The sequence below is a fragment of the Pinus tabuliformis genome, chromosome 6, assembly GCF_031772625.1.
Source record: "Pinus tabuliformis cultivar Carrire ecotype Pingquan chromosome 6, CPIR1, whole genome shotgun sequence".
Classification (NCBI taxonomy): Eukaryota; Viridiplantae; Streptophyta; class Pinopsida; order Pinales; family Pinaceae; genus Pinus; species Pinus tabuliformis.
This window is the reverse complement of record NC_142292.1, coordinates 426642895-426787073: the sequence shown is the minus strand read 5'-3', so window position 1 is coordinate 426787073 and position 144179 is coordinate 426642895. Positions and strand designations below refer to the sequence as shown.

The following is a 144179-nucleotide window of genomic DNA, read 5'->3' as shown; positions in this document are numbered from 1 at the left end:
AGTATCTTGGGCAGAGCTTCTCTCCCCAGCTGGGAGGAGATGTGCGCAGGTCTTCGACAGGAAGAGATCAGGGGGTTGACCAAGGCAGGGAGTAGTAGAGGAGCTCGAGTCAAGATGGAGGAGGAGGAAGATGCAATTCTCGCATCATCGAGACAACATGGGCAACAGGAAAGGAAGAAAAAGGATATATCCAATGTCAGATGCTTCAAGTGTGGGGAACTAGGACATTTCGCCACTCAATGCCCCCAGAAGAAGAGCAAGGAAGAGGCTTTTGACTCGAATGCTGCTCAAGCGAAAGCCGACAAGGAGGATAATGGCGAGGATTGTGCCATGAGTGCTCATGCACCTATCGGGAAGAGGTGGAGCGACTTTGAGCTGTAGTCGGGAGTACTACACTAGTGTAGGATCCTTGAGGTGCCCAAACTCTTGGATCACATACGGCTGCGGGAGCCCTTTACAGTAGCAGAATGACGAGAGTCATTTGGTGCGAGGGATGATGGAGAAAGAGTGACAGAGCTAGAGTACCAGAGTCTAAAGTAGCGCAGTGGAGATTGCAGTAGTGCGGGAGGCACAAGCAGATTGCAGCAGCGCAGTAGCAGCAACAGGTCAGCACAGATTAGCAGCAAAGGTAGCTTCAACGTCACGATGTATCCAGACCGACTAGCATGTCAGCTTTTGGGTGGATTTTCAGCTGCTTACTTCTCAACAACTGAGTTGCAGTGGCAGTGCTATGGGCAACATGATGCAGCATTTTGAGAGGGAGTTGTAGTACAGATGCAGCAGTGGCAATATCATGGGCAGCAATACAGGATGCAGTAGTGTAGTGGATGAAGGGCAGCAGGCCAAGCATCAACAGCGTAGAGGACTAATGTCGTGGATCAGTGTGATGCTTCTAGTTGGAAGTATTGCTAGAGCACATTCCTTGCTAAGAGGGAGTGTTGATTTTGGGTATCATTAAATGTTCTCTAACTCTGAAATTTTGTGGATGGGCTAGAATACATAAGATCTCCAAGACCCAGAAATCGTTTGGAGAAATTCCACCCGGATTCTAAGTTAGTAAAATCCTTAATATTTTTAATGGGATTCCCAAGTCTAATTTAGGAAAATAAAAATATTAATGGGTATTAATAAAAATATGGGTGAGAATCTTCTAAGAGGCAAGGATCAAGAATGTTTTAATCATAGCCATTGATTAGGGACTTAATCTCGGTCGTTGATTCATCAACAATTAAAGTATAAGAGGAGGCTTGAGGGTTAGTTGGAGATACACCGAATGATAAATAAGTTTGATTTTTCTAGGGCATGGTTTGCTGAGAAAATCGAAACTGGTGATCTGAGTTGCAACAAGGGGAAGGGATAGTTGGGGTTGGAGGATCTTCTCTAGGACCCTGAATACACAGCAGAGAGAGGCAGAGATAAGCCAGAGGAGGCAGCACAGACCAGGGAGGTTGACGTTGGGCCAGGAGGGCCCACGCATTGCTTGACGCAGTGCCAACACAAGGGAGAGTTGTCCTCCTACAGAAGTTGGAATTCAGTCGGGGAGTAGCAGGATCAACCGAGAAGGTTGACGTCAGAGCTCCAGGAGGCAGAGGAGGAAGTGCAAAGATAACACAGAGTCTCAGAGTGCTCCACGCAGGCCCACACAACTAATGCAAAGGGGCAGTGCAGTTGTACCAGGGATAATCAGTCCAGTTGTCAAATCGGAGGGATTTTGCCGGGTGAAGTGAGGTAATCTCACTTAGGTTTCTACCAGTATATTTTATCTCTGTAACTGGATAGTCGAGAGGGCATCCAGAGTTGTATTCAAAACTACTGCTTAATAATAGAAAACCCTTAGAGCTGCTGCAGCGGTTTTCCCACATTAGGTTTTTTCCGGGGTCGTTTTTCCAAAAATAACGGTATCCCTTGTGTGTTTGTCTCATATTTCGTTCAGTTTATGATCTGTATGTCAGTGTAGTCTGCAGTAGTGTTTTTCGTCACTATTTATAAATTAAATAACTTGTTGAATGTAATAACAAGTAGGAGATGATAAACTAGTGATTGTAGTAGGATTTATGATGTGTAGATTCAGAAATTTTCACATGGTATCAGAGCGTTGCAGATCATAGGACATTGAAGACATCAGCCAGGAGATCTAGTGAATTTGCTGTAGAAAAGCAGTTGTCCCGAGTGACAGTGTTGTTCCAAAGGCAGAGGAACAACTGAAGGAGTAACGAAGAGCCAGAGAAGTGATGCAGAGGCTCACGCAGTGCCTGCATCAGTATTTCGAGCCTATAGAGGGTGACACCGTACCTGAAAGGAGCTCACGTAGTGACTACGTCAGCTCTTTGGGCTAGCGTAAAGTCGGAGAGGCTCAAATCAGTCAGTTGTCGGGGCTGGAGGAGTAGTGCAGATTCGATTGAAGAGCTGAAGCCTGGTAGAACACTGTTGCTGTTGGTGCAGAACAATACCTGTGGAGACAAAGCCAAGGTAGAGGGGTCACTACCTTGACAGATTTCTAGCTAAAGAAATCTAGATCCGGGTTGCTGAACAACAACAATGGAGGATTGGAGAGGAGTGATTCGACATTTGGCGGGAGGATTTTCGTGAATAAAATAAGGACTCAGAGGGAGTCTAGAGGAGCTTGTTCCTTAGAGGATTTCAAGCATCGAAGAAATCTAGATCTGAGTCTTGCTGGATTAGCAAGAGGGGGAGAAAAGAACTAGTCCTACATTTGGTTGAGCAAAGATGGCAGTTAATGGACTGAGGGATCATGACAGATTGGATGGAGCATCCAATTTTGTCATCTAGAAGGCCAGGATCCTAGTAGTCCTAAACAAGAATCGCATCAAGGACTATGCCTTGAAGGTAGTTGTTGTTTCAGTCGATGTTGATCCATTGAAGAAGTACGAGGAGGCCCAGGCATGGGCTAAATGCATGATTCTAGACGGGGTCAAAGATCATGTGGTCCCACAATTGCTCAGAAGGAAACAACAAGGGAGATGTGGGAGACACTAACCACCTTGTACTAGGGGAATTTTGTTCAACGAAAGATGCTATGGGAGAATAAGATGAGACAGTACCATATGCAGAAGGGAGAAGCGATCGATCCCTTCCTCCTCAGGTTGCAAGGGATTCGAGACCAGCTGACTTTTGTGGGGTTTACGCCAGATCTTGAGTTCATGGTCAGGACTGCCCTGAATGCAGTCACCGAACACTGGGAGACATTTGTCTAGAGTATCTTCGGCAGAGCTTCTCTCCCCAACTGGGAGGAGATGTGGGTAGCTCTTCGACAAGAAGAGATCAAGAGGCTGACTTGTTGATTTGTGGTAGCATCAGATGTGCTCTAGCCATGAAATTTGGTGGAGAGGTTGGGGCACATGAGATCTCCAATACTTAGAAAGGGTTTGGGAAAATTCTAAACAGTTCAGGAGATATTAAAATAATTAATATTTTTAATGGAGTTTCTAAGTCTAAACTTAGGGAAATTAAAATATTAATGTGGATTAACATAAAACTGTGTTAGAATGGTCCAAAAGACATGGATCAAGCCGAATCTAATCTTAGCTGTTGATTAGGGACTTAATCTCGGCCGTTGATATGTCAACGAAAAAATTATAAGAGGGGGCTTGAGGGTCACTTGGAGAACACACCAGATGATCAGTCATTCTATTCTCTAGAGCGGAGTTTGCTAAGAGAGATAGAATCGGTGATCGAAGTTGCAGCTAAGGGGCAGTGAGTACAGAGAGACAGAGAGGCAAAGATAGTGCTGGGAGATCAGCGCAGGAGCTAGAGAGAGTGATGCAGTAGTAGCTAGGGCTCACGCAGGGCCACTCAAAGGCAGCCAGGAGTTGCGTAGTGCTTCAGAGAGGCCAACGTAGCTGACGTAGAGGGCTAGAATGCTGATGCAGGCCCATTCAGGGTGACGGAGGGGTATCGTGGACAGAGAGAGGTTGACGCAGTCCAGAAAGGCAGATGTTGGGGTTTCTGCGGCAGATTGGAGTTGAGGAGCTGCCGGAGGCTTTATTCGGAGTTTCAGCCGGGACATTTGCGTTAGACTAAGAGGTACTACTGCCAAGGAAATTCTCTGTTGGGTAAGCCGAATTTGGCACCCAGATTGCACTCAGAAATTGCTTAATAAGAAAACCCTTAGATAGCTGCACCGGTTTTCCCGCATTGGGTTTTTCTGGGGACATTGGTCCGAAAATAAAAGTGTCATTTTGTGTGGTTGTTTCTGTTTCCTTCAGTTGATGATTTGTAATATCTTGAGCATGCACTAGTGTTTATTTTCAGTATTAACATTGTAAATAACTTGTTAAGTAACGAAACAAGTAGGTAGGAATAAATCAGTAAAGTGCATGGAGGGTTTCTAACTTTTAGACTTAGAAACTTCAACATGGTATTAAAGCATAGTTGCATTTCACAGGAAAACTCAGGACATCAACGAAGCGAAGCAATAACAGCAGAAAACAACTGTCACGAGTGACAGAAGCTGTTTCTAGCAGAGCAACAACAAGGGAAGGGTGACGCAGTGCTTGCATCATCAAGGCCAAAAGTTGTTTCTCGCAGAGTAGCAACAAAGGAAGGGTGACACAGTGCCTGCGTCATCAGGGGTGAGCCAGGAAGAGGCAGCGCAGAGGCTAAGGGAGGCATAGGGAGACTCACGCAGAGCCACGCAAAAGCTAGGAGGGCTCATGCAGTTGGCTGAGGAGGCCGGGTTGTTGGTGCCGGGATTGCGTAGAGCCTAGGAGCTCTCACCTTCAGGTTGCTGGGGTTTAGTAGGCTGTGGGAAAGTCACAAAGTGGCGCTGGTGAGGTACTGTAGTCAGAACAGTACCAAACGAGGCAAAGGCAAGAGGAGGGAGTTGCTACCAAGGGTTTCTAGCTGAGAAATTCAGATCAATGGTGCGGTTGCACAGACGATCAGAGTAGGGGGCATCTCGACATCAGCAGAAGGATTTCTAGGAGGGAAATCGGGACTCAGAGGGAGTCCATAAGATAAATTCCAGATGAGAAGTAGAGAGACTCAGTAGGAGTCGAATCGAGAACTTTCAGATGGAAAGTATAGAGACTCAACCGGAGTCGAACTGAAAACTTCCAGACAGGAAGTAGACTCAGCAAGAGATGAACAGAGAACTTCCAGATGGGAAGTAGACTCAGCAGGAGTCGAACAGAGAACTTCCAGACGGGAAGAAGACTCAACAGGAGTTGAGAACTTCCAGGCGAGAAGTAGACTCAGCAGGAGTCGAACAGAGAACTTCCAGGCGGGAAGTAGAGAGACTCGGAGGAGTCGACAAGAAGAGCAGAGAGATGGCCATGAATGCGTTGAGAGATCAGGACAGGTTGGATGAGCATCCAACTTTGTCATCTGGAAGGCTAGGATCCTGTCTGTTCTATGTGCCATGAGTGCTCACATGCCACTTGAGTGCAAGTGGGGAGACATCAAGCTATACTCAGACAGACTACAGGCGATGAGGGGCAGGATCCTCGAGGTACCCAGCCTCTTGGATTAGACCATGCTATGGAGCCCCGAAGAGGAGTAGCAGGACTGCCGGATGTGGGTAGGGATGGATGCGGATGAAGCGACTGAGAGAGCTATAGTGCAAAATTCCCAGGACAACGCGAGGCTAGCAAGTTGCAACAGTGCGAGAGGCACAAGAGTGTTGCACCAATATAGGATGGCACAGAGAGGTGTGCAACGGTGCGAGATGCAGGGAGTTGTTGCAGCAACGCAAAGGTCAAAGAGGGAGCACTTGTCAGCGACAAAGGGAGCTTCAGGATCAGGAGGGTCTCTAGCCAACAGAGAGGTCAGAGTTGGGAGATCAGTTACTTATTTCTCAAGTAACTGAGTTGCAGGGCAGTTGTGGGTAGCACGATGCAGCATGATTAGAGAGAGTTGCAGTGCAGATGTAGTGTTGGGAGAAAGAACCAGCAGCAACACAGATGCAGAGGGAGTTGTCGTACAGATGCAGCAGTGGCAATGGCAGAACCATGGGTAGCAATACAAGATACAACAAGTGTAGAGGATGGTGGGCAGCAGGCCTAGCATCAACACAGGGACCAATGCCGAATGATCAGAGTAATACTCGGTGAGAAGTATTGCTAGAGCATAGTCCTCGCTAAGAGGGAGTGTTGATTTGTGGTAGCATTGGATGTGCTATAGCCATGAAATTTGGTGGAGAGGTTGGGGCACATGAGATCACCAATACCCAGAAAGGGTTTGGGCAAATTCTAAACAGTTCAAGAGATATTAAAATAATTAATATTTTTAATCGAGTCCCTAAGTCTAAACCTAGGGAAATTAAAATATTAATGTGGATTAACATAAAACTGTGTTAGAATGGTCCAAAAGACATGGATCAAGCTGGATCTAATCTTAGTCGTTGATTAGGGACTTAATCTCGGCCGTTGATATGTCAACGACAAAAGTATAAGAGGGGGCTTGAGGGTCACTTGGAGAACACACCAGATGATCAGTCATTCTATTCTCTAGAGCGGGGTTTGCTAAGAGAGATGGAATCAGTGATAGAAGTTGCAGCTGAGGGGCAGTGAGTACAGAGAGACAGAGAGGCAGAAATAGTGTCGGAAGATCAGCGTAGGAGCCAGAGAGAGTGATGCAGTAGCAGCTAGGGCTCACGCAGGACCACACAGAGGCAGCTAGGAGTTGCGCAGTGCTTCAGAGAGGCCAACGTAGTTGACGCAGAGGGCCAAAAGGCTGACGCAGGCCCATTCTGGGTGACGCAGGGTCAGCACTGGGCAGCGAGAGGCTGACGCAGTCCAGAAAGGCAGATGTTGGGGTTTCTGGGGCAGATTGGAGCCGAGGAGCTGTCGGAGGGTTTATTCGGGGTTTCAGCTGAGACATTTATCTCGGACTGAGAGGTACTACTGCCAAGGAAATTCTCTGTTGCGTAAGCGGAATTTGGCACCCAGATTGTACTAAAAAATTGCTTAATAAGAAAACCCTCAAATAGCTGCACCGGTTTTCCCGCATTGGGTTTTTCCGGGGACATTGGTCCAAAAATATCGGTGTCATTTTGTGTGTTTGTTTTTGTTTCCTTCAGTTGATGATCTGTAATATGTTGAGCATGCACTAGTGTTTATTTTCAGTATTTACATTGTAAATTAACTTGTTAAGTAACGAAACAAGTAGGTAGGAATAAATCAGTAAAGTGCATGGACGGTTTCTAACTGGTAGACTTAGAAACTTCAACATGGTATTAGAGCGTAGTTGCATATCATAGGAGAACTCAAGACATCAGCCGAGCGGAGCATTAGCAACAGAAAACAACTGTCCCGAGTGACAAAAGTTGTTTCTAGCAGAGCAGCAACAAGGGAAGGGTGATGCAGTGCTTGTGTCATCAAGGGTGAGCCAGGAAGAGGTAGCTCAGAGGCTAAGGGAGGCATAGGTAGACTCACGCAGAGCCACGCAGAAGCTAGGAGGGCTGACGTAGTTGGCTGAGGAGGCCGGGTTGCTGGTGCTGGGATTGCGTAGAGCCTAGGAGCTCTCACCTTTAGGTTGCTGGGGTTTAGTAGGTTGTGGGAAAGTTGCAGAGTGGAGTTGGTGTGGTACTATAGTCAGAATAATATCTAAAAGGGCAAATCCAAGAGGAGGGAGTTGCTATCGAGGGTTTCTAGCCGAGAAATTTGGATCAGTGGTGCGGTTGCACAAACGATCAGAGTAGGGGGCATCTCGAAATCGGCAGAAGGATTTCCATGAGGGAAATTGGGACTCAGAGGGAGTCCATAAGAGAACTTCCAGGTGAGAAGTAGAGAGACTCAACAGGAGTTGAATCGAGAACTTCCAGACGTGAAGTAGAGAGACTCAACCGAAGTCGAACAAAGAACTTCCAGACGGGAAGTAGACTCAGCGGGAGTCGAACAAAGAACTTCTAGACGGGAAGTAGACTCAGCAGGAGTCGAGAACTTCCAAGCGGGAAGTAGACTCAGCAAGAGTCAAACAGAGAACTTCTAGGCGGGAAGTAGAGAGACTCGGAGGAGTCGACAAGAAGAGAAGAGTGATGGCCATGAATGGGCTGAGAGATCAGGAAAGGTTAGATGAGGCATCCAACTTTGTCATCTGGAAGGCTAGGATCGTGTCTGTTCTGTGTGCCATGAGTGCTCACATACCACTGGAGCGGAAGTGGGGAGACATCGAGCTGTAGTCTGACAGATTACAGGCGATGAGGGACAAGATGCTCGAGGTACCCAGCCTCTTGGATTAGACCATGCTACGAGAGCCTCGAAGAGGGGTAGCTGGATTGGCGGATGTGGGTAGAGACGGATGTGGATGAAGTGACAGAGGGAGCTATAGTGCAAAATTCGCAGGACAGTGCGAGGTTAGCAGGCCACAACTGTGCGAGAGGCACGGGAGTGTTGCTCTAGTACAGGATGGCACAGAGAGGTGTGCAACGGTGCGAGATGCAGGGAGTTGTTGCAACAGCGCAAAGGTCAAAGAGGGAGCACTTGTTAGCGGAAGAGAGAGCTTCAGCATCATGAGGGTCTCTAGTCCATTAGAGAGGTCAAAGTTGGGAGTTCAGTTACTTCTCAATAAATGAGTTGCAGGGCAGTAGTGGACAGCACGATGCAGCATGATGAGAGAGAGTTGCAGTGCAGATGTAGTGTTGGGAGAAAGGACCAGCAACAACACGGATGTAGAGGGAACTATCATACAGATGCAGCAGTGGCAGTGGCATAACCATAGGAAGCAGTATAGGATACAACAAGTGTAGAGGATAGTGGGCAGCAGGCCTAACATCAGCACAGGGACCGATGCCGGATGATCAGAGTAATACTCAGTGAGGAGTATTGTTAGAGCATAGTCCTCGCTAAGAGGGAGTGTTGATTTGTGGTAGCATCAGATGTGCTCTAACCATGAAATTTGGTGGAGAGGTTGGGCACATGAGAACTCTAATACCCAGAAAGGGTTTGGGCAGATTCTAAACAGTTTAGGAGATATTAAAATAATTAATATTTTTAATGGAGTCCCTAAGTCTAAACTTAGGGAAATTAAAATATTAATGTGGATTAACATATTACTGTGTTAGAATGGTCCAAAAGACATGGATCAATCCCGATCTAATCTTAACCATTGATTAGGGACTTAATCTCAGCTGTTGATATGTCAACAAGAAAAGTATAAGAGGGGGCTTGAGGGCCACTTAGAGAACACACCAAATGATCAGTCATTCTATTCTCTAGAGCGGGGTTTGCTAAGAGAGATAAAATCAGTGCTTGGAGTTGGAGTTGAGGGATAGTGAGTACAGAGAGACAGAGAGGTAGAGATAGTGCTGGGAGATCAGTGCAGGAGCCAGAGAGAGTGATGCAGTAGCAGCCAAGGCTCATGCAGGGCCACGCAGAGGCAGCGAGGAGCTCCGTAGTGCTTCAGAGAGGCCAACGTAGCTGACGCAGAGGGCCAGAAGGTTGACGCAGGCCCATTCAGGGTGATGCATGGCTAGCGCTGGGCAGAGAGAGGCTGATGTAGTCTAGAAAGGCAGATGCTGGGTTTTTTGGGGCAATTGGAGCTGAGGAGCTGTCGGAGGGTTTATCTAGGGTTTCAGTTGGGACATTTGTCTGAGACAGGGAGGTACTATTGCCAAGGAAATTCTCTATTCGGAAAGCCGGATTTGGCACCTAGATTGTACTCAGGAATTACTTAATAAGAAAACCCTCAGATCGTTGCATCGGTTTTCCTGCATTGGGCTTTTCCGGGGACATTGGTCCAAAAATAACGGTGCCATTTTGTGTGGTTGTTTTTGTTTCCTTCATTTGATGATCTGTAATATGTTGAGCATGCACTAGTGTTTATTTTCAGTATTTACATTGTAAATAACTTGTTAAGTAACTAAACAAGTAGGTAGGAATAAATCGGTAAAGTGCATGGAGGGTGTCTAAGTGGTAGACTTAGAAACTTCAACATGGTATTAAAGCATAGTTGCAGATCACAGGAGAACTTAGGACATCAGCCGAGCGGAGCAATAGCAGCAGAAAACAGCTGTCTCAAGTGACAAAAGTTGTTTCTAGCAAACCAGCAGCAAGGGAAGGGTGACACAGTGCCTGTGTCATCAAGGGTGAGCCAGGAAGAGGCACCGCAAAGGCTAAGGGAGGCATAAATAGACTCATGCAGAGCCACGCAGAAGCTAGGAGGGCTGACGTTGTTGGCTGAGGAGGCCGGGTTGCTGGTGTCGGGATTGCACAGAGCCTTGGAGTTCTCACCTTCAGGTTGTTGGGGTTTAGTAGGTTGTGGGAAAGTTGCAAAGTGGAGCTGGTGAGGTACTGTAGTTAGAACAATACCTAATAGGGCAAAGCCAAGAGGAGGGAGTTTCTTCCGAGGGTTTCTAGCCGAGAAATTTGGATCATTGGTGCGGTTGCACAGACGATCAAAGTAGGGGGCATCTCTACAGTGGCAGAAGGATTTCTAGGAGGGAAATCAGGACTCAGAGGGAGTCCATAAGAGAACTTCTAGATGAGAAGTAGCGAGACTTAGCAGGAGTTGAACCGAGAACTTCCAGATGGGAAGTAGAGACACTCAACCGAAGTCGAACAGAGAACTTCCAGACGGGAAGTAGACTCAACAGGAGTTGAATAGAGAACTTCCAGACGGGAAGTAGACTCAGCAGGAGTTGAACTGAGAACTTCCAGACAGGAAGTAGACTTAGCAGGAGTCGAGAACTTCCAGGCGGGAAGTATACTCAGCAAGAGTTGAACAGAGAACTTCCAGGCGGGAAGTAGAGAGACTCGGATGAGTCGACAAGAAGAGCAGAGAGATGGCCATGAATGGGCTGAGAGATCAGGACAGGTTGGATGAGGCATCCAACTTTGTCATCTGGAAGGTCAGGATCCTGTCTGTTCTATGTGCCATGAGTGCTCACATGCCACTTGAGCGGAAGTGGGGAGACATCGAGCTGTAGTCAAACAGACTATAGGCGATGAGGTATAGGATCCTCAAGGTACCCGGCCTCTTGGATTAGACCATGCTACGGGAGCCTCGAGGAGTAGCAGGATTGGCGGATGTGGATGAAGCAACAGAGGGAGCTACAGTGCAGAATTCCTAGGACAGCGCGAGGCTAGTAGGCTGCAACTGTGCGAGAGGCACGGGAGTGTTGCACCAGGACAGAATGGCACAGAGAGGTGTGTAATGGTGCGAGATGCAGGGAGTTGTTGTAGCGGCACAAAGGTCAAAGAGGGGGCACTTGTCAGCGGTAGAGGGAGCTTCAGCATCAGGAGGGTCTCTAGCCCAACAAAGAGGTCAAAGTTGGGAGATCAATTACTTATTTCTCAGTAACTAAGTTGCAGGGCAACAGTGGGCAGCACGATGCAGCATGATGAGAGAGAGTTGCAGTGCAGATGCATTGTTGGGAGAAAGGACCAACAACAACATGGTTGTAGAGGGAGTTGTTGTACAGATGCAGCAGTGGCAGTGGCATAACCATGGGCAGCAGTATAGGATACAAGTGTAGAGGATGGTGGGCAACAGGCCTAGCATCAGCACAGAGATGGATGTCGGATGATCAGAGTAATACTCAGTGAGGAGTATTGCTAGAGCATAGTCCTTGCTAAGAGGGAGTGTTGATTTGTGGTAGCATCGGTTGTTCTCTAGCCATGAAATTTGGTGGAGAGGTTGGGGCACATGAGATCTCCAATACCCAGAAAGGGTTTGGGCAGATTCTAAATAGTTAAGGAGATATTAAAATAATAAATATTTTTAGTGGAGTCCCTAAGTTTAAGTCTAAACTTAGGGAAATTAAAATATTAATGTGGATTAACATAAAACAGTGTTAGAATGGTCCAAAAGACATGGATCAAGCCAAATCTAATCTTAGCCGTTGATTAGGGACTTAATCTCGGCCGTTGATATGTCAACGAGAAAAGTATAAGAGGGGGCTTGAGGGTCACTTGGAGAACACACCAGATGATCAGTCATTCTATTCTTTAGAGCGGGGTTTGCTAAGAGAGATAGAATCAGTGATCGGAGTTGCAGCTGAGGGGCAGTGAGTACAGAGAGACAGAGAGGCAGAGATAGTGCTGGGAGATCAGCGCAGGAGCCAGAGAGAGTGATGCAATAGCAGCCAGGGCTCATGCAGGGCCACGCAGAGGCAGCCAGGAGCTGCGCAGTGCTTCAGAGAGGCCAACGTAGCTGACGCATAGGGCCAAAAGGCTGATGCAGGCCCATTCAGGGTGACGGAGGGCCAGCACTGGGTAGAGAGAGGCTGACGCAGTCTAGAAAGGCAGATGCTGGAGTTCCTGGGACACATTGGAGTTGAGGAGCTGCTGCAGGGTTTATCCGGGGTTTCAGCCGGGACATTTGTCTCAGACTGAGAGGTACTATTGCCAAGGAAATTATCTATTGGGTAAGCCGGATTTGGCACCCAGATTGTACTCAGAAATTGCTTAATAAGAAAACCTTCGGATAGCTGCACCAATTTTCCTGCATTGGTTTTTTCCAGGGACATTGGTCCAAAAATAACGGTGTCATTTTGTGTGCTTGTTTCTGTTTCCTTCAGTTGATGATCTGTAATATGTTGAGCATGCACTAGTGTTTATTTTCAGTATTTACATTGTAAATAACTTCTTGTTAAGTAACGGAACAAGTAGGTAGGAATAAATCAGTAAAGTGCATTTAAGGTTTCTAACTGGTAGACTTAGAAACTTCAACATGGTATTAGAGCGTAGCTGCAGATCATAGGATAACTCATGACATCAACCGAGCAAAGCAATAGCAGCAGAAAACAGTTGTCCCTAGTGATAAAAGTTGTTTCTAGCAGAGTAGCAACCAGGGAAGGGTGACGTAGTGCCTGTGTCATCACGGGTGAGCCAGGAAGAGGCAGCACAGACGCTAAGGGGGGCATAGGTAGGAGGGCTGATGCAGTTGGCTGAGGAGGCCGGGTTGCTGGTGCCGGGATTGCATAGAGCCTAGGAGCTCTCACCTTCAGGTTGTTGGGTTTAGTAAGTTGTGGGAAAGTTGTAGAGTGGAGTTGGTGAGGTACTGTAGTCAGAACAATACCTAACAGGGCAAAGCCAAGAGGAGGGAGTTGCTACCGAGGGTTTCTAGCTGAGAAATTCAGATCAGTGGTGCGGTTGCACAGACGATCAGAGTAGGGGGCATCTTGACATCAACAAAAGGATTTCCATGAGGGAAATTGGGACTCAGAGGGAGTCCATAAGAGAACTTCCAGATGAGAAGTAGAGAGACTCATCAGGAGTTGAACCGAGAAGTTCCAAACGGGAAGTAGAGAGACTCAACCGAAGTCGAATAGAGAACTTCCAGACGGGAAGTAGACTCAGCAGGAGTTGAACAGAGAATTTCCAGATGGGGAGTAGACTCAGCAGGAGTCGAGAACTTCCAGACGGGAAGTAGACTCCGCAAGAGTCGAGAACTTCTAGGCGGGAAGTAGACTCAGCAAGAGTCAAATGGAGAACTTCCAGGCAGTAAGTAGAGAGACTCGGAGGAGTCTACAAGAAGAGTAGAGAGATGGCCATGAATGGGCGGGAGATCAAGACAGGTTGGATGAGGCATCCAACTTTGTCATCTGTGTAATATCCCGTTTCAAAGATATTCTCCAAAACCCTAGTAAACTCCAACCAAGTACGTACAAATGATATAATAACCGAGAAACTCAAAATGATAAACTAATAGTGGTGCAATACATAATAATATAAACATGCAATATAAGCAGATACTCAAGAAATGCATAGAGAAATGCTAAGCCATTTTATTATATTGAGCAATAAAATGAGTACAGGAGGTGATCAGAAAGATGGCACCTCGACTTGCACAAGGCAAGTGAAGAAATACACTAAGAATAGCAAGGAATGGCCTCTCTCAGAACTGCGTGGAAGCTGCTGGAGAACTGTCGTGCCGCTGCTGCTAGAAATAAAATGAGGATTTGGGGCTGTTCCCCTGCTCGGAAAATGCTGAAACTCTAGAATCGAACTCTACTCAAGAAACTCAGAAAAAACCAGAAAGCTTTCCTGGAATAGTCGACCCCCGAAAATCACCCCCTTGGGGTTCTGTGCAGTCCTTCAATGCTCTGCCCTGCCACTGAATGAAACCCTTTAGAAATCTGCCTGAAACCTCTGCCAAAGCTCTCCAATATGCAAGGGCTGATCCCCGGCTCAATCCCCCAACACAAATCCTACTGCAAACCCTCAATCCAGAACTCCTGCCAGAAAGAACTGCGTCATCCCTCTCAGTGCTGCGCAGTCCTCCAAGGTGCTCAATCCTCTTGCCAAAATGCTGATGAAACTACTGCTGAAATGCTAATGGAAATACCTTGCCCGTGCAGGCACTCGAAGTCCCCCGGGGCTAAGGTTGAGATCTCCGAACGGAGACACTTAATGCAGTAAACAGTGCTACAGACTAGCTAAACAGTCAGCGTGCTCTAAGTCGAAGCGACTATCTCAAATGCTCATAACTGAATGACCAAAAATGAGGAAGCTCCTCTCTCCTTTATAGCCTTTGCCTCTCTCAATCCCAAGGCCCACCTTCTCCAGCGTAATTCCTCTCCTGCCACGTGTTTCTTCCCTTCTGCGCAGTCCCTCCAAGTGTCTGCGTGGGCTCCATCTTTGCATCCCCCCTTTGGCCCCCTTGGCTCCCCATTAGGTCACAACGTTGTGCTACTAGGAAGTGACTTTTATTCTAAAAGTGAGTCATGTCCCCTTTCCCTCACCTTTTTATTTATAAATAACTATAGAAGGTAAAAATAAGCAAAATCGAATATTCTAATTAGCCATGGATAATTAGGAATATTACAGTCTTCCTCGACAAAATGTTGCTTGTCCTCAAGCAACTGAAGTGATGGATGCTGCAAGATCTTCTCACTCTCCCAAGTGGCATCCTCATCCGGCAAATTCTTCCACCTCACCAAGAATTCCTGGACCATCCTGCTCTGCAGCTGCCTCTCCCTGGTATCAATAATAGCCTCTGGCTGCAACACCAAATGCCCCTCATCATCCATGGGTGGTAGCTCATCTGTCACTGTCACCTACTGCCCCAGTGCTTTCTTCAGGCATGATACATGAAAAACATTATGAATCTTGTTGCCTTGGGGCAACTCCAACTCATATGCAACCAGTCCAATCCTGCGTATCACCCTGTATGGCCCATAAAAGCCGGCCTTGAGCTTCTCAGCCCCCTTCTGCTTCAGTAACGAGTCACGACTGTCGGTATGGCTGTAAGTGTAGGTAGACCATGTCCCCTACCTCAAATTGTCTCTCCACCCACCCGACCCTTGTCAGCATACAGCGTCTGCTGGTTCTACGTTGTAGCCATGTTATCCTTGAGAGATTGGAGGATATCCTGACTCTCTTGGATCCAAAACTTGGCTCTCGGAGCCTTGCTATCACCAAACATCATGTCAACAAAAGATAAAGTATGATACCCATACAAAGCATAGAATGGTGACATACCAATGGACATGTGATGTGTAGAGTTGTAGCAGTACTCCCCTAGATGCAGCCACTTTAGCCATGCCCTCTGCTGCCCACTGACATAGTTATGCAAGTAGCCCTCCAGCCACTTGTTAACTATCTCTATCTATCCGTCTGTCTGTGGGTGATAACTGGTACTCGGTGTCAACTCTGTCCCCACTAGCCGAAAAAGCTCCTGCCAAAACCCGCCCATGAAACGACTGTCCCTGTCACTGACGATGGTCTTAGGAAGACCATGTAGCCTGAAGACCTCTCTGAAGAACATCTCGGCCACCTATGCCGTTGTGTAGTGTGCGGATATGGCAAAGAAATGTGTGTACTTCTTCAGTCGGTCAACGACGACAAAGATACAATCCTTGCCCTGTACCATGGGCAACCTTGTGATGAAGTCCATCGAAATACTCTCCCATTTCCCCTCCGGAATGGGAAGAGGCTGCAACAAACCCGCGGGATGGCTCATCTCCCCCTTGTTCCTCTGACAAATGTTGCATGTTGGAGTACGTCCTCCTTGAGGCCCTTCCATGAGAACCTCTCTCTGATGGCCCGGTAGGTTTTGGTAAACCCCTGATGGTTGGCCAATGGTGAATCATGTGATGCTTGGAGTATCTTCTTCTTGATTTGAGATCCCTCAGTCAAGAAGATCCGATCCCTGTAGTAGATGATCTCATCAACCAACTTGTACTTGTCATCTGCCACCTGCCCATCCATAACCTCACATGCAAACCTTTCCTTGGAGTACTCTACTAAGAGTCGAGCCCTCCAGTTTGTGTCCAAGCTCATAAGAGACAACATGGCTGGTCTATGTGAAAGAGCATCTGCTACCACGTTGTTCTTACCCTTGACATACTCAATGTCAAAGTCATATGCTTGGATCTTGCTGATCCACTTCTGCTGCCTCTCCTGTAGCTGCTTCTGTTCCAAAAAGAATCTAAGGCTGTTGTGATCAGTCCTCACCCTGAACCTGTTACCCACTAAATACTGCCGGAATTTGGCCAATGCATGCATGATGGCCAACATCTCCTTATCGTATATAGAATACAACCTCTCGTGCAGAAGGAGCTTTTAGCTCTCATAGGCTATAGGGTGACCTCCCTGCATCAATACTGCGCCAATCCCCTCTCCCGACGCGTCACACTCCAAAACAAATGGCTACGTGAAATCTGGCAATGCAAGCACTGGGCAGCTGCTCATAACCTCCTTGAGCCTGTCAAAGGCTCGCTGCGCTGTATTCGACCAATTGAAAGCCCCCTTCCTCGTCAAATCTGTCAAGGGTGCAACAAGTTGTGAGAAACTCTTAACGAACTTCCGGTAGTAAGTACAAATGCCAATGAATCCCCGAAGTTCTGTCACGTTTCTTGGCTCCGACCACTCTCTAATGGCCCTGATCTTCTCCTCGTGGACTCTCACTCTGTCCACCCCTATGATGTGCCCCAAATACAACATCTCTGTCAACCCAAACTCACACTTGGAGAGTTTGGCATAGAACTGCTGCTCCTGCAAGATACGCAACACTGTCTCAATGTGCTGGAGATGCTCCTCCCAAGTCCTGCTGTAAATGAGAATGTCATCAAAGAATACCAACACAAACTTCCTCAAGTGACTGCGAAAGATGTGATTCATGCCAGACTGAAATGTTGCGGGGGCATTGGTTAGCCCAAAGGGCATCACCAAGAACTCAAAGTGCCCATAGTGACACCTGAAGGCGGTCTTGGGAATGTCCTGCTCCCTCACGCGAATCTGATGGTACCCAGATCTCAAATCAATCTTTGAGAAGAACCGTGCTCCTCTCAACTCATCCATCAACTCGTCGATCCTGGGTATGGGGTATCTGTTTTTCAGTGTCTTCTTGTTCAAGGCCCTGTAGTCGATGCACATTCTCAATGTGCCGTCCTTCTTCTTCACCAACACCACGAAAGAAGCGAAATGACTCGTGCTCGGCTGAATGTGCCCAAGAGCCAACAACTCCTGAATGGCCCACTCAATCTCATCCTGATAGGCCTTTGGATGCCTATAGGGGGTGGTGATCACTGCCTATATACCCTGCTCAAGCTCAATGGTGTGCTCAAACCCCCGGTCCAGTGGCTGTCCTGGCAGAATCTCCCCAAACACTATGGCATACCGGTCAAGGATGGACTGTATCTCTGGATGTACTGTCTGCCCTGTAGTCCCTGCCTCTGATGCACGCAACTCCACTGCCCACTCTACGTCCCCCTTCCGGAAGACTGCCTCCATCCAATGAGCCGAAACAGTCTGAGGCGGATATGTGTGCTGCCCCCGTATCTTCTCATGCCTCCCTGTCTTCTCATCATCCCACTCCATCTCTAGGGTCTTCCAATCTGTCGTGACCTTCCCTAGAGTGATAAGCCACTAGACACCTAGTATTATGTTGGTGTCCGGAATATCAACCACGAAAAAGTGGTCAGTCAATGTGTAGGTGCCCATCGTCACTGATAGCTCTGGAACATAACGAACACACATCATGGTCTGATCTCCTTGGACCAAGACTAAAAACCCATCGAAGCTCTTTGTCTGTATACCTCTCCGCTCAATCATTTGTGCATTGATGAAGTTGTGGGTTGCCCCACTATCAACCAAAACTGATACTCGCTAGCCACATACTGTCCCCCGTACGCGTAGCATTAGATACTTGGGAACTCCTTGCAATGCTGCAAGGGCCCCTCCGGTAGGTGCAAAAGATGCACCACCTACTGCTGGCGGTGGAGGTGGAAAAGGTCCCTGCACTGCATGACTATCTCCTGCCTCCACATCTTCCTCATCATCCTCTTCCCCACTGCTCTCGGAGAAGACCTCAATAAAATGTGCTTTGCCAGCAGCACATCTATGTCCTGGTGCCCACGACTCCTGACAGGTGAAGCACATCCGCTTCTTCTTCAGCTCCCTATTGGCATCATCGTCAATCTGTGCTCGTCCTGGATTCCCCTTTGGAGGTGGAATCCTCACATCCTTCCCCTTAGACGGAAAAGTCTGTCTCTGGGGCTAAGGTGTCCGGGTCCTGGGTAAGACATCCTGTAAGTCCCGGGTCCTGCTAATAGCGTCCTGGAGTGTGGCTGGTCTAGTGGAACAGACTAAACCCTGTAGTGGCTCTACTAACCCTTCAACATACATATAGATCCTTCGTGCCGTGGATAGATCTGGTACCATCACTGAGACCCTCAAGAAATCTGCAATGTAGGTCTCTAGGCTCCCTGTCTATCTGAGCCTCGTCAGCTCAACAAAATGTTGCTCTGGATCCCTCCAGTCAAATCGCTCCATCAATCTCCTGGTGAACTCGGCATATGTCGTCACTGTGGAGTGTCCGAGTGTAACCATCCCATGAAACCACCAATCCTGAGCCTCACCATCCAAATGCAATGTTGCCACCTTGATGGCCTCTGTCTTCGACATCTGGTTAAGCTGGAAATAAATGTCCATCTTCTCCACCCAAGACTTTGCCGAACTGTTTGATGAACCATCAAACGTAGGCAAGTGGAATCTACTCGCTGCACGGTGGGTGTCACCATCATGGTAATGCCGGTACCCTCTGTGATGGTCGCGGGGTCTACTATCCCGCTAGAGCTGAAAAAAGTCTCTGAATGAGAGGGCTTCCCTGAACTCCTGCCCATAGGCCTGGTACTCTGCAAAATAATCGCCCATATGCCCGGGCTCTACCTCCTGTTGGGCTACGGCCCCTGTGTCTGCTCCTAAGAAAGTGGGCATGGTAGAGCGCGTAGGGGCATGTGAGGCCACTTGTTGCGCAGTATCACGCTGCTCTGGCAAATGGTGGGATGCGCCCGATCCCTCACCAACTTGAAAAACCTGTGGGCTCTCACGCTGTCTAGCCTCTACTGCCGTGAATCTCTGCCCCATCACCTCAATCTGCCTCGACAGATCCTGTACTGATTTGAGGAGCATATCCGCAAATCTCTTCCCGTCATCATCTGCCATCGAATTCTCCTGTTCTGCGTCCACCCTAGGCTCCTTCTGTTCTGCGTCCACCACAGGCTCCTTCTGTTCTGCGTCCACCACAGGCTCCTCATGTTCTGCATCCACCACCGGAACACAGTCTTCCTCTTCGTAGGTGTTCTCCAATCTACACCCAGTGTCTCTGTATCACCTACCTCTATAACAGATGTAGGGTTTTTCCCTTGGTGTCATAGATTGCTAGCTCCACAGGCTGAGCCAGATCTATGCTCTGATAGCACTGTAATATCCCGTTTCAGAGATATTCTCCAAAACCCCAGTAAACTCCAACCAAGTACGTACAAATGATATAATACCCGGGAAACTCAAAATGATAAAATAATAGTGGTGCAATACATAATAATATAAACGTGCAATATAAACAGATACTCAGGAAATGCAGAGAGAAATGCTAAGCCATTTTATTATATTGAGCAATAGAATGAGTATAGGAGGTGATCAGAAAGATGGCATCTCGACTTGCACAAGGCAAGTGAAGAAATACACTCAGAATAGAAAGGAATGGCCTCTCTCAGAACTGCGTGGAAGCTGCTAGAGAACTGCTATGCTGTTGCTGCTGCTAGAAATCAAATGAGGATTTGGGGCTGTTCCCCTGCTCGGAAAATGCTGAAACTCTGGAATCGGACTCTACTCAAGAAACCTAGAAAAACCCAGAAAGCTTTCCTGGAATAGTCGACCCCCGAAAATCACCCCCTTGGGGTTCTGCGCAGTCCCTCAATGCTCTGCGCTGCCACTGAATGAAACCCTCCAAAAATCTTCCTGAAACCTCTGCCAAAACTCTCCAATATGCAAGGGCTGATCCCCTACTCAATCTCCCAGCACAAATCCTACTGCAAACCCTCAATCCAGAACTCCTGCCAGAAAGAACTGCGTCATCCCTCTCAGTGCTGCGCAGTCCTCCAAGGTGCTCAATCCTCCTGCCAAAATGCTGATGAAACTACTGCTGAAATGCTAATGGAAATACCTTGCCCGAGCAGGCACTCGAAGTCCCCCGGGGCTAAGGGTGAGATCTCCGAACGGAGACACTCAATGCACTAAACAGTGCTGCAGACTAGCTAAACAACCAGTGTGCTTTAAGTCGAAGCGACTATTTCAAATGCTCTTAACTGAATGACCAAAAATGAGGAAGCTCCTCTCTCCTTTATAGCCTTTGCCTCTCTCAATCCCAAGGCCCACCTTCTCCAGCGTAATTCCTCTCTTGCCACGTGTTTCTTCCCTTCTGCGCAGTCCCTCCAAGTCTCTGCGTGGGCTTCATCTCTGCGTCCCCCCTTTGGCCCCCTTGGCTCCCCATTAAGTCACAACGTTGTGCTACTAGGAAGTGACTTTTATTCTAAGAGTCATGTCCCCTTTCCCTCACCTTTTTATTCATACATAACTATAGAAGGTAAAAGTAAACAAAATCGAATATTCTAATTAGCCATGGCTAATTAGGAATATTACAATCTGGAAGGCCAGGATCCTGTCTGTTCTATGTGCCATGAGTGCTCACATGCCACTGGAGCGGAAGTGGGGAGACATCGAGCTGTAGTCAGACAAGCTACAGGCAATGAGGGACAGGATCCTCAAGGTACCCAGCCTCTTGGATTAGACCATGCAACAGGAGCCTCGAAGAGGAGTAGCAGGACTGGCGAATGTGGGTAGAGACGAACGCGGATGAAGCGGCAGAGGGAGCTACAGTGTAGAATTTCCAGGTCAGCGCGAGGCTAGCAGGCTGCAACTGTGCGAGAGGCACGAGAGTGTTGCACAAGTATAGGATGGCACAGAGAGGTGTGCAACAGTGCGAGATGCAAGGAGTTGTTGCAGCAGCGCAATGGTCAAAGAGAGAGCACTTGTCAGTGGCAGAGGGAGCTTCAACATCAGGAGGGTCTCTAGCCCAGCAGAGAGGTCAAAGTTGGGAGATCAGTCACTTACTTCTCAGTAACTGAGTTGCAGGGCAGCAGTTGGCAACACGATGCAACATGATGATAGAGAGTTGCAGTGTAGATGTAGTGTTGGGAGAAAGAACCAACAGCAACACGAATGTAGAGGGAGTTGTCGTACAAATGCAGCAATGGCAGTGGCATAACCATGGGCAACAGGCTTAGCATCAGCACAGGGACTGATGCCGGATGATCAGAGTAATACTCAGTGAGGAGTATTGCTAGAGCACAATCCTCGCTAAGAGGGAGTGTTGATTAGTGTAGCATCGGATGTGCTCTAGCCATAAAATTTGGTGGAGAGGTTGGGGCACATGAGATCTCCAATACCCAGAAAGGGTTTGGGCAGATTCTAAATAGTTCAAGAGATATTAAAATAATTAATATTTTTAATGGAGTCCCTAAGTTTAAACTTAGGGAAATTAAAATATTAATGTGGATTAACATAAAACTGTGTTAGAATGGTCCAAAAGACATGGATCAATTCGGATCTAATCTTAGCTGTTGATTAGGGACTTAATCTTGGTCGTTGATATGTCAACGAGAAAAGTATAAGAGGGGGCTTGAGGGTCACTTGGAGAACACACCAGATGATTAGTCATTCTATTCTCTAGAGCAGGGTTTGCTAAGAGAGATAGTATCAGTGATCGGATTTGGAGCTGAGGGGCAGTTAGTACAGAAAGATAGAGAGGCAGAGATAGTATCGGGAGATCAGCACAGGAGCCAGAGAGTGACACATTAGCAGCCATGGCTCACGTAGGGCCATGTAGAGGCAGCCAGGAGCTGTGCAGTGCTTCAGAGAGGCCAACGTAGTTGATGCAGAGGGCTAGAAGGCTGACGCAGGCCCATTCAGGGTGACGCAAGGCCAGCGCTGGGCAGAGAGAGGCTGACGCAGTCCAGAAAGGCAGATGCTGGGGTTTCTGGGGCAGAGTGGAGCTGAGGAGCTGCCAGAGGGTTTATCCGAGGTTTCAGCCGGGACATTTGTCTCAGACTGAGAGGTACTACTGCCAAGGAAATTCTCTATTGCGTAAGTCGAATTTGGCACCCATATTGTACTTAGAAATTGCTTAATAAGAAAACCCATAGATAGCTGCATTGGTTTTCCCGCATTGGGTTTTTCCAGGGACATTGGTCCAAAAATAACGGTGTCATTTTGTGTGCTTGTTTTTGTTTCCTTCAGTTGATGATCTATAATATGTTGAGCATGCACTAGTGTTTATTTTCAGTATTTACATTGTAAATAACTTGTTTAAGTAACGAAACAAGTAGGTAGGAATAAATCAGTAAAGTGCATGGAGGGTTTCTAACTGGTAGACTTCCAAACTTCAACATGACTAAGGCAGGGAGTAGTGGTAGAGGAGCTTGGGTTAAGGAGGATGAAGATGCAGCTCTCACATCATCGAGACATCATGCGCTGAAGAAAAGGAAGAAAAAGGATATATCCAAGGTCAGATGCTTCAAGTGTGGGGAACTAGGACATTTCTCCACTCAGTGCCCTTGAAAGAAGGGCAAGGAAGAGGCTTCTATCTCGAAGGGTGCTCTCACGAAACCCGACAAGGAGGATGATGACGAGGATTGTGCCATGAGTGCTCATGCACCTATCGGGAAGAGGTGGGGCGACTTTGAGTTGCAGTCGGGAGGACTACATTGGGGTAAGATCCTTGAGGTGCCCAAACTCTTGGATTATATATGGCTACTGGAGCCCTTAACGACAGCAGCAGAATGACGGGTGTCAGCTAGTGTGAGGGATGAGGGAGAAAGAATGGCAAAGCTAGAGTACCAGAGTCTGAAGCAACGCAGTGGAGGTTGCAGCAGTGTGTGAGGCACAGAGCAAATTGCAACAACGCAGTAGCAGCAGAGGGTCAGCACAGATTAGCAGCAGAGGTAGCTTCAGCATCATGAGGTATCCAGACTAACTAGCATGTCAGCTTTTGGGTGGCTTTTCAGTTGCTCACTTCTCAACAACTGAGTTGCAGTGGCGCGCTATGGGCATCATGATCCAACATTTTGAGAGGGAGTTGTAGTATAGATACAATAGTGGTAGTGGCAGTGTCATGGGAAGCAGTACGAGATGCAGCAGTGTAGTGGATGAAGATCAGCAGGCCAAGCATCGACAGCACAGAAGACCGATGTCGTGGATCAATGTGATGCTTCTAGTTGGAAGTATTGTTAGAGCACATTCCTCGCTAAGAGGGAGTGTTAATTTTGGGTAGCATCGGATGTGCTCTAGCTCCAAAATTTTGTGGAGGGGCTAAAATACATAAGATCTCCAAGACCCAGAAATCGTTTGGAGAAATTCTTCCCGGATTCTGAGTTATTAAAATAATTAATATTTTTAATGGGGTTCCTAAGTCTAAATTAGGAAAATAAAAATACTAATGGGCATTAATAAAAATATGTGTGAGAAGCTTCTAAGAGGTGAGGATCAAGTTTGTTTTAATCTTAGCCATTGATTAGGGACTTAATCTCAGCCGTTGATTCATCAATAGGAAAAGTATAAGAGGAGGCTTGAGGGTCAGTTGGAGATACACCAAGTGATCAAATAAGTTCGATTTTTCTGGGGCGTGGTTTGTTGAGAAAATTGAATTGGTGATCAAGTTGCAACAGAGGGGTAGGGATAGTTGGGGTTGGAGGATCTTCTCTGGGACCCTGAATACACAACAAAGAGAGTCAAAGATAAGCCAGTGGAGGCAACGCAGACCAGGGAGGCTGACGCTGGGCCAAGAGGGTCCACGCATTGCTTGACGCAGTGCCATCGTAGGGGAGAGCTATCCTCTTGTAGTAGTCCGAATTCAGTTAGGGAGCAGCAGGATCGACCGAGAAGGTTGACATCAGATCTCCAGGAGGCTGAGGAGGCAATGCAAAGCTGACATAGAGTCTTAGAGTGCTCCACGCAGGCCCACACACCTAATGAGAAGGGGCAGCATAGTTGTAGCTGGGGATAGTCAGTTCAGTTGTCGGATTGGAGGGATTTTGCTGGGTGAGTGATGTAATCTCACTTAGGTTTATGCTAGTCTATTTTATCTTTGTAGCTGGATAGCCGAGAGGGCATCCAGAGTTGTATTTAGAACTACTGCTTAATAATAGAAAACCCTCAGAGCTATTGCACCAGTTTTCCCACATTGGGTTTTTCCGAGGACGTTTGTCCAAAAAATGGTGTCCCTTATGTGGTTGTCTCACATTTGTTTCAGTTTATGATCTTTATGTCAGTGTTTTTCATCACTATTTATAAATTAAATAACTTGTTGAATGTAATAACAAGTAGGAGATGATAAACTAGTGATTATAGTAGGATTTCTGATTTGTAGATTCAGAAAATTTCACAGATCCCTGATACAAATCTAAGATGGCTGACCACATCTCGAATGTTGTCTTCTTCCCATGGAGATGAGGGATAATATTGTCTTTGACCCCCTCAAGAATGATATATTGTTCTAACGTAATTTTCCCCAAATTTTATTAGGGCATTAGGGTTTTAGCTGAATTTATTCCCAAACAATAATTAATTCAATACAAACAATAGCTTCTTCAGTGAACAATTTCATATTCTCAATAATTGAACAAAATCATGCAACAATTTATTCATTTGAGACTTCCAAGCAATAAACCCAACAATTCAGTATAGAACTACTTAATGTTTTGATAGTGAAGATAAATCCAAATTCAATACTGGAATTACTAGGATGCCTTGCGAGGTTGTCTCCTAACCCAAACTGCATAGAACTTCATTCAAATCCAACAAACACCCATCGAAATTTTCGTCCTATCTCTAAAGCTTGAAACAAATTGTCATAGAGCTGCTACAAAGTTCACTGCCTTGAATGGAATGGTTTCCTATGCCTAGAGCAACAAACAAACAAGAATAAACTTCGTTTCCTTTTGAGATGGTACTCTTGTGCCAAAAAATAATGAAGAAAAGATAGAAATGTGTCAACTAGAGTGGAATCTTTCACCACCGAAATTGACAAGGAGAAAGGGGTCCTAAAACCCTTAGAGCCTCAAGATCAAGTACAAATAGAGATAAAATGATCCAATCAATGATGCTCTAAATGAATTCAACTGCCTTGTATTTATAGATTTCCTTGAGGGGATTATCTCCTTAATTAATTGAGTAAAATTCACTGAAACCCCAACTTTGGGCTTCTTTGCCTAGCTACCCCAAAACTTGCTCAGACATTGGGTATTTTGGGGTTTCCCCTTTATCAATGACTATGGCCTATGAGGATCGATAAGATACTTCCTCTCTTGGACAATTAATTTCTTCGGAACATTAGAAACCCCCCTTCTTGACATTGCTTGCCCTCAAGTAATGACAAGTTTTGCGGCTGCCCCCCTTTGTTTTCTTTCTTCAACTTGATGCTCATTTGCAAGTTAAACCCCTCTTTTAGAATCGGAAACAAGTTCATATTCATCATCACAACCATCAAACTCAGAGTCACCACCATGGGTAATTTCTATAGCATCCTTTGTAGATTGTTTGTCCAATCCATCATTCGGTGCTTCAAGGATTTTCCTTGGTGGTGTTAATATCTTTCACACAAGCATCAATATCACCAATAGTCATAGCATTTGCCTCTTCAACAACAAACTTTGAGCTATTTTCAAGGTTTTTCCTTGAATATGAAGCAACATCATGGATGGAAGAAAACTCAGATAAGAAGGAATTCGATTGTGACCAAATGTGCTTTTTCAAGTGCTTAATCTTCATTGATTGGCATGGAACTTCCTGAAGTAGTTGTTTACACATTTTCTTCCACTTAAGCCTAGGTTTGGAAACATTATTTACTTCAAATACAACACAAGACTTTTCCTTAGATACAACGTTTTCAATCACAGTCTCAATATTCTTTATATGGTTAGTATCCTTTTTACCTTTCAAAATTGTATCGTGCACTAAAGCTTGTTGAGTATCTTCTTCAGTAGTAGACCCTTCATCTTTATCCTTCCCTGATCAAAAGAAGCCTTCTGCCCTTCTAGTGGACACCTACAATTTTCTTGGGCTTGTCACGAATTCCTAGTCCCCGTTCACCCGTTGTAGATTTATCTTGTACAAGATTATAAAGATTTTCTTGGTCCTCCTCACAAAATGCACTTCTGATGGTTGAGACTTGACCATTTCCCACATCACTATACTGACTTTCTCTTAATGTTGCAAGTTTCTTCACTTCGGACTTGGCTCCAAGAAGATCCATCATCATTATCATCATATTCAACAAAGATCTGATTCCATCATCATCATCATATGCAACATAGATCTGATTTTCCTGAAAACATTCACTAGTTTGATCGCATTCATTTATAGTTGGAAGAGGGTGCTTGCTCATGTAAACACAGACAATGTCACCCTTTGAGAGTTGTTATCGTTTCTTACCATCAAAAGATACCCATGAATTACTTCGAGCATCACCAAAAATCATTAATTCATGCTGGGTTGAAAATAGAAGTATCACAGGCCGTAATTACAGTGAGTGGGGACATATTGGGGTAAAAAGCATGCATGGGACATTAGGATGCACCATGGAGCCCCCAACTGATGTAGAATAGGTTGTGCTTCCAGTAGGGGTGGCCACTATGACTCCATCAGCTTGAACTTTAGTTATAAGGTGATTGCGCTCATAACATTCAATCTTACAAAGGTAAGGATTGGAACCACGATCAACCACAACTTCATTAAGGACATCAAACACTTTTCTTGGCACAACTTTCCCATTGCGGAATATCCCATTACCTAGTCACATTCTGAGTGTTATGTAAACTCCATTTGTTGTAATATTGCCATGAATAATAGACTTCAAATCTCTTTGGAAATCTGCAAAATTACATGCTTTGAGAAATCCCAGAGAGCCAAGATTGAAGGAAACCACAAGGGGAAATACTCCCTGAAATAAGTTTGAAGCATGAAGTATCACATCATCCCCACCCAAGCATGCAATAAAATCCACTCTTTCATGGAGATCACTGGCATATTGAATATGAAAGGTTTGAATGAAGCCGAATCGAGCAAGGATTTCAAACATGTCCCGCACCTCAAGCTCCACTAAAACATTCATTTTTTCCAAAGTTCCCTGATTGGTAACATTGAGAAAACTCTTTGGCACATTTATTGCATTTTTCTGTGGTAGGCTTCTTACATTGACTGCTTCTCTTTCTTGTTTTTCTCCTTTGATTCATCATCTTCCTCATTTGTATTATCTGCCCCATTGGCTTGATCATCATCAACACTTGAATCAGATGAATGTTTAGCACTCCTTTGTCCAACATCATATTCCTTAGCAAATGTTGAGGGATCTGAAATATTTGTATTTATTCCACTTTTTCCTTTTGGATCATTGTGTTGTCACTCAAATTGTATAGGCACAGTGTGACAACGAATCAGGGCGGGGGTTGTCCCTTTGATCCCCGTCCACTCTGTTCTAGTTGTTTCCAACAACAGGCTATAGGGGGTAGTTCCTATGGAAGATAGAAATGAAAGACGAGTTGACAACCAACGAGTCTGGGAGACACGATTGAATGACCTAGCCACTTGGTTGATTTAGCAAGCTTTTAGAGATTAGATTTAATTATCAATGAGATCAATTCCTTATGGAGTCAAATTACTTACTTTATATCAATTAAGGACCAAATGACCGAATGAACAACTGTTGTTGGAATGCTTAACTAACCTATATGCTATACAAATCCTAAGATAGATGAAATGCAAGAATCTTGGTTACTTTTAATTATATGCATGTTCTAGATGGTTCCTTCCTCTTAACTATTTTGGAACTAGTCTCTAGAGTAGGTTGTGGGATAAAAGCCAACGGGAAGCAAGCAGAGACTTGATTAATGATACCTCCCCTTGTGTTCTAACCACCCGATGCCTCTGGCACTGTAGAGACTGTGGCTTTGACAGCAACAACGTCACTGTGTTAACCACTAAAGAGGTGCTAGGCTCCTCAAGCTAGGTGAGAAAGGTTGTCCTAAATGTCTATCAACCAAGCTTATGCTTGGAGGTAAATTATTAGATGCAAGAATATTCCTAGAATGATATGCAAGGATTATGAGTGAGTCTTGAGTTAAGATTGTTTATGTGATTCAAGTACTTGATGTTGATTATCTTATAACAAGAGTACTTAACAATATATTGAAAGAAAATCTTAAACAAGACCAAGTGCTCAATGATACAAGTGCCAACAACCAACAAGAGATCTTCTTACAATAATTCCACAAATATATTGACCACCAAGTGATAACAATGATAGTAATTTAGGAAACTTGGAGCAGTTATCTAATTAGCCAATGATTTCCATTACAAAATGCCAATGACTAAAATTAAAACCAAATCACATCAACCATGAGATGATTATGAATTGTAAAATTTCCTTACCCAATTTTAGAGACTTATGTGTGATTTATTATTGCTGCAACCTTGTATTTAGAGATCTGCAAATTTTATATCAGCAGTCAAAAAGTGATGCAAGATGCCAAAGATAAGCTAGAAAATCAATGCATTTAACTTCCAATGATATTCGCCTGATTCTAAGACTTCTTAGACATTATAGATCAGATTTATTATGCTCAGATCAGACCTCAACATGATGTTTGTCAGATCTGTAATAACTTAGAAAAACAATGATTCAGTCCTTAATAAACCAACAAGGTGCCTAAATATTAATGCTAAATAAGCTCCAATGATTAGCTAATCAATTTGAGTGATTTTTAGATAATTTTTAGTCAATTTTGATGATTCTTATTTAGTTTATATGACTACATAAATGGTTGTAGCGGACATATCAGATCTGGAAATTGCCCAATTGTCCTAAAAAATAACTTATATGCAATCAATTTAACCACAAGATTAATGTTCAATACTTTAAGTGACTTGTTTATGAATTTAGGCTTATTTTATGTGTGTGTTTATGCCATGAATACATTGTTGTAACAATTATATCAGACCTGAACTTTCGGAGCATACCTTGAAAATTATATGACAGCCAACATAAAAAAATAAAATTGGTAGATCTAACCTTCGTAATTTATTTTGATGCCTCGTATGAGTTATTAGCTTAATGTGTGGGTTCTTTAGGCTTGGATTATGATGATTATGTCACTATTATATCAATATATCAGATTTGATATAAATTATGCAGTCAATTAAAATGAGAGATGAAGGCAATATAAGCAAACCCTAAGGCCTAATGACCTATGCCAATTTTGGAAATGTGAGAGAAATCACACCTCAACACCTACACACACAAAATGTTAGCTCAAACCCAAAGATCAGATCTTTATGACCGCTGCAATCACAAATTATTAGAGATAAAATCCTAACCCATTGAACAAACCCTTGTTTTCAATGAGATCTAGCCCTTGTAGGGCTTCCGACCTTCTTAATGCTTGCAAAATAGGTCCCAAACGCTACCCTTTAGGGTTGGATAAGGGATAGGGCCTTTAGAAAATGGGTTTCTTCCCCAATTTGAAAATAAGCAACCTACAAAAATGGGCTCAAAAACCCCAGACGTCTAGGGTTTTTAAGGGTTGGAAACTTCAGAAGTTTACTCCTTTCTTTGATCCCTCGAGAGATTTCACCTGTAAAAATAAAAAGATTTTTTCCCAAAAAAACCCAATATATATAAAAAAAACCAAGAAATTATATACAAGAAAAAATTAAAATGCAAAGGGTTAGTGAAATTATTTGCATAATAGAAAATACAAGGTGAAAGGTTAGTATATATAGACACAAATTAGAGAAACTATTTTCAAATTTTGAATGTGGGATAAAAACTTTACAAGTAAAATTTGAATTTCAAATTAAAAATTAAATCTAATTAAAAAAATTAAACTACAAAATTAAAACTTAAATCAAATAAATATTTACAATTTTGAAATCTAAAAATTATTTACAAAATAAAATAAATCTAAAGAATATTTACAAGTATGCTAAAAACCCCAAAACATAAAATTTAAAATAAAACCCCAAACCCAAATAGCTGCAAAACAAGGGTTAGAAAATTTTATTTACAAAAATTATTTTACAAAAATAATTTACAAGTTATATACAAATATACAATGCTTGGAAATAAATATCTTTGAGTAAATAATTGTTTAAATGATGAATAATGACCATAGATCATATGTGTTTTAAAAGTTATGGTATTGCCCACAACTTCATCGAAGTAAGAGAACCAAACAAAATTCTGGGAGCCCAAACAAGGTCAACCCTCCTCCAAAGTTTTAGAACTTGGAGCCCAAGGGTCGAGAACCTGCAAACTCTATATATTTTCTTCAAGAAAGTTTGTTAGACATATGGCGAATCAGATCACCTAAGATAGACCCAAAATCTACCAATAAAGTGTCCTTATCACCGTCTAATGAATAAAAAACATTAAAATTTTAAGTACAATATAGGAAAGCACATACCCAACACATACCACAGATCATCGGACAAAGAACACCATAAACTGAACCCCAAAGTCTTTTATTATGATATTTGAAACGTTCCCAACAAATCAGTGGAACAAAACTAGCATTACAAAATTACATAGACCAAAGTCAGAGCTTTCATCATGACTTGAGAAACAAAATGACCTTTAATTTATAGGTAAATCCTCCAAGTGGAAAATAACAACGAGTTGGCTTGATCCCTATCAAAATAATCTCGACCGTTGATAAATATTTAATCATATTTTAATCTCCACTGTCGAAAATATTTATTTTTGAGGAATTTCGAATTTCTCATTAAAAGAATTTTTTATTAGCTCAAAAATAATTATTTTGAGCTAATTTCCTCAAAAATTTAACTTTGATTTAACCACCAAAGTCCAAGGGTCCAATTTTTCTTGAAATTTCCAATATTCCCTTAGTGGGGGATTTCCAAAAATTATTTTCTTTTAGACCCACGATTTTTTCCACTTGGAGAAATTAATTTCTCTAACATTTAAATTTTTTACTCTAAATTAATTAATTTTCAATGTTAGGATTTAATTAATTTTTTGCCAGAAAAATTAATTAATTGACTCATGAGGGAATTAATTAATTTTCCACCCTCAAATATTTTAGCCATGGTGTCTAATAAGTATGACGGACCATGCACTAGAATATTTTTTAGATAAGATTATACAAATTCAACCCTCAAAGGGGGAATACCCATTCGTTATAGACCCTCATGATGCTTACTCAATTCTATGACACAACATGATCTAGTAGACCAAATGATTTGTAATAAAATAATTTAGCAATTAGCTTAAATTATTCCCAAATCACTTTTACAAAAGACTCGACTAAGACACTAGGGCTCACCTAAGACTTTGACGATAAATTCCACCCTAGCTTTGGGGTGAGGCTGGAGGGGAAAAATCTGCCGATAATTCGTGTTTATAAACATAGATAATCAGTGAGACGAAAAACATCCTAGGGTGAAATTCGTCGTCAAACTAATATGCTTACATAGGTTGTTACATACATACACTGTCTTAATAGCATCATTTACATTATAAATTTGTATAATGGGTTTACAATGACTCAAAAAAATTGCTAGTTGATGACTCGGATCTTTTGAAGAAATATGGCACCACTGCTTCCTTGGAACTTTGACAAAATGTGTGCAACACGCTAGAAAAAAACTTAATATATCCATCAGTTTTACCATCCATATTTTCATTATTATCACTAGACCCACGTCTTACACATCTCCCATCCTGATCAGAGATATATGGCTGCACAACATTAGACATACGTCTACTAGATTGGGGTTTTGGATTATGATTGTGATCACCTTTGTAAACAATTTTAGTCACCTACCCATCATGGTATTGTTCAACCTTTTTCTTTTTCATGGTACTTAGGATGAGTACATTTATAATAGCTGTGAGGGTACTCATTACCCTTAACTTGTTTCTGTCCATACTTATGCCAATTATAGGCATCATCACAAGGCCTTTATGAAACAAGATGAACTGGTGGTAAAGATCTCTGATTTCGTTCAGTAGATTGTGAAACTAGTTCAAGACATCCAATTGTTTTATTACTTTCTAGTTGTGTTGGCATCTTTTGTTGACATGAAACTCCATAAGTATCACCATTAGCTTCTACAATATATTCCATTTGAAGTGCCATCGATGTTGTACTTGTTGAAGACATCAAAGGTGGGTAAGATGATGCCTGAACTTGCATTTGTGAAAGGTTTTGGGCCTGTTCTTGTGTCTAAACCTGTGCCAATACTTGTTGATGAGATATACCAACAGAAGAGTCATTGCCTATTATACCACCTCTATTGTCAAGATGCTTCCCCAATTTCATGTCATTTTCACAATCAGGGGGTGCACTGGCTGTGGCAGTTACGTCGTATATGTCATCCTCCAATTGATGGTTGGAAAATCCATCACCATCTTCATTCCTTCAAATAATTTTGGATGATTGCATACCTTCTCTTTAGGGGGATGCATCCATGTCTATTCTTTTGTCATTGTTTCAACTTTTCTTATACTTTGTTTAGCAGGCTTAGACTTGTCATCAGAATCACTTGATTTTTTTTCTTGCCGCTAGCCCAAAAGTCGTTCCATTTCCTTGATTGATCCTATTTATTTTCCTTGTCCAAATCGTCTAATTTTGCAAGAGCCACTTTTTTCCAGCATTGCAACTTCTTTATAGTTTCCTCTCACTACTTTTGCAACTTCCTCCAAGATTCAACATACTCCTTACCAAAAATTGTTTGCAATTGTTTCATATTCACACATCCTTTAGGTTGGCAGGATTCTAGCTCTAATAGCACTGTATTGTTCTAGGGTATTTTTTCCCTAGATTTTCTTAGGGCATTAGGGTTTCAACAAAATTTAGTCCAAAACAATAATGAACTCAATACAAACAATAACTTCTTCAGTGAACAGTTTCATATTCTCAATAATTAAACAGAACCATGTAGCAACTTATTCATTCAAGACTTCCAAGCAATAAACCCAATAGCTCAGTACAAAACTACTCAATGTTTCAACAGTGAAGATGAAATCCAAATTCAATATTGTAATCTCCAGGATGCTTTGCAAGGTTGTCTCGTGATCCAAAGTGCACAAAACTTCGTTCAAATCCAAGAAACACCCACCAAATTTTTTGTCCTATCTCTGAAGCATAAAATGAATTGTCACAAAGCTGCTACGAAGTTCGCTGCCTTTAACAGTATGGTTTCCTATGGCCAGAGAAAGAGACAAACAAGAATAAACTTCATTTCCTTTTTAGATGGTACTCCTGTGCCGAAAAAAAATGAAGAAAAGATAGAAATGTGTCAACTAGGGTGGAATATTTCACCATTGAAATTGATAAGGAGAAAGGGGTCCTAAAACCCTCAGAGCCTCAGTGTCAAGAAAAAATAGAGATAAAATGAAACAATCAATGATACTCCAAATGAATTCAACCCCCTTGTATTTATAGATTTCTTTGAAGGGATTCTCTCCTTAATTAATTGAGTAATATTCACTCCAAACCCCAACTTTGGGTTTCTTTGCCCAACAATCCCAAAACTTGCTTAGACGTTGGGTATTTTGGGGGTTTCCCCTTAATCAATTACTATAGCCTACGGGGATTGATAGGCTACTTCATCTCTTGGACAATTAATTTCTTGGGAACATTACAGATGATCCTCCTAGCCTTGGTGTCATTCTTGTTATGCTGGGTCAAATGTTGGGCATCTTGAGGTGGAGCTACTTGTTGTTCACAAATTCTGGCACCCCGTTATCTTCCAACACTACTGAGATTCGCTCCTTCCATGAGCAAAAGTTAGAGGCTCCCTCTAAACAGTGATCTGCCCTTAATCCTTGGAATGCTATAATGCTTATCTAAAATACTGCTCTTCAAAACTCTAGTGCAAGCCTTCCGCCTGATCTATGCTCTTCATTGACTGATCAATCTGGTGTCGGTCTTTATGCAGAACTCTGCTCTAATACCATGTTAATTTTCCATGAAAATTTGCAACTAATATGAATTATTGAAAACAAGGCAAATGAAAACTGAAACCAATTTACTTTCACCAAGATACAAAGTTTCTTAACAATTTATAAGTAGCGGAATAAAAACACCAAAGATAAAAACACATTCACACAAATTAGCATGCTTGTTTTACCAAGGAAACCCAAATGGGAAAACTTGTTTTCTTTGTTGTGGTATTTTATTGATTGTTCTTGAGCAATTGGATCTATTACAATTCATGATGCAGCTGCAGTCAACATCTGTAACTGAGAACATAATTGTTCTCCTGTTGAATATTCTTGACTTAACTTGAGAATCCCCGATCTTACTCATATTTCCTTGCGCACTAGAAGCCCCAATTTCCTTTTGCAATTCCTCCTATTTCCTAGCGCACAATTGGGCTCCTATTTCCTAGTGCAAATCTCCTATTTCCTTCTGCACTTGTGTCCTCCTAAATCCTTGCGCACAAGCTCCTCAATTTTGTGGACACATACACAGAATGATCTCACAAGAATGATCGATCTTGTGCCTTAATCCTCCTCTTTATAGATACAATTCGAGCATGCAAGAAGGCCCAGTTCAATTTATAAGTTCGAGTTGTGATAGTGAGTTAACTAAGAGTTCAAATTGTTCTCTCTCCAACCAACACTTGGAGTCTTAACTCATTCTCTCTTCAATCAACACTAAAGACTAACTCGTTCTAACTGAACTTGTAACTGCCACCTTGCCCTATAGTCAAAATGAAGAAGACTCGACGTAACTGAAGCTCCAACTCTACGCATGCAAACTTGATGACCATTCCAATGAATTGGAAATCAACTCATCGTAATTGAAGTCTATCTCATGAACTTGCATCCATGCTAGAGAAAGACTAAGTCGTGGTCTTCATTGGCTAAGGCACAAGCCAAAAGACCTTCCATCCCTACATTTTCAACATGTAAAATTTACTTCATTGACAAAATCATATCAGAATACGCTGGAATTGGACAATGATCCAATGTACTGGATTTTCAAGGCAGCTAACCTGGTTTTGGATCTTATCTTCCACTAGCATATGACGAGAATACATCTTCCGACATATGGTTGAAGGATCCCATTCTTCAATTTAAGTTGAAAGTTAGTGAAATTAGCTGGTTTTCTTTTGATTTTTCTTGAGTGGTAAATGGATCATAACAGTTGTGTTATTTAATTATACTCAAAATGTGTGTAAAATGTAACAAATTAGTTTTTCATATGAACCAATCAACCGCACTGTTTTTGTTTAGTTTTGCAGCAGTGTTAAAAGGGTCAATCATGTAATCAAAAGGTTTGTCTAAAGATTTTGTTTTATTAAAGTGTAAGATGTATAACCCATCGTTATTTCAAAAGTCTGAGTGGAAAATAAGCCAGGCTAGGAGTTTTTTCTGACGCAGACTTGATTGTGGAATAAAGGGGTCATTTCAGTTGTTTGCTTGTTATTTTATTTTATTGCAGTTACTATGGAGACACTTTATCTGAAAAGATGCTGGGAAAAGCCTTGAAGACTCTAATGGTGCCTAGAGATCAGTATGTAGTTTCAACAAAGTGTGGCCGATATGCAGAAGGTTTTGACTTTAGTGCTGAACGAGTAACAAAAAGTATAGATGAAAGCTTGGCAAGGTTGAACCTTGACTATGTCGACATCTTCCAATGTCATGATATTGAGTTTGGCTCACTTGACCAGGTATCACTAATTAGGCATCATTTTTCCGAGTCTATATGTTTCCATTTCCACTGTGATGTCCAGCTGGGTCATTTGGCAACAGCTAATTTTGTTGTTAGTATGTTGGATCACATAGGAATGCTTATTTCATGTTGTTCTTTATTATACACATTTTAGGGATTCAGATATAGATTATACTTCCATTAGCTAATTTTGTTGTTAGTATGTTGGATCACATAGGAATGCTTATTTTGTGTTTTTTTTTATTATACACATTTTGGGGATTTAGATATAGATTATACATACACTAATATTTTGCCCGTGATCTGAAATGCCAAGTTGAATAATGTGGGTTTTACTTGTGGAGCTTTGTGTACACAGATTGTCAATGAAACTATTCCAGCACTTCAAAAACTGAAGGAGATGGGAAAGATTCGATACATTGGTATTACTGGTCTCCCTCTCGATGTTTTCACCTATGTGCTTGACAGAGTCCCGCCTGGCTCAGTGGACGTGATTCTGTCATACTGTCATTATAGCATCAATGACACTTCACTGGAGGATTTATTGCCTTACTTGAAGAGCAAGGGTGTTGGAGTCATCGCTGCTTCTCCTCTGTCAATGGGCCTCCTTACTGAGAATGGACCTCCAGAATGGCATCCTGCACCCTCTGAGATAAAGGTAAGCATCGTGTTCCATGCTTTGTGATATCTTGGCGGTCTTTTTACAGGGTTTTCCCACATAACCAGGTTATGCTTTTAAGTGTGCTATTTTTTAAACATTTGAAAATAGGTTTCTTGAGATCGTGTTTGTTTTTCTTAAACTTTATGGTTTATGTATGTTTTACAACTTCCTGTCCAAAACATGAGACTACTCAAAGGGGCAGACTCTTAATATTAACTCTTGACATGGATTTCTAATAGCACTGTGTTTACTTCCGTTGGGCATTTTATTCATTAAACCTTTTTTTTTTGGTTTCAACGATTACCCTCGCTCTCTGTTTATTTCCACTATCCATTATCACTGTTATCCAGTCAATTGTCTTTTCTGATGCTCATATTTGGCTACCACATTGACTAGTTTACACATACCAACCTAAACCTTGTGGCAATTGGGCTTATATTAATGCAGAGACCCAGGTTCAAAAACCCCCCAAGTGCGTGCAGATAAGGTCAGGTGCAAGTACAGGGTGATTTTGATGGCATAGATATTCCCTTCATAGCACCACAGCATAACCAATGAGATTCCATAAGATGCATTTCTCAAAAAAAAAAAAAACATATATCAGAAATACATGTGTCCTGATAGATCCTTGTAGCATAAGTTGTCCCAAAGTTTTAAATCCATTGTAGGAGCAATGTTTATTGGTCCTTGTTACCACAAAAATCTAATGCTCTAGTGTAAAGTCTCACTAGGTAGTCTACGTTAAGTGCAAAAATGGGATCATCCACTTAGTGGTTGTTCCCCTATTGTTCTGTGGATGGATTTTATCCCCACATGGGAGGTTTCCCCAACAGGACTCATAGATTAAGTAACTCAAGGAGTTCCAGGCTAAATACCCTCTAATGAGGCTTCCCCAACAAGTCTCAAAGGTTAAGTAACCCAAGGATTTCTAGGCTTAATACCCTCCAAGGACACTGCTAAATAAGTGCCCCATAATGATATTTAATTAGGTAGGGCTCCAACTGAAATAGGGTAGTGAATTTAAAGAACCTATGGCTAAGTCTATAGCACTAAGGTAAGTCTTGGAGATGCTCAAATAGATTCCAAACCAATGCTACCTTGAATTAAAAGGTTGCTGTTATAAATTAGGGTTTAGGATGAAGACAATTTTACAACGTGCAAATTTGTGACAGCAGTAACAAAACAACCCACTGAAAATGATAAACAATGAACTATCAAATTCTATTTGATGGGAAAACAATGGAAAAGATTACATCAACTTTTCAATGGCTGAAAATGCACAGAATAGCTACTAAACTCTAGACGTCATCCCTAGAATAATGGCTGAAAAATGCATAAAAATGATATTTTTTCTTTTTTCAAATTAAGATGTACGAAGCCTAACCCTAGGACAATACTGAATAAGGTGTTTTTACACTATTAAATGCAGATTTTGCTGTAACCTAACCCTGGTTTACCGTGAAAAAGAAGAAAAAGATATAAAATTTTGAAGCTTGGCAAACAAAGACTAGTGCCCTATCAATATTGTTTATATGGAGTCAAAGAAAGGCGAGGTCAAAGGTGGAAGACCTTGGTTGGAGTGAGTAAGAGAAAGGGGGCCTTCCAATCAAACCCTAGTGATTTCCAATCAATTGGAGATTTAATGTAAAAAAATGCTATTCTAAGTTTCCTTGATAGATACTAGGTAATAAATCTTGCAAAGGACATTTTAGAGCCATCAAATATTCAACATATTATGAAAACTTCATAGAAATCCTAATTCTAAAACATTGCAAAATGGAAGAAGATACTCATGATAAAGTGATAAAGTGGCACAATTCACAGTATCGTCACTTCATCAATCCAAGTAATTTTATCCATTCCAAGAAAATTCACTATATTTAGTGAGCCATTGTGTCTAGGAGACAAGAGCAATTAGTCTCTCACAAGAGAAATAAATGAGTGTGTGTGACAATAATCCTCCTAAATCAACTTTCTTCTACTTATATGAGGGCAACCAAGTTGAGTTAGGGAAAAATTAGACTAAAAGCCCAAAAACTAATATTTCAAGTAAAGTTATGTAGGTCACAGCCCGACCTAAAAAATAGCTCTCGCAATGATAAAACATAACAATTATCCTCCTTTTAACTCACACGTGTGAGTAAAAATGCCTCTAAGGGTGATGTCATGCTTTAAAAGTGAAGATCTCTATAAAAAAAGGTGCTAAGGATGCGTCATATGAGTGCTCACTCAAAGCCATCTCCTCATCATGAAGGTGTCCAATCATCAAACAAAACCTCCACATCAAGCTATCACCATTAGCCAAGCCCACATCATCATGCTAGACCTCATGAGAGTGGCATCACAAGGTTTGGGCATGATGTCATCATCAAGAAAGGTGTACCATCTCTTTCGGAGGTATCTCAAGTCATCATCATCATCAAATTGGTCTAGGAATAGGGAAACATCCATCAAGAATGTGCAAGGCCAACTTGGGGGAGTCCTATAGTCCCTCGGGTAGATCATCATTCTTGGCAACACCCTAACTACATTGAACAACACTTCAAGATTTAGAAGGAGAGGAGAAGGTAATCATCAATTCTCGATCCATCCCAAGGTCAATGCTCTTCTCAAAGTGGTCAATGTCCAAGCATTGGTATCCTAAAGGGTCATTGATCAGGCTTAGATGTTCTCTCTAAAGTTGTAGAGAAGTCTCAATCAATCCCTCAAGGGATAGCAATTGTATCTGGGAGAAGCTATATGAAACATGCCCTCGAAATCAAGTGAGATCATCGTCATAGGTAAAGAAACCATAAAAGTATCACAATGTACCATATCTAATGCAAAAGGCACAGAAGTAATTCACACAAACATCATCTTCAAATGCCTTTCTAGATTAGGGTTTGTAAACAAGTTGCTATGCTTAGATATGAGAGGGTTATCTAGAGGCCCTAGTAGGTTTTTCCAACCTCAAGGGGAGGAAGAGGTCCTAGGCAGACTCATTAATTAACAAGTGCAAGTAAATAGTGGTATGGTGGGGGTTTACTTCACGGAAGATGCCACCTTGGTGTAGCGGTTATGAAATATCATCACTCTTGAGTGTTATAATGTGAAGGAGAAATTGTGGGACTTGAATCACCCCTTTCCTCAGCCTATTTTTACAAGCCCTCTTGTGCGCATTTTTTCTTGTATAGCTTGGGTTACAAGCTTTATTTATGCATTAATTATGCCTTAAAGTAGTTTCTCTTTCATTAGGGTTGGGAAATCAAAGTTATCAAAGTTCCTTTTATTTTGATTTGCTCATGCATTTTCTAGGAATGGGGTGAGGGCTAATGAAGGGGGTTAGAGCTCAGGCTCGACTTTTGTCCAGGCACGTTATTTTATCCCAACCAATACTTTGCATTTTGTCATTATGGATCATGCTTTTTCCTTTCTTTTCGTTGCATGAACCTCACAGGGCAAAGCTTTTGACCTCTACTCAAGAATGAGGAAAACATGGAACCAATACTGGTACAGATAATAATCACCCTGGAGATTTGGATATGAAACTAGGGAAATATGGAAAGTGATAAGTGTGAAATTTTCATTATTGCAGCAACTAGAAATTATTCTTCTAATTGAATATTATTTTGTGCAGCTTATTTGCTATTATGACAAACAAGTTACAACAAATAAAATTACTATTGCAATTTTCACCAAAAATAAAATGCATTGCAGAAATAAAATTGGAATTGAGAAAATAATGCACACACACAATAAAAATGCCATCGTTTTTTTGGACAAAAGTCCCTGGAGAAAACCAATGTGGGAAAACCAATGCAACAGATGAGGGTTTTATTATTATTATTCAGCAACAAGATCTGAGTACAATAATTGGATGCCCAAACTGGCAATCCTCTCCTAAGAAATCACTGGAAAATATCTGAGAGATTTTTCTCTCTCTCTCTCCACAAGTTTTCCTAGCCTGATCTAGCCCAACAATCAACTCCCAATCTTTCTTTGCTTCAACCACTGTGCAGGCTCTACGTGGGCTGAAACTCACACAGCCTAGAATAGATGCTATCTGCCTCTGTTAACTATCTTTGCCTCTGAGAAGGATTCACTGGCCCTCTGTAAGAATTTTCTCAGCACTCTGATACTGAATCGATCTCTCTTTTGGATGAATTGAATTGCCTCCTCAAGGCTCTGCGCAACCCCTGCACAACCTCTCTGTGGAATAACTCGGCCTCTCTCTACTGACTCTTCTAGCATTGGAAAATCCTCTGGAATCACTCTACTACTGCTCTTCAACCTCTACTACTGGATCACTGGCTCGAATTCCTCCCTAGTTGAATTTCTACTCTTTGGGAAATTTGATCTGCCTTGATCTCTCTCTCACTTGATGTGTGTATCTCCATCCCCATCGACTTGCTTTTATAATCTCTCGTTGGTGAACCAATGACCATGATTAGATCCCCATCAATGACTAAGATCATTTCAAACTCAATCCATGTGAGTTTCTAGAGCATTCTCACCTTTCCTTAATTAATCACTATCAATTAACTAGTTTTCCTAAGTTAGACTCAGGAAAAATTTAAATGATGGTCAATTAATTTAATTAAGGCATTTTACAAGATTCTCTCAAAACGTTTTCTGGGTTTTGAATATATCGTGTTCTTAGCCTCTTTGACACAAATCGAGACTAGAACACTTGTTCGATGCTACAAAAACTAACAATCCCTCTTAGCGAGGAAGGTGTTCTCTTTATCTTAACTTGTAACATCTTTCCTCACGCCATTGATGTCTGACATCTAGAACAGCCTGTCACTGCCCATAAAGCCATTGCACATACTTTGATTCATTTGCCAAATATGTCACTGAGCCACCCTACATCTGCGTTGCTACTAACACTGCACTGTGCCTCCTGCACTATTTCCAACTATGCTCTGCGCTGCAACTAATATCATGCTATTGTTGATGATGCAACTACTGCAGCTAAGAATCAAACTATGAATCAGTAGTGTCCCCATATTGGCTTTGCAACTATCTCCTGATTTTCTAACTGCAACAAGTATCTGCACTGTCTACTGAGTAACTGTTTGCACCTTGACTGGTTTTGCGCCCCTCAATAACTGACTGCAACTAGTCTCTGCAACATCTCTCAAGATCTGACTGGGCCATCCTGACACTGGTCCTCCTGCTACTGAAAAGGGTTCTCCACTATACCCATATGTTTTATGAAATATATGAACTTAGCTCTCCCCGGAGCTTTCATGAATATATCTGCAACCTGCTCTTCTGTGGGAACATGTAGTAGCTAACTTTTGCCACGCTGCACACAATCTCTGATGAAGTGATATCATATATCGACCTATCATGAAACACTAGACTTTCAAAGAGGCTGATGCAACTTTGATTATCACAGTTTACATTGGTCACCTCCAAATTTCGATTGAACAGGCTCACTAGCAGCTTCTAAAGCCATATTGCTTCGCACGTAGTTGTGCTAGTTGCCATATACTATACTTAGGCAGAGCTTAGTGCCACTGACTTCTACTTCCTACTGCACCAAGATACAATCCCCGATCCAACGTTGAACCAACACCCGAATGTGCTCTTTCTATCAACTAAACTGCCTGCCCAATTTGCATCTATGAATCCACATAGTCTGACACCATCACCTCGAGTATAGCTCAATTCGTACTCGATTGTGCAACGCAAATACCTTAGAATGTGCCTCACTCCTGTCTAATGCACTCTCTTTGGTCCCACTCTAAATTGATTGAGAGTGTTGACCATGAGGTAGATATCTAGTTTAATATTGACCAAATACATGAGGGAACTGATAAGTTGTCTATACAAGGTTGGGTTAACGTCCTTGTCCTCTGATGCATCGATCTTCCTCCAGTTCGTAATCACAGGTGTGGACATTGGTCTACAGTCCTGCATCCTAAATCTCTTCAGGATCTTTGTAGCATATCTCCCTTGACCATGGAAGATCTCCTCATCCTTTTGGTGAATCTGCCATCCCATCTATCTTGCTAGAGATATAATCAACATGATAGAAGTATATTTGGCAACTGGGGCGAAGGTCACCTCATAGTCTATACCTTCCTTTTGCACATACTCCTTTGCCACAAACCTAAGCTTGTATTTCTCCATGTTGTCATATGCAACATAATTGATCTTATGGATCCACCAAGAGCCCACAACTGACTTACCCTCAGGCCTCGACACTACCTCCCAAACATCATTTGTCATGATGGAGCTATACTCTTCCACCATGGCATCTACCCACACCTAATGTTGTGTGGCCTCTTGATAGCTGTAATGTTCTACAACCTATGCCACCAATGCTTAGTACCTGTCTGGTTGTCTGGGTTCTCCCTTGTTCGCCCTAGGAGCTCCTACGAACTCCTCAACATCCCTCACTGTCTGACGAACTTCTCTGCTGGTTAGACCACTAGTGGTGGGAGGAGCAACCAACTCCTCATCCTTCATTTGCTGCTTCATTTGTTGTGAACTCATTGGATATCCTGCACTTAAGGATGTGCTTCATTTGTTGCGAACTCATTGGATATCCTGCACTTAAGGATGTGCTAATACAGGTAATAATACTAGATCCCTGTGACTGCCCTTGCGGTTGTCCCTGCGGCTGCCCTTGATGCTAGACAAATGGGGCTTATGCTGGCCCATTCTGATCACTTGTTGGCAACTCGTGAGATTTCTTGAAGGATCTGTCCCCCATAAAATTTATGTCTCGACTTACAATGTAAATCCTGTATGCCTTCAAGGTTTCACTTTACCCAACTAAGAACCCTTTCTTTGCATTCTAATCCAACTTAGTGTGCTTTTCATCTGGTATATGGCAGTAAGCTACGCTGCCAAATATCCTGAAGTGACTGACTCCTAGCTTCTTCCCTGAGAAGACTTCTTCTGGCATTATCTTCCCAAATTCCCTATGAGGAACCCCGTTCTGTATATACACAGTCATGTTACATGCCTTTGCCCATAAGAACTTGGGCAATTTCTGGTCAAATAACATCGCCTTTGCAACCCCAACTATAAACCCCTTCTTCTGCTCTGCTACCCCATTTTGTTGTGCATTGTATGGAGCTGTCCACTCCCTCCTGATGCTTTCCTTTGCATAGAAACCGTGAAGTCACTATCTGTGTACTCACCTCTGTTATACGAGCGAAGCACCTTGATCATTTTCCCTGTCGCATTTTCTACTAGAGCCTTAAACTCGTTGAAGCGACTGAAGACCTCATCCTTTGCCTTCATGAAATAGATCTAGGTTTTCCTGGAATGGTCATCAATGAAAGTGATGAATTACTCGTACCCTCTGAGAGATCTAGTCGACATAGGACCACAAATATATGAGTTAATAGGCTATAACACACCATTTGATTTGTTGTCACCTCTTGGGAACACTGTCTTATCATACTTTCCAAGTATGCACCCTTTGCACACATCATCATGTTTCGCACCTAGTTCTAGAACTCTTGTTAATGTCTCCCTGAGGAATCTAAGTGCTCCATGATGTAAATGTCACATCCTCTTATGCCATAACTCATTTAGGTCTCTCCAACTGTTATTGCCATTGGAGAGTCGAACTGCAACCTATACAATCTGTTGCTTTGTACCCCAATCTGTTTGATCTTCTTCCAGTTTTGGTGTTTGATGAACACCTTCTTCCCTACAAAATGGACATCATATCCCTTGTCCTATAGTTGGGATACCGAAATTAGGTTCATACCTAGTCTTGGCACATGCAATACATTTGTAACACTGGTGCTTGCTCCTGACTCCTGAATGTCAATGGTACCTCTCCCGACTAGAGTACATTTAGTCTTGTTTCCCATTGTTATCTGGAAGTCCATCTCCTTCTCATTGTAGCTAGAGAAGTATTCTCTAACTCCTGTCATGTGAGCTGACGCTCCATTGTCTATATACCAGACTCCCTATGAAGTTGAGCTAGATAGGCAAGCTATCTAAGCAAACTCGTCCTCCAATCTGGAAGACAAATTTGCAGCCACGTGAATATCAAATTTGTCTATGGCCATACTGGAGAACTTTGAAAAATTTATTAAAGACATCCCGAGTATAATTTCGTGTGCTTTTCTCTTCCACCTAGAGCTGATTTGTTGCTACAAAAGCTGCTGCAAAATCATTGCGACCAAATCTTCTCAACTAAATTACTGATCTTCTCACTGGAACTTCTTCTTGGCAATACCACTACCTGCAAATCACTGTAACTGAGGCTCTTCAAATTTTTGTTATCTACAAACTGAAAATCGAACCCTGTCTCTGCTAATTCGCACTCCCTGATGGTGGTTTGTGTAGATCTAGAAATTTTGCCTAGAGACTCCTTTTGAAGCTGCAAAATTTGTCCCTCGTTACTAAGCCACTGATCTGTCTTCAACTAGCTTTGCTACCATGTGAAATTTTCACTATTGTAGCAACTGGAAATTATTTTTTTAATTGAATATTATTGTGTGCAGTTTATTTTCTATTACAACAAACAACGAATAAAATCACTACTACAATTTTCACTAGAAATAAAATGCACTGCAGAAATAAAAGTGTTACTGAGAAAATAATGCACGCACGCAATAAAAATGACACTGTTGTTTTTGGACAAAAGTCCTCGGAAAAAGCCATTGTGGGAAAACCAATGCAACAGATGAGGGTTTTATTATTATTATTTAGCAGTAAGATCTGAGTACAATAATTATGCCTAAACTAGCAATCCTCTCTTGAGCAATCACTGGAAAAATATGAGAGATTTTTCTCTCTCCACAAACAATCCTGGCCTAATTTGGCCCCACAATTAGCTCCCAATCTTCCTCTGTGCCAACCAATGTGCAGGTTCTACACAGGCTGAAACTCACACTGCCTGGAATGGTTGTTATCTTCCTCTGTTGACTGTCGTTGCCTCTAAGAAGGATTCACTGGCCCTCTAGAAGAATTTTCCCAACACTCTGCTACTTAATCGATCTCTCCTCTAGCTGAATTGAATTGCCTCCTTGAGGCATTGCGGAACCTCTCTATGGAATAACTTGGCCTCTTTCTACTGACTCTTCTGGCATTGGAAAATCCTTCGGAATCACTCTGTTGCTTCTCCTCAACCTATGCTACTGGATCACTAGCTCAAATTCCTCCCTAGCTAAATTCCTGCTCTCTAGGAAATTCGATTTGCCTTGATCTCTCTCTCACCTGATGTGTGTATCTCCATCCCCGTAGACTTGCTCTTATAATCTCTCGTTGGTGAACCAATGACCATGATTAGATACCCATCAACGGCTAAGATCATCTCAAACTCAATACGTGTGAGTTTCTAGAGCATTATCACCTTTCCTTAATTAATTACTATCAATTAACCAGTTTTCCTAAGTTAGGCTTAGGAAAAATCTAAATGATGGTCAATTAATTTAATTAAGGTATTTCACAAGCTTATCTCGCGAAACCTTTTCTGGGTTTTGAAGATCTCATGTTCTTAGCCTCTTTGACACAAATTGAAACTAGAACACTTGTCCAATGCTACAAAAACTAACAATAAGTATGGATTACCATGACCATGCAATATCAATTGGTGCCTCCTATGGTGACCCTCTCCGACAATAGAAAGAAAGGCCTTGTTGTCGCAAAATTTAGTAGTCCTGATGTAAGGCCTTGTTGTCGCACAGATTGTCACGACAACGCTCAGACTGGGGGCTGTCACCCTGATCCCCGATTTCTCCGTTTACGCTGTCTCCCGAGGCTAAGGGGGGTAGACCCTATGGGATGAATGAAGACCAACTATGGACCAGTTGGGTTGGGAGACATAGCGAGGCAATTTAGCACTTGAATGGTTTAGAAATTAATGTACCAGTGCCTTATGGAGTTAATGATTAAATAATTGTTTATCAAAAAACTGCAAAAATATGAACTTTATATTTCCATGACTAACAATCATTTATTATCAAATAACCCAAGCGATGTAAGATATTCAACAAATGCACAACGCCTTAACGATGATCCAACAATTAAACTTCAAGAAAAATTAAATGCTTTAAATAATCATAAAATTTAAGTGCTGACCAACTACCACTTTCATATAGCCAACTTGTAAATAAACATTTAAGTGCATTTAGCTATAGAGAAATGGAACATAAATACCACAAGAAACTCCAAAAAATGAATTTTCAATTTTTTAGTAAAGTTTTCAATTTTTTTTTTCAATTTTTATATTTTTAAATATATATATATATATATATATATTTTCTAAAAATAAAACAAAACTAAAATCTTAATAAAACTAAAATAAATGAAACTTAAAACTATTCTAAACTAAACTAAAGGAACCTCTTTTATATATATATATATATATTTTATTTTATAAATGAAATAAAACTAATTCTAAACTAGATGAAAATTAAAATATAAAGAAAAAACATTAAAAAAAAAAAATTCTAATTCTAAAAACTAAGATCTAACTTAACAAAATCAAAGTCTAATCTAAATCATCTAAAATTTTATTTTTATGAAGTCCTAAGTTCAAAATTTAAATAAAACTGAAGTGAAATGAAATTAAAACCAAAACGTAACAAACATTTAATTCTAAAATTAAGACCTAACTAAATGAAATGAACATCAATTAAACTAACCCTAACTTTTTTTTTTGTAAGTAAGCTTTATATTAACAAAAAATATAGTACAAAATTCTGCAGAAGCAGATTACTGGCCGCTAAACAGTAGGCCTTTCCCCATGAAAACTGAAGAATCTAAGATGACAGAAGAGTGGAAAAAACTATAAGACTGAGGACTGAGAGCATGCACACCACGCAGGGCGGCAGTGAGCACGAGTGGACAGTAGACACAGACAAAAGAAACCCGAAACTAAGACAAATAACCCGCCGAGAAGAGAAGAGCATGGGAGGCCAGAAGGACCGCCGAATCAGAGGCGTTTGAACAATTCCAGAGCCGGGTTGGGTTTTGCCATGTAGCTTTGCCCAGGCCTGGAAGAGGCACCCTGCTGGTCACCTGTTGGTTCAGTCTTCTGCTCGTCAGCAGGCTTGTTGTCTTTCCCCATGAATTGCTGCAGAATCTTGATCAGCACAGCGAGTTTCTTCGTTATGGTGTCGACCTGCTGTTCGATTGCACTCAGCTTGAACTCGCTGCTTTCCACTACGGCCATGTGATCATGCGCAATAGTTTCAGCAAACTGCTTGAGTTTACGCAGCTGATCTGCGTGCTCCCCCTGGACGTCCATGGCTTTGGCAAGGAGGGTCTTCATTCGCCAAGCTTCTGCCTGAGTTCTTACGAATTGAGTGGCTCTGGTGCTGGGAGTACCCGGGTCCTGGATCCAATCGACCTCTTTTTCAATTTGCTGATCAGAAAGTTTGAGTTCTTCATCCTTGACCGTGGCCTCTAAATCAATAATTCTGCGCTTGTTTCGCTGCGAGGTTCGCCTCTCGAAAATTTCCCTGGCCTGCTGCAAATCTCTGTTGGCAGATTGATTGTGGCTAGTCTCCCCAGCCATAGTGCTGCTCACTTGCCTAGCAGAATTTCGATCGTTAATTGCAGAAAGAGGAGGGACGAGAATGCTATCCACAGAAACAATGTCTGTCTTTGGGTGAGTGAGAGTGATTATATAATCAAAATTGGGGAGTTTTCCGGCGAGTGATCGGATAAAATTGTGCAACTTGCACGTCTGCTCACCATTATTGCGACGTGAAGGAATTTTGTTTGGGATTTGGGATAATTGAGCCCTCCTACGGTCGCCGCACCTTGCATGCCCCAAAATGTGCCATGTGTCCCTGTTCGTTGTAATGATTCGGCGGCTCATGTCATTCCAGATTATGGCTCTGCCCAAATCTTTGTCATCTGCTGCGTTCATGGTTGCCCTCATCCTGTATGTCCTTCGCATGCTGCTTGGAGTAAATGTTCTATGCCTAGTCAGCCTGTTCATGCCATTATGGAGAAGGTCTATTCGACCCTCCAGACGGGCTCCCCTGTCGTCACCATATCCAATTGTGAGAGCTGGATGCACTTGCTCTTTAACTGCGGGTTGTCGACCTGCTGCCAACAGCTGTCCCAAATTTCGTTGGGGTGTTCAATCCCATGATTAGCCAAGTGGTCAGCAACTGTATTGGCATTACGCCTTACTGCTTGAAAGATGAGTCCTTTCATTGCCCCGATCATTTTGGCAATGTTATCTGTGACTTTGGACAGTCGCCAGTGTTTGGTTACCTTGCTAGCTGGCGTTCCTCCCTGAATTCTCCTGGCTACATTAATGGCCACCTCTGAGTCTCCTTCAATTACTGCTTTGCCTGTTTGATTGGTTTGGAGGATCCTCAACCCTTTTTCCAGCGCCACAAACTCCATTCCATTATTGGTGCCTTCCCCCAGAGCTTTGCTGTAAATGTAGAGTATGTCTCCTTTATGATTTCTGATAACTCCTCCAATCCCTGCTTGGCCAGGATTGCCTCTCGAGGCACCGTCAAAGTTGAGTTTTAAGAACCCTTCCGGTGGTGGCCTCCAGCTCTTTGGTTCTGTATTGAAGTGTTGTTGTTGATCGGATGAGCCCTGCTGAGGAGCATTGAGCAGGTTGAAGGCTTCCAGTATTCGTTGGTCCTCGGCCGAAGGATGATTGTCAGGATCTACCTTGCATTTCACGAGGATTAGCTGGCGCATGTTTTGGATTAAGATGCTATGCAGGTATTCTATGCTTCTATGCTCATCCTGAAAAATTCTGCGGTTTCTTTCTTTCCATAGGGTCCAAGTGATGAAGCCTGGAAGAATTTTCCATATGTTGTTGATTCTTGTGTTGTTGGAGTAATTGGTAGGCCAGTGCGTGATGGTATTGTGTATGGATTCCCTGTCTCTGTTTGTTTGCTTCAATGTAGTTTCCATTCGTTGCCATAATTGATCGGCCCAGTTGCAGGAGTTGAAAAGGTGGTTCATGGTTTCTTCTGCCTGTTTGCACATGGGGCAAATGGAGGGGCCTTTGAAACCTTTCCTGCGCAAGTTCTCCCATGTGAGGGTTTTCCTGTTCATGAGGAGCCATAAGAATGTTTTTATTTTAGGCCAAAATGTGGCGTCCCAGACCTTGCTGCTCCATTGAGTCGCCTCCAGATGCTCCGAGAGTTCAAGTTGCTCTCTGGCTTCTTTGAGAGTGAAGTTCCCGCTGCCTTTCATACCCCATCTCAGGATGTCGTTTTCTGTGGTCTTCCTGATGGTGCGGTTATTTAGGCCTTTCAGGAGGTTTTTTGTGCTGTTATTTTCTTCAATTGGGTTCTCCTCATCCTGGACAGCCCATTCCCTCCATTCCTGGTCGCAACTGTTAGGGTTCCAGTAGTGGTGGACTGTGAATTTTCCCCTGTTCTGGCAATCTGTTTTGATCTCTTCCAGCTCTGGTTGTTCCAGTTTTGGAAGCTGCTGCCATGCATCTTCCCAGAAGAGGGCAGTTTCTCCGTTGCGGATCTCCCAAAAGCTATGATCCTGAATTAAGTTGTTGTTTCTTCTGGCTAAGTTCCATATTGGAGAGCCCTCCGGGGTTTCTTGTATCCTGATTAGGTCATGATTGTTGTGGTGGGGAGTGTATTTCTCCTTCCAGTGTCTGGCCCACGGTAGGTTGGTTTCCTTCAGCCAACGCCACCATAACTTTGCTCCACATGTTTTGTTGACGATATGGGGGTCAATTAAGTTTAAGCCTCCAACTGCCTTCGAGGTGCAGAGCTTGCTCCAGGCCACTAGTGCCCATTTTCTTTTTTCCGCATTACCACTCCATAGAAAGGATCGCTGGATGTTTCTAATCTTCTGCATGATGCCGCTAGGGGCTGGCATGATGGAAAGCAAATACTGCGGAATGGCCTGCAGAACAGCTTTGGTTAGGACAAGTCTCCCTGCTAGGTTAAGCGCCCTGTGAGTCCAATGCTTGCATTTTTTCTCCAGTTTTGCTAAGATGTTTTCCCAGTGAGTTTTTTGCCAAGGCTTGGTGGTGAGAGGGGCTCCCAGATACTTAGAAGGAAGAGAGCTTTTTCGAAACCCCAGGATATTGGAGAGATGGATCTGGATGGCAGGATGAGTGTTGAAGAAGAATATAGTCGATTTGGCCTGGTTTATCTCCATACCTGAAGCTTTACTAAAGAGATGGAGGATACTTTTGAAGGCCGTAGCCTCTTTGACAGTAGGAGAGCCATGTAACATTGTGTCGTCAACAAATTGCTGGTGCGTAGTGGCAGGAATGGAGGGGAAAGGGCGTAGGCCAGAAAGCTTTCTCTCCTCTCTTGCTTTGTGAATGAGCCTACTGAGCCCTTCCATGAGGATTACAAAAAGGAAAGGGGAGAGAGGGTCTCCTTGACGAATACCACGGGATGGAGAGAATGGAGCAGAGGGGGATCCGTTTACTAGGATGGAAAAGTTGGAAGACTTGATTAGAGCGAGGATCCATTTGATCCATTGCGAGTCAAAGCCGAAGGCCTTTAGAATGGCCTCCAAGTAATTCCAGTTTACTTTGTCAAAAGCTTTTGAGAGGTCTAGCTGCATTAGCATACCTGGAAGTTTCTTTGTCTGCAGGGTGTGAATCATCTCCTGAGCTAAAAGGATATTGTCTAGAATCTGCCTTCCTTCCACATACCCTGATTGTTCTTCTGAGATAAGGTTAGGAAGAACAGGCTTAAGTCTATTTGCAATGACTTTAGAAATGATTTTGTAAATCACATTGCAGAGGGCTATAGGCCGAAACTTGTTAGGGGAATTGGCTTCTTCTTCCTTGGGGATAAGCGCTATGAAAGTGGCGTTCAGGGATTTGAGAATAGAACCTGAGCGTCTTGAGTCTTCGACAATTTCCCAAACCTCTGTTTTGATGGTTGACCAGCAAGCTTTGTAGAAGTTGATTGTAAAGCCATCCGGTCCCGGTGCTTTATCCATTGGCATGCTTTTGACCGCTTCCTCCACTTCCTCCATTGAAACTTTTCTGAGCAGTGCAGAGTTTTGCTCTGAGGTTATGGTGCGAGGTATTGCTTTAGTGAGTTCCTCTATGGCCTCGGATCTATCTTCTTGCGTTTCCTTAGCTATGTGCTAAAAGTGCCTAGTGAGCAGCGTTGATATGTCCTTGTGGTTTTGAAGGATTTCCCCTGTTTCATTTTTGAGCCTAAGGATTTTGTTTGCTCCCCTGTAGTCCATAGTTGATCTGTGGAAGAATTTTGTATTTTGCTCTCCCTCCTTCAGCCAATGGATCCTTGATTTTTGTTTCCACAAAGTTTCTTCCTGTTGGCAGCGAAGTTGCCATTGCTGCATCAGAACCTTCTCCTGTTCTTTTGAGTCTTCTTTGTAGGTCCCGGAAGCCCATTCTGTATGAATTTGATTTAACTTTCCTTCAATAATGTTCTTTTCCTGGAAGATGTTTCCAAACTTTTCAGTGTTCCATTCTTTGATTCTGTGTTTGATGTGTTTTAGCTTGCTTTGAAACTTGAACATTTTGGTACCTGTTAGATCCAATGGTTCGTGCCACCATTCCTTCAGCAGATTTGGGAAGTCGGGATGAGTTAACCAAAACTTTTCAAATCGGAATGGCTTGTTTCTGGGGGTGCCAAGAATGGCTGCTTCCAAGGCTATGGGCCAGTGATCCGATCCTCCACTGGGGAGGATATCAGAATCCACAGTAGCTCCTCCGAGTAGGATGCTTTCTGAAATCAGAAATCGATCCAGCCGGGAGGCGATCCTATTGTCTCCTCCTCTCCTATTGTTCCATGTGAAGGAACCATTTTTGGGGAGGATGTCTACGAGCTTTGCAGCTTCTATAAAATCAACAAATAGCTCTGAATCTTTGTTGAGCTTTCTGAGACCTCCCTTCTTCTCCAGCAGGGATGTTATCATGTTAAAGTCTCCCCCCATGATGATCTTAGAGGTGGGGTATCTTAACTTTAAATTCATAAGAGAATTAAGAAAAGAAAATTTGTCCTCTAGTCTTTGCGGGCTATAGACATTAATGCATAGGTAGGTATCAGAGTTACCTGTTATTTGAACTTCAGTGGCAATAAACGAGCGTGCAGCCTCCATTGAGATGATGTTTATTGCTCGGGTGTCCCAAAATGTAGCTATGCCTCCTTCCCATCCGTGACTGGCTACCTCTATGTATTTGATTGGTTTACCAAGTCTCTTGCTGATGATCTCTATTTGGTTGGTGGCGCATTTGGTCTCCTGGATGAACATGATATCTGGCTTTTCCTGTTGGAACTTTCTCTTGAGTAGTCTCTGCTTAGCTTGGCTATTTAGCCCTCTTGCATTCCATGAGATGACCTTCATTGGTAACTAAAAGATTTATTGGTAGTTCTGGAAGGCATGAAGAGCCTTCATTTTCCTAGAATTAATCATTAGAACCCCGAGGTCATGCAATACTTCTCCGCTGGTTCTTCTGCCTCTTCTTTTATTTGGCTTTCGGCCTGTAGGGTTGAGAGCTATGAGTTTTGATTGCTTACTTGTCCCTTTTGCGATGCCTAATCTTCTGTTTTGCCTTTTGATTTCCACTTTTTATCTTTCTATGAAGAGATCACTAATTTTCCTGATTTCTTCTTCAGGTATGCTGTCTAGCCCTTGGGATTTCCAGCGTTTTTCCAGAGCTGGTAGGTTGACTCCCTCTCTTTCTAGGATTGCATTGAGCTCTAGATCCTCGCTTCCCCCATCGCTGGTTAACATATCAGTGTCTTCATCCTGTACCTCGTCATGCTCTTGCATTTGCACTTCTGTTCTGAGTGTATTTTCCTCCCCATCCTGAATAGTATGTTCTGTCTTGTTGTCTGGTGCTTCAATGCATTTTGTGTCTCTGTTAGTGCCTTCTGAGTCTGTGTCCGTTTCCAGGATGCTGAAGGTGTTAGTGATGATACCATGTCCTGTCTCTGCTCTGTGTGTTCGTTTCCTGTTGGCTCTCTGTCGTAGTTTTGGCCTTGTGAAAGCCTCTTTATTCTTTGTTGCTTGTTCTTGTTTGTGTTCTTCCCCTGTTTTGTTGAGAGGGCACTCTCTGACTAGGTGTCCGTGCTCATGGCACTTTCTGCAACGGAAGGGGATCTGTTCGTAGTCGATGGCCTGATAGTAGTCTTCATCTCTGAATTCCAGCCACAGACCTTCATGCAGGGCCCCCGATACGTCCATCTCAACACAAATACGCGCACAGGAGGTATATCTTCGTTGCACTGTGGCTTCAGAAGCCTTGATGAAGGTTCCGAGCCTGTCTCCAATCTGCTTGAGCGTTGCCAGTCCCCAATAGTCTATGGGTAGTGAAAATAGCCTGATCCACACTGGAACTTGTGTGAATGTCTCTTGTTCAGGTACGAAGTTTGCCTTCCATGGCCTCATATAGAGTCCAGCGGAGGCAAAGAAGTAAGGGCCGCCGTCGAAGATTCTGTCCTTGTCTTCTAGGTTTGTGAAGACAACTGTGAAAAAGCCTTTAGCTCCAAGGTGGAGTCTAACGTCCCCTTTTGGCTTCCAGTGCTGTTTTATCCATTGGCAAAGAGTGCGTTCTGTTGGCCATAGTCCCATAAAATTGCAGATGACTGCGTGCTCCATCATGTGGTCTCTATAGGCCTGAATATCTGGATCTGAGAAAACAACTCGGAGGGTTTCCTTTTTCTTAGGTTTGCAAGCCCCTTGAGTTGGCTGTTTGGAGCCGGGGTTGTTTGTCTTTGCTTGCTCCTTTTCCGCTTGTGATTGCTGCTCTTTTCCATTGTCGTTCCCGCCTTCATTGTGGGTTGTTATTGGTACCGTATTCCTTTGTTCTGCTTCCGATCTTTTACCCTCTGTCTCCTGTTCATTATTGACTTTACCCTTCATCGGGGGGTTTTTGCCTGTCTCTTTCTGCAGCGGCTGTGTCCTTTCTCCTCTGCTACCACTGCCATCCTTACGGTCGCCAGAGCCATTGATTTTAAACCCTTCTAGCATTTTTTGCTTTTGCATGACGACCTTCTTGAAGGTTGGGGTCCCGGTGGACCCCTCGTTTACCATTTGTCGGGTCAGACCTCGACCTCTGTGGAGTAAATCTGCTAATCTGTCCCTTTGTGCTTCCAGAACTGTTGCTGAGGTTACAGGTTGCAGCTGCAAACCCTAGGTTGCTCCCGCCATTGACAGATCCCTCTGCCTCTGAACTAAACTAACCCTAACTTAAATCATATTGAAAATAAAAATAAAAAGTGTAAACCAAAAAACCACCAAGCTAAAATCGGAAAACGAGTTTGCTGTTTGCAGGTACGCGGATGAAGAGAGAAAGTCGACGGCAGCATGGAGAGTAGACCGCAGCGAGGGAGGTCGAGGGAGCTGGAGCAATGGCTGGAAAAATGCGTGTTGAAGATTGAACAACAGAAAGGATTTGCGTACAGGCAGCGTGGAGAGAAAATGAAACACGCAGGTGGCTCGAAAGACATTGATGGCTGCGTGGAGTGATGCGGATCTGGTTGCGTGAGGATCATTGGAGCTGCAGCAGGTTATAACAGAGGAAACGCAGAGTGAGAGGGACGTGAGGCTGCGTGGAGAAAATGATGAGAGAGCAAGGGTGAGGGGACGTAGTAGGGAGAAAGCCAAATGCGTGGAGGAGAGCTGAAGTTTTTGCTTGCAGATTTGGACGCAGGGAGCTGAGGAGATTTGAGGGATGTGGGGATTCTTTGCAGGAAATAGAGGTGCTGAGAAATACGCTGAGACTAACAGCGTGAGGAAGGGAGTGCTGGGCAACGATTGAGGGTGACCACAACAACAAAGAAAAATTCTGAAGCATGCCAGAATGATAAAACAATTCTGAAACCCTCATAAAAATATCCCAAATTCCAGAAAAAGAATTTCTCACTTATACTTCAGATTTATCAGTAAAACCCCAACAGACAAATGGCTTGGAAAACCTCGAATTTCTTCAGAAAAAACCCTGCAAATTCTTCGGTAAATTTTAAATTTGCCCTACATTCAGATTTGTCTAATGAAAACCCCAAAAATTTTCAAGATCTGTACCTGCAACCTGCAATGGCAAAAACAGAAAGCCAAGAAGTAAAATGTGCAAGGAAAAACCCTAAAACCCTAACAAAAACCAGCTAAATAATTACAATAATTACAGCTCAGAGGCTCTTAAATAGCCAAATTTGTCAATATGCCACAGAGATATTTTCAGAATTTTAAATTTAATGTGAGATGCTTCAGAAAACCCTTCATGCATTCATAAAAAAATTTCAATGATAAGTTCGGGATCAAGAACTGGCTGGGCTCTTTCAGAAAACACAATCTGAGAGTTGGCTGGTTCAGTTGAAAACTTCTCCTAACGCTCGTTAAACTCAAAACTAAGATTTCCTGCCCAGTTTAAAATCAACCATTAACATAGAGGGAAAAAACAATAGTGAAATCCAGATCAAATGGAGATACCTGCCGTTATATTTCAGAATCTAAACTATCATTCAAACCCCAGAGATCAGACAAGATACCTGTGCCTGAATCAATATTCATCAAGCTATTATCAATGGCTGAAAATAAAATTATGCAGAAAAATAAAACATCTTACAGCATTTTCAGAAGAGTAACACCAACAAGATTTTTAACCACAAAGTCTTTATTTATTGCACAAAAATGACTACAAGAGATCTTTCTTTAGCACCAGACTCTCAAATCCAATCTGATCTCAAATGACCCCTAACACCCTATTTAAAGAAAAAATTCCCAACGGCTAGTTCGAGTGATCCAAGTCAAAATGATCTCGACCGTCAATGAGGATCAAAATCCCTTTTAATCTCATCCAACAAATTTTTAAATGCATTTTAATATATTAAAAATTTAAAATCTTGCATTTATTTACTCAAAACTTTGACTTATTATTATTTTATTATTTTATTTTGTTTTTCAATTTTTTTTAATTTTTTTAATTTTTTAAACTATTTTATTATTATTATTATTATTATTTATTTTTTAATTTTTTAATGTTTTTATTTTTATTATTATTTTTAAGATTTTATGTTGACTTTTTTGCTGAAGTGGATATATAATTTCACCCTGTGGGAGCCAATTAGAAAGGCTAACTTGGAGGGTTAGAAGCCTTTCTTAAGAGCAGATCTCGCAGTGATTGGATTGGGCATCATTGGTTTGTTGGAGGGAAATGCATTGATGGCCCAAAGTAGCCCTTGACAAGCCATCATAAAGTGACGTTGATAGCTGAAGGTTGGGTGAATATTGGAGCCTAATGTGCAGCACTTTGATGTACAAAAGTGACTACTAGATTGGCGGATTGGAGCTCAAGTATTGGCCAGCCTAGAGAGAAGATTGGATCAACCCATGTTCATTGCAGCTGAAACGACTTGCAACAGTGTTAGGTGGTAGCCCTCCTGGAGACTCTATGTGTTGTCCTTTGATGGACTAAGGGGCAGCTAGAGAGTAGAATGGGAGCAAAGGACCGACAGGACAAGATACAACATAGAGTCTGCAACATGATTGTCATTGTATCTTGTATTCCATAGACTGTTGTATTATTCAGATTGGTTTAATATAACGAAGATTGGGTTGTACATTATTGTACAATATTTTGTTAAAAATTGTGTATACTTGTGCATATGTGATTTACTGCTTTATATTGTTCCATTGTGCAAAGTAGTTCTGTTGAGATTCTTGGTTTGGTAGCATCAGAGATTCTAAGATTCTATCCTATACCCAGGATCGTGGAAATTCAACACATCAACTCCTCGATGGCAAAGATTATTAGTCTTTGGATAGGTTTACTTATAGGCATAAATACATGAGAATTTCTATAAATTATGCCCAATAACCATAACCATAACAAGAAAAAGAACAAAGACAAAAACCATCCCACAATTGTAAAGAATTATAAGATTTTTCAAAAACGAGCTCGTTATTTGTGACAACACTTATCTCAAATGATCAACGACAACTACAATGGAGGAGAGTCTAGTCTTTTATACAAAAAAATCTAATAACTAGTTGACTTCATGTCATTAAAATATTGCTAGTATTCCACAATCTAGGACTTGGCAATTTTTATTATCTTAAAATGTTGCAAAATAACATGAACTTCCCCAAGGGGGCGAATTTTTCCACATAGCCCAAAATGATTCATGATTTCTCTTTGAAAATGATCTTCAATGGTCAAAAAGTGAAGTTGTACCAATATTCCCCCCAACATCTAGCATTTTTGGTCCATGAGTGAGTCGATTTGTCCACATAAAAGAGTGTGAATTTTTGAAGAATTCTTCGGCGAAATCAGGCCAGATCTGCTGTGGTCTTTCTAGTAATCTGAGTCATTGGATATTCTGCCTGGTCTATTTAAAGTGCATAGGCCAGATCTGCTCATTCAACTTGTCTTGACTATGAACCACACTGGTTGGTTCGAAACGCGTCGACAAAAATTTCTCCATGTGATTTTCGCCGAAGAATTCTTCAAAAATTTGATATGGATCACAGAAGTTTCAATTCAATAAGAGTGTGAATTGACCAAAAGAAAACAACTTTGTCCCTTTAGAAAAATTAGTTGTAATGGCTAGTAGAAAGGTCCATCTTCCAACTTCTCGGTCCAATTTGGTTACAACAACTAGTAGACTTTTCTCTAATGGATAGATTTGACCCAAACACTATTTTTTTTTACTTTGACTTGGCATTGAATATTCCCTTAGTAATTCAACGTGGGCTCACAATGGTATATCTCCAACGCCTTAGCCCTCATGGAAAAACAGGAATGTGTGTTTTGCTCAACATGTCCAAATTTGTATTGGGTCTGTCTCTATTTACTCATATTTGCTAGGACATTGCCACATTATCACTTTCACTACCATGTCATATTGCCCATGTACCTGATCTCCAACACTGTTACTAATCTAAAAAGTATGACACCTAGGTGTTATTTGTCTCATCGAGCTGATCAATTTTGATGTAATGCATGCATGGTTCTTCCCAATGCTCAACCTAAAAATCTCCTTGAAACATTTCTTGTACTATTGACCAAGTTTGACTAGGATATAACTAGCCATCAGATGCTTTGATTGAAAAAAATCCACATGGCATGGAATTCTCTAGTCATGCTCTACAATTTGAGCTTGGGTTGACTTTTTGACCACGTGGATTATTTTGCATTGGGAAAAGTGAACTACCTTGGGAAAGTTGACAAATGAGATTGTTATGCTATGAGAGTTGTAACGAGCAATACTGCACCAAGGCCAAGGTCACCTACAAACTTTGTAGACACAAAACCATGTGAAATGACATAGGTGCACCTTTACGCATGCTGGACTGACTCATACACTAGTGATCACCCCTACAAAGACAAGGCTCCTATAGCACCATGAGTCCTCATGTAGAACCTCCCAAGGTCCTCCAATCCAGTTAGGGACAATATCTCCAAGATGAAGCTCCCAAGGGACGAGGCATGGCTTGACCCATCATAATGAATACAAATTCAAAAGACAAGACACCAGATCTAGGATGCCTAATACATGACCTCACATAGTTTTTTACAAGAATTTGACTTGTGACCTTGGGCTTACAATAGTGGTGGATGATCTGCTTGAAAAAATCTATGTACCCCCAAGGGGTACCAAGCATATTCAAAACTGGTTGGGCTGAATTGGTAATCAGTGAAAACAGCCGGTTCCTTAGCCTCCATGACCAAACTGGCCAATAAACCCGATTCATCCCCTTGTAGGCCTAGGGTTTGCATCAAACTGGTCATAAACCGACCAATTTTCCCATAAACCAACTAGTCCGTCATAAATCAACTAGTTCATTACAATGCAGCCATGAACCCCACACGCAGCTGTTTTGGGCATGTGCGAGTGGTTTTGAGGAAAAATAAGGGCTATTTCCCTCCCAAAACAACCCCTTCAAGCCTTTAAAAGCATGTCTCCCCTCTCATTGCCTCACACATCTCAACCCTAGCAATACTGACAACCAATGGTAATGTTAAATTCTTAACGTAAAAGTGACATTTCCTTTATCTTTCATTTTCATCCCTTTACTTAATTTTTTAACATTACCATGAAATTACTCAAGATGTTTGAGAATGGTTTCAGCTTCATTGGATTTTATATGGTGAAAGTAGAATTTTAGATCTCACTCAAAATACATTAGACTCAATGGTTTTCAGGATTTTAGGATTTGGAGGATTGCAATATTTCCAATTGATTCTGTCATGCGTGAGGGTATGAGATTGGCATTTGATCAAGAGCATGAAGCCCTTTACGTACATTGATGTTGGTGACATTGATTGTTGAACTTGGTTGATGTTGGTGGTATTGATGTTGAACTCCTCTACCAAGGCCTTAACAAAAATGTACCCTTCACTCAGAGGAAAATAATTGGTTAGGCATGCTGAGATTTTTCTACCATATTATAAGGTTGAGGAGATGAAGCCTTCACTCAAACCAAAATCATTAGTTAGGCATGTTAAAACTTTTTCAATTTCTACCATATTATAAGGTTGAGCAATCCAAATCTGAGGACTTTGAGCTAGATGATGTTTATGTAGCTCTTGTTGATGAACCCATTTCTATTAGTGTTGAATCAATGACGAGTTTCATGAATGATCATGTTGATAAATGATTTGTTGTTTTGATCTCTAGTTTTTCTGCTACTAATACGACTAATGAGGTTGCAGAGGAGTCTGAGTAGTCCTCAAAGTCTAAGCCAGATGATGTTTATGTAGCTCATGTTGATGATCCCATGTCTAGTAGTGGTGATGAGTTTGATCATGATGAGGAGTGATCATGTTGATCACTGATATGTAGAGTTGTAGTAAGTCAGTGACCCCATAGCTTGTGGCATTGTTTTTGGACTCTAGAGGCCATTTAGACCCTCATTTATCATGTATTTTGTTGCTGATATGTGTTGCACTCGGTGCCACTTTGATACAATCACCTTTACATGGTATATAGATGCACAAACTTTGTATATTTTGTCTCTATTGGTTTGGAATCATGGTTTTAAATCTTAAAAATAATTTTTTTCATTAAAAAATAATTATTTCATGTATTTTTTTAAAGACCGGTTCACTGAGATTTGACAAATCCAGTTTTTTTGGTTCTGGTTCAGAAACTGGTTTGATAGGTGGACCAGTCCAGTCACCGGTTCCGGTTTTGAATACTATGGTAACAGGTCTCAACATAGAACTTATCATTTCTTTTAGGATCTCAAACATTAATAACATCCGTGAAACAAAATTTAGCTGTAATGATTTGTATAATTAAAATTTAACATAAGAAAAACATTTAATCATGGAAACCATAATATATAACATATGTGCTCTTATGGTCATATTTGTTTCAAGAATCTGGGTTTTATTAAAAATGCTCTATATACTTGCTATGGATTTTTCAGTCATAGACAAGTGTGAGAAACCTAACATAAAACATGAAGCAAAAAATCAAGTGGAAATAGCTATAGTATTCTGGACTCTCCTATAGCTGGCAATGACTTACAAATGCAGCTAAATCTCTCTGGAGTAAAACTTCCCTTTATGGTGTTAAACTTCAAATTCCAGAGCTGCTTTATTATTCCTAGTAAATTTATAACCCAGAAATTTAAATCTGCACCTACTGAATTAAAACACATGGAATTTTAACTCTGAAATGTATGGCAGAACTCAACACAGGAAATAATTCTTACACAAAAGTTAACCCTCCAACTGAGCTTAACTTTTATTATTTAGAACAATGAGGGCTCTCTAAGTGGGAAAATGACCCTACTGAAAAATACAAGCTACAACAATGATAGAGATTTTCTAGGCACCTGTACCAGCTATATTATTCTCCAAATATCCTTTGAAACACTCTGATGACCTGCTATTTGCTTCAGCCTGCAACCTGCCCTCATTTGTGTGGCTCATCTGGACTCCTGCACACCTGGGCACTTGTACCAGTAGTACAAACCCTCCTCACATGGTGCATGTGAGATCTCTAGCCGAATAAGGCCTCACATGTGTGGCTGCACCTTGCTGATCAGATAAACTTGCTGTAGCGTCCTGCTGGGAGTGATCTGTTGCTGTTGAAATCTCTCTTGATATGCTCCTCCCATGGCCTTGACTTCTGGATGAAAGTCCTTCACATTTTGCTGAGATCTCGCATTGAGAAAATGGTCTTCTCAAATCTGTGTCTTCTTCTTTCCTTAGACTATCTTGTATAATTCTTCCTTGAACTAAATTGCTAACACTAATCTCCAAAGTGATTGACGGTTGAGATTAGATCTCACCTCACTTGAGATCAATGGTTGAGATTAATTCTGAGTCACTATTGTAATTAAATTACATTTCCTTAGATTTTTCTAGCTCAATAGTCAACATTAATTTATTAACTTAGTTAATGTGTTTTTTCTAAGTTAGACTTAGGGAAATCATAAAAAACAGCTTACTTGATAAATTAAGCAAGTTTCATAAGTGATACGTTGGATGACTACTACATGCTTGATACCTAGCCTAGTCCAATGCTAAACTTCAACATATGGGGCCTCTTGGAGCAGTAGTAAAGGGGACCTAACTTCCCTCAAGGGGGCATATGTCGAGTAGTAGAACAAGAGCATTGAGCTGAAATTTCAAAGAGAAAGGGCAATTGGGAAGTAGTCTGAACCGAAGAGTGGCCACTACTTAGAGGTCCATCCAAATCCAGTTGGAGAACAGCTTCACTGGGTTTGAGGGAGTAGGTTGGTTCATTTGGATCCACAAAACGATTTCTAAATTGACCTTATCCAACCTTTGTTTGATTTGTCTTAAACAACTAAGGTATGCAATCCAGTGTTAGATGTTTTGGGAGGCTTTCGTCGTCTGATTAACAGTTGTATTGCCAGGGGCATATTATTAGTGCTTTTATGCATTCCCTCATGGGACCAAATATATGATTCTTTAGTGTGCATAGTTTGTTCTCAATCACCTCTTCGTTTATAGATCTGTTTCTCAATTTCAAGATCAAAGAACACAATGACCGTGGCGAAGCAGTAAACATTCATATGGGTTGTACTGATATATTGTACCATCTATTGAATATACTGACCGTAGGGAATACAGCTGCTCTGTTGAATAATTGTAGATCAGGTATATCAAAAGATTGTTCAGGTAGTACATGGCAGAGGACCTAAGGTTTCCTGGCTTTTCATGTAATGTAGATTTTGCCAAATAGGAGGTCACCTTGTGATAATCCATTCAGATCCTTTCATATGATTTATGTTTTGTCTTAGAAATTCTTTATTCCTGAACAATCGGATGTCAATTATTCAAGAATAACTGAATCTTTACATGAGAAGAATCCAGATATAAGATGGAGAAAGCTAGAAAAGTGCCTACTAATAAAAAATAATTTTCAAACTCATCAAGATTATGGAGTGGCTGAATGGAAAGAGAACAATGCACACCGTAATGACTTGCTGTTTGTCCTGAATGGTAGAGGTCTGCACCTATGATTGTCTGGCATATACATAATATCCTTTTTAATGCTTAATCAAACATCATTCCAAAGAGGTTTCCCTTTCATAATATTTTATGCAAGAATGTGTGGAAGATAGAGTTTTGATACTAGACTTCTGTTTCACATTCTAGTTTGAAATATCAGCTTATCTGGAACCTGTGAGTCCCCCTTGTGCTCTATAATGTACCTGCATTTGAAATATCAATGAAAAGTACAAATACCTAACTTTTAAAATAAACAGTTCCCTTTTTTTGTTTTTGTTTTATGAAGAATAGACTCAAAATAAAGGGTGACAGAGAGTCCTCGTGTTAGTACTGATTACATTAACTATATCTTTTCTTTTTGAGTATTTAATAAAATGCTCTATAAATGGTTGAATAGTATTATCACCAGATAAACAATAAGTTCATGTTTTCTAAAGAAAGATATCGATAGGTAAAGTACTTGTAATGTATTGAAAATTTATATTTTTGAGGCTTTTCTTCCTCATGCCTTGTATAGCTGTGCACGAATGGTTAAAATCGATTAGTATATATATTGGAGTCAACTATTGAAAAAACATTTTCAAGTATGCCATTTGTTTTTGAAATACTGTTCTTTATATTCAACGAAAAGTTGTTTGTGAGTTTCTTTATCATCTTATCATGTCAATTCAACTTGGGTTGTCATCATCACATCCTTTTCTGGCCTGTTTCAGGTGAATTTTAGTTGTATTTCTTGTGATTGAACACATTCACAAAAATTCCCTTTATCTCTATCTTCTGCATGCAGCTCTCTTCATTTTGCTTCTATCAGCACTGTTTTTCAAGTCAATTTATGAGATGTGATCAATGTTATCCTCTCACTTGAAATGCTGGAAGTACCCTGTTTAACTTTGGTTTATTCTATTTTAGTCTGCATGTGCAGCTGCTGCAGCTCATTGCAAAGCTAAGGGGAAGAATATCTCAAAACTATCTTTGCAATATAGCTTGAAGAACAAGGATATTGCTTCAGTGTTGGTTGGCATGAACTCTGTTCAACAGGTGGTTGCCTTTATCCAATTCTCACTATTCATTCCTGGGTATAATTTAAAAAAATAAAGAAAACAGTGTTATTAATTTCCTTGGATGATAAAAATTCAGTTAATTGAAGCATAAAAGGAATTTTAGAGTATGCATTGTTGGTTGTCAGCGATCAATGTGCTCTTGTAGTTTGATACAACTGAATTAATCATTAACTGTCATGTGTGTATCCCACGAAAATAAATTTGTCAAGGTCAATATAATGATATCTTGTTCTGATAAACTAGTAGATGTAGGGCGTGTGAGGGGTTCTTGTTTTGTGACCGTATAAAATGACATATTGACTCTAGCAAAGATGAATCTCCTAATATTCAAGGTCAAACGATCTTTTATGACTGCAATGAAGCTAGTGATCAGATGATAACCCTAGATTTCTAGGTCATATCTTACTAGATGTGGCTCTATCAAGGCTCCTTCTAAGGGATCAATCTTTTGATTCACATTTAGCTTTATTGTCTGGTATTTTGTAGTGTCCAGTATAAGCCTGAGGGTATTTAAATTTTAAACCTTTTTGTCCATGTTAAAGGTCAGAAATGAGAATTCAACACATCACATTTGTCTTTATTGTAAAGAAAGAGATTTGTGATGAATAGAACCACAAATAGATGAACCTCATACTAAAGGAACATGGATAGAAAACTTCACAATCTTTAAATAATTAACATTGTTGACAATATCATGAAATACTAGGCAACAAGAGATAAAATGTTTCTCGTCAATTTGGTTTAGTTCAAGTGGTTGAAAATAATTGTTATCCTCCCCACTCAGGTTCAAACCCTGCTTATGACATGTTCTTTCTTCATGGGCCAGTTGTTAATTGAGGCTCTTTGTGAACCATGAGGAATATCTCACTCTTGCTTATGGGTGGGCTGCTTGGTTACATGTAAAAACAAAACAACACAAAAAATGAGAGATAAAATGCTACTTAGTCTTTACTTGTTGCTGGAATTCGTTCAACAGATAACAGAGCAATTGATTACAATCTCACATCTCAACTACACAATGATTCAAATTAGTCATTTTCGTTGTTTACATCGATGCAATTGCTTGAGAAGATATAAGCAAGCTGTTCTAGAATGATTGACTTTTACCAACTGTCCTTTTAATCTTATATGTTTATACCCATGTTGCATTGGTTTTTGGGATGAGGGAACAATGGGGATGGGGGGATGAGTCTGTGGGATGGTTAGACCTCAACCCCAATTTTTTCATGGAAGAGTGGGTTGGGGACGACAATTATATGTATAATAATAATAAAAAATATTAAAAATCTGAATTTCACCTTAAACATTTGGCTTGTAAGCATAACAGGCTATACTATATATAGCATTAAGAACAGCCCTTACACTTGCCAGTTCTGAAAAGGCCCAGGAAATTTAAAAAAGGGCAGCATGAAATTCCATTATTGGCCCTTCGACATGAGAAAAATGCAGTTTAGCTTTAGGAAATTTAACTGTAACTATTTTTCATTTGCAGTAAGGTCCATGAAGGGTCTATGAGACAAACCAGTGTCTTTATAGCAGTTTTTCTTTTTCACATTTCTTTTTAATGATGATTATGTTAAAACTTAAAAGGAATTCCCTTCTCAATAGGCTCTATAGATTTTTATGGTGGTAGAACTGGACTTAATTGACACCTGGAAACCTATGTAGAATATGTAAAAGCTGAGATAACAATGAGAAGAACAAGAGCACTAACCACAAGGATCAGCCCTTTGAAATGTTGCAGTTCCTGGTTTTTTGACATGCAAGCTTTGTTTGCTGTAATGTTGTTGCTGAAAAGACAATAGCTAAATCACTAAAAGGCAAATTGAAACCCATCATACAAAATCCATGTTTTGAGTTGCAACTTGTACCAATATTTTTCAATGTAATACAAATAAATGGATGGAAAAATGATCATATTTCCTATTGAAAATTAGCAGTTACAGTCTGAATTTCATCATTAAAATTGAAGTAGAAAATTTAATTTCTGACCCTTGACCAAGTCAACATAAAAAAGTCAAGTCTGCCTCAAGAGGAAATTGACCCTTATAAGTCAACTATAAATACACCTTTGTTGAGGATCATTTTGGCATCCATCACTTCATATCAATGTGAGTTTCACATGTGCGAAGGAGTTGGAGGATGTTTTCTGTTTTGAACAAGTTGACTTTTCTGATCTGTTTTCTACCTGCGTTGACCTTCTTTGTCTTGGGCTGCTTTGACCTAATTCTTGACTATCTTGGGAGGCCGAATTGCTGGAGACTTTGATCAAACTTTTTTGGGGACATTTTCTGAGGTTGACTGTAGGTTTGACTAGGGTTTGACCACAGGTCTGACTGGAATTTGACCAAGAATTGCAGGAGATTTTGGATCTGTTTTCACTGAGTTTGACTGAAGAAGGCCAAATAATCTGTTGGGTTGACCGAACTTTTCTGGGCAGGTTTGACCGTTGATTTTGGCTGGATGTTGATTGTGGTTGACCGAACTTCACAGGTGTAAATTTCAGCCCTTTGTTGCAGACTGTTATGTTTGACCAGATTTGACTTTCTCTCTCATTATTGACTTATTTTGGATTGGTTAACTTGGAGAGTCAAAGCATTAACTTTGACTGGTTTATGGATGTACTATTGGGCCTATGTATCTCATGCTGAACAATGATTGACTAATAGAAGAAGAAGAATTGATTTTGGGTTTTCTCCCTTGTGGGGTTTTTCCCTGGTCTTTGACCAAAATCTGTGTGTGTCTCATTGTGCTTGGCTATCTTCTCTTGTGCACTTATTGTTTACTATTCTATTTATAATTGATTAACTGTTGTTGGGCGAATGAAAGTGGATGAAATTGTTATTATTATAGCTTAGAACACTGTGAAAAAATAACATTACCCAATCATCAATGCCCTTTGTCAAAATCGAAGGTACATGTTGTCGCTCAAATTGTACACATGAATGTGACAACGCTCAGGGCAGGGGTTACCACTTTGATCCCGACCCTCTTTGTTTAAGTTGTCTTCCTATAGCAGGCTAAGGGGGCAAGTCCCTATGGATGAGATAATGAATTCGGGAGACACAACTAAATGGCCTTGCAAATTGGTTAAGGATGACTGGCAAGTTTAATTATTTAGCACAACATAATTGGATTTAGGAATTTCTTAAGTGTGAGACCAGTGCCTTGGGAGTCAAATTACTTGCAAAATATGAATTAAGATACCAAGTTACCGGATGAACAATTGCTGCTAGGATGAGAAACTATCCTATATGAGATGCAACACCTAAAACTAACTGAGATGCAAGATCTTGGTTACTTTTAGTTAAATGCCTATTCTAGATGAAAACCCTCAATTTAGCCGTCTTGAATCAAGTCTCACAAGAAGGTTGTAGAAAGAGGCCCACAAGAAGTAGGCTATGGCCTCATTAATGGTACCTCCCGTGGAGTTCTAATGCCCTAGGTGCCTCTATTCTTACAAAGGACATCCACAAGAGAACTACAAGGTCCACTGTTTTAATCTTAGTGCAAGGGTCAAGCATTGCAAGCTGAGAGAGAGGGGTTGTCCTATCCTTCTATCAACCAAGCTTATGCTTGGAGGTAAATTTATTAATGCACAACTAATGCTAGAATGAAAAATGCAAGATGATGAGCGAATGAGTTAATGGAATTTATTAATCAAAATGAGTTCTTCAACAAGATTTATTTGATTCCACAACAGTGATTATGATGCACAAGAGGAATTTAAAATCACAATGCCACAAGATATATATGACGCCCAATTTGTAATAAAGCAAAAAGATTTTCCAAAGAAACACACTTTGAATTACTCCAATAATCCAATGCTCATCAATGATATTCAATGATTTGGTAAATGACAAGATATGCTATGAGCTCAATGACATCCACCACAATGATTATCAAAGACAAGATTTCCAATGTTTAGCCAATTAATACCAATGTCAGATATATCATTTAAGCACTATGAAATCAGAAATCAATGCAAAACAGAGCGTTGTGAAATAAGAACAGAGAGCTTCAAAATCAACAATCAATGAAGTGATTATTTCTGTAGAGATTGCTAGCAGTGGTTTTTATGATGAAATTACTACTTTGAGAATAAACCACTCTTATACAAGCAAACACTTTACTATTAACTTAGGAGCACTTAGATATAAGCTCTTATGAGCGTTAATCTTTAGCAAAATGATTTCTTATTGCTGCAACCTTGTATATTAGACTTTAATATGCTTATTTCAGGCCTTGAAATTTTCATGACAGCCATGCGTAAAACAACAAGATTGATAGATCAAATCCTTATAATTGATTATTGATGCCTTATATGAGTTATTAGCTTAATGTGTGGGTTCTTTTAGGCTTGTATTATGATGATTGTGCCACTGTTATGTCAATATATCAGATTTGATATAAATTATGCAGTCAATCCAGATGAAAGATGAGGGCAAGAGAAGCAAACCACAAGGCCTAATAACCAATGCCAAGCTTGGAGATGTGAAATAGATCACTTCTCAATACCTGCACTCACCAAGTTTTAGCTCAAAACCAAAGATCAATCTTTATGACTGCTGCAACCATAGATTGTTAGCCCACATACACAGGCCAATAATAGATTGACCTTATAGAGAGATAGCTAGCAAAGTTAGGGCATGGAAATTTGGAGATTTGACCACAAACAAGTGATGTTTAATGCTTGAAACTTGGTGATCAACCTATGGAAGGTATGCAAAACAAATTATTAACTTTAAACACAATGTAAATCACTTCAAACCCTCACCATAGGCCTACAATCACAAGTATCAGTGCCAAACTCAGAGGTATGCCCAAAATGACTGTAATGAGAGTATGAATGCCTAATAAGGCCAACGGCTAGTGTGAAGAATCCAAATAGGCCCATGGCTAAGAGCTACAAGCCCTCTTAGGGCTGCGGCTCACAAGAAAAAGGGCCTAGAGGCCTGCGACTGCCAAGGGAGGCCCACAAAGGGGCTGTTGCCCACAAGGAAAGGTCTTAAAGGCCTACCGCAAGGAAAGGGAGGCCCTTACAAGCACTACAGTCAAGCAAAAGAAGCCCTTAGGGGCTACGGCCAAGGAGGAAAGACCTCACAAGGCTTGCAGCTAGCCAAGATAGGCCATGACACCCCCGCAAACACAAATTTACCTCAAAAAACCACTGTAAAAGATCCAAACGGCTAGCGGATTCCTTCTTCTCGCTGAGCGTTGAGTTACTAGGAGCTGGTAAGGCTAGATCTTACCCTCTAGGGCCTAGATCAGCTTCCTCTTGAATGAAAGTCTCAAAAATAAATTGTTGGTTCAAACCCTTGAGCTATCACCTACACAAATGAAATGGAGAAGACCCAAGAACCCAATATTTACAAAAATTGAAATAAAACCCCAATAATTATTTACAAAACTTCAAAAAATAAACAAGGGTTAGTGGGTAATTAATTTACAAATATTTACAATATTTACAAAAGTAAATTAGCTCTTAATAGCATGTAAATTTTGTAATAGCACAAGAGAAAGAGATCATATTTTTGAGAGATTTTAAAATAAGTGATGTACGTGTCCATGGGGTCTTGGATAGATGGTGATTGGGTGCTCTATTAAGGCAGTCCTTGATGTGAAATCACTGGTTCGATTCCTTGCCCTGATTGAGGTGATATATGAGACATGATGATGATGTAGTTCCATCAAGCTTACAAAACAAAATGATGTATGTGAATGGATCACTGACCCAAACCCTCCTGCAAAGTACCTTGCAAAATGAAAGCTCAAAATCCAAGCATGGTCGATTTTTCTCCACAGTCCATGAAATTGGAGACCAAGGGATAGCGTACCTGTAGATCTCTATTCAAACTTAATAGATGAATTGTTAGATCATAAGGAATCTAGATTTATGGGTATAGATCTAAACCCAACACCTAATGCAAGACACCTGTACCAATAGATGTTCCGTCTTGCAGCAAATGAAATAACAATTTATAAAGCATATATAATATAGAGCATGAAAAATTACTAGCACATACCACAGATCAACAGATAGAATGTTAATTTGAGATAACAATGGTATGCTCTATGCTTTAGAGTAATTTACTTCAAATTTTCTGATTAGTCCAATACCAATTTCCAGATTAGCAATTGTTGACCACTACGTGTCAACTACCCTTAGCAGTACACTCCCTTTTCTTCACAAAAGGGACAGCGCTTGATCAGCGTGTCCGTGCCATTCGACAGTCATCGTCGACCTGATCATGTTATGTTGTAAACCCAGTCTGCATGTGTAAATCGTAAATAATCTTAGAAGATTTGAGTCATGTATGTAAATTGCCTAGGTGGACCTAATTTTCTAGTGATAATCTACGTTCCGGAAGGTTTTTTGTGTAATGACCCATCATTAAAATAGAGAGCACGAGAATATTAGCATGCATACGATGCATGCATATGATAGCTACATATGCATGTATCGCATGCACTGCACTATTAACTATATTCTAAGTTACCTAAAATATTAAATATCCTGACACCCCTTCATATAGAAAAGTCGCATTTAACCATCAGCCCATATTTCTTAATGCCTCATGATTAATGAGTGCTCACCAATGATATTAAGTTTAAAAGTATAAAGTAAAAGAAAGGGTTATAAATAAAATAAATGTAAGGAATGATGTAAAGCCTTAAAATCAGGTTATATAATTATCTATTTTAAAGAAATTTTAAATAAAATATATGAAAGAATTATTAAAGGGATAATCTAAAATCAAATAATTAAGCATAGGACTTAAGACTTTAATTAAACATATAAAAATTTTAAGCAAAGAAAAGGGCACATGTTAAAATATCCTGAAGATAAAATCCGATTCTGCATGTTGAGAGGTGTCATTGAGAAGGGAAGCGGTGGGCTCATAGGTGGAGGGAGCAACCACCGTTAACAGAGGGTACATAAGGAGAGGTCGAGGAGATAGATGGGGGGGTGTTCTTTGCCTTGAGCGTGTTCTTTGCTGTGAGTGTATTTGCTGTGAGTAAAGAGGAAACTGATTAGGGCGCTGTTGGAGGAGGAAGGTGCTATTGGAGGAGGAAGGAAGGAGAGGAAATTTACACATACTGGTTTGTGAGCCTTACTTGTTTTGAAGTTTCTGGGCACGGGGGAACGGTATGCATCGGTTGAGAAGCATACTGGATCGAGTATCTAGGTATACTCGATTTGGCTGGGTGGTTTTGGTTATTCGGTAATGAGAGTGCGGGAGCAGTTTTGAAGCACCCTCACCGCAACAGCAGTAGCAGGCCAGGTAAGTACTTCTTGAAATCAATAATGGCTCTTTATTTAGCAAGGTCACTACATATGGTATCAGAGCGTCGTTCAAACCCTGCGACCTCACAGGCCCTACGGTCGTGTAGATTTCGTGGTTAAAATCTGCTGGGTAAAATTGGTCATTGTGAAGCTTGATTTTCTGAAATTTCTAACCTATTTAGTATTGGTATTGCTCCCGTAACGCAATTTCAAACCCCTGCCCTTGTGACCAGGGAAATTTTATTAAAAAAAAAAAAGCATGAGGGTTCAGGGTTTATGTGAGGGAAAACGACAATGGAAAAGGCCGTTAGTGTCTCTATATTCATGCGCGTGAGGACGGATAAATCCTTTGACAGGGTGCAGAGAGTGGGAAATGTGTAATTTCAAACCTCTGTTCACACTCGGTTTCACCGCTCTGAGCACCATTACACATTCTATAATACACAAAACATCCACGAAAACCCTTCAATTCAAGGGATTTTGGTAGCGATCTACCTCATACTTGGGCTTCAGAACGGTCAGTACCGTATGAATTCCCCGTTTTCGTTACGCACAAGCACCGGCGATGAGGTCGCTTGTCATCTCCGCTATCAGCAAACGAAGCTTCCCGACACTGATATGGGGGCAGTCCACGCCACATTCCTGCCACGGAGGCTGCCTGGACACCCTACTCTACCGTCCTCTTTATACGATAGGGTTTCGGGAAGCTTATTTGAATGGGTTATTTGCCGGCGGGAATAATCTGTATGAAAGGCGCACGGTTTGTCAAATGTGGGTTTTCAGAGCACTTTCGATGAAGGTCGTAGCGACCGAGAAAACAGTCGAGGAAAGAGAAGCCTTTTCGCAGGACTTGCCGGCCAGTTTGTATAAGAGGATTTCCAGGATTGGAGCTCGAAAGCGCAGTGCGGTAGCAGAGTTGGAAGGGTGGATTAATGAAGGCAAGGAACGACCAAAGAAGCTCGAGTTAAAACGGATGGTCAAGGAACTCCGAAAGTATTCTCGACATGAGCACGCTTTGGAGCTTGATGGATTTGGAGGTTCTGTCCAAATCTGGAACACCGGAGGATCGCAAGCACGCCGATGGGTTTCCTTCTCAATCTACTTTTGATCAATCTGGATGTGACGATAGTTGTTGGCGCACGGGAGTCACCTCGTACAATTGGCTTTACAGCAGATAAATGCAGGATGCAGTTTCGATGGCTCTAAACTTAAAGAAAACCGAGGGAAGAGAGAAAGCTTAAGTGATTTTGTGTCGAAGATGTTACGGGATTTAATGGAAGTGGACGGATTCTGTATGTTGAGATTTGCTCCGAAGAAATTGCGGGCTTCCTGACATCTGGAACTCTGTTGAACTTTAAAGCGTTTCCTATGTTGTTCGCTGTTGTCGTTTCCCGACTGTTCGGAATTACGCGCGGCAAATAATATGACATTTGAATCTTCAGGGCTTAAGACACCGATTTTCAGAAACGGAAGAGAAGAGATCAGAGGATTGGAATGCTAAATGTATACTGATATAACTTAGATTTGAGAATTAGCGCCGTGGAGGAAGTCTCTATAAAATCATTTGTCGTAACTTGTCCTGCATTTAAGTCCGAGCTAGTTTCTGGAGTAATGAAGATCATCTGGTAAAGGTAAAGCGGTTCTGGCTTCTACATGACGATGGAATCGGATAGATTGATTGAATGCTCCATGGATCCATCCCTCCCGAATTCTCTGCGCCAGAAGCCGTCGGGGGAAATCAAACTGCTCCTCCTGTCGATGTTTGATCAGGATGCTTAAAATTGCAAGAAAATGCAAAAACGATCAAGATCTTTTCCAGCCGGCTGCACAAGCGTCTCTATCTAAGTCGTCTGCATTGTTAGAGATCCTTCGATCAACTTCTTAGCACAGAATATTTCAGAGAATGTTGAAGAATCTATGGCAGACTCCTGAGAACCTTGGATGAAATGTTGGTTTGACTAATATGGACGGGAGGCATGGGCACATTTGGGGCCTTGAAAATGGTGTTTTCTGGGCTGCTTTAGATTTATACTAGTTCTGTTTGAAAGTCCCCCAAGAATAACGGCCATGGGTCAGAAAAGTGAGAAAAAATATCCACTGAGCTCATCTGAATACAAAATCCACGAGGAAGTGGGACAGGGTGTCAGCGCAATAGTGTATCGGGCTCTTTGTATTCCATTCACTGAGATTGTCGCCATCAAAGTCCTTGACTTGGAGAAGTGCAACAGCAATTTGGATGAAATACGTCGTGATGCACAGACATTGAGCTTAATCAGCCATCCAAATCTCTTACAAGCACATTGCTCTTTTGTAGCAAATCAGAACCTATGGGTTGTAATGCCATACATGGCAGGGGGTTCTTGTCTTCGTACAATGAAGTCTGTCTTTCCAGAGGGGTTTGAGGAGGTGATCATTGCTACAATCCTGCGAGATGTTCTGAAGGCACTGGAGTACCTCCATAACCATGGCCACATACATCGGGATGTCAAGCAATTTCAAAATATGAAGAATTTAAAGAAACAGTAGAGCAGAATGATTCTGTCACTGAGGATGGCTTGAAGGATGAAACAATAGAGAGACTTAGCAGGGTAAATGGCATAGAGTTGAAGATCCTCTGTTTGCTCCTGGGTTCATTTTATCAACTAAAGTTTGGCAAAGGTTAGTACAGTATTCAAACTTGTGTTTTTTATTTTTTTATTTTATTTTTTATTTTATTTTTTTTATTTATTTTTTTTCTTTTTCTTTTTCTTTTGATCAGAAAATTTCTTTCCTTCCGAGCATTTTGATAAATTAAATGGAGTTAGTGATTTAGTTTGTGCAGCATGTTAATTTACATGATAGAGCTAGAAAGAATTGCACATTGTTCTCTTTTCGTTATTTGGGTTGCATTTCACACAGAAGAGACAATATCTATTTCCTTGTTTAACATGAACTTGTAGAACAATCTCTGTATTTCTCAATTGTTATGGTTTACTTTTGGTGGTTTATTGAGAGATGTTTTGTTGGTCTTTGGACCTTAATTTAACAAACTTGTTTTCTTCATCATCATTAAGAATAGAATGCCAGTCATTGTCATAGTTGCACTTTTAACTTTAAATTTTTCAAATTTGTTCATGAATTTTACAAAGTCGAAATTGTGTTTCCTTAGTTCCTTACTGGGTTTTCAACACTATCTTTTCAACTTTGTAAATGAGTGAATTTGCTTTAGATTTGCGGAGAGGCACTTTTTAATTTAAAAGTTTCCATTTGCTTGTCACAGTGTTGTAGTGGAGTCTCACTTCAAACAGATATTGAAAAGTTTGTTTTAGCTTTTGAGGATTGATAAATTTCTTGATATTTGAAGTTGTATTTATCCTGGCATATGGCTTGAAACACTAAATTTACAAAATCATTAACAAAGTTTTCCATCGTCAAAGATTATTATTCTGTATTGCATAATGAATAGTTACAGTTGTATAAAGATAATTTCTGCTATTAAAGATCTTTTCTACCATTCGGAGATTTAATGTGCTTACTCGTAGTTGTGTGTGAAAAGATAATGTCCTCTTCCTATAAATTCTAGACTTGCTTCACACCAGTTTGAAAGTGTCATCGGTATATTTAAGGCAGCAAATTTTCAGACTATTTGACTTCCATGAAACATTGAGGAATAGAGATATTTTATACACTGGATTTCAAACACTGAAAGATAATTTTGTTATCAATATGATTATATTTGTAAGTGTCATCTCTAAGCCAGGCGAATCTGAAAAAGCAGTCTATCATATCATGTTGGAGGGTAGAAGAATGATGTTCTCAGGAAATACAATTTTCCCAAAACTACTAGATACTCTTCACTGCTGCCTCCAATCCATTGAATTCAATGCAGTGCTATATTAGAGAACTGTAGAATTTCATTTTTTCTACCATAACATCTTGTATGTTTTCTTTAGTCTGTTTGTGCATGCTGAAAGTTTGATCAAGAATAATTGGCAAATAATAGTTTTAAACAAGCTAATTGATCTTCATGGAGTTCAAGGGTGTATTCTCAAAGCTCAAGTATGACATGGTATAATGGTGCAGACATGGTATAATGGTGCACCATGCATGCAACATTAGGCTCCAGATTCTCAGAAATAGTTTCCTTTTCTTATGGTGTTGTGACTTTTGCTGTTTTCGATGCTTACTGATGGATTATACTTCCTCTAGAGCCTGTAAACATGATGTTGTAGTTTACATTTTAAAAAAAAAAAAAGTATAAACCATAATTTATTAATATGTCTTTCTGCACACATTGTGTAATTTGGTCAAGATTATCTATGCAGAATGTCAAAAGTCTCATCTCCACTGATTTAAGGAACTTTTTTTTTTTTTTTTTCTATTCAAAATGCTCAACGTTTTGAGACCAATGAAAAGTCGTTTGAGGACTGAAAATCAAGAGAAATTTGAATCAGGCTTCTGTTATTTTGTTATTATTGACATGCAGCTGTTGGTATGTTTAAAATAGAACATTTCCTCTCTAAAATTAAATTTCGAAAACATCTATTAAATCACCAGGCATGTTTTATATAATAGAATACACAACAGAATATAGCAATCTTATCCCCTAAATGGTTTAGAATTTAGAGTACCATAGCAAGCTCTTTTATTTTATTGTCAAAAAGCAAATTCCTCTGAAAGCATTTTAGTTTGAAGCTTACAGACATCTTTATATAAATTTTATAAGATCTGGATTGCATTGGGTAACTATTTAAGTGAGATGTTATGCTCCTCATGGTTTTGAACCATTATCTGTTGTTGTTTATAGTCTAATCTAGCCTTTCTCTGGTCTTCTAACCCTAATGTTTGGGTCTATCAGCTACTTTAGTGTGTATCTGTAAATTGATAAGGTGACTATTACTCTGTCCCTTCCGGTTCCTTGGGATAATTGTAGTTTGATTTCTACCAGAATTCTGCAGTTACCTCTGTGAATTTCTTATACCTGAAACATTTTTTTTTAATATATGGTTATGCCACTTAGCTTTTATCTAAAAATCTGTTGAAAATTAGATTCATCTTCTATCAAGCGGAAATGTCCTTGAAAATTAGACATGTTCTTTACCTATCTTATTTAGGATCATGTTGAAAACATTTAAGGTGAATGTAACTTCATTAGGGGAATATTATAATTTGATTTGAGTTTGTCAACATTTTCATTTCCCTGATATTTTTAGGGGTTTCCTAAGTCCTTACAGTCCCTGGGTGATGTAAGCACCTACATGATAATTGCAACATTGTATGATATACTTAAAATTATTCAAAGGACATAGATTTAAAGCAGATGCTACTTGAAGCTGTGAATTCCTTGATGATATGATATGGACTCCTTGATGCTGTGAATTCCTTGAGGATATGGACTTCCTGATGATGATAATATGGACGAGATTAACTCCTTGAAGAGTTGAACAAAAGGAGTTGACATATTCTCTAGAGATAAGTACCTTCTTGAATATTTTGATGTTATTCTCTTGTATTGGTATACTTTGCTTGGATGGATTCGTTTTTATTATTATTTATGCTCCTATGACAAATGATGTTTATATTCTTACAATCTTCTAGATATTCATTTTAATGTTTAGTCATCCTCCTTTATAATTACCAGGGGACTCACTCCTCTGTACCTGTCAACAGCGTAGATATTTCTCTTTGACTTCTCGACATAGGAGATGTATTTGAGTTTGTATAAATTATTCTATGAGACCTTTCTTCAAGTTGTATGAAAACTTCTGTAGGTGCTTTCTTAATGGTTTTTACTTCAGAAATATATACAGTGGACAAATAACATTCAAAAGAGACCTCTAAAGAGTCACATATAATATCTTCCTTACTCAAAAATTACCCCAAGTGACTGTGTACCTGTTAATTGGTTTCTGAACTAATCAAATTCTTTTTGCATTTTAGCTTTTATTTCTTGCTCCTTATTTATGATCGCATTTTACCTACTAATTCATCCTTGAAGTCCCTTATCTCATTATCCTTTATAGAAAGCATCTTTTTGAGATTATCAATTTCTTGATATTAATGCTCAGACGTGACAAAGTCTCTGCTAACTTCTCTGATGGATCCCCTCTGTAGTCGTTGCTTCAGTAGTGATTGTTGCACCTCTATGCTCACTCTTCTCTTTTACTTAACTTTGGATCCTGTTTCCATATCTGTTTATTTTGGTCGATAATCAGGGATAGCAATTGTTGTTTCTCTTTCTGTACTGTCTCTGGTGTTTAAACATGCTCTAGAGCTGATATTTTGAGTTTTCTCCTGAGCACTTGAATATCTGTAACTCTTGATCTAATCAAGGCTTGTATTGAAGAGGAATCATTTGGATTTGCACCCAATTTGACTACAATCTGCTCCAAATTATCTATTCTCATCTGTTTTGTTTTTCGTGGAAATTTTCTTCTTGTTTCAGCTAGTTGGTCCTTTGGTTAACATATTTTCTAATTTTAAAGCATTAGTAGCTGTATTAGCTAAGCTTTTGCGTAACATTCAGACCTGATTTAGCAAATAGATAAGTGATGAATACAACCTGAGCAAAGGTTCCATGAGCATAAATTCAACCCATAGGGCCAGGGTATTGAAGGAGTACTACTATTTAAAGTTTAAACATAGAGCAATGTTCGGTGTATTATTGTTAAAGGAAATGTTTAGTTCAAAATATGTTCCCCAAACGTGTTGCATACCATACTTGAGCTAGTTATTTCAATCAATTTATATATAAAAAAAACACAACAAGTAACAATGGTCATACGTTTGAATGACTTACTTAACGCAGTTGAATCCCAAAAATGATATCTAAGTAACAATATTGTTAAAAGAAGGAATTGAGATTTGTCTTTGCTAATGACTATCCATATGATGCATTTTGTTACCAAGTAAGACAAATAACCCAGTTAGTTGTTACTGGAGCAAACACATTCAGATCTATGAAAGTTTGGAACATAGCGATATGTGCTCGTAAGATCAAATATCAAGTGTCAGTTAGCAATTTAAAGTCATGAGTTTTATGCACAAACAATACACGAAAGAATGATTATATTGTGAATATGAAAGCTAATGACATGAATAGATTATGGCAAGGTATGTTATACTTTAGATAACATGTATGAAATATACATAAGCTATGTGTTTTTGAAAATATTAATGCACAGGTTATAAATGCACGGACAAGTGTTTATGATTGCAGATAAAATCTCATTACCGAAATGACCACGTGATGACAGAAACTTCAGAACAATTAAGGCTCAAAGAGATTCCATGATAGGGTATTAACCCTGATTCTACTGGGAGGGGTGGAGGTGTTGCCCACCGTTTATCCTCCGAACCCTGGAGTCATGGGAGGACTGTGCGAGTCACGCTCCCTTAGACGTGTGATGATGACTGCCAGATGCCTACTAGGGATCAGGTCGGTATAGCCAACGCTGTCACCCTTGGAGTTTATGAATGGTAGGGTCAGTACAACTGACGCCATGGCATACTCCAGTAGAGGACGGATAGGATGGGAGCGGAAGAGATTAGGAAGGATAGGATGATGTAGTGATAGCCTGGGGGGGGGCCTGAGGAAGTAGAGCATGATCATTAAGTTATAAACCTAAAAGTATTCAAAACACCAATTTTATAGTGTTCTCACATTAAGTAAAAATTTAACCTCAATACTCAATCCGAGCAAGAATGTACTAATCACTATTATAAGTATTGAACTCTAACTTCGGGACGAAGTTTTCTGAAGGAGGGGTGTATGTAATGACCCATCATTAAAATAGAGAGCACGAGAATATTAGCATGCATACGATGCATGCATATGATAGCTACATATGCATGTATCGCATGCACTGCACTATTAACTATATTCTAAGTTACCTAAAATATTAAATATCCTGACACCCCTTCATATAGAAAAGTCGCATTTAACCATCAGCCCATATTTCTTAATGCCTCATGATTAATGAGTGCTCACCAATGATATTAAGTTTAAAAGTATAAAGTAAAAGAAATGGTTATAAATAAAATAAATGTAAGGAATGATGTAAAGCCTTAAAATCAGGTTATATAATTATCTATTTTAAAGAAATTTTAAATAAAATATATGAAAGAATTATTAAAGGGATAATCTAAAATCAAATAATTAAGCATAGGACTTAAGACTTTAATTAAACATATAAAAATTTTAAGCAAAGAAAAGGGCACATGTTAAAATATCCTGAAGATAAAATCCGATTCTGCATGTTGAGAGGTGTCATTGAGAAGGGAAGCGGTGGGCTCATAGGTGGAGGGAGCAACCACCGTTAACAGAGGGTACATAAGGAGAGGTCGAGGAGATAGATGGGGGGGTGTTCTTTGCCTTGAGCGTGTTCTTTGCTGTGAGTGTATTTGCTGTGAGTAAAGAGGAAACTGATTAGGGCGCTGTTGGAGGAGGAAGGTGCTATTGGAGGAGGAAGGAAGGAGAGGAAATTTACACATACTGGTTTGTGAGCCTTACTTGTTTTGAAGTTTCTGGGCACGGGGGAACGGTATGCATCGGTTGAGAAGCATACTGGATCGAGTATCTAGGTATACTCGATTTGGCTGGGTGGTTTTGGTTATTCGGTAATGAGAGTGCGGGAGCAGTTTTGAAGCACCCTCACCGCAACAGCAGTAGCAGGCCAGGTAAGTACTTCTTCAAATCAATAATGGCTCTTTATTTAGCAAGGTCACTACATTTTGTCTCACCGATCCATGATCGGCAAAGTTTTCCTTCAGCCTAACCCCAAAGCCAGAATGAATTTTGTCATTAGAATCTTAGAAGAATCCTAGTGCGTTGATCTGCTAGATTATATTTGGTCGCAGAACTGGGTGGTCTATGAGGGTCTATGTCAAATGGGTTTTCCCCCTTGAGATGTAAAATTGTAAAAGTCATGATGTAAAGTGTCTTGAGGGTTACAAAATGTTTTAATCCCCTTATAAGTCCTAAGTCCTAGGTCCTAGGTGATTTTTCCAAAGGCTAAGTCTGAGGATCCAAAAATAAAAATAAAATAATAATAATAAAATTAAAAAATTAAAAATAATTAAAAAATAATAAAAAATAAATTAAATTAAATTAAAAAATAAATTTAAAAATTTAAAAATAGAATAAAATAATAAAATAATAATAAGTCAAAAATTTTGAGAAAATAAATGTATAATTTTATTTTTTTAATATATTAAAATGCATTTAAAATCGACAGATGAGATTAAAAGAAATCTTGATCCTCATCGACGGTCGAAATTAGTTTGACATGAATCACTCGAACTAGCCGTTGGGAATTTTTCCTTTAAATAGGGTGCTACGGGTCATTTGAGATGGGATTCGATCTAGTCTTGTGCAAAGTTTTTAAAACCGCTCACAAAAACCGGTTACCGGTCCAACCGGCCGGTTAGCTGGCCTGCCGGTCGGAACCGGCCTAAAAACCCGGTTAACCCTGCCTTGTGACCGAAATTTAGCCCTAACCGGTCAAAACCGGCCGGTTTAGGACGGAACCGGCCGGTTTGTAGCAAACCGGCCGGTTCCGTCCTAAACCGGCCGGTTTATGGCAAGCCCACCGTAACTTATGAAAAAGCGCAGGCAGTTTGTGGTTTAGGGGTTTTGGGGGGGAGGGAAAGGTATTTTCCCTCCAAAAAGGCCCTCTCCAAGCTATAAGAGACCCCTCTCACTCTCATTTGTCTCACACAACTGATTTGGAGTGTTTGTGAGTGTTTGTGAGTTTGTTTGTGAGCTTGGAGAGTGTGGAGTTTATGCTGAAGTAGTCATCTTGGAGTTGGAGTTGGAGCTATTTTGGAGAAAGTGTGTAGCTGTCAGTGGAGTTGCCATCTTCAAGAGGAGGCTAAGGGAGCTAGTTTGCATTTCCAGGTAAGGATTTGCACTTGATAATTCCTCATTTGAGTCTGCTGTCCATGAATTTTTTTTTTGTGTTATAAACTTCTCACTTCTATGATCTACCATCCAGGGAGTCATCATGCCTCCAAAAGCCGAAGATACTGCATGGGCTCATTGTGATATGATTGATGGCAAAATGATCTGCAAATATTGCCAAAAATCCATTCAAGGAGGGGGTATTAACAGGTTCAAGCAACACTTGGCTGGGATAGGAGGCCATGTAAAGCCATGTGGAGCACCAAATGAAATAATAGGGCATATTAGGGCAGAATACCTTCAGAAGTTTGAGACTCAAGTCACTGAACCAATAGAGAAGTTTGTGGCTACACAGTTTGGGAGTCGAGACTCAACCAACTGAGTTTGATCATGATGACTGAGATTCATGAGAAGTTTCAACTTCAAGTGATAATGTTGATCACTATTATAGTATTACTATTATCATATATGTAGAGTCTAGACTGAAGTCTTGTAGTAGGCCACTGGCCCCATAGTTTTTAGGCTTTATTTTTGCACTCTAGTGGCCATTTAGAGCCTCATTGCTTATGTATTTTTTCGATGATATGTATTGCACTCGGTGCCATTTTGATATATTCACCTTTAAGGCTTTACATGGTATATCAATGAGCAATCTTTGCATATTTTGTCTCTATTGGCTTGGAATCATGGTTTTAAATCTTAAAAATAGTTTTTTTCATTAAAAAATAATTATTTAATGTATTTTTCTAAAACCGGTTCGTTTAGACCAAACCAGTCCCGGTTAGACCGGTTCCGGTCGGTAAACCGGTTCATTAGGTGGACCGGTCAGGTCATCGGTTCCGGTTTTAAAAACTATGGTCTTGTGCTAAAGAAAGTTGTCTTGTAAACTTTTTCTGGTGCAAATAAAGAAAGACTTTGGGGTTGAAATCTTGCTGGTGTTACTCTACTGGAGTGCTGTGAGCTGTTTTATTTTCTGCATAATTTTATTTTCAGCCATTAGTAATAGCTTGATGTAGAGTATTGTTGAACACAGGTATCTTGTTCACTTACTAGGGTTTGAATGGTATTAGAATTTCTGAAATAATGGCAGGTATCTCCATTGCATCTGGAATCTAGTACTGTTTTTCTCTCTTTATTGATGGTTGAAGTGAGCTGTGCAGGAAACCCTTATTGAGAAAATTAGTGGGCATTTGGGGAAGTTCTCGGCTGAACCAACCAACTCCCACAAAGCATTTTCTTGTAGAGCCCAGCCAGTTTCGATTCTGGGTCTGACATTTAAAGTTTATTTTTTGAGTTGCATGAGAGATTTCTGAAGTATCTCATAGTAAATCTGATATTCTGAAAATATTATTGGGGGTCACTGATAAATCTGGCTGTTGTAGAGTCACAAAGCTGTAAATATTGTAGCTGGTTTGTAGGGTTTTGGTTTATAATATATATATATATATATTCTCTGGTTGTTTGTCTTTCCATTACAGGTTGCAGGGTTTTCTGAAGATTTCCAAGGGTTTGATCAGCTCCTTGCTATTGCATCAGAACAATCTCTTGCAGGGGCATTATTTTTTGCAACCCAGGGTTTTATTTTTTGCAGGAAAATTTTTGAAAAATTGCTGCCAAACCCTCTTCTCAACAATCTACCAAACCATGCTTCTCTAAATCACGCAAGCCTGCAAGTGAGCAGTCAGCAACAAAATCGTTTTCTCCTCCACGCAATCATTACTGCTCATCAAACCTGCATGTTATCTTCTATGGTTGTGTTCTCTCCCTCGTTCCTGAGCTGCCATCCTCGCCTTCATTCCTACAACAGAACAAGCATTTCTCCCACACGCAAGTTCCCATTCTCTTCCAGAAGTTGCAAAACAAATTCATCTCCTTCTCTTCCCACGGTTTTCAAAACTGCTGGCAGCATCAAACCTTTCACACTGCCTATATATCGTTGCTGATCATTGTCAAAAGCCTGTATACGGCAGCACGTTGATCTGCTTCCTTACTACGCCCTCATCCTTGCCTTTGCCAGTCTATCGGAACCTGCACGCTGATTCCTCTTTCGCGTCCCCTCATTCTGTTGCATCCTGCCTTTCCAAATCTGTCTGTTGCTCTCCGGTCTCAGCTCCTTCCCCTGTCCACCGTCAAGTTGCCTGATCCACGACTCCATCACCCGCATTTTTTTTTTCCGTCGTCAAGCAAGACTACGTCGTGTCTTCTCCTTCCTGCGGCAAAACAAATTTTTTTTCGAAATATTTTCTGAATACGGGCTAGGTTTTTGCGTTTTGGTTTTATTATATGCGTAGGTAGGATTCGATTTTCTGTGCAACGTAAATACGATTTTAGGTTTTATTCTAAGTTTTGGTTTCATATAATAGAAAAATAAAAGGTAACGTTTAGTTTTCTCTCCCTTTTAGATTTTCATTATAATTTAGTTTAGGGTTAGTGTTATTAGAATTTAGAATTAAGTTTTATCTTAGTTCAAAGATTTTTCGATTTTATTTTAGTTAGGTTTTGATTTATTCCATTTTAGTTTTGATAAGAGAATTTTAATTTTAAATTTAGATTTAGATTAGATTTTAAATAATTTCAAACTTTATTTACTTTAGTTTAGTTTATATTAAGACTTTAATTTTGTTTTATCTCAACCTTTATAACAAAAATAAATAAATAAATAAATAAAATTAATAATAAAAAAAATAAAAATTCTTTAGTTTAGAATTTTCTTTAGATTTAAGTTCCATTTATTTAGATTTCAGTTGGCTTAGTCTTGCTTTATTTAAAAATAAAAAATATTTTGGAGATATTTTGCCAGATTCAGTCTTGACTCAAGGCTTCGTCATGTTTGCGATATATCTTTCCTGTTGAGGCTAAAATTTTGATGTGGAATTAATGTTTATCATTTTCATGTGGTTAAACATGCTTGAATGATCATTTAAAGATTAGCTATATGAATGTGATCTCTGGTTAGCATTTGAAATTACATGGTTATTTAAAGCATTTAATCTTTCGAATTTTAATTGTTGGAACATTTTTAAGCCATTGAACATTTATCGTTTATTTCGTATCTTGTAAAAGTTAATATTTGTTTGAGTTATTTGATGGTAAATGATTGTTAATGAGTTCATCTTTCTGCAGCATTTGATAGATAATCATTCAGTCATTAACTCTATAAGGCACTGGTCTATTAACTTAATAAAATCAATTAAGTGCTTGTTCCCCCTCATGTCTCCCAACCCAACTCGTCCTCAGTTGGTCATCCATTTTCCCCTAGGGTCTACCCCCCTTAGCCACGGGAGACAGGCTTAAACGAAGAGATCGGGGATCAGGGTGACACCCCCCGGTCTCAGCGTTGTCGTAACAATCTGTGCCACAACATTTTTTGGCGCCGTTGCCAGGGATAGAGTTTTTCTATCCCTGGCGTTTCAACGACATTCATCTTCTCATTTCTCATCATTCTTTCATCTTTCTCATATCTCATTTGAGCTAGCAGATTCAACATTTTTTGGCATCATTTGGATCTTTTCATCACCTTATCTTTCGTCATATCAACAACTTCTCTTCAGTTCGTTTCTTGTTTGGGTGGCAACTCCATTTCATTTATTTTTCCCAGACAAGAAGCCTCCCTCATATCTGCTTGTTGGTTGCTTTTTTGGATCCTAGAATCAGATTCATTGTTCAAGTGGCGACTCCACTTCTTTCATCTATTGATTTTCTTGAGCAGAGATCTCATTCTATCATCCATTTGGTCCCTCGTTATTCATTATGGATTATTCGTTTAAACCATGTCATTTTATTGATAATCTCCATGATTTTCCAGAAGAGGCCATTTCTAAATTATTTTTGTTCTCAGATGGTGATTTAGTCGCTGTTAGAAAGCATTTAAACAGGTTTACTTGTGTAATGATCATATATTGTAGACTTTCTCAATATAATCATGAAGATGTCAAAATGCGTCTATTTGTCCGTTCTTTAAAGGGTGATGCTTTGAATTGGTTTCATAATTGTCCTGAAGATTCTTTCATTTCTTTACAAGACATTGTCGATGCTTTTAAAAATAAATATGGTGATCCAGATAGCTCGCCTTGTGCCCCTAAAATTGTGCAACAGAACGAAAGTAATCTTGTAAAAGGTCCAACTGTCGATGAAAGATTTCAAGAAAATTCTTTATATCAGAATGTGCCATCCACTTGTACCATTGCAGATCAAATCCATGATAGTGGAAAAGCAGGGACAAATTGTAAAAACAGTGTTGACAATGAAAAGGAAGATCAGAAGCAAATTACACAAGAACTAATGCCGCTGGTAAAAAATATGGTGATCAATCAAACTAATTAAGCCAATGATGTGAGAACTTTATGCACCCACCTGGAAAAACGCAATAAGGAGATGCTGATCATGCAAAATCAGCATGCTAAGGAGATTGAGGCCATGAAGACTAATCATGACACAAAAATGAGTTTTATGCAAAGCAAGTTATCATGCTTAGAGGAAAATATGACGACCATGAAAGCTAATCATGATAGGGAAATTAATACTATGCAAAATAAGTTATTGACCATGGAAGAAGACCATGCCAGGGAAATCAGTGCTATGAAGGTTGAACACTCTAGTCAGATAGATGCCATTAAAATACAGGCTCAGAAGTTTCAACAATGGTCAGAGGATGAGAGAAACCAGGGAACGTCAATAGATCAGGAGCCTCCTTATCTGTTACAGCAAGCTCCATCATTTTATGAGGTCCTTTGTTCCACTGAAAAGTGGATAATTGAAGGTGACCTGGATAAAAGGGAAATTAATAATCAGATTGATGCTCACACGGTTAATCCACCAGTCATTGAAGATCAAGTTATAACTCATGGCACCTGTGAGATTGGTCCATCATCCTTGGCAGGGCAGATGCAGAATGAAGAAATACATGTCACGCATATCTTACATACTTCATCTGAGAGTTTTGAAGCAGAAAGTTCCATGTCATCAGTGATACAACCTGCCAAGAAGAAAAAGCGCAAGAAAAAGAGAACGAGAAGAAGATTTGATGCATCAGACGACCGCGAGCAGCTTGATTTTCGAATAGGAAAAAGTCCTACAATATGCAGAATTGGACATGGCACATCCGACAAGCAGCCAAAAGATTTGCGTAAAAGCAGGCAAATGCTCAGTATACACTATATTGAAGACATCTAATGCCATGGGGCATCCTCTGTATTTCTAACCTTACTCCTTGTTTTTTCAGCGTTTTCATTTCTGTTTTAGGATTAGATTTACTTTTCTAGATAGTTAATAAATGAAGAGCTTATATCTTTCATGTGCTTTATGTTATATGATGATTTTTTGGACGGACGCTACTTATATTTTGTTGTGTGTTGCATGGATGCCATTCGACAGTCATCGTAGACCTGATCATGTTATGTTGTAAACTCAATCTGCATGTGTAAATTGTAAATAACCTTAGCAGATTTGAGTTATGTATGTAAATTTCCTAGGTGGACCTAATTTTCTAGTGATAATCTACGTTCTGGAAGGTTTTTTGTCTCATCGATCCATGATCAGCAGAGTTTTCCTTCAGCCTAACCCCAAAGTCGGAATGAATTTTGTCATTAGAATCTTAGGGGAATCCTAGTGTGTTGATCTGCTAGATTATATTTGGTCGTAGAACTGGGTGGTCCATGAGGGTCTATGTCAAATGGGTTTTCCCCCTGGAGATGTAAAATTGTAAAAGTCATGATGTAAAGTGTCTTGAGGGTTAGAAAATGTTTTAATCCCCTCATAAGTCCTATGTCCTAGGTCCTAGGTGATTTTTCCAAAGGCTAAGTTCGAGGATCCAAAAATAAAAATTAAAAACTAAATAAAAAAAAAAAAAAATCAAAAAAAAAAAAAATAAAATAAAAATAATAATACAATTAAAAAATAATTAAAAAAATAATAAAAAATAAAATAAAATAAATTTAAAAATTAAAAAATAGAATAAAATAATAATAAGTCAAAAATTTTGAAAAAATAAATGCAAAATTTTAATTTTTTAATATATTAAAATGCATTTAAAAATTCGACGGATGAGATTAAAAGAAATCTTGATCCTCATCGACGGCCGAGATTTGTTTGACATGGATCACTCGAACTAACGGTTGGGAATTTTTCCTTTATCCCAAACTGAACTGTACCTCGAACATAACGAAGTATTGTTAGATCTAAGGCTTCTGTGATCCATAATGTAGATATAAGTCTTTCGGATTAATCACATCGTTAGGATTTGGTCGATATTTCAAACCAACTAATGTGGTTCATCCTCAGAACAAGGTGAGAAATCAATAGATTTGAAGGAATAAATAGTAAGGATGCATCACTACTTAGAGTTAGCCGTTAGGTAAATTGTTACATTGTTTAATGAATTAGTTAGAAATTAGTTGATATGTAATAAATAAATATTTATTTTCGATATTATAAATTAATAATATTAAATTTTATTCTTTTAATTGCTTTCCAATGACTTTCATGTGGGTTTTGCATAAACCGAGCAACAAGGCCAACAACAAAGGAAAAGTCAGGATGAGTATGGGTCAGATACAAAAGTTTTCCAACAAGCTGATGTTATAAGGTACCATCAACTTCAGGGTAAGTACAAGTGATTGAAAGTTTGGCTCCAGACTAAAAGGGAGAAGGGGTTGGCTTATAGTCCTCCATGTGAAAGTGGTGTAGAAGATCACATGCATACTTGGAATAGGAAAGGGAAATATGTTCTTTGGATTGCAAGACTTGAAGACCAAGAAAATAATGCAAGTGTCTTAAGTATGTCATTTCAAACTACTTTTTAAGGTTGTAATTCACACGATTTTTAAGGTTGGGATCACTACCAATAAGGATAAGGTCATCAACATAAAGAACAAGAATGATAAGAGATTTACCCACTTTCTTGGTGTAGACAATATTGTCAGAATGACACCTAGAAAAGCCAATATCTAAAATAAAGCTATCCATTTTGGCATACCAAGCCCGAGGGGCTTGCTTAAGACCATAAAGGGATTTCTTAAGCCGACATACAAGGCTGGAGTCTGTTTGTATAAAGCCAGGAGGTTGTTCCATATAGATTTCTTCGTGCAAGTCCCCATGCAAGAAGGTGGATTTAACATCCATCTGATGGACTTCCCATTTGAAAGAGGCATTAAGGGAAAGAACAAGGCGGATAGAGTTCATTTTGGCAACAAGGGAGAAGGTTTCAGTATAGTCAATGCCTTCAACTTGTGAAAAACCCTTAGCAACAAGATGAGCTTTATGTTTATCAACTTTTCCATCTGGTCCAAACTTGGTTCTGTAAACCCATTTGCATCTAACAAGTTTTCGTCCCTTTGGAAGAGGAACAAGGTCCCATGTATCATTTGCCAATAATGAACAATATTCTTCATTCATAGTTGCATCCCAATCTGGATGGCCTAAAGCTTCTGCGAAGGTGTCAGGATCATAATTCGCTGAAGCTTGAGCTAGTAAAGAAGAGGCTCTTTCAAACTGAGAACGTGTACAATGTTGATCTGTAGGATCACCTACAAGAGCACCTACTGCATCCCAAGTAGCACAGACCCATTTTGGAAGCTGAGGAGCTGAAGGAGGATCCTGAGAAGGTGGGGAAGGATTGTCATCCTCTCTGTCATCATATGAAGAAGGAATATTTTTAGAATTAGTAGAGAGGTGGCACATTTTTCACTCTTAGGTTCTAAGTCTTTATGTTTCTCATCTGGAATATGGGCCCATGGTTCACTTCCAAAAACACGAAAGTGACTTACATCTGGTTTAATTGAGATCCATGCTTCTTTTGGAGTGATATTCTTTAAAACCTTAGTAGGAGTGTGATTTACTATGTAATTTGCACAGTTAATTGCTTCTGCCCAAAATTAAGACTAAGTTATTTAGATTGAAGCATACAATTAGCCATTTCCTTTAAGGTGAGATTCTTCTTTTTAGCTACACCATTTTGCTTGGAGTATATGGAACAGTATGTTGCAATTGAATTCCATGCTCAGTGCAAAAGTTGATGAAATTTTTGTTAACATATTCTCCGCCATTATCAAATCTTAGCTTAAGAATTTGATGTCCAAATTGTTTCTCAACAAAGGCCTTAAAGGCCAAGAACGTGTTAAAGACTTCACTCTTGAGTTTTAATAAGTATACCCAAGTGCATCTAGAGAAATCATCAATGAGAGTTAAGAAATACTTGTAGCGAGAGAATGAAAAAACTGGAAGTGGACCACATAAATCACTATGCACAAGCTGTAAAGGGGCTGAGGTGTGCCAAGAGGCACATTTTTCAAAACTATCCCGATGATGTTTTTCGAGTACACACCTGGAACAAACACAATCTCTGCAAGATACCATAGGAAGAACTATCACCATATTTTCTTTAGATAGATTTTGAAGAGAGTGGTAGTTTAAATGACCAAATCACTCATGCTAAAGTTTGCTCACTTCATCATTATGAGAAGCAAATACCGAGAGAAGAGTTGATGACCCAAAGTTGTTAAACTTATACAACCTTGTAGAATCATCAACAATGCCAATAGCTAAAATTTGTCTAGGATCTATTAGGTCCTTAATTACAACATCATGAGGTGAAAATTCAACGGTTTTACTTTCACCTGAATGAGTTATCTAATATACAGATAGAAGGTTGCAGGATAAGGTAGTAACACATAATACATCATTAAGTTGACCATTGTCTAGATGAATAGTTTCAATCCCTACAACACTAAGAGATCTATTATCACCAACATATATATATTTTTGGTGTTACAATCATTTAAAGAAGAAAACATGGCTTTGTTTTTGGCCATGTGATAAGAAGCTCCAGAATCAATGAGCCACTCATGAGAATGAGAAGAAGAAGATACATTTAGTGCATAACTAGACCGAGATGCTTGACAACTACATGCAAAAATTGTTATTCCTGAAGATGAAGTTGAAGTTGAAGAGTGCTCCAAATGGATGCTATGCTTGTTTATTGTTGCTTTTAAGGCTTCCATCTTCTTAAAGCATTTGGATTCTAAGTGGCCATCATGATTACAAAAGTTGCAATGTCTATCAGTCTTCTTCCCTTTGTTTTTAGTAGCCTTATCATTTTGTTGGGTTGATTTTTCATTGTGAGATTGAAATTGCTTAGCACCTTTGTTTGGTTTAGGACCATTCTTTTTTGGATGTTGCTTCTCAGGATTCTTTGAACTTGGTTGCTGCTGGGCTGCTAAGGCTTTCTTAGAAGAGTTTCTAGTATTAAGAAGACCAAGATGTAAGAGTTTTTCTTGCTCTCTTATTAAAGAATCACAAAAGGCATCAAAAGAAGGGGACTTGTAGGCTTTTCCTTAAGAAATAAAGGCTTCTCTAGTAGAATGGAAGGTGGAAATAAACATAGAGTAAGCTAATCCTAACTTAGTAAGAATGGAATAAATAAGGCTACCATCTTCTTTCTTAACCTTAACACCTTCCAAGAGAAGTTTAAGGGTCTTGAACTTGGACAAAAAAATTTCAATGGAAGAAAAATTATTGGGGTCCAACTTAAGCAACTCATTTTCTAGTTGATGGGCTATAATTTGATTTTTAATTCCAAAAACATACTGGGCTTTTTCATTACTTCATCGGGGGTATCAATTTCTACGATATGGAATCTAAGGTCTAGAGAAATAGACATCCTTATCAACCCATGTGTTTGATTTTGCTTATTTTCCCATTTGGCTTCCTTATCTTCATCTTGAGGTTTAGACTCTTGGCCTGAGGCTATTTTATAAAGACCTTTACTTTTAAGTAAATCCACCATGTAGGATAGCCATTGGAAGTAGTTGGTGTTGTCAAGAATAACTAGGCATGAACTTCCATTTAAAAAGAAATTGAAGCTATATATGCTGAAACTAAGTGTTCAAATGGAAATATCTCGAAAAATTAGGCCGATTAAAACAACGGCTCTGAAAACGGCTTCCGGATGAAGAAGTTATAGCTTTTTAAAGAAACAATGTTGAAGATGCCAACGAACCACGTGAATGTTTGGAAGTTGTGATAATGTTATATTTAAAAAAAAATCCCCCATTTCCAAACTTAATCTAATTAGGTCACTTTATAAGATTACTTTATGTGACCCATTTTTATAAATAAGTGAAAGTCACTTTTACAATGGTACTTTATGAACTATCCACTAAATTGTAACTTAAATAAAAGATAAAGTGACTTTAGAATTATAAGTGACTCACTTTTTATAATGAGTGAGAACACTTTTACATAAAGTAACTTTAAAACATAAGTTACATGTGCTTTTTGAAAAAGTAACTCAACAAAAGGAAAGACTTGAACTCAAAACCTCTATTCTCATAAAGTAACTTTAGACCAAGTGAGCTAGTTTAAAAGGTTAGTAATTGTTGGAAAGGAGGAAGGGTTTTTTTTTTTCTCACTGAAGCTTTGGGGTGCGTGCTTACTTGAAAAACTCATTTTTTTCCTACCAAACAAAGAAAACAACCACACAAACCAAATGAACAAGCAAAAGTATCCAAGCCTTATGGCTTAAAGTTAGATTTGGCCGTGTTGTCGCACAAATTGTCATGACATCGCACAGACCGGGGGCTGTCACCCTGATCCCCGATCTCTCCGTTTAAGCTTGTTTCCCGTGGCTAAGGGGGGTAGACCCTATAGGAAAATGGATGACCAACTGTGAATCAGTTGGTTTGGGAGACACGAAAGGAAACCAACACTAAATAGATTTTATCAGATTAATAGACCAGTGCCTTGTGGAGTTAATGATTAAATGATTAGATGTGTAAACATTTATCTTCAAATGACCCAAGCAATGCAAGATATCCAGTAGATTCACGATAATCCAACAATTAAACTTAAAGAAAAATTAAATGCTTTAAAAGATCATAGAATATAAATGCTGATCAGTTGCCACTTTCGCACAACTAACTTTAACTAAACCTTTAAGTGCATTTAGCCATAGAGAAATGAAACATAAACACTGCAAAATTCGCCAAAATGAAATTTCCAAGATTTTGTTAATTCTTCAAAATATTTTAATTTTTTTCAGAGAAAACAAAATTTTGAAACTAAAATAAACTTTTAAATAAAAAAAAATCTAAATGATATTAAATCCAAACTAAATTAAATCAAAATCTATACTATAAGAAAACAATTTCTTTATGCTTTTTTAAAGTCTTATCATTTTTATTTTTTATTTTTTTTAAACAAAACTTAAAATTAAAATCTAAACTAAAACTAAAGTAAACAAAACTTGAAATTATTAAAATCTAATCTAAATCTAAAACTAAAGCTTTAAATCTAAAAATTAAACAAAATATAAAACTAAAACCCTAACTAAAGTCTAAAAAGGGACCTTCTATATTTTATATTTTTTATGATTTATCACTTTTATCATTTTTTATTTTTTTTTTTATTTTATTTATTTATTTATTTATTTCTATGGCTTTTTGATATTGAATCAAAAACCAAAACTAAATTAAACTAAACTAACAGCTAAAACCTAACCATGTTACATAAATGACAATGAAGAAAACGAATTTTGCTTATAAAACTAAAATCTAATAAATCAAAAACTAAAACTAAACTTTAATTTTAAAATCTAAAATCTAAAAAGCAAACAAAAAATGAAAATCTCTAAACTAAAACAAAATCTAAAACTAAAATCAAAATCTAATTTAATTTATGAAAATTGATTTTTTTTTTATTTTTTAATGTTTTTTTAAATAAAACAAAACTAATTTTTTTATTTTTATTTTTTAATGTTTTTTAAATAAAACAAAACTATTTTTTTTTTGTTTTTTTACGACTCTAATAAAAAAACAAAACTATATAGAAATGAACTAAAATAAATTTAAAAGCTAAAAAAGAAATTTACGATTTTAATCTAAAACTAAACTATACAAAGCATACATATTTTTTTTTTTTTCAAAATAAACAAAATTTAAATGAAACTAAAAATTAAAACTAAAACCCTAAATACTACCTACGTTAAACTTTATGCCATTTCAAAACCCAAAAATCGAATTTTCTGCCTACGCTTATGAAAGTCGAAACATGCGTTTGTCTCTGCAGGACGGCGGCTGCAAAGGATTTGACCGCGCAGGAAGAAAAAGACGCAGAGAAATAAACTGCGCAGAACCTGAAAGATCTTTCCCAAAAAAAATGATACGTTGATCTTCAAACCCGCACGCCTAGATGATTTTCGATGGCAGGAATACGCAGAAGAAGCAAGGTGAAGATGCGGAAGGGATAGCAGCACGTAGGCAGAGATGGCAGCTCGATGGTAGACGCAGCGAGGATTGGAGTGGGATGAGCTGAAGGCAATGTTGCGTGAGGACGGAGATGGCGAGTTAAAATGAATACGCAGAGGGGAAACGCGTGAAGAGGTTGGAGGTGTGGAATAAAACCACGTGAGGCAGGTTGCGGGGTATGACGGAGGAGTCACAGCAGTGCCAGAATGGCAGCGTTGAGAGTTATTTGCTTGAGGTGAGATGAAGAAGAATCTGGAATGCAGAGATGGATGAGGACAGGGATAGCGTGGAGAAGGCAATCGAAAGGAGTTGAGGGTAGCTGTTGGCAGCTGAAGGAAGCCACTGAGATGAGGAAACAACTGCGTAGGGAGAAGGATAGGAACAATGAGGATGGTTGTACGTAAGTGCGGAGAAACCCACTTCAAAATAAAATTCTTTTCCTGCAACGCAAATGAAACTCCAGACAGCAGAACTATGTTCCTGCAGAAAACTGATTCTGAGGCCAGATCTTACCCTCCAGGGCCTAGATCTAGCTTCAAGATTTAAGCTCACCTTCAGATCTACAACCTGAAATGGCAGAACAAACACCCAGAGGTAAAATGTGCCAAAAATAAACTGAAAACCCTAAAACCAGCTAAACAATTTACAGTATTTATAGATCTAAGGCTCTTTAGTAGCCAGATTTGTCAATAATCACAGTAGTATTATCAGAATTTAATTTTAATGTGAGACACTTCAGAAAACCCTGCATGCATTCATAAAAAATTTCAAATGATAAGCCCGAGATCAAGAACTGGCTGGGCTCTTTCAGAAAACACAATCCGGGAGTTGGCTGGTTCAGCCGAGAACTTCCCCTAACGCCCGGTAATCTAAAAAAAGGATTTCCTGCACAGCTTAAAATCAACCATTAACATAGAGGGAGAAAACAATAGTGAAACCCAAATCAAATGGAGATACTTGCCACTATATTTCAAAATCTAAACTATCATTCAAACCCCAAAGATCAGACAAGATACCTGTGCCTAGATCAATCTTCATTAAGCTATCCTCAATGGCTGAAAATAAAATTATGCAGAAAAATAAAACAATCTTACAACATTTCCAGAAGAGAAACACCAGAAAGATTTTTAACCCCAAAGTCTTTCTTTATTGCACAAAAAATGACTACAAGAGAGCTTTTAGCACCAGACTCTCAGATCTAATCTGATCTCAAATGACCCCTAGCACCCTATTTAAAGGAAAAATTCTCAACGGCTAGTTCGAGTGATCCATGTTAAAGTGATCTCGACCGTTGATGAGGATCAAGATATCTCTTAATCTCATCCGTCGAATTTTTAATGCATTAAAAAATTGAAATTCTGCATTTATTTACTCAAAAATATTATTTTATTATTTTTAAGTTTTTATTTTATTTAATTATTTATTTTATTTATATATATATATATATATATATATATATTCTTTTTTTATTGTTTTTTATCTTTTCAATTTTTCAATTTTCAATTTTTAATTTATTTTTAAATGGATCCTCGAACTTAGCCTTTGGAAAAATCACTTAGGACCTAGGAATTAGGACTTAGGACTTTTATGAGGGGATTAGAACATTTTCTAACCGTCAAGACACTTTACATCATGACTTTTACAACTTTACATCTCAAGGGGGAAAACCCATTTGACATAGACCCTCATAGACCACCCAGTTCTACGACACAACTATAATTTAGCAAATCAACATACTAGGATTCTCCTAAGATTCTAGTGACAAAATCCATTCCGGCTTTGGGGTTAGGCTGAAGGAAAACTCTGCCGATCATGGATCGGTGAGACAAAAAACCTTCCGGAACGTAGATTATCACTAGAAAATTAGGTCTACCTAGGCAATTTACATACATGACTCAACTCTGCTAAGATTATTTACAATTCACACATGCAAACTGGGTTTACAACATAAATTGATTAAGTCGACGATGACTGTTGAATGGCCCGGACATGTTGCTCAAGCGCTATCCCTTTTGCGAAAAAGGGGGGTGTACTGCTAATGAGTAGTTGACACGTAGTGGTCAACATCTGGCTCTACTTGGGGACACGTTGCTGCACTGTAGGAATGTGAGAATCCAGAATCTCCATCCACGCAACACACAATAAAACATAAGTAGCGTCCATCCAAAAATCATCATATAACGTTAAGCATAGGAAAGATATAAGCTCTTCATTTATTAACTATCTAGTAATATAAAAAATAAATCTAATCCTAAAACATAAATGAAAATGCTGAAAAAAAAAATATATATATATATATATATATATATATATATATATAAAACTTTAAAAAAGCATAAAGAAATTATTTTCTTATAGTTTAGATTTAGATTTAATTTAGTTTAGATTTAATATCATTTAGATTTTTTTTTTATTTAAGAGTTTCTTTTAGTTTCAAAATTTTGTTTTACCTGAAAAAAATTAAAATATTTTGAAGGCTTAACAAAATCTTGGAAATTTCATTTTGGTGAATTTTGCAGTGTTTATATTTCATTTCTCTATGGCTAAATGCACTTAAAGGTTTAGTTAAAGTTAGCTGTGCGAAAGTGGCAACTGATCAACATTTAAATTCTGTGATCTTTTAAAGCATTTAATTTTTCTTTAAGTTTAATTGCTGGATTATCGTGAATCTACTGGATATCTTGCATTGCTTGGGTCATTTGATGATAAATGTTTGTACATCTAATCATTTAATCATTAACTCCACAAGGCACTGGTCTATTAATCTGATAAAATCTATTTAGTGTTGGTTTCGTTTCGTGTCTCCCAAACCAACTGATTCACAGTTGGTCATCCATTTTCCTATAGGGTCTACCCCTCTTAGCCGCGGGAGACAGGCTTAAACGGAGAGATCGGGGATCAGGGTAACAGCCCCTCGTCTGTGCGTTGTCGTGACAATCTGTGCGACAACAGGCCGGAAACAAGATATTTTCCTCAATGTTCTGATTTTCTGAACAGAACAGCAGCAGCAGAAAAGAGCATACGCATGAGAAAAATCCTTTCTTTCTGTTTTTTGTTTGCCCAAATTGCATAGAGTTGCGGGGCAAAGAGCATACGTAGAAATGAAAGGTATAGATCTGGTAATATTTTTTTTTTTTATAAAAGACTATAAACCGAAATAAACAGAGAGATAAATAATTGTAACTGTAAATAGAGACTGTATACCTCCAGATCTTAAAAATGACATAGCTAGGGTTACCGAAAATCTTCTCGCATGAAACGAAAGGGGTTCCTCACTGAAACAGATATTCCTAACACAATAGAGCAGTCTTCTCGGCTTGAAAGTGGTCAGAAACAATAGATCTAGGAAACGACAGTCGGATGCAGTTGTACCATCTTCGGATTTGGATCACCAACGAATGCAAGTCCTCGAATAGCTCCGATACCATGTATGAATTTATAGGGTAAGTTCCTGATTTGAATTGGATCCATGAAAATTATCAGAGTTCCATGACTGTATCAAAATCATGACAGACTTCAACACTTGTGAACAATGAGCTATCAGGAAGACCTCTGGACAGTGGCATTTTGTAGCCAACAAGGAACGACGAGGACCTTGGTCAAAGCGCATTGATCGAGGCCCATGGAGACTGCGCAGGATGCAAACTAGTAGTTAGGAAGTCTGGAGACTGCGCAGGATGCAAACGGAGGCTGTTTTTTATGCATCGCTGGGCAAAACCCCTCGAAATGGAAAAGCCCCGAGCGCTCGGTCACAAGGGAAAGTCGAAAACCGTGGGAAAAGCGCTAAAGCGAAAGGCAGGTCCCGCGCTCCAAAACCAGCGAAATATCGGAGGCATGTTGGGCGGTAAGCGGAATTGTTAGGAGACCCAGTGATGCCATACAGTGAACGACACATGTCCGACAGATGAGAGAGAAAACTGCCTCTCATCGCAGGCTAACGTTTGAGCAAGTCAACCACGCGATAAGAGCAAACACCATAGGATCTGGGGGTTCTAGATCTAACGGCGGAGGTTGCGCCCGATGGGAAACTGGATTCGGAGGAAGAAATTAAGCTGCGGCATATAAAAGTCTGAAGTCCGATTTGACCGCTGAGTTGGCAGATGAATCATTGCACAGAGTAACCGAAATACTGAACCGTTTGAGGAAGATCTAGCGTAGTTCGTGAGAGGACAAGTGGCCACTTCCCATTGGCCTACATGCAGCAAGCCATGATGAGCTAGCAAACTCTTCGACAGTTGAAAGGGCAAAGTGTGCAGGGATACACTCAAGAATTCAGAAAGAGAGCCTTGATTCTAGGAATCTCATTAGACTCACCTGAGACTCTGTTGAAGTACATCGGTGGTTTACACAGCTACATGAGGCACACCATCCTCATGTTTAATCCCACTAGTATAGATGAGGTATCTGTTCAAGCTACTCATCTAGAAGCTAGAGGAAAGAATGGAAGTCCAGAAGTTGGGGGAGCATCCCAACCCACTGCAAGCAAGAATAAGGAGAAAAGAAAGCAGAAATGGAAAGCAAGGAAGGCTAACACTGCACAGAAAAACAAAGCTTCATGCACTCACTATAAAAAGGATGGGCATGATGATGAGCACTGTTAGATTCTACATCCGGAGCTGAGACCTAAGAAGTTCGAGGGCAACAAGAAGAAGACTGTTGCAGCTATTTAGAAAGATTTTGGGTCAAACTCAGGAGATGAAACAACTATTTCAGCCATTGGTATAATAGGTAAGAATTCTGAAGCATCTACTAGTAATTCTGCACAATCTACTATTGATGAAGAAAATGAGAGAAAAAGACATGAGCTTTTCCATAATCAAGTTATTTCCAAACATCAAAAGATTGATACTTTGTTTGATAGTGGCTCACAAGTAAATTTAATTTCTGAAGCAATTGTAAAGAAATTGGGATTAGTGACTACACCTCACAAGAAACCATACCCATTAGGATGGTTGAATGATAAAGCACAACTACAAGTGACTAGACAATGCAAACTCAAGTTTTCTTTTGGGTCAGAATTTGTAGATGAGATTGAGCTAGACATAATTCCTTTGGATATATGTGGAATTGTTTTAGGAAGTCCTTACTTGTATGACAGAAAATCTATTTTCTATAGAGCTAAGAACAAGTATCTACTTGTTAAAGATGGAATCAAATACTTTGTAAGAGCTCATAAGCTCAAGAATAATTATACTCTTATAAACTTAGGGCAAATGAAACGAATGATAAATTCATGCAAACAATTCTTACTGATGGTTGTAAAGGAAAAGAAACCTGATAAAACCAATGTATTTGAGGGCTGTGATGCTAAACAACGAACTAATTTAGAAAAAGTTGTTTCAGAGTATGATATCTTGTTTCAAGAACCTAAAGGTCTGCCACCCAAAAAGGAAATAGTGCATGATATTATTTTGCAGCAAGATGCTCCATTGCCTAACATTGGAATGTACAGGTTGTTTGCTTTAGAGAACACAGAAATCAAGAAGCAGTTGCAGGAGTTGCTCGAAAAAGGGTTCATCAGACCTAGCACATCACCATGTGGGTCACCAATCATTTTGGTGAGAAAGAAAGATGGCTCGTGGAGAATGTGCATTGATTACCAAGCACTGAATAAGATAACAATAAAAAATCGTTATCCCCTTCCTCGCGTAGATGATCTTTTAGATCAATTGAAAGAAGCTGTTTATTTTTCCAAGTTAGACTTGCATAGTGGATACCATTAGGTCAGAGTTGCAGAACAAGATGCATGGAAGACTGCTTTCAAAACAAAGCAGGGATTGTATGAGTGGCTGGTTATGCCTTTTGGCTTAACTAATGCTCTTGCTACTTTCATAAGATTAATGAATGATGTACTCAGACCTTTTCTTGATGATTTTGTTATTGTGTATCTGGATGACATTTTGATATTTAGCAAAACATGGGAAGAACACTTCAAGCATGTTAAGTAGACACTAGATGTTTTGAAAAGAGAGAAACTTTATGTTAAACTCTCAAAAATGTGAATTTGGAAAAACATCTTTGAATTATTTGGGACATATAGTAGGGGGTGGTGAATTGAAGATAGATCCCTCTAAGGTGGTATTCATTGTGAACTAACCTAAACACAAATCTGCTACAGAAGTTAGAAGCTTCTTAGGGGCAGCACAATATTGGAGAAAGTTTATTTCTCACTTTTCCTTAATTGCAGCGCCCTTACATTCTTTAACAGGATTGAAAAAGGTGTTTCAGTGGGGAGGCAAACAGCAGAAAGCCTTCGACACCTTGAAAGAAAAGATTGGTACAACACATATACTAGCACTGCTTGATCTTCAAAGACGGTTTGAGATCCAAATGGATGCCAGTGACTATGCCATGGGAGCAGCGTTGACACAACATGGTAAACCCATATGTTATCATTCTGAGACATTTAATTTTACAATAGTTAACTATCCTACATATGATAAAGAATTGTATGCATTAGTACAGAGTGTGAAAAAGTGGAAACATTACTTAATGGGCAAAGAGATAGTAATACATATTGATCATCAACCATTTCAATATCTACACTCCCAAACTAAGTTGCAACAATCAAGACACTATAGATGGATGGGTTTTCTACAACAATTTCATTTGGTCATCAGATATGAGAAGGGCATACACAATAAAGTTGTAGATATGTTATCTAGACCTATTATAAATGCATCTACTATATTTAAGCATAATTCTGTGTTACATGAGAGCTACATTGAACAATATGCTCAAGATATACACTTTAAAGATGTATATGCAACTTTAAGTCAAGGAAAACAAGTAGAAGAATTGGATTATCATGTAAAGGACTAGCTCTCATATCATTGTGGGAAGCTATGCATTCCACAAACTGAAAGAGTAAAGATAATTCAAGAAGCACACACTTCTCTAATATCAGGTCACTTTGGGGTAAGTAAAACAGTTGCACAACTGCAAGGATTTTGTTATTGGCAAAAAATGAATGAGATAGTTTCTAGATAGGTAAGAGGGTGTGCTATGTGTGCTAAAAGCAAGCCGAGCAATAGAAAACTAGGCTTGTACACTCCATTACCAGTTCCTTCTCACCCTTGGGAAAGTGTTTCCATGGATTTTGTTGGAGGACTGCCTAAATTTAGGAAAGGTCATGATTATCTATATGTTATTGTAGATAGGTTTAGCAAAATGTGTATTTTGATACCTAGTAATAAACATATTACAACTGAACAGACTGCAAAATTGTTCTTTCAACATGTATGGGTTCATTTTGGATTACCCACTTCCATTGTATCTGATCGAGACACCCGATTTGTGGGAAAGTTTTGGTTAAGTCTTTGGGAACTGATGGACATCAAACTGAAGAAAAGCACAACTTTTCACCTACAAACTAATGGCCAAACAGAAGTAGTTAACAAGACAGTGATCCAGTGGCTCAGAGAATATTGCAGTAAACATCCTAAGCTTTGGGATGAACATTTGTGTTATGTCCAGCATGCTTACAACAGAGCGAAACATTCATCTACATAGAGATCTCCTTTTGAGACCTATTTTGGTTTCACACCAAGGTCTCCTTTGGATTTTGTCTTTGGTAAAGACACCACAGTTGAGGGACACCATGATGTGGACAGGGCAACTAGGTTCATTGAACAAATCCAAGAGATCCACCAGGCAGTATAGGAACAGCTGGAATAGAGCCAAGCCAAATATAAGGCAAGGCATGACAAGCATCGGATGGAGCATAGTTTCCAAGTTGGTGACCGTGTCTGGCTTTATATCAGCAAGGATAGGATGCAAGGTGAAGGTAAGAAGCTAAAGCCTAACAGGTATGGACCTTTCAAGATACTTGAAAAGATTGGTGAGAATGCTTTTTGCCTTGATCTACCAGCTTATATGCACATCTACTCAGTCATGAATGCAGATTGCTTGAGACTATTTGAACGTTCACTAATTGAGGATCTTAAAGAGCAGAGTCAATTGCCTTCTATTGATGACCTGTTACCTGAATATCTTAATGAATTGTAGGAAGACACAGTTCTGGACAGGAAGGTGAGAACGACACGCAGGGGAGATGTTGAGTACCTCAGAGTTGGGCTCAAGGGTTCAAAGCCGAGCAGTGCAAAATGGATAGAGATTGGACAAGTGAGACAGTTGTACCCTCACTTAGTCAATGCTTGAAAACCAACTTTTGGTGGTCCAAAAGCTTTTTCAATGGGAAGGTCGTGATCCAAATTGGATCCATGAAAATTATCAAAGTTCCATGATTGTATCAAAATCATGACAGACTTCAAAACTTGTGAACAATGAGCTATCAGGAAGACCTCTGGACAGTCGCAGTTTGTAGCCAGCAAGGAACGACGAGGACCTCGATCAAAGCACGCTGACTGAGGCCCATGGAGATCGCGCAGGATGCAAACTAGCAGTTAGGAAGTCTGGATCAGAAAACGGAGGCCGTTTTTGATGCAAACCCCTCGAAATGGAAAGGCCCCGAGCACTCGGTCATAAGGGAAAGCCAAAAACCATGGGAAAAGCACTAAAGCGAAAGGCGGGTCCTGCACTCCAAAGCCGGCGAAATATTGGAGGCATGTTGGGCGGTAAGCGGAATTGTCAGGGGACCCAACAATGCCATACAACGAATGATGCGTGTTCGGCGGATGAGAGAGAAAACTGCCTCTCATCGCGAGCTAACGTCCGAGCAAGTCAACCGCACGATAAGAGCGAACACCGTAGGATCTGGGGGTTCCAGACTTAACAACGGAGGTTGCACCCAATGGGAAACCAGATTTGGAGGGAGAAATTAAGCTGTGGCATATAAAAGTCTGAAGTCCGATTTGACCGCTGAGCTAGTGGATGAATCATTACACAGAGTAACTGAAATACCGAACCGTTTGAGGAAGAGTTGGCGCAGTTCGTGAGAGGACAAGTGGCCACTTCCCTGTGAGACATTACACAGTGGCGATGACGCAGAGGCAGGGAATTCCAAGCGAACAACAGCAGGCAAACCGAAGAGGCGGAAGAGGAAGCAAACAGTCATGAGCCGTATTGGCTTTAAGCCATGAATGCACAGACAGAGAAAGAGGAGGAGAAGCGAGCACTGTAAGAAAGAAAAGAGCAGTGAAGAAGGAGACAAAAGAGACAGAAGCAGATGCAGAGAGCCGAGCTGACCTGCAGAGCTGAGGCAACATCGAGCAGACAGAAGGCTTGAGAGGTTCAAGCAATCCCTGTGAGGATATCTGTTGGGAACTGAGTACCAAATTGGACTCATCCCATTCAGACCCGTTGAGGTCAAGACTTGGTAAGGAAGAGTCTGTGCACTCTAGTGGCTTGGGGAATCCAAGAACCACCCTACTAAGCATTATCTGTTTCAGGAGACTCAAATTGAGCTCCCACGGTGAAAACTCTGCTTTAAAGACACAATAAAAGAAGGCCACCACTGAAAGCTGGATCAGAGACGTAGCCTAGGAGGATTGGGTGAACTCCTTATTAAATCTTGTTGTGTTCTTGTATTTGCGTATTGTGTTTCTCTTACTGTCTTCTGGTGTCTGTGTATTTTGCAATCTTATGAATCCATTGCCTAAGATAACATAGACACACATTAGCACATGAGTCTGTAATACCTTCATTCATTAATTAATTAACTGAGATCACTCACAAGTGATTTTCAGATCAGTTCCTTAGATAGAACACCAAAGAACACCACTTACAAACAAATCACAGATTAGTACACTAGTATTCTTGACGTGGTTAAAACCCTCAAAAAGGGAAACAGTGCACGGCCTGAGCCAAGCGACCACTTCAAACATTTTATTAAAGTAAAAGAAAGAAAATTTACATAAGCTTCTCTCATGAACAGTCACCTAACACCCTCCATGTTCTTTAAATAGAGATCATGGACCAATCGGGTGTTAAGCCATGGATTAAGTGTCAGTAATACCGAGGGGAGAATGAACTGTCAGGTCACTTCATGTCTAGAACATATCGTGACCGTCAGATTGTAAGTTACAAAAAGTACATACACACTTTACCTAACTATACACTAGACCAAGTTATACTTGATTATTTCATATGTGTAAGAATATCCTAACAGATGCATTTCTTTGACAATGCCATTGAACCTTTTATTGAATTCTTCAACTATCTCATTTTCGTTCTTCTTAACACTATTGATAGCTTTAAGTAAATATCTTCCTTCTCTCTTATCCCCATATTTATCTTTGAATTCATTGATGATGGCTTGTAGGGAATCAAAAGAATTATTAGGCTTATCCAAGAACCATTGCAGTGCATGATCTTCTAGAGAAAGAACAAAGAGACTTATCTTGACATCCTCATGATTATATGTAGCTCCGTTAGCATGTTTTCCAAGAAGGCTGTGAATTTTCTGAGATGGGCTTCAACATTGACCGCATTGTTCCCCTAAAACGACGGTATCTTATCCAAACCAAAACCTGGAAGATCATGAAGATATCCCTAAACATTGGAAAAGTTGCAAGGTGCGAAAAGATCCATGATGTCTTGCTTGACAGGGTCAAGGAAAAGCAAGTGGATATCAAGGAGGGATTCTTGTTCGAGAAAGATTAAATGCTTACTATAATGTAATTTGTTTAACGGAGCTCTAAGAGCCTTTTCTGGATCAGGAGCAGGGTTAATCAAGCTACTAGGATTTCTTCTAGTATAAAGCTCTTGTGAGAGGATGAATTAGTGGAGTCACCACCCAAACAGGAAACTAGCCCTAATGTCCAGGTGCTAGGAATGTGCGGTTGAGTGAAACTAAAGATGAAAAAGATTACACCCTGGTGCTAGAAAATGTTGTGACAATGTTGGGTCAAAGGGTGATAATAAAAGAATATGTCGAAGCACCAAAAAATGTGTCATTTGAAGAAGAGGATGAGGATGAAATGTCATGAAAAACCAAGGACCAAAAGATTAGTCCCTGAAAACGGGGCTAGAAAATGTTGGTGATGGTTGAATGATGAATGAAAAAGGATGCAAATGAAAATGTCGTAAATCCCAACAAAAACAATATATCCTTGACAATGGCGCCATAAAATGTTGTCACTTAAATTGTACACGTGGATGTGATAATGCTCAGGGAAGGGGTTGTCACTCTGATCCCGACCCTCTCTGTTTCAGTTGTCTCCCTATAGCAGGTTAAGGGGTTAGTCCATATGGATGAGATGATGAATTCGAGAGATACAACTAAATGGCCTAGCAACTTGGTTAAGAATGACTGACAAGTTTAATTATTTTTCACAACTTGATTGGATTTAGGAATTTCTTGAGTGTGGGACTAGTGCCTCAGGAGTCAAATTACTTGCACAATATGAATTAAAATACCAAGTTATCGGATGAATAGTCACTGCTAGGATGAAAAACTATACTATATGAGATGAAACGCCTAAAACTAAGTGAGATGCAAGATCTTGTTTACTTTTAGTTAAATGCCTATTCTAGATGAAAACCCTCAATTTAGCCGTCTCGAAGCAAGTCTCACAAGAAGGTTGTAGAAAGAAGCCCACAAGAAGGAGGCTATGGCCTCATTAATAATAACTCCCGTGGGGTTCTAATGACCCAAGTGCCTTCGTTCATACAAGGGATATCCACAAGAGAACTACAAGGTCACCTGTTTTAACTTTAGTGCAAGGGTCAAGCGTCGTAAGCCGAGAGAGAGGGGTTGTCCTATCTTTCTATCAACCAAGCTTATGCTTGGAGGTAAATTTATTAATGCACAACTAATGACAAAATGAAAAATGCAAGATGATGAATGAATGAGTTAATGGAATTTATTAATCAAAATGAGTTCCTCAACAAGATTTATTTGATTCCACAACAATTATTATGATGCACAAGAGGAATTTAAAATCACAATGCCACAAGATATGACACCCAATTTGAAATAAAGTGAGAAGATTTTTCAAAGGAACACACTTTGAATTACTCCAATAATCCAATGCTCATCAATGATATTCAATGATTTAGTAAATGACTAGATATGCTATGAGCTCAATGACATCCACCACAATGATTATCCAAGACAAGATTTCCAATGTTTAGCCAATTAATACCAATGTGAGATATATCATTTAAGCGGTATGAAATCAGAAACCATTGTAACACTAAGCACTGCAAAATAAGAACAAAGTGCTACAAAATCAACAATCAACGAAGTGATTATTTTTGTGGCGATTGCTAACAGTTAGTTTTATGATGAGATTACTAGTTTGAGAATAAACCACTCTTATATAAGAAAACACTTTACTATTAGCTTAGGAGCACTTAGATATAAGCTCTTATGAGTGTTAATCTTTAGCAAAATGATTTCTTACTGCTGCAACCTTGTATATTGGACTTTAATATGCTTATTTCAGACATTGATATTTACATGACAGTCATGCGTAAAACAATAAGATTGATAGATCAAATCCTTATAAGTGATTCTTGATGCCTTATATGAGTTATTAGCTTAATGTGTGGGTTCTTTTAGGCTTGTATTATGATGATTGTGTCACTGTTATGTGTTGATTTTTGGTAGCATTGGATGTGCTCTAGCCATGAAAATTGGTGGAGAGGCTAAGGCATAGGAGATCTCCAAGACCTAGAAATCGATTGGAGAAATTCCACCCGGATGAAGAGATATTAAAATAATTAATATTTTTAATGGGGTTGCTTAAGTCTAAACTTAGGAAAATTAAAATATTAATGGTATTAATATAGTATGGGTGGGAAAGTTCTAAATAATGAGGATCAAGCCAGATCTAATCTTAGCCGTTGATTAGAGACTTAATCTCAGCTGTTGAATCGTCTACAAAAAAAGTATAAGAGGAGGCTTGAGGGTCAGCTGGAGACACACCAAGACACCAAGAGAGATCAATCAGTTCGATTTTCTAGGGCGAGGTGTTGAAATTTCTAAGTCTGACACGTCATAAATTCCTACTGCATTATCTAGTTTATTATCTCCTACTTGTTCTTTCCATTAACAAGTTATTTATAAATATAAATACTGAAATAAACACAAATGCAGCCTCAACACATATACAGATCAAAAACTGAAATAACTGAGACAATCACACAAGGGACACCATTATTTTTGGACAATCATCCCCGGAAAAACCCATTGCGGGAAAACCAGTGCAACAGATGTGAGAGTTTTATTACTATGCATTTTTTGAATACAACTAGGGTGCCAGAAATGGCTCACCCTTTAGAGAATTTCCTTGGCAGAAGTACCTCTCCTCGGAGACAAATATTCTGGATGATCAGCCACCAGATGATTGATCTCACTGCAATTACGACAACTCCTTAGTTGGAAAACGAAAGTTGTTCCAAGCTTCACCACTGCTTTGCGTCACTCTTCAGGGACTGTGTCAACCTCTCAGCTCTAGTTTGCCCCATGAAAATCTTCAATGCTACCTCTTGGCCTTGCGTAAGTTCTGCTAGCCTCTGCACAGCTACTGTTGCCTCTGCATCAACCACTTGGCTCTCTGTGCCAACCCTCTGGCCCTCTGCGTCACCCACGTTGGCCTCCTTAGCCACTGCGTCAGTCCCAGCTGCCTCTGCGTTAGCCTTCCCAGGCTTTGTGTTGTCTCTCTAGCACTATCTCTGCCTCTTTGCTATGTATTCTTGGCCTTCTGCCGAACTACCTTTCGCTGCAACAGATCATTGGTTTGATTCTCTCAGCAAACCCCGCTCCAGAAAATCGAACTGACTGATCAATTTGGTGTATCTCCAACTGACCCTCAAGTCTCCTCTTATACTTTTCCTGTTGAGTCTTCAACGGCCAAGATTAAGTCCTTTATCAACAGCTAAGATTAGATTTGGCTTGATCCTCGTCTCTTGGAACCTTCTAACACAAAATTATATTAATACACATTCATATTTTAATTTTCCTAAGTTTATACTTAGGACCCCATTAAAAATATTAATTATTTTAGTATCTCTTCATCCAGGTAGAATTTCTCCAAACGATTTCCGAGTTTTGGAGATCTCATGTGTTTTAGCCTCTCCACCAATTTTCATGGCTAGAGCACATCCGATACTACTACAAATAAACACTCCCTCTTAGCAAGGAATGTGCTCTAGTAATGTTTCACCATGGAAACATCACACTGATCCTTCGCACCGGTACCTGTGTTGATGCTAGGCCTGCTACCTCACATCATCTGCACTGCCGCTTTATGTATCGCTACCCATGACACTGCCACTGCCACTGCTACATTTGTATTGCAACTCCCTCTCAATATGTTGCCCATGCTGCCCCTAGCACTGCCATTGTTAATTGCTGCACTGCAACTCAGTTATCGAGAAGTAGGTAACTGACTTCTCCCAAATACTGACATCCTAGTGAGTCTGGAAGCCTTGTGAAACTGAAGCTGCCTCTGCTGCTATCCTGTGCTCCCTCTGCTGCCACTGCGTTGCTGCATACACCTCTATGCCTCTCGCACTGCTGTAACCTCTACTGCGCTACCTCAAATTTCTGCACCCAAGCATTGCCTTGCTGCTCCACTACACTTTTCTCCACCCGACCCTTGTCATCTTGCTACTTTTGTTAAGGGCTCCTGTAGCCGGATATGATCCAAGAGTTTGGGCACCTCAAGGATCCTGCCCCTAATATGTAGTCCTCTTGATTGCAACTTGATGTCTCTCCACCTCTTCTCTAGAGGTGCATGAGCACTCATGGCACAATCGTCATCAGTGTCAACCTCTTTCTCCACCTTAGTTGGAGTTGCCTTTGAATCGAAAGCCTCTTCCTTGTTTTTCTTCTTGGGACACTAGGATGCATAATGTCCCAGCTCCCCACAATGGAAGCACTTCACCTTGGCGATGTCTTTCTTCTTCCTCTTTCCTTGCTGTCACGTAGATGCTAGAGTTGCATCCTCCTCCTCATCTTTCTTGATTCAACCTCCCTTGCTACTACTGCCCGCCTTAGTCATCCTCCTGATCTCTTTCTGGCGAAGAGTTGCCCACATCTCCTCCCAACTGGAAGAGTAGCCCTGCCCAAATACTTTGGACAAATGTCTCCCACTCCTTGGAGACTGTATTCAGGGCAGTCCTGACCATAAATTCTAGTTCCGGTGTAGAACCCACGGAAGTAAGTTGGTCGCGAATCTCCTGAAACTTGAGAAGGAATGGATCTATCTTCTCTCCCTTCTGCATCTGATACGATCGCAACTGATTCTCCAATAGCATCTTTTGCTGCACAAAAGAGCCCTGGTATAAGGTGGTCAAGGTGTCTCACATCTCCTTTGTTGTGTTCTTTTTAGTAATATGTGGTGTGACATGATCTTTGACCCCATCTAGGATCATGCACTTCGCCCATGCCATTGCATCCTCATACTTCTCGTTCTCAGCTGGGTCAATCGGGATAACCACAGTTCTCAAGGCAAAGTCCTTGATGCGATGTCGATCCAAGACTGCCAGGATCCTAGCTTTCCAAATGACAAAGTTGGAAGCCCCGTCCAACCTATCCTAATCCCTCAGTCTATTCACTACCATTTTAGCTCCTCTTCTGGACTCCCTCTGAGTCTTAACTTCCCATCTGGAAATCCTTTGGCCAGCTGTGGAACCACTCCTCTCCAATCCTCATTGCAACTGCAACTCGGATCTGGATTTCTTGGCTAGAAATCCGTCAAGGTAGCAATTCCCTTTACCTTGGTTTCGTCTCCGTAGACATTGTTCTGCGTCGACAGAAGCAACGTCCCACCAGCTCCTCAAATCACAATTTTCCCATAGCTCCCCAAGCCCCAGCAACCAAAGAAACTGAGCCTTTCAGGCTCTGCGCAATCTCAGGAACAACTGAATCTGCACCTCCTAGCCACAGCATTGATCCTTCCTGGCTGAGAAAGATGATCGGGCACTGCGTAGGTCTGATCTACCCCTCTCTGCCTCTGCGCTGACCCTCTTCCTGGCTCGAAATGATGATGCAGGCTCTGCGTCAATTCCTCTCTAGCTTCTTTTGCTCTGGAACAACGCTGTCTCTCGGGACTACTGCAAATTCTACTGCTGGTGCCTTAAGTTCTCCTGTGATCTGCAATGCTCTAATACCATGTTGAAATTTCTAAGTCTGACACGTCAGAAATTCCTACTACATTATCTGGTTTATTATCTCCTACTTGTTCTTTCCATTAACAAGTTATTTATAAATATAAATACTGAAATAAACACAACTGAAATAACTGAGACAATCACACAAGGGACACTGTTATTTTTGGACAATTGTCCCTGGAAAAACCCAATGCGGGAAAACCGGTGCAACAGATGTGAGGGTTTTATTATTATGCAATTTCTGAATACAACTAGGGTGCCAAAAATGGCTCACCCTTCAGAGAATTTCCTTGGCAGAAGTACCTCTCCTCGGAGACAGATATTCTAGCTGATTAGCCACCAAATGATCGATCCCACAACAATTACAGTACCTTCTTAGCTGGATAGTGAAATTTGTTCCAAGCTTCATCATTGCTCTGCGTCACTCTTCAGGGACTGCATCACCCTCTCAGGTCCAGTCTGCGCCACGAAAATCTCCAGCGCTGCCTCTTGGCCTTGCGTCAGCTCTGCTAGCCTTTGCGTAGCTACTGCTGCCTTTGCATTAGCCACTTGGCTCTCTCTGTCAGCCCTTTGTCCCTCTAGGCTCTGCGTCACCCACGCTGGCCTCCTCAGCCACTGCGTTATTCCCAGCTACCTCTGCGTCAACCTTCCCAGGCTCTGCGTTGTCTCTCTGGCACTATCTCTACCTCTCTGCTATGTATTCTCGGCCTTTTGCCAAATTGCCCCTCACTGCAATAGATCACTGGTTCGATTCTCTTAGCAAACCCCACTCTAGAAAATCGAACTGACTGATCAATTTGGTGTATCTCCAACTGACCCTTAAGCCTCCTCTTATACTTTTCTTGTTGAGTCTTCAACGACCGAGATTAAGTCCCTAATCAACGACTAAGATTAGATTTGGCTTAATCCCCGTCTCTTGGAACCTTCTAACCCAAAATTATATTAATACACATTAATATTTTAATTTTCCTAAGTTTATTCTTAGGACCCCATTAAAAATATTAATTATTTTAATATCCCCTCATCTGGGTAGGATTTCTCCAAACAATATCTAAGTTTTGGAGATCTCATGTACTTTAGCCTCTCCACCAATTTTCATGGCTAGAGCACATCTGATTCTACCACAAATCAACACAAGGTTTGCTAAGGAAATCGAACAAGTGATTAGTGGCAGTGAGGGGCAGCTTGGCAGGAGGCCGAGGAATACATATCAGAGAGGCAGCAGAGTGTTGGAAGAGGCAGCGCAGAGCCTAGGAAGGCTGACGTAGAGGCAACAAGGGTTAACGCAGAGGCTAAGGAAGTCAGTGCAGAGCACACAGAGGGCCAAAGGAGCTGACACAGAGGCCAGAGAGGCTGACGCAGTTGACGCTGAGGGCTTCAGAGGCTGCGCTGAGATGATTCAGTGAGACAGATTGAGAGCTAATTGGCTGATGCAGGATCTGTCTCCGGATAGAGGTATTGCTGCCAAGGAAATTATCTGAAGGGTGAGCCATTTCTGGCACCCTAGTTGTATTCAGAATTTGCTTAATAATAAAACCCTCTATATCCTGCACCAGTTTTCCCGCATTGGGTTTTTCTGGGGATGATTGTCCAAAAATAACGGTGTCCCTTGTGTTGTCTAAGTTTATTTCAGTTGTTGATTTGTATATTTGTGAAGGTTGCAATTGTGTTTACTTCGACGTTTATGTTATTAAATGACTTGTTAATTTAAAGAACAAGTAGGAGATAGGAAACTAGATATTGCATTAGGGGTTTTTGAAGTGTTAGATTAAGGAATTTTCACATGGTATCAAAGCGATTGCAGATCACAAGAGGACTGAAGACACCAGCAGAAGAAATCTGAAAATTTGCAACAGAAGCAGCTGTCCCGAGAGACAGCATTGTTCCAAAGCTGACGCGGCAAGAGAAGAAGTGAGCAAAGGCTCACGCAGAGCTTGCATCAGCATTCTGAGCCAGGAGGGGAAGACGCAGTGGCTGGGAGGAGCCCACGTAGTAGCCGCGTCAATAGTCCAGGCCAACGTAGAGGCAGAAGGGGGGTAGATCAGACCTATGAAGTGCTCGGTCATGTTTCTCAGCCAGGAAGGATCGATGCTAAGGCCAGGAGGAGCTGGTCCAACTCTCACTGCGATTGTGCAGAGCCAGAAAGGCTCAGATTCTTCAGTTGCTGGGGCTAAGGGAGCTGTGCAGATTGTGATTTGAGGAGTTGGTAGGACGTTGTTTCTGTCTGTGCAGAACAGTGTCTAAGGAGATGAAACCAAGGTGGAGGGAAGCACTACCTCGATGAATTTCTAGCCAAGAAATCCAGATCCGAGTTGCAGCAACAAAGGGGGATTGGAGAGGAGTGATTCGACAATTGGACGATTTCCAGGAGGGAAGTCGAGACTCAAAGGGAGTCTAGAAGTGGAGCAGAGACGACAGTGAACAAATTGAGGGATCAAGATAGATTGGATGGGGCTTCCAATTTTGTCATTTGGAAGGCCAAGACCCTGACAATCCTGGATAAACATCACATCAAGGACTATGCCTTGAAAACCGTAGCTGTCCCAGTTGAACCCAATGCTAATGAGAAGTATGAGGAGGCCAAGGCGAAGGCAAAATGTGTGATCCTAGACGGGGTCAAAGATCATGTCATACCACATATTGCTGAGAAGAACACAACAAGGGAGATGTGGAAGGCGCTGACCACCTTATACCAAGGCTCTTCTATGCAGGGGAAGATGTTATTAGAAAATTAGCTGAGGTCATATTAGATGCAGAAAGGAGAGGAGATAGATCACTTCCTCCTTAGGTTGCAAGGAATTCACGACCAACTTACTTCCGGGGGATCTACACCGGATCCAGAGTTTATGGTCAGGATTGCTTTGAAAGTAGTCTTCGAGGACTGGGAGACATTTGTCCAAAGCATTTTGGGTAGAGTGACACTTCCTAGTTGGGAAGAGATGTGGGCATCTCTTCGACAGGAAGAGATCAAAAGGTTAACCAAGGCGAGGAGTAGTGGTAAGGGAGTTCGAGTCAAGAAAGAGGAGGAGGAGGATGCGGCTCTAGCATCTGCGAGACAACAAGGGAAGAGGAAGAAGAAGGACATCTCCAAGGTCAAGTGCTTCAATTGTGGGGAGCTGGGACATTATGCATCTAAGTGCCCCAAGAAGAAGGGCAATGGAGAAGCTTCCGACTCAAAGGCAACTCCAGCTAAGGCGGAGAAGGATGTCGAGACTGATGACGATTGTGCCATGAGTGCTCATGCACCTCTAGAGAAGAAGTGCGGTGACATTAAGTTGTAGTTAGGAGGACTACATGTAGGGGCAGGATCCTTGAGGTACCCAAACTCTTGGATCACATTCGGCTATGGGAGCCCTTAAAGATAGTAGCATGATGACAGGTGTCGGGTGGAGCAAGGTGTGATGGATCGGCAAGGCAGTATTAGAGTGCAAAAATTTGAGGCATCACAGTGGAGGTTGCAATAGTGCGAGAGGCACAGAAGAGGTTGCAATAGCGCAGTGGCAACAGAGGGAGCATAGGATAACAACAAAGGTAGCTTCAGCATCATGAGGCTTTGAGACTGACCAGGATGTCAGTGCTTGGGAGAAGTCAGTTACTTACTTCTCGGTAACTAAGTTACAATGCAGCAGTTAGTAGTGGCAGTGCTATGGGCAACATGATGCAGCATGTTGAGAGGAAGCTGCAATACAGATGTAGCAGTGGCAGTGGCAGTGTCATGGGAAGCAGTACAGGAAGCAACAGTGCAGAGGATGTGAGGAAGCAGGCCAAGAATCAACACAGGTACCGATGCGGAGAATCAGTGTGATGGTTCTATGGTGAAGCATTACTAGAGCAAATTCCTTGCTAAGAGGGAGTGTTTATTTTTGGTAGCATCACATGTTATCTAGCCATGAAAATTGGTGGAGAGGCTAAGGCACATGAGATCTCCAAGTCCCAGAAACCGTTTGGAGAAATTCCACCCGGATGAAGAGATATTAAAATAATTAATATTTTTAATGGGGTTCCTATGTCTAAACTTAGGAAAATTAAAATATTAATGTGTATTAATATAATATGGGTGGGAAAGTTCTAAATAACGAGGATCAAGCCAGATCTAATCTTAGTTGTTGATTAGAGACTTAATCTCGGCTGTTGAATCGTCAACAGGAAAAGTATAAGAGGAGGCTTGAGGGTTAGTTGGAGACACACCAAGAGAGATCAGTCAGTTCGATTTTTTGGGGCAAGGTTTGCTGAGGAAATCGAACAAGTGATCAGTTGTAGTGAGGGGCAGCTCGGCAGGAGGCAGAGAAATACATATGAGAGAGGCAACAGAGTGTCGGAAGAGGCAGTGCAGAGCCTAGTAAGGCTAACGCAGAGGCTAAGGAGGCCAGCACAGAGCACGCAGAGGGCCAAAGGAGCTGATGCAAAGGCCATAGAGGCTGACGCAGTTGATGCAGAGGGCTTCAGAGGTTGCACTAAGGTGATTCAATGAGACAGACTGAGAGTTGATTGGCTGACATAGTATCTGTCTCAGAATAGAAGTATTGCTGCCAAGGAAATTCTCTAAAGGGTGAGCCATTTCTGGCACTCTAGTTGTATTCAGAATCTGCTTAATAATAAAACCCTCTATATGTTGCATCGGTTTTCCCACATTGGGTTTTTTGGGGGATGACTGCCCAAAAATAACAGTGTCCCTTGTGTTGGCTTAGTTTATTTCAGTTGTTGATTTGTACATTTGTGAAGGCTGCAATTGTGTTTACTTCGATGTTTATGTTATTAAATAATTTGTTAATGTAAAGAACACGTAGGAGATAGTAAACCAGATATTGCAGTAGGGGTTTCTAAAGTGTTAGATTCAGGAATTTTCACATTATGGCAATATATCAGATCTGATATAAATTATGCAGTCAATCCAAATGAAAGATGAGGGCAAGAGAAGCAAACCCCAAGGCCTAATAACCAATGCCAAGCTTGGAGATGTGAAATAGATCACTTCTCAATAACTGCACTGACCAAGTGTTAGTTCAAAACCAAAGATCAGACCTTTATGACTGTTGCAACCACAGATTGTTATCCCACATACACAGTCCAATAAGAGATCAACCTTATAGAGAAATAGCTAGCAAAGCTAGGGCATGCAAATTTGGAGATTTGACCACAAACATGTGATGTTTAATGCTTGAAACTTGGTGATCAACCTTTGGAAGGTTTGGAAAACAAATTTTTAGCTTGAAACACAATGTAAACAACTTCAAATCCTTACCATAGACATGCAATCACAAGTATCAATGCCAAACTCAGAAGTATGCCCAAAATGATTGTAATGAGGGTATGAAGGCCTAATAAGGCTAGCGGCTAGGGTGAGGAGGCCAAATAGGCTCACGGCCAAGAGCTGCAAGCCCTCTTAGGGCTATGACTCACAAGAAAAAGACCCTGGAGGCCTATAGTTGCCAAGCGAGGTCCACAAAGGGGCTGCCGCCCACAAGTAAAGGCCTTAAAGCCCTGGCGCAAGGGAAGAGAAGCCCTTACAAGGGTTGTGGCAAGCAAAAAAAGCCATTAGGGGCTATGACCAAGGAGGAAATGCCTCACAAGGCGTGTGGCTAGCCAATATAGGCCATGACGCCCCTGCAAACTCAAATTTACCTCAAAAAATCACTACAAAATACCCAAAAGGCTATCGGCTTTCTTCCTCTAGCTGATCGTTGACTTACTGGGAGTTGGGAAGACTAGATATTACCCTCTAGAACCTAGATCAACTTCCTTCTCTTGAATAAAAGGCTCAAAAATTAATTGTTGCTGCAAACCCTTGAGCTATCACTTGCACAAATGAAATGGAGAAGGCCCAAGAACCCAATATATACAAAAATTTAAATAAAACCTCAAAACCCCAATAATATACAATCTAATCTCACTTAGCTCTTGTTTCTTGCATATTGTGGATCTTAGATAATTGTTTAATAGTGGAATTGAGTGATTTTCTTACTGCTGCAATCATATGTCTCTTGGCTAATCCATTTTTTGCATTTTTGCATCTCTTGCATCATTGGTATCCATTTTCACTCTTGGATTAGCATATTGCATTAACACACAAGTGCTCTAATTAAGTTGATAAGTGTTTAAAGAGATTGACTAATTGCTCTAAGCGACATTGTGCTTAATTCTTTAGTTTCTCATTGCTATCATTGTCATTGGATAAGTAGATACAAAGCTCTTGTGGATTTATAATCTAAGGCGCTCTTAAATCACTTTAACCAAGTTTAATCATAATTGTGATAAGAGATCTGATTGCATCCATAAGAAGTCTAAGTCTCTCTCTTGTGTACCTAATTGGCATATTGATGGTTCATTGTTTTAATCTTGAAAGTTGCCAATTGTTTGAGCATTGGTGTTGTCTATCTCTTAAATCAATTTTCTATTGATAATATTGGCAATATTTTCTGGCACCATTTAAATTGAGCACTTCCTCTTGTGGAGATTGTCATTAATTCATTGTTTAAGTACTTCAATACTCTGAATTGAAAATCATTGTATCTTGTCTTTAAGTACTTAAGAACTTTAACAATCTCACCTTAAGAACATTCTCATACAGTGTTATCAGAACCAAACCAGAACCGATGGAAATGGTCGGTCTAGCCATTTTTGGCCCAAAACCAGTCTAAACCGGGCCTCCAAACCGACTATTCCAATTTGGTACCAAACTGGTTGGTTTCATAACTGAACTGGCCGGTTCGATACCGAATCAACCTATTGCATCGAACTAGCTAGTTCAGGACTAGTTCCGTGCACTTTGCACCTATGCAAGCCAGCGTAAAAAAATTGTCTTTTTTGATTTTTTGATTTTTTCAGTTGGTTGGACCACTTCTAATTCTCCCCTAGGCTAGCCTATTATTCAAACCTATGGCCCTCATATTGCTATGCAATTCATGGTAAGTTTTCATTTTCATCCATATACTTAAATTTCTAACATTACCATGAAATGACTCGGGATGTTTGAGAGTAGTTCCAACCTCATTGGATTTCATACGGAGAAAGTAGAATTTTAGATTTCACTCAAAATCCAAAAAACCTGTTATGAAACCAGCTCACAAAAAGATAGAAAAGAGAGATCCACGCCTTAGAATTCAGCCTCTTCGAGGGGGCAACCTCCTTTACATTACATAAATGAGCAATTCTTGGATGATACAAATGAAAATACCTCCTTTCTATATATAGGAGTCTAAGTGGTCCCAATACAATCAAAGCCTACATAACAATAATATTGTAGGGCACAACAATAACAATAGTGGGCTCCTATGTGGCACAATAGTAACAATATGGGGGTAATGGGGGCACAACAATATAAATAAGGGGTATAACTACAATAGTAATGGGGTAATCACTAGTATTATAGGGACCCAACATGCCCTTCTTCTTCAAAAAAGTGTTGTCCTCAACGCTTGAGTAGTTCAGGATACTTCTGCATAAAATTCTCATCCTCCCATGTGGAATCTTCAGCGGATAAGTTCTTCCACTTGATAAGGTACTCTGAAATTGATCGATTTCGTAGCTGTCGAGTTCTTGTTTCTATAACTGCTTCCGGTTCCAATATAATTTTTCCTTCCTCGTCAAGTTCTGGCAATATTGTTTGAACTGGGAGCTTGTCACCTATAACCTTCTTTAAGCATGAAACATGGAAAACTGGGTGCAATCGAGAAGCTGCAGGAAGCTCCAATTTGTATGCCATAGTACCAATCTTTTGCAACACCTTGTACGGACCATAATACTTTGGTGATAATTTATTATCCTTCTTAGCTTGCTTGAGGGACATTTGCTTATATGGTTGTAGCCGTAGGAATACCCAATCACCTACATCAAAACTTCTTTCACTGCGATGTTGATCTGCCTGTTGTTTCATTCTATTCTGTGCCAACACGAGGTTATCCTTTAAGAGTTGGAGGACTTGTTGTTGATGTTCGATGTGATGTTCCACTGCCTGAACCTTAGAATTTTCTCTTAAATATGATGTGATGGATGGTGGTTGATACCCATAAAGTGCCATAAATGGGGTCATTTTTGTTGCTGTATGAAAGGAAGTGTTATACCACCATTCAGCCAGAGGCAACCATTTGACCCATTGTGTCTGTTTATCAGATACAAAGCAACGAAGATATCCTTCCAAACATTTGTTTACTATCTCAGTTTGCCCATCAGATTGAGGATGATAAGATGAGCTATGAGCTAACTGAGTACCAAGACAAGAAAATAATTTTGTCCAAAAATTTCCAGTGAAAATGGGATCTCTGTCACTTACAATAATCTTTGGGTTTCCATGTAGCTTTTGAATTGTTTCCATAAATGCAGTAGAAACTGTACTGGCTTTAAATGGATGTGATAATGCACAAAAGTGTGCATACTTGGTAAGTCTGTCAACTACCACCATGATGACACTCTTTCCCTCAGACTTGGGTAAACCTGTGATAAAATCCATTGAAACCTCCTCCCAACGTTGGCTTGGAATGGATAAAGGTTGTAATAGACCCGGTGTCTTAATTGTTTCAACTTTATTTTGTTGGCAAACCAAACATTCTGCCACAAACTTTTGAATATCTGATTTAAGGCCATCCCAAAAAAATTCCTTCTTAACCCTGTGGTAAGTTTTTAAAAATCCTGAGTGCCCTCCTAAGGGAGAAGTGTGCAATTCCATAAGAATCTTTTGTTTTAGCTGGGAATTCTTACAGAGGTATAAGCGATCTTTGTACCATAACGAATCATTTTTCCAGCTAAATGTATCAGACGTACTGGAATCTTGTTGTAGCTTTCGAATAAGTGCCCACACTTCTTCGTCATTCTTCCATTCCTCCCTTGCTTCATTTATCCAATCTGGTTGGATAATAGAAATAGCGCACAACAATGCTTCCACATCCTCATCCTTCCTTGAGAGTGCATCTGCCACCACATTTTGCTTCCCTTTTTTGTAGATGATTTCAAAGTCATAACCCAACATCTTTGTGACCCACTTTTGTTGCTCTTCAGAGGATAATCTTTGTTCTAAAAAGTATTTAAGGCTATCATGATCTGTTTTTACCTTGAAGTGTCTTCCCATTAGGTAGGGTCGCCATTTCTTAAGTGCATGGAGTATTGCCAACATTTCCTTCTCATAAATAGCTTTGCTTAAAAACTTTCCCTTGATTGGACGACTTTCAAAAGCAATGGGTCTTTCATCTTGCATTAGAACAGCACCAATTCCATTTCCTGAAGCATCACATTCCACAATAAAGGTTTTTGTGAAGTCCGGTGTAGCTAAGACCGGTGCTTGGCACATTGCCTCTTTAAGATGTTCAAAGGCCTTTGTTGCTTCCGAAGTCCATGAAAATGCATCTTTCTTCAATAATGTTGTTAGAGGTGCTGCTATTCTCCCATAATTCTTAACAAACTTGCGATAATACCCTGTCAACCCAAGAAATCCTCGCAGATGCTTTATGGATGTGGGGATTTTCCATTCCTTAATGGCTTTAATTTTGCTAGGGTCTACCTTAACTCCTTCATGAGATACAATATGACCCAAATATTCCACCTCCTGGACTCCAAAGAAACATTTGGATCTTTTGGCATATAATTGTTTCTCCTCCAATAGTTGTAGCACCCTGTCAACATGTTCAACATGATCCTTCCAAGACTTGCTGTAGATAAGTATATCATCAAAAAATACTAACACAAATTTTCTAAGGAATGGTTTGAAAATTGAATTCATCAAACCTTGAAATGTTGAAGGTGCATTGGTAAGGCCAAAAGGCATGACCAAAAATTCATAATGACCCTCATGAGTTCTAAATGCCGTTTTCAGAATGTCTTCAATCTTCATTCTGATTTGATGATATCCTGAACGAAGATCCAACTTGGTGAAGTAAATTGATCCATGCAATTCATCCAGTAATTCATCAATGACAGGAATGGGGAACTTATCTTTAATAGTGAGCTTGTTGAGCTCCCTATAATCCGGACACATGCGCCATGATCCATCCTTCTTGTGCACCAATACTACTGGAGCAGAGAAAGAACTTTGACTTGGTTGAATTATACCAGCCTCTAGCATTTCTGCAACCATACGTTCAATTTCACTTTTTTGGACATAGGGATATCTGTACGGCCTGATGTTTGGAGGAACACTTCCTGGAATCAGATGAATAGCATGATCATGATCACGCATAGGTGGGAGACCTTTGGGAGTCTCAAATACCTTGGAATGATTGTCCAGGACTTTTTGGAGATCTGGAGAAATAGATGATTCTAATGTGGAAACATCTAGCGAACATAATTGTGCAATTACACCCCTTTGCTCCTTTTTTAGAAGCTTTGTCATACCATTAGAGCTGATTATTTTTCCTGGTTTCCCTGCAATACCCCTTAATTCAACTTCCTTTCCTTCCATAGAAAATTTCATGAAAAGTTCTTGAAAATTAAAAGCTATTGTACCCAAGGATTGTAGCCATTGGACTCCTAGTACAACATCAGCACCTCCCATTGGAATGGAAAGCATTGGGCTAGTCAATACATATTCTCCCATGGATAGCTTGATATTATGGCACTTTCCAGAGCAATTTATTGTTCCTCCATTTGCAATCATCACTTGACACTCTGGTGCTGGATATAGGAAGCAATTCAATTCTTTTGCTACCCTACAATGAATAAAATTGTGGGTGCTTCCTGAATCAATCAACACTATCACCTTTTTCTTCTTGATTTGTCCTTCTATCTTGATGGTTTGAGGAGTGGTAATTCCCGCCAATGCATTACAAGATATGGTTGGATTTATTTGTTCTTCATCTAGGCTTTGTTCCTGGAGTATATCTTCTTCTTTTGACCTTTCTTGCTCCTTTTTTTCTTCCTCTTCACAATCTATGTAGAATAATTTCTTCTCACCACACTTATGACCCTTTGTGTATTTGCTATCACAATTGTAACAAAGCCCTTTTGCTCTTTTTTCTTCCAATTGTTGTGGTGTCAACCTTGTAGGTTGTGGAAGACTATGGGCAACAACACTTCCATCTTTATAGTTGTGACTGGTATGCTTCCTAGTTGCCATAATTTTGCTTTCCATTTTTCTTGCTAACCTGAATGCCTTCTCTAATGAATCAGGTTCCCAAAGGCGAACATCATGTTGGATATTATCCTTTAAAGACCCTATGAACACATCAATCCTATGCTGCTCTGGAATATCTTTTACCCTTATGTTCAATTTTTGGAACTCCTCAATGTGCTCCATTATTGAACCCTTTTGTTTGAGACTTATCAATTGGCTAAAAAAAGTGTTGCTTTTTGTATCCTCATAATGTGCTACCAATTCTTCCGTAAAAATTGCCCAAGTGATAAATTGTTTACGAGAGCAAAGCCATTGATACCATACAAATTGATTTCGTTCCAAATATAAAGTTGCCATACGTACCTTTTGTGTGTTTTGCACATTATTGAGATCGAAGAACTGCTCCATCTGTAATATCCATGTGGCGGGATCCTTCCCATCAAACTTCCTCATATCGATTTTTGGAATATGGTGGGTCTTCGATCCAACATTAGAATCTATGGAATCATGATTAACATTACTTTTGTTCACATCATGAGTTTCCTTTACAACCTTTTCACCATTAGTAAGTATCTCTTGTAGAAAGTTTGTCAAATTTGTCTTCAAATCTGCCATGTCTGTCTTCAAATCTGTCTTCAAACTTGCCATGTCTTTCTTCAAATCTGTCTTCAAATCAGTCTTCAAATCGTCCATCTTAGCTTCCATGCCCTTTATCTTAGCATCTGTTAGCTTTTGTGAGCGTGACATTTGTTGCACTTGTTCTTGTAATTTTGATATATCATGTAGCATTTCTTCCTCTTCTTCATGAGTCATGCTAGAGCTTTCAGGTTCCTTACTAGGCGTTTGCATTTTCTTTCCTCGGGGCATCAGTTACCGATAATAATGCTTTACTAGGCCCTTTGAATTCCTTCAAACCAAGCTTATGCAAAAATAAAAAATAAAAACTACACACCTTTTTTTTACTTTGTAGAAGCCTGATATTGAATCTGATGTACCTCTGTAATTTCGAATCATCCAGTTCTGAAATTGTGATCTGTAGTAGCTTTCTGTGTCCTCTTTCCAATGCCACTAGTCTGAACCAAATTGGATTCTCCAAGAAAGCGTTATGCACAATCTCCCGCAGTGACCTGATTATAGACTGGTTCAGTAGAGCGAACTTGTATGAAGTGCCACGTGTCACTGTTTCAACCTCTGACTCTGAAAATTATATAAAAGAAAACTACAGTCCGTCCTCTTTCTGTGCCTTCTTACGAAATTTCAATCCGATGCTCAGAAAGAAAGTTATGACGATTTTCCCCAGGTCACCTGTTTTGAGTGTAATTCAGGAGTTTGCAAAAAGACCAACTTCCTGAGATCATATCTCCGAAAATATCGCGCGAAAAGATCTGAAATTCGGACCCAAGGTTCAACGCGATTTCTTCTCAAATGGGTTTTTTTTTGCGACTTCTGAAACGTCACAGAAAAAAAGTTATAGCGAAAATGCCACGATGACATGTTTGGAGCAGCGAAACCCTAGAATCCAAAGCTCTGATACCAAATGTTATGAAACCAGCTCACAAAAAGATAGAAAAGAGAGATCCACGCCTTAGAATTCAGCCTCTTCGAGGGGGCAACCTCCTTTACATTACATAAATGAGCAATTCTTGGATGATACAAATGAAAATACCTCCTTTCTATATATAAGAGTCTAAGTGGTCCCAATACAATCAAAGCCTACATAACAATAATATTGTAGGGCACAACAATATAAATAAGGGGTATAACTACAATAGTAATGGGGTAATCACTAGTATTATAGGGACCCAACAAAACCTAACACTTTTTTAGGATTGGGGGGATTGCAACATTTCCATTGGATTTTGTCATGTACGAGGGTATGGAACTAGTATTTAATAAATAGCACCAAGCCCTCTATGTACTTTTGTGTTAGTGGCATTGGTTTTCGAACTCCTCTATCATGACTCTGCTAAAAATATACCCATCACTCAAACAAAATCTTGAGATGACATGCTATGTTTTTTCTATCTTATTTTAATGCCTAAATGGTTATATTGATGACAAAGACCCCAATATAAGAAATGATTTTGATGATATGTAGACATTTGTTGTAGAAAGATTTTTTTTGGGTGCTAGAGGCCATCTAGAGCTTATTTGTTGATGTATTTTTGGTTCATATATGGATTGCACTCGATGCTATTTTAGTTATGTGCACCCTTACATGCTATGTAAATGAGAAATTTTGGATATTTGTGTATAAATGGTTTAGATTCATATGGATACACATGAATATATATGTTTTTCTTTAAAATATGAATATTTTATGTGTTTTTAGTAAACCATTTTTTTTTTTGGTTTTTATTGGTTCCGACCGGTTCCCGGTCCACAAGGTTTTTTGGTTCGATCACCGGTTTGGTTTTGATAACATTTCTCTCATATTTTGCACTTGCATTTTAGGCCTAGTGTTGAATTAATTATCTTACTTCCAAGCATAAGCTTGGTCGATAGAGAAATAGGCCCACCTTTCTCACCCAACTTGCGAAGTCTAGAACCTCTTTAGTGGTTAACACGGTGACCTTGCAGTCATCAGAGCCACAATCTCTACAACGTTGGAGGCATCAGGTGGTTAGAACTCAAGGGGAGGGATCGTTAATCAAGCCATAGCTTGCTTCCCCTTGGTTTCTCTCTCACAACCTACTCTAGAGACTAGCTTCAAAACAGTTGAGAGGAAGGATACACTTAGATAGGCATATAATTTAAAATAAACCAAGATTTTGCATCTCACTTAGATTGTAGGATTTGCATTTCATATAGGATAGTGAAGCATCTTTAAAGCAACAATTGTTCATCCGGTGACTTGGTAAATAATTTATCTTAAGCAAGTAATTGACTCCATTAAGGCACTGGTCTTTCAAGATAAATCTAATCTAATCTTCAACTTGCTAAATTAACCAAGTTGCTAGGCCATTCAGTTGTGTCTCCCGGACTTGTTGGTTGCCAACAAGTTTCCCATCTTCACATTTCATAGGGACTCCCCCCATAGCTTGTTGTAGGAAGATAATTAGAACAGAGAGGACAGGGATCAGAGTGACATCCCCTGCCCTGAGCGTTGTCGCATATTGCCAGTACAATTTGGGCGACAACAGGTCCAATATCTCTCCACAAATGAGCAGGTTGCAAACATTCTAACCAAGCCTCTTGTAAAAGGCAAGTTTGTGTTTTACAAAGATAAACTGGGGGTGGTGTTTTACAATTCATGTTAATTATAGCTCGGACAAGTGCGTTTGCTTAGACTAGGTGTTAAGCATGTAGAAGATGTTCAGAATCTTATTTAGGTGCTTGCTCATGAGTAACCAATTATTATGGTTTCTTTCCTGACTCAAACTAAGAAAAGCACATTAATTAATTTAGTTGATTAATGTTGGTGATTGAGCTAATTTTCTAAATTTAAATAATTAATAATTTAAGTGATCTAGATCTAATCTCAACCATTGCTCTCAAGTGAGGCTTATGATTTAATCCTAGCCATCCATCACTTAGGAGATTGAGGGTTTGAGATCTAGTTCATAAAGAAATTATAAAAGGAGCCTAAGCGAGAGGAAGAAGACACATTGAATCCTTGGGAGAGTAATTTTCTCAAGTGTGAGTGAGAGACTCAAAACTGAAGAGAAGAAGAAAAGTGTGTAGCAAGGATATTTTAGCAAGAAGAATTCAGAGGCCGAGCTGCAGTGGAGGCTTGCGCAAGGGGCCATACAGCCTAGGAGAGAGAGGCTGATGTCTCTAACATGCATGGGGCTGTGTAGGTGGAAAAGGGGAGGCCAAATTGCAAGGGGAATAGCTGAGCTCTTCAGGGGCCGAAAATATCAAAGGGTAGAGTTTTTCCAGGAAGCCAAAATTTTCAAGAGTTGTTATTTCCACATTTTAAATTGTTGTATTTTCTGTGTATTCCCCGAGGGTTATTTTCCTTGGTATAGGAGCCCTAATTTTACTGAGTAATAGGGAAGCGAAGGAGAATTTGTTGACCAAATTTTTGCTGTTATTGTGACTGATTTTATGTTTTTAATTCCACCGCAAAATTGTGAAGTTAAAGTACCACTGTTTATTTTCAGCAGTTCTCAAGAAAGATTTTTAGTGGGTAAAATATTTTATGGGTATAAGATAAATTGCTAGGAAAATTAAATCAGATCTGGTATTAAAAAATAACACAAATCATTGGGGGGATATCCCATCTATGAAGCCAAACAGATCCATAGTTCGAAATCAGTTAGTGTCATTGAGGTTGAAGAAGTCACTCTATCAACTCACACTCCATCACCCTTAGATTGTTTAATCCATGGATAGGCACACATTAGAATACAAATGGGCCATCTTCACCTTGTATTCTAAAAGTTTCCAACTTTCTCATTGTTTATAGGATCAAGTAAAGATGGGACTGTTTTGCACTGAGTTGATTTCATTAATTCCTATAGTTAAGTACCTAAGTTGTTTAAATGTAATGGATAAAGTTTATTGCAATTACCATTGTTGAAATATTGGAAGAATAATTTTTTCCTCTCAAATAAGTGGAAGACTTCCTAGAAGTGCTTTGGCCCTTTTATAATAGGAAACAACATTTCCTGGACAGCCAATCCTTCTTTCTCTTGGGGTAGAAATGGTGGGCCATGCCACAAGTTTGAAAGCCTTTTTCTTTTCCATTTTACTTTTTATAAGGTCCAATAAATAATATTAAAGGATTTTGGCTAAGAAGTTGAGGATAATTTTAGGTACATTCATAATAGAACAAATATAATTAGCCAGGTGCTACAGGGTATTTTTCAACTTAGTGACCCACCTTTCTGGGTTTAATGATCTAGTAGGTCAAGCATCCATCTTTCTTTTCTTCCTTCGGAGGAGCATGGACCATTCCTTAGCCTTGGTTAGTCTTTTACAGGAGGAAATCCAAGGTAGTTGAGAAGTTCATTATCTTCTATCTTTTGCACCTAGAGAAGCTTGTCATGGATATTGCATGGATGGTATTCAAATGAACAAGAAGAATCTTAAGCTTGTCATGGATATTGCTTGGATGGTACTCAAATGAACAAGAAGAATCTTATGTTTTTACAAAGTTGATTTTTCCAGAAGAAGTAGCAGCAAAAACTTGAAGGGCTTGGAGCCACATTATTTCTTCCTACATGTGAGCAATCATCATGAAAATTATGCCATTACCAATAGGCAATGGATGATTGAAATTTTCTGAATGATCCTGATTCCTATTACCTTTTATAACATTTGAATTTTTGAGGTAATATAATTTGCATTACACGACCTCCTGCGCCCCCAACCCCCAACACAGACGCACACACAAAAAATCCAAATTCTCAAGCTAGGGGATTAAAATATAATTCATATTTTGCTGCAATGACAATACAATTTTAGCTCACACCACGTTCAGAGAGATTTTAAAAGTAAAGTTCTTTCACAATAAAAAATTTAATGCGAAAAGAGGTTGATTGCTTACCATTAGCATTTGGAATTTCTTTGGATTCATTTTCTTTTTGGTTGATTTGTAATTTCTGACAGGATTCCTTCAATTGTTCTTTTAGGTTCGAGAAAATATTGCTGCCACTGTTGAAGTTGAAGAAGGTCGATGTATTGATCAAGAGTTGCTGGAGGAAGTAGAAGCTATCATTAGGCCAGTGAAGAACCTAACCTGGCCAAGTGGCATTGTTCATAATTAGCTTATTTTGTCATAAAGTTTGAAATATTTATTGCTTTATGATCTGATGCTTGACATTAAATGTTAGATTGCCCATTTCTTCATGGGGCAATCTACATTATTACTCTGTAATTAATTCTCAATAAAACCTTCAAGAAAGAACTTGTCAGCAGATGAGGCTTTTCTATTATCTCGAGCTAAAATTGCTTTGGTAGATGAACTATGTGGACCCAAGATATGTTTTTCTTTTAATTTATCCATCATGATTTTGTAGTTTTGTGGCCAGCCAAAACTTTAACCAGGTTTGCATATAGGGTTATGTTGGGAAAAAATATTCTCCACATCAACTTTGCAAACTCCCATGCTATCAGGAACATTTCCACATTGTATCTCTTCCCGTGCTTAAGTCATTTGACGTGGAGATGATGGTTCTTACAACGAACTTCTAGCAAGATTGAAACTAGAGTTGCCTGGACTCTTTTGGATAAATTCCATTCAAGTCATCTTTCTCTTGGATCATGTGATCACTTGGAAATTCATTTATTGAAAAGATAAAAAAGAGTTTGGATGACACTAGGAAAAGATCCATTGTCACCTTCAACTGATTCCTCTTGCTTTGGGTTGGGGCTTTCCGAACCACAAGAGAGCTTCTCTAAGTGATTCAAGGTGTCAAATATGATTCCTAGGGGATAAATATGACCTAAAATCAACAAATCGATGTTGTTCTCCACTAATGATGTCTGAAATCTGCAAGTACAATGTTGCAGAAACAAGCTAAAATGTATAAATTAGAACTGTAATTGATAAAATTGACTGAGAGAAGTGACAAATAGGTGATATTCTTTTTCTGTTTCTATAATAATAATTGCAGATCAACAAACTAAAATAACCCCAAAGTCTAATAAAATACATAAATATATAAAAATGTTGGATGTATGTGATGGTGCAAACTGGAAAGTTTGAATTTTCTATGGTTTCCTTTTGTTTTTGCAACAAAAAGCGCAGATCATCAATGTAAACTCATTGAAATGATAGGAAAACATTATAAAAATGCAGATTATGACTTTGTATCATGAATTGAGTTAACACAATTAAAAAAATTGATATGGTTTCTTTCTATTTCTGCAGCAAAAGTTACAAACTCATTGAAAATGTCAGGACAACATTATTAAAATGCAAATTTGTTTTTTGTATGATGAATTAATTTAATGTAAATATGAAGTTTGTTATAGTTTATTTCTGTTTGTGCAACCAAAGTTGCAAAACAATCAGCTTACTTAGTGTAGAAACCAAGAAAAACACTTAAGTAACCTTTTATGGTTGTCTAAGTAATCTCCTCAATAATCATTGAATTGTTGTTTTGCAAGATTTAAATTAGTTTTTCCTTAAATGATTAAGATCAACAAGAATTTTAAGTGACTGGTGCTTTGCCCTTGAAATGGAGATAATGAATGATTGCCAAAAAACCTATTGGGAAAATGTAAAGTGCTTGAGTCCTACAAATTCATTACCTTTAGAAAATTGAAAAAATAGCAAGAGCTATGCTAAGTGGTATATATTCTTACACTAGTACTCAAAATATGGTTGCCAAATGATTGTAGATGTGGTCTTTATTACTCAAAGTTGAGAAAAAGTACAAAATTCCATGGAATGGAAACACATCAGCATGCCCAAGGATCTACCTTGGTGGGGGGTTGTGTGGTGGAGAATATCAAAGTTTCGTCATTGCAAACAAATTATAATTATGGTATTGGATGTGAGAAATCCAACCAGTACGTGAACACAAGTACATGCTCTCAATTTCTAGATCTCAAGGGAGTAGAATGATAGTGATGAGGGTGAAGGATTAAGAATGATAACGATGAGGGGAAATGAATTAAGGCATAGATGGTTTGCCTTCATTATCCGCTGTCTCCCATTTAAGAAAGGAATGATCTAAGAAGAGATAGATGAAGAATAGGACAAGGTGAAATCAAGATCATCAATGAGAATAGAAGAAGTTAAAAGAATGATTAACTACCAAGAATGATGTAGGGGGGTCACTCCTCTAGCCTTGGAAATTTCTCATGCATCTCAAATAGTGCATGTTACTATATTTCGAACCAACAATTGAATCAACATGAGTTTCCCTATAATAACACAAGTGGAGTTCCCTCCTAATATTAGAAAACTAGGTGGAAATGTTAGTGTGACGAGTAACTCAAAACTTGGCAAATTGTTTTGTTGACCACTACGTGTCAACGATCCATAGCAGTACACCCCATTTTTTTCACAAAAGGGATTGCGCCTGATCAATGTGTCCATCTTGTTTAGCTATCATCATCAGTCTGATAATCATGTTATAATGTAAACCCATTCTGCATGTATATGATGTAAGTAATTTCAGCAGATTTGTGTAATGTATGTAATTGCCTAGGTAAACCTAATTTTTTTGTGACAATCTACATTCTAGGAGGTTTTTTGTCTCGCCAATTCATTCTCGGATGGTCGGCAAAGTTTTCCTTCATTCTCACCCCAAAGTTGGAATGTATTTTGTTAATGGGATCTTAGGCGAGTCCTAGTGTTATAAATCGAGTATATGTAAAAGTGATTTGGGAATAATCCTAACTATTTGGTTAGGTTATTTTATTACAAATTGCTTGGTTTGTTGGATTATATTTGTGACGTGGAAATGGGTAGTCTGTGAGGGTCTGTTATAGATAGGTTTTTCTCTTTATGATATAAAAGATATGAAAATTATGATGTAAAGTGTCTTGAGGGTTAGAAAAGTAATTTATCCCCTCATAGGTTAATTAATTAATTTTTCTGGCAAAAAATTAATTAAAATCCTAAGCCAGAAATATAATTAATTATAGGTCCTAGGAAAATTTAAATTTTACATAGGCAAAATTCGTCAATCCTTTAAAAAATTCAAATTTTAAAAGGTCCTCGAACTAAGGTAAATTAATTATTTTGCAAAATTTTAAGCCTTTGGTCCTTGGGGTTTTAGTCAAAGTCAAATATTTGAGGAAATTAACTCAAAAATTTTTATTTTTGAGTTAATTAAAATGCATTTATTTTTTCTCAAGAATTTAATATTTCGACAAATGAGATTAAAAGAAATTTTATTTTTCATCAACGGTTGTGATTGCTTTGACGAGGATCACTCAAACTAGCGGTTGGAAGATTTATCTTTAAATAGGAGGTCATTTTTCAGTTGATCCATCCGATCATTGAGTCGTGTGTTAAGTTAAAAGCTCTCGTGTAATCTTTTCTGATAATAAAAAAAGACTTTGGGGTTAATTATTCGCCGGTGTTACTCTTCATGGATATACTGTAAGATGTGTCATTTTCATGCATAAATTTTTTTTAGCTCTTTGATGATAGCTTCTGAAGAGTGATTTGAGTACAAGTATCTTGCTTCATCACTAGGGTTTAAATGATAATTTAAGTTTTGAATATAATAGCAAGTATCTCTATTTATTTGAATTTTATTATCGTTTTTCTCGCTCTATTTCGATGGTTGAATTGAGTTTTGCAGGAAACTCTTGATTTTCATATCATCGAGCGTTCAGGGAAGTTTTTAGTTGGACCAACCAACTCCCCATTCATATTTACTGAAGAGCCCAGCTTGATTGCATCCCGAGCTTATCATAATATTTTCTTTGGTGATGCATGAAGGGTTTTGGGCTAAGCACCTCCTTTTAAAATTTTAAAATTTATTTTTTTATGTGCCAAATTAATAAATTTGGCTATTAAGAGCCTTATATTATCAGATCTGGGAGCGGAGCTGGACTCACACTCATCAGATCTGGTAGATTTGATTCTTGTGCATAGATCTGTAATTTTTTTTTGTTTTTTTTTTACTTGAGTTTCTAGGGTTTTATTTATTTTTTGTATATCTGGGTTCTGGGTGTTTTTGTTTTCAATTACAAGTTGCAGATCTAAAGGTGAAGTTTGATTTGAAGCTATATCTAGGCCCTGGAGGGTAGATGTGGCCTCAAAACCAGCTTTTGCAAGGGCATTATTTTTGCAGTCCAAGGGTTTTAAAATATTTTAAATATGGAAACAATTTTACAAGGGTTTCATTGATAAATCTGAAGCATAAGTGTGAAATTCATTTTTTTGAGATTATCTTGAGTTTGGGCTATAGTTTCTTTGTCCTTTTGAGGTTTTCGAAATCATTTTTGCTGCCTTGGGTTTATTCCCCTCTTGTCATGTTTTGCTTTTTTGGGGAGATTTCAAATTCCTCTTTTATTATTTTCATTGCTCCCTTGTCGTTGCCCTCGCTACTCCTTCAACTTGCATAGCAAGCAAACAAGAAAAAGCTGCATATCTTGCTCCAAGCATTTTCATTCCTTCACACTGCCATCACACCTTTCATCTGTTTGCAACTCAATCCCTATTCGTTGCTCCTCATCCCCAACGTCGTATCTTCTCAGATCCTGCATGCTGCTCTTCCCTTTCGCTGCCATCATTGTTTTCCCTTTTCATTGAGCTCTATTCCTATCACTACCCTCTCAGCCTTCCATCTGTGTCCATCCCTTAACTCACTGCTCTTCATAATCCTCAAACGCGACCATAGCTCTGTTGTTCCAACCCTCTATCCTCCATTGTCATTCTTCTCCTGCCGACTAACCTGCAAGCAACCATTCCCATTTCGATTCACGTTTCCTTTTTTTTTTGCGTGTTTGTAGGTTTAGGTTTAGTTTTAATGTTTTATGATTTGCCTTTAGTCTTCTTTTTTTCACTTTCCTTTTTTAAATTTTTAATCCAAAAAGCATAAACAGACAAAATTCAAAAAATTCAATTCTGTCTTGTTTTATCTTTTATATTCAATTTCATTTCATTTTCTGTTGTGTTGTTTGATTTTGATTTTAAAAATCATAAAAAAATTAAAATTTCTAAAAACTAAAAAGTTCTCAACATTTAAAAAACCTAAAAATTTTATTTTGTGTGATTAGGAAATAAATCGAAATTAATTTTCACATTTATAGATTTTAATTTTTTATGTGGCATCTGGCCCATTAAAAATAAAAATAAAAAATAAAAACATTAGTTTGACTTGTTTGGGTCACATTTAAAAGAAAGATCTTGGTTAATAATTTACCACATTAAGTCTTGTTTTGTAAAATTTAGCACATCGAAATTTTTTCCTAAAGACTAATTAAATTGTCAATTTAAAATTCCTTCTTGGTGTATTGGCAGGCTAAGGGTAAAATCTAAAGAGAACTTTTGTGGTATTAACATTTTTCATTTCTCTATAGTAAAATGTGCTTAAATTTTTTGTATCTAAAGATTAACTATAAGAAAGTGGTAAATTTTCCCAGATGTGAGTCACTAAGCATAAATCATTTTAATTATAGGATTGGAATTGATCAGCATTTAAATTTCATGGTTGTTTAAAGTATTTGGATCTCTAGAAATTTAACTGCTAGAATATCTTTCATCTATTGAAATTGATTGTCATTGCTTGAATTATTTGATGTGTGTTACATGTTAGATATATTGTGAATATTTTCAAGTAATTGTTAAAGTGCTTTGTCATGGAATTATAATAGATCGCATATCTTTGTTTCCTAAGCCGAGTTTTTGTGAATATCTGTTGACATTGATATTAATTTGCAAAGAAGTTTTTGTTCTCTTTGAGCTATAATTGTATCAGAAATATTTGAAATATGTTTGTGGTTTAATTGTAATATTTTCAGGGGTTTATTTTTAAGTCTTCATCCATAAAGTGAACATTTAATTTTAGTGATTGAGGGCTTTTGCGACATAAGTGTTTTTAATCCTCGAGTCTAACATCATCTCATCATCTGGTGCATTTGCATATAAGTTAGCTTTACATAAATAAAATTTACTTCCAAGCATAAGCTTGGTCAATAGAGAGATAGGTATCCATCCATCTTTGCTTGAGAAGCCTGCTTTTAATAGTACTTAAAATGATGACCTTGCAGTGGTTAGAGCCACAACTCTCTGCAGCACTTGAGGCACCAGGTATGTTAAATTTTCAGGAGATGTATCAATAATCACACCTTAGTGTGCTTCGCCTTATCTTCTCTCTGCCAATTACTACGAAATCAGGCTCAACACAGAAAGGATTGAAGGTTTCACATTTAAATAGGCATTTAACTAAAATCAACCAAGATTCTTGCATCTCACATTAGCTTTAGGATCTGCATTTCATATAAGATAGTCATTCATCTAAGCAACAGTTTCTAAGCGATTACTTGGTCTTAATTTCCCTAGAAAGATCGTTGACTCCATAAGGCACTAATATCAATCATTTAAAATCTAATCAAATCCTATAAGTCTTGCTAAATCTTAATCAAGTACTTGATCACTTCACTGTGTCTCCCGAACTGGTTAGTTCCCAACTAGTTCTTCATTTCATTTTCCATAGGGTCTACCCCCCTTAGCTTGTTGTAGGGAGACAACTTAAACGGAGAGATTGGGGATCAGGGTGACAATCCCCGATTTGAGCCGTTGTCGTGGTGCCTAGACATTCTGTGTGACAACATTTTTTGGCGTCGCTTCCAGGGACATTTTATTCTTGGCGTTTCAACGACATTTACTCATCATTCATCTCATTTCTTTCTTCTCATCCTTTCGTCTCTTACTAGGATAAGTTCCTTGCTTTTGGGTTATTTCGAGTAAGATTTTTGTCCGAGTGGCGACTTCACTTCCTCTACCTTCTACAAGAGTGTATACTAGAAGACATCCAATCAATTTGGTTAATCCTGCTCCTGATCTTGAAAAGGCTCTCAGAGTACGATTACACAAACTCTCTTCTCATACCCTTCTTGGTAATCTTGGACAAGAAGCTTTCTTTGATATCCATTTGCTTTTTCTAACCCGGTTGAGCACGACATCATGAACATATTTTCCCCTTGTAACTTTGCTAACATTCAAGGTTATCCCAATGATCTTCCAAAACATGGGATGGATAAATTGTCTGCCTTTCAGGGCAATAATGCACTTGGTGTTAACGCTCATCTGAAAGCTTTTAGTTCTTGGCTGGCTAAGCATGCGAGGGCTGCTAATTATAATCATGAAGATGTAAAAATGACTCTTTTTGTTCTTACCTTGGAGGGTGATGCTTTATATTGGTTTATGGAGAAGCCTCATGGTTCATTTGATTCTTTACAATTGATTATTAATGCCTTTAAGGAAAAATATGGAGATAAGAGAGAAGAAAGGCATCCCGTAAAAGCTATCAATATCATTAAAAAGAGAGAAAATGAGACCACAGAAGAATTTAACAAGAGATTCAATGATATTATTAAGGAATTACCTCAATAGTATAAACCTTCTGATAAATCTCTTCGGGAGTTCTATATTGATGCCTTTAGCCTCGATCCCTCATTATGATTTAAGACGTGCTAAAATTCCTGATTATAGGGATTGTCAAGCTTTAGTGGTAGAGCTTGAAAAATATAAGGAGGCATCTGGGAAGTCTGAAATCCCAGGTTTTGATAGGGCTTCAACGAAATTGAAAGAACCTAAAGGGAAAAACGTTAAAGAATCTGATGACGACCCTATTAAAAAACTACTACAAAAAATTGAAAGCATGGAGCTTAACCAAGCGAAATTAATCTCTAACCATGTGAAGGAGATAACTACTTTGCATAATAGGTTGGTTCAAATGGAAAGAGCTCAAACGTAGAATTTCCAGCCTAGAGATAATAATAATAATAATCGAAATAATAATTGGTAGAAGAAAGGTCAATCTAGTGAGCAGAGACCACCTAATCCGCTTGAATCTACTAATTTGGTCGATGATGCTCCGCCTTATTGTCAGGTTTGTGATGCTCTTCATGAGGAGGCTACTTGCCTCACGGCTAGAAGGATTTGGGATAATGGAATGTTTGGGGCAAGTAATCAAATAAATGTAGTGGGTAAAGAGTTTTCTTTGTCTATGGAAGATTGGAGGGAAGTTAAGGAAAACAGTCGAGATGTTATGCCTTCCACATCATCTCTTAGTATAAATAATTATGAACATGAAAATGATATGATGGTTAAATTATTTGGTGAAAAGTCTTCTCCATAGCAAGTCATGGAAATCGCTAAAGATAAGGGTTTAACTTATCAAAGAAGGGATAAAGATCAAAGTGGGAATCAATTTCCACTTCGAATTTTTAACCCGGGTTCAAACTCTGGATTAGATATCGATTTGAGAAGTTGGTTTAATAATGAAAAAATCTGGGTTCCTGTCGCTGAGATTGTAAAGATTCCTTCCCAAAGGGCTAAGTTACTAAAAGCTAGTGAAGCTCCTCAAGTGAATGTTTCTCAACAGAAGGCACCTGAAGTTGATTATCATGATGTTCCTATATATTTGCAAAGTTTGGATTCAGATAACAAGGATCATCAACCATTCTTTATTACTTTGATGGTTAATGGATATAAATTGAGTCTGTATGTTGGATTATGGTGCATTGGCTTGTGTCATGACCAAGAGAGTCATGGAACAACTTAATTTAAGAGTTTCTAGGCCTTACTACAATATATGTACCATGCATTCTAAGAAGATTGAAGTTCATGGGTTAATCAAGGATTTACAAGTTCATTTATCGGTTTACCTTAACATTATGGTCATTATGGACATTGATGTTGTTGATGTGCCTGATGCTTGGGGTATGCTTTTATCTAGAAAATGGGCCTTTGATCTAGGAGGGAGTATTCAAATGAATTGGTCATATGCTACGATTCCTTCTCCTAGAGGTGATGGGTTTGTAAGACTTAATAGAGAGCCCGAGAGAAGATTCCATGTTGAAGATCCTAAGAGACCTCATAATGAGATAATTAAAGAACAATCTGACATTGGGAATTATGTTATTTTGTCTAATTCCATAGTTCTTCCCGATGATAAGGTTGATGAAAAGATTGGGGTCTCAAGGATAAAGTTTGGTACATGTATTTTGATGGTGCATTGTCTAGGCATGGTAAAGGTGTAGGAATTATATTAAAATCTCCCCTTGGTCATATTTTGAAGTTTTCCTATTGATTGGAATTTGAAGCAACCAACAACATTGCTGAATATGAAGCTTTGGTGTTGGGTCTTGAGTTGGCAAAGGTTTTAAGGGTTAAGTTGTTTAGCGTCAAGGGGGATTCTGACTTAATGATCATGCAAATTAAAAATAAATTTACATGTAAAAATCAAAGGTTAAGAAATTATCAAAATGTTGTATGGGATACTATGGAATACTTTGATGCCCTTGATCTTGAGGCTATCCCGAGAGAAATGAATAGTTCGGCAGATGAGCTTGCCGTAGCTGCTTCTAATTTGCAGTTATCTAATGGGTTGATTAAGGATAAGATAAAAATGGAAGTCATATTTAGGCCTTATGTTCCAGATAACTCAGAGCATTGGAAAGTATTTGATGATGAGAAACAAGTGATTTGTTTTTTTGATAATTTGGATGAGTTTGAAAATTTCCAGATAGACTCTAAGGAGGATGGATCTAATGATCATGAAGATATTATAAATCCTACTCCTAGGAATGGGGTTTCTTTAGAACATCACTTTGATCAACATGATGCCACAAAGATGAAAGAAGAAAATAAAATGGATCCAGGCGAAGTCATTGAGGTAACTTTGGTACCTCTAGTGATCCTAAGATTATCAAAATTGGTAAGGGTACTAATGATGAAGAGAGGAAAAATGTAACCAATTTACTTCGTGAATATCAGGATGTTTTAGCATTTTCTTATGATGAATTAAAAGGTTATAGGGAAGATGTCATGGAGCACATTATCCCCTTGAAAGATGAAAATGCTAAACCCTTTCATCAAAAGCTTAGGCAAATAAATCCTAAGTTAGCCACTTTGGTTCAAAAGGAGCTTTCAAAGATATTTGCAGCAAGAATTATTGCTCAAATGAGGCATTCAACATGGTGTTCCAACCTGGTGATTATTAGGAAAAAGAATGGTACAACAAGACTTTGTGTCGATTTTCGAACCCTGAATCTAGCATGTAAGAAATATAATTACCCTCTGCCAAACATGGAGACTATGTTACAAAGAATAACTGGTTCTGGAATGATGTCATTGCTAGATGGTTTTTTTGGATATAATCAAGTATGGGTTAAGAAAGAGGATCGTCACAAAACTACATTCACCACACCATGGGGTACTTTCGAATATATTAGAATGTCGTTTGAAGTAACCAATGCTGGGGCTACGTTTCAAAGGGCTATGGATTATGCCTTCAAGGGTTTAATTTGGAAGATTATCAAAATTTATCAAGATGATCTTATTGTTTTTTCTAAGAATGGTATTAGTCATATAGGTCATCTTAGACAAGTTTTTGATAAATGTAGAGAGTATGGGATTTCCTTAAATCCAGCTAAGTTTGTTTTTAGAGTAACTGAAGGGAAATTACTTGGTCACATCATTTCTAAAGATGGAATCAAGATTGATTCTAAAAGAGTTGAAGCAATCCAAAAGATTCCTCTCCCCCATAATCTTAAATCCCTTTAGTCTTTTCTTGGAAAAACGAATTTTCTTAGAAGATTTATTCCAACTTATGCAGAAGTAGCTAAGCCTATTCAAATTCTTCTGAAAAATGATGTAAAATTTTTATGGAAAGAAGATGGAAAAAAGGCTTTTCAGGAAATCAAAAGTGTTATTGGAAAAGCTCATGTCTTAGTTAGTTCTGATTATTCGAAGGATTTCATGATTTTCTCTTTTGCTTCTGAAGATACCATTGCTGGTGTCTTATTGCAGAAAAATAAGGATGGTCATGAGCATCCTATTGCTTTCATGAGTAAAGCACTTCAAAATTCTGAATTAAATCACAATACCATGGAAAAGCAAGCCTATGCCTTAGTAAAATCTCTTAAGCATTTTAGAACTTATGTGGGTTATTCCAAAATCATTGCTTTTGTCCCACATTGTGTTGTTAAAGATATATTAACTCAAATTGACTGCTTAGGGACTCGTGCTAGCTGGGTTTCTAAAATACAAGAATATGATTTAGAGATTAGGCCCACCAAGTTAGTCAAAGGTCAAGGCTTGGCTAAAATGATGACTGAAGGTAATGAGAAAGCTCTTGGTTTGGTTTTTCTTAACGATTCATCTTCACCTGAGCTGCAAGGATTAGGAGAGCATGAGTGGTACAAGGACATTATTTATTACTTGTTAAATCTTACATGTCCTAACCATTTAGTCGCTCATAAGAGAAGGGCTCTTAGATTAAAAGTGACTAAGTATTGCCTCATGAAGGATGGCCTTTGATGGAGAAATCCTGAGGGCATAGTACTTAGGCATGTTGATGAAATTGAGTCCAAGAAGTTAATTTATGAGTTTCATTTGGGATTTTGTGGTGGTCACTACGCTGCTAGAACCACTGCTCACAAAATTTTGAGAGCTGGTTATTATTGGCCTTCGATTTTTTCTAATTTGCATAAGTTTGTTAGGAGTTTTCAAGCTTGCCAACTGTTCACTAGGAAACATAAGCTTGTTGACCTGCCCTTACAACCTGTGGTTGTGGAAGCATCTTTTCAGCATTGGGGTTTGGACTTCATTAGGAAGTTGTATGAAAATTCTAGCAATGGCTACTCATGGATTTTGACTGCTACTAATTATTTCACTAAATGGGTCGAAACCATCCCTGCTAAGAATGCCACTAAAAAGGTCATTATGGATTTCATTGAAAATAATATCATTGCTAGATTTGGTGTCCTTGCTAAGATCACTACTGATAATGCCAAGGCTTTTAGTTATTCAAAATTTTCATCTTTTTTGTTTCAAGTGTGGCATTGTCTTATCTCATTCATCAAATTACAATCCTCAGGGTAATGGACTTGCTGAATCAAGTAATAAAATCTCATAACCATTATCAAGAAGATAGTAGGAGATAAGAAGTGATCTTGGGATAGCAAAATCAAGTATGATTTATGGGCATATAGGATTACTAAAAATAAAGCTACTGGTAAAAGTCCCTTTGAATTAGTTTATGTCTTTGGATGTACCTTTACCTATGCATCTTAAATTGACGGCTTATCAAATCCTTCAACATTTTTCCACTAATAAAGATGTTGTTCAAAATAAAATTTATCAGATTGTGGAGTTGGATGAAACTCGTAGGACAACTTTTGATAATATATGTAAAAGTCAATCTAACATTAAGAAAAGCTTTGATAAATCGTCTCGATCTAGATCTTTGCAGGTTGGAGATATGGTACTCCTTTGGGATCACAAGAATGAAAAACTAGAAAAACATAAGAAATTTGACAGTTTGTGGTTGGGACCATACATTATCTAAGACATTGTAGGGCCAAATTCATTCCACTCGAGCAGATTGGATGGCGAACCACTTGACTTACCTGCGAATGGCCAAATGCTCAATCTATTCTTCAAAGATGACCTCTTATGCCACGGGGCATCCTCTATATTGTATTTTTAACCCTACACCTTGTCATTTCAACATTTCATTTTTGTTTTGGGATTAGATTTACTTTTCATGTTACTAGATAGTTAATAAATGAAGAGCTTATATCTTTCCTGTGCTTAATGTTATATGATTATTTTTTAATGGACGCTACTTATGTTATATTGTGTATTGTATGGTTGCATATTCTAGGTTCTCACATTCTTCCGATGCAACAATGTGTCCCCAAGTAGAGCCAGATGTTGACCACTACGTGTCAACGACCCATAGCAGTACACCCCCTTTTAGCGCCTGATTGATGTGTCCATCTCGTCCAGCTATCATCATCAAGTTGATAATCATGTTATAATGTAAACCCATTCTGCATGTATATGATGTAAATAATCTCAGCAAATTCGTGTCATGTATGTAATTTCTTATGTAAACCTACTTTTTTCGTCACAATCTACATTCTAGGAGATTTTTTGTCTCACCGATTCATTCTCGGATGGTCGACAGAATTTCCCTTCAGTCTCACTTCAAAGCTAGAATGTATTTTGTCACTGGGATCTTAGGCGATTCCTAATGTTATAGATTGAGTCTATGTAAAAGTGATTTGGGAATAATCCTAACTATTTGGTTAGGTTATTTTATTACAAATTGCTTGGTCTTCTCGATTATATTTGTGTCATAGAAATTGGTAGTTTATAAGGGTTTGTTACAGATGGGTTTTCCCCCTTATGATGTAAAAGATATGAACATTATGATGTAAAGTGTTTTGAGGGTTGGAAAAATAATTTATTTCTTCATAGGTTAATTAATTAAATTTATTGGCCAAAAATTAATTAAAATTCTAAGCTAGAAATTTAATCAATTGTAGGTGCTAGGTAAATTTAAATTTTCCAAAGGCAAAATTAGTTAGTCCTTTAAAATTCAAATTTTAAAAGGTCTCGAGACTAAGGTAAATTAATTATTTTGCAAAATTTTAAGTCTTTGGTCTCTCGGGTTTAAGTCAGTCAAATTTTTGAGAAAATTAACTCAATTTTTTTATTTTTTAGTTAATTAAAAATTCAAATTTCCTCAAGAATTTAATATTTCGACTGATGAGATTAAAAGAAATTTTAATCTTCATCAACGGTTGAGATTGATTTGATAAGGATTACTCAAACTAGCCCTTGGAAGATTTATCTTTAAATAAGAGGTCATTTTTCAGTTCATCCATCCGATCTTTGAGTCGTGTGCTAAGTTAAAAGCTCTCGTGTAATCTTTTTTGACAATAAAGAAAGACTTTGGGGTTAATTTTTCGCCGGTGTTACTCTTGATGGAAATACTGTAATATGTGTTATTTTCATGCATAAATTTTTTTTTAGCCATTGATGATAGCTTCTGAAGAGTGATTTGAGTACATGTATCTTGCTCAGTCACTGGGGTTTAAATGATAATTTAAGTTTTGAATATAATAGCAAGTATCTCTATTTATCTGAATTTTATTATCGTTTTCTCGCTCTATTTTGATGCTTGAATTGAGTTTCGTAGGAAAGTCTTGATTTTTAGATCATCGACTGTTTGGGGAAGTTTTCAATTGGACCAGTCAATTCCGATTCATATTTTTTGAAGAGCCCAACTTGATTTAATCCTCGGCTTATCATAAGATTTTTTTTTTGGTGATGCAAGAAGGGTTTTGGGCTAAGCACCTCCATTTAAAATTTAAAAATTTTAAATTTTATGTGCTAAATTGATAAATTTGGCTGTTAGGAGCCATAGATTATCAGATATAGGAGCGGAGTTGGACTCACACTTGCCAGATCTGGTAGATTTGCTATTCATGTGCATAGATCTGTAATTTTTTTTTTGTTTTTTCTTACTTGGGTTTCTGGGGTTTTATTTATTTTGTATATATCCAGGTTCTAGGTGTTTTTGTTTTCAGGTACAGGTTGCAGATCTGAAGGTGAAGTTTGATTTGAAGCCAGATCTAGGCCCTGGAGGGTAAGGTCTAGGCTCAAAACCATCTTTTGCCGAGGCATTATTTTTGCAATCCAAGGGTTTTAAAATATTTTAAATCTAGAAACAATTTTACAAGGGTTTCATTGATAAATCTGAAGCATAAGTGTGAAATTCGTTTTTCCAGGATTATTTTGAGTTTGGGCTATAGTTTTTTTGTCTTTCTGAGGTTTTCGAAATCATTTTTGTTGCCTTGGGTTTATTACCCTCTTGCTGCATTTTTCTTTTTCTTGGAGATTTCATATTCCTTTTTTATTATTTTCGTTACTCCCTTGTCATTGCCCTCGTTGCTCCTTCAACCTGCACAACAAGCAAACAAGAAAATACTGCCATGTTTTTCTCCCTGCGTCTTCATTCCTACACGCTGCCATCACACCTTTCATCTATCTGCAGCTTAATCCCTATCCACTGCTCCTCATTGTTATAGACATTTTTGGGCACTCCAACCCCAAGCATAAATGTCCATAAACCAAGGGCTCCTAAGTCCCTAAAGGTGTTGTTCCAACCCCTAAAAAAACAAGGTCAACTGATTACAGCATCTCCCAGAAGTTCTCCATGAAAAACTACTCAGAACTGGTCAAAACTGGACCATTTCACCTGCTCCATAGGCAAAGTGCGTTGCATCCCACCTAAATACACACAGTAGGTGTGTTGCATTTCAAAAATCCCTTCTCTGGGGTGCAATGGGCGAGAAGGGACAAATGGCAGGGTTAATCTACAAGGTGGAGAAGCATGGAATCTTCCATAAACTTCTCTTGTGACATTTGCCTCTCTGAATTCGACCAGGGATGAGTAAGAGATCATCAATCTCCAAGTGGAATCAAGAACTATCAGAGGGAAGACACTAATCAAATCTCAAGCTGACTCACCTCCCTTGTAGACATCTATATATGGATCCCTCATCCCAGAGATTCGGAGGCTAGAATTTTGCATCTTGTAAGGAAGTGCTGTTGGTTTCTTGAGACAACATCATAGTGTTGGGTGATCAAAGCTTTTCATGAAGTGAAGAAGGGCTTACTTGCTGAGAGGATGATGTTGGGTCAGAACAATCGGTTGTAATTCTCTCGGCTCTTTCTTGATTATCAATAAAACTATTTAAGTTTTCCTCCATACACTTGTGTGATTGATGTTTTATGCATTTGTGTGGTTAATATACATCTGATCCTATATTGCTTATGATAATAGATCTATGTTCTCGTATAGTGTTATGCTGCTTTGATTCTACAGGTACTCTGTGAAACTGGGTACGAAAGCAAGTAGCAAAGGACTATCAAAAGAGAGACGAATTGAGCAAGGAACCAAGCGCAAGACAGAGGTTGGTCTCCTTTATTCTTCTCTCATCTATCTTTCATAAAGGAAAACGAAATTAGTTTTAGTTTGTTTGTTTCTAAGGTAGCTACCAGCTTTAGTGGGATTAGCAGTTCTGCATAGACACTATTCCCGGTAACAAAATGGCGACTCTGCTGGGGAAAAATTGGGAAGAAAACTTGAAGAAAATTTGTTGGTAGCAAGTCGCTCTTGAACATGACACTTTCACTCCGCATCCGAGTCGGGTTGGGTTGTTCCATTAACTGGTCACATCACCATGGTTCCATCACACCATCCACATTTGGGGTTAATGATACCAATCCATCATGTCAGTTTCGCCGATATGTTCAAGAGAAGTCACTCAGAGAATTCACCTGTGTCTCACCCACTATAATACATTTTCGCTCCATTCTTTCATGACCGCCACCCTGAACCATATATCACCAGATCGTTTTCACCTCCATTAAAATAATTTGCTCTGTTCCGTGTCATTGATGTGGGATTCATTAAGGCCCTCCTATGATAGATCGCTTCTTGTCGACATCAGCTCATTATCCAAGAAGTTGATCTAGGAACAACCCTTTCAGTACTTTGAAGCTTGCATACTCAATGGCAAGTTTCTCACTTCCGGCGACAGGTTTACATCAATGGCCTTCGACGCCAAGTCCCTTATTCACACCACGTGAATTGTACTACAGTACCTTGAGGATCATTATCATTATGATGATTCCTCTCGCACCTGTTAACAACTTACATCATTGGTTGGTAATCAGGCGATGTCTTTCCATGTTCGACTCCAGAACATCTCTCACATGGATCAACTTGTACTTTGAGTGAAGATCGAACGAGATTGAAGACCTCGGATCTAGTTTCATCCATCCGGGCTGCGATATATATTCGGGAAAATAAAGACATCAAATGTACATCATTGCTGCAAAGATAATCATCCAATCTAAGGGATGATGGCTCTACGAGAATCATCAGTCTACACTCAGACAATTGTCTGTCTCATGTACATGAAAAATGAATTTATAAAGCTGAGCATGGGAATGCCCGCCTCAGCTAGATCATGAAAATATTATGAAGATAATGTATTGTATTGTATCTTATTACAGGTCTCCTTCCAGCTTGAAAGAACTTCAGATCCTCATGATAAAGCATTTTCACCCGACATCAAAAGATTAACGACCTCATGCTTTAGGGGGCAACTGTTATAGACATTTTTGGGCACTGCAACCCCAAGCATAAATGTCCATAAACCAAGGGCTCCTAAGTCCCTAAAGGTGTTGTTCCAACCCCTAAAAGAACAAGGTCAACTGATTACAACATCTCCAAGAATACTCATAACTGGTCAAAACTGGACCATTTCACCTGCTCCATAGGCAAAGTGCGTTGCATCCCACCTAAATACACACAGTAGGTGCGTTGCATTTCAAAAATCCCTTCTATGGAGTACAATGGGTGAGAAGGAACAAATGGCAAGGTCAATCCGCAAGGTGGAGAAGCATGGAATCTTCCAGAAACTTCTCCTGTGGTACTTGCCTTTCTGAATTCGACTAGGGATGTGTAAGAGATCATCAATCTCCAAGTGGAATCAAGAACTATCAGAGGGAAGACACTAATCAAATCTCAAGCTGACTCACCTCCTTTGCGGACATCTATATATGGATCCCTCATCCCAGAGATCCGGAGGCTGGAATTTTGCATCTTGTAAGGAAGTGCTGTTGGTTTCTTGAGACAACATCATAGTGTTGGTTGATCAAAGCTTTTCATGAGGTGAAGAAGGGCTTACTTGCTGAGAGGATGATGCTGGGTCAGAACAATCGGTTGTAATTCTCTCGGCTCTTTCTTGATTATCAATAAAACTATTCAAGTTTTCCTCCATACACTTGTGTGATTGATGTTTTATGAATTTGTGTGGTTAATATACATATGATCCTATATTGCTTATGATAATAGATCTATGTTCTCGTATAGTATTATGCTGCTTTGATTCTACAGGTACTCTGTGAAGCTGGGTACGAAAGCAAGTAGCAAAGGACTATCAGAAGAGAGAGGAATTGAACAAGGAACCAAGCGCAAGACAGAGGTTGGTCTCCTTTATTCTTCTCCCATCTATCTTTCATAAAGGAAAACGAAAGTAGTTTTAGTTTGTTTGTTTCTAAGGTAGCTACCAGCCTTAGTGGGATTATCAGTTTTGCATAGACACTATTCCCGGTAACACTCATCCCCACCGTTGTATCTCCTCAGATCCTGTACACTGCTCTTCCCTTCTGCTGCCATCGTTTTTTCCCTTTTCATCGAGCTCTATTCCTATCTGCTACCCTCATAGCCTCCCATCCGCATCCATCCCTTAA

At 39.4% G+C, this 144179-nt stretch overlaps 1 protein-coding gene and 1 pseudogene across 1 annotated transcript; one reads left to right on the top strand and one right to left on the bottom strand.

Annotated features, from left to right (window-relative positions):
• Nucleotides 1–27428: 27428 nt before the first annotated feature.
• On the bottom strand, nt 27429–32532 carry LOC149259127 (putative WRKY transcription factor 4; annotated as a pseudogene).
• Nucleotides 32533–35714: 3182 nt separating this feature from the next.
• LOC149259126 (L-galactose dehydrogenase-like) lies at nt 35715–126354 on the top strand. The gene is made up of 4 exons (XM_089375029.1): nt 35715–35939; nt 36300–36599; nt 63853–63981; nt 126052–126354. The coding sequence occupies exons 1-4, from the start codon at nt 35739–35741 to the stop codon at nt 126184–126186; spliced, it is 765 nt and encodes a 254-aa protein (XP_089231155.1). The 5' UTR covers nt 35715–35738; the 3' UTR covers nt 126187–126354.
• The last annotated feature ends 17825 nt before the right edge of the window (nt 126355–144179 follow it).

Excerpts from the sequence above, each read along its gene's own strand:
- LOC149259126 (XM_089375029.1), top strand. The coding sequence starts at position 35,739 with ATGCTGGGAAAAGCCTTGAAGACTCTAATGGTGCCTAGAGATCAGTAT. Across the intron at positions 36,600-63,852 it reads CTGCACCCTCTGAGATAAAG|TCTGCATGTGCAGCTGCTGC; the intron begins GTAAGCATCGTG and ends ATTCTATTTTAG. Across the intron at positions 63,982-126,051 it reads GCATGAACTCTGTTCAACAG|GTTCGAGAAAATATTGCTGC; the intron begins GTGGTTGCCTTT and ends TTGTTCTTTTAG.